The sequence below is a fragment of the Amblyomma mixtum genome, chromosome 2 (genome assembly GCF_055824585.1).
Source record: "Amblyomma mixtum isolate Tamu chromosome 2, ASM5582458v1, whole genome shotgun sequence".
Classification (NCBI taxonomy): Eukaryota; Metazoa; Arthropoda; class Arachnida; order Ixodida; family Ixodidae; genus Amblyomma; species Amblyomma mixtum.
The window spans coordinates 85,528,114-85,650,009 of NC_143013.1; the positions used below are offsets into that span (position 1 = coordinate 85,528,114).

At 48.1% G+C, this 121,896-nt stretch overlaps 1 protein-coding gene across 1 annotated transcript; it reads right to left on the reverse strand.

Moving 5' to 3' along the window:
• Positions 1-42,892: 42,892 nt before the first annotated feature.
• Positions 42,893-120,857, reverse strand: LOC149359990 (uncharacterized). Its single transcript, XM_089567766.1, has 10 exons — positions 120,784-120,857; positions 119,140-119,261; positions 117,699-117,753; positions 116,137-116,177; positions 61,582-61,706; positions 59,681-59,735; positions 57,055-57,095; positions 45,199-45,256; positions 43,989-44,410; positions 42,893-43,031 (listed from the first exon to the last, which is right to left on the reverse strand). Exons 5-10 carry the CDS (start codon positions 61,623-61,625, stop codon positions 42,893-42,895), a joined length of 759 nt encoding a protein of 252 aa, XP_089423892.1. The 5' UTR covers positions 61,626-61,706; positions 116,137-116,177; positions 117,699-117,753; positions 119,140-119,261; positions 120,784-120,857.
• Between the last annotated feature and the right edge of the window lie 1,039 nt (positions 120,858-121,896).

A 121,896-nucleotide genomic window follows, 5' to 3' on the forward strand; every position in this document is an offset into this window, starting at 1 on the left:
AGGTGTCAACAGGTGATAAAAGGCTGTTTATGCAAACGGCGATACGGCTTCAAAGTGTTTGCGAATTTTTATACCGACGATAATTTTCAGTCTTTATTTCTTTCCTTTACCACATCTATTTGACTCAGAGAATAAATTTGAGTATTATGTGGAAAATACATAATTTCTGCTAGCAGTTATCAAATTCGCAAGTTGTAAAGTAACCTAGAGCAGAAGTACATTGGCATAGAATAAAGCTTGTCGCACCGACCTTAAGCAACATGACAGTCAACGCTGAGCTCACGGAGTAGATAAGTGGCTGGCATGCCCTGTCCACGACATTTGAACAAAAAATGTGAATAAAAGAATAAAATAGAGACGATTCATCGGAGACGAAATTGGCGTAGTGACTTATTCCAAACCAATGTTTTTGTTAAGGAAAAAATTTTTATTTACGTGTATGTTGCCAGACGCTCGGTAGAGGCATGAGTGAGATACTATACAACAAACTGGAACTAGAAGTAAAATTCGTAGGCATCATTGTAACTGTGAGGAGAGCGAACTGTTGGCTGGTCTGAGAAGAGAAAACTGCAGGTTCAGTGCCTGAGGGGATCTCTTTTACGTTTGCCCGAGGATATAGTCGAAAAGTTGAAGCCAAGCCATGGACTCGTGTCCACACTGTCGCAATGCTTCAAACTCCTGCAGAGTGCAGATGCCTTCTCCGCACTTTCAATAGCGGTGTCAGACGAATGGTACAATCTTTCAGCCAGATTGTACGTCCTTTCGTGGCGGCCTGCTCTTACAGCCTCAGTACGAACGACAGCAGCTGCAGAAATATTACAGAAGTGAATATAGAAACGATATGAACAGTAACAACTTATTAGTTAGTATCCAATAAGAAATGATCTTCGAAGAATAAGTTCTGAGCGCGTTCTTTTTATTTTTCTTTGCAACTTTCCTTCGTAGGCATGACTGCCATTATGTATTGTCAAGCTGTACACAGATGGAAAAGAATTTTCTCTCTTGAGTCGGAACGACGCTGCCCCTTGATATTTATCGCGATTAATTTTATTTTATTTGTTGCACATTTAAACGGGGAGCTTCGCTTTGTCCTGCGATGGATGCCGAAATGGAGCTCTCCAGCAAATGGCGAAGGTAGCAACAAGAAAAAACAGAGCGCTTCATTGTTCCGTGTCGTTATCTTCACCGTGCCATGTCAGCTGCATGGCTGTACAGGGAACAGATGGACGCGGAGTCCCATGATGAATCTGCATAAACGCCAATGCAAATACCTTTCAAGTTACCAATGCGCGTACAAAAAATCGAAGTGCTCACGATGTGCGGACAGCTCCGAAATAAACAAGGCTCTAATCTATTTTCAATATGTGTGTACAGTTAGACGTTGTTTTAGCGTAATACTTCGTAACGTCCACAATACACTGACTCAGTTTTTCATATTCTGTGGTTTAAATCATTATTCCAGTTACAACTCAAGCTCAAGCCTGGCGCACAACTTCCAAACAAGTGCGTTTTTTTACGATATTATTAAAGCTCATTTTTATTGTATGCAAAAGCGCAGGCTTAGCATGGCACTTTGTGCCATGTTGATGGCGGGGCTTTCGTTGGCTAAGCTAAAACTTCTATTCTTTAAGCACAGGTCACAGTTATCTGCAGAAACCGGGAGGCTCAGATTAGAGGAGATATAGAATGCTTGTTTAACAGGAACAAGCGATCAGTAAGATTCATTGTACGAGTGGAACAAATGAAATAAGCAACAGCTCCAGCGCATACGTGAAGCACCCAAAAGTAACGCTGCACTTAATTACCACAGCTCTCATATGTAAAAAGCGCATGGTGTCATAGGCATATTACAGTTACCGTGAAGTTTATGCTGCCATTTATGCTTTCCAAAATATGTACCTTCCCCACAATGACCACATTTTCACTTATAGTAGTGCTCTTGGCGATGTGATTTTCCGCTCAGCGAGTCGCAAACGTCCATATTCAAAGTAAGAAAACTCCGTGCTCCATTCGCCACCTTCATCCTTCAGGTTCTGTGCTGCCCGGCTGGCCTACGTCTCCAGGGCTTTAGAGGAATCTCCACACCCCCTTTTAAACTTGGGAGCACCTGTGCGACAGATATCTAACTACATGAACGCAAGCCACCATATTACAGTATGCCTCTTAATTGCCAGAATCGTACTCGGTGACCTTTCGCTGTTAGGTTGTTGTTTCATCGGTTCTAATAACTGGCCCTCGTACCCTTAGGCAACCTTATCTTTCCATATGCTGCTAATCATTTCCCCGCTAATAATATGAACGTGAATAAATTGGCTCTTTAGGCCCATATTCTAGAGACAGCAGAAGATTATTCTAGGGCGCAATTGAAGTGGCTATCTGAGCTTGTCTGTGGCTGCGTTCGGCTTTACTGTACACACAGAAAAAGGGGACAGCAAAAGGACATATGTGTGTATGTCGTATAGATATTCTCGTTTTCCGAGCGCTTATGCCAATGAGTGTCCCAATAATTCTGCACCAACCCTACGACACACCTTTCTTTGAGTAAATACAATTTTCTACATCACCTGGCAATGCCACATGCCGGTAAACCGAGCCAAAAGGGCATGCACTATCGGCAGCAAACAGTTTACAGGTGCGGGTGTGCGGAAAAAGAATGTGGCAGGGGTTCAACGTGATTAAATCGATTACACGTTCGAAAACAGAGAATACTTAAGATCCCCCTCAATAGCTTTAGTGTGTTAATGCCCATATACACAGAACTGGTCATTCTCTACTTAACATTCACAGATCAGGGCGAGTCCTCATATACCACTACCAGCGCAGTGGAGTAGCGGTTAGGCGATGCGCCACTGTCATGGCAGGTGGCTGTTCCTATCACAGCCACCGGTAGGGATTGTGCGATCCAAGTCAATGCTCTAGAATCTAGCGACCAAACTGCCACCTGTCTTCCATTGGCTGCAGCTTGCACGACGCTCCTTCGAACTAACCCGAGCTCACCCCAGTTACTCGGGTAGGGTCGGGTTAGTTCGGAGGTAAATACATAGCAAGATTTATTTATTTATTTATTTATTTATTTATTTATTTATTTATTTATTTATTTATTTATTTATTTATTTATTTATTTATTTATTTATTTGGGCTTAACGTCCAAAAGAGACTCAGGCTATGAGGAACGCCGTAGTGAAAGGCTCCGGAAATTGCGACCACTTGGGGTTCTTCAACGTGCACTGGCATGGCACAGCACACGGGCCTCTAGAATTTCGCCTCCATCGAAATTCAGCCGCCGCGGCCGGGCAAAACAAAACAAGATTCTTGCTCTGGATTGAACAAGAGAGTGCACAAGACAAGAGTCTAGCTCGGAGGTTGGTGCATCTGGAATAAGGACTTCGCACTAAAAATATCTCTGTGTAGTCAACAAAAGCGATTTGCTTAAAATACTGTAGACCACAAGGGACCATCTCTACTGGGCCGGGAGTGGCTCCGCGCCGTCCGGCTGGAGTGGGCGAAAATCTGGAACCTTTCCAGATTTCCAGGTTCCAGATTTTCGTCCACTCCAGCCGGACGGCGCGGAGCCACTCCCGGCCCAGTAGAGGTGGTCCCTTGTGGTCTACGACGTAAAGTGGAAGAATTGCAGAATGGCTGCCATGCTGCACGTTGACCGGAGACACCCCCTGGGGTCGTACCAGTGCTCCTGTGTAGGTACGAAGTTTAACTGTAGTAGGCTCCAGTACAGCCGAAGGAAGGAGCTGACGGAACTGCGTCTTGGACATGACGGAAACAGCCGCTCCCGTGTCCAACTCCATGTTCACCAAGACGCCGTTGATGGTCATCTGTACGGTGACAGCGTCGCACTGAGCTGCCGATACGCCGTTAAGACTGAGGGTCGAAGCTTTCCGCGACACGACCGTCAGCATCTTCACATTCTTTTCCATTTGCTTTTTCTTAGAAGAATTCTTACCACAGCTTCTGCAGGCTCTCTGGATATGCCCCTTTTTGTTGCAACTGAATCAGGTGGCGTCCAAGTGAGGGCTTGCTTCACTCGTGTGTTTTGGCGAACCACAGCGAAAACAGCTTTTGCGTGTTTTCTGCACTTCAGCCTGCACCTTGTGCACAGCGCTGACTACGGCGTCGGTGCCGCGTGCTTCAGCAGCACTCTTCTTAGCCGCTTCCATTGCAAGAGCCCTCTCCACCGCTTTCTGGAACGTAAGCTTGCTATCTTCCGTGAAAAGCACTCGCTGAATGTCTTCTCGTAGCAGGCCACACACGAAGCGGTCCCGAAGGGACTCGTCAAGGGCGCTTCCAAACTCACACGTTTGCGACAGTTTACGAAGCTCGGCAACATAACTAGATATGGACTCGCCTTCTCGTTGACACCTCCGATGAAACTTGGCCCGTTTTCCAATGACAGACGGCTTCGGGGACAGGTGGTCGCTCAAAACTTTGTTGAGGACATCGAAACTTTTCGTAGAAGGCAGGTCTGGAGCAGTTAATGATTTCAACAACCCGTAGGTCTTCGGACCGATAATGCTCAAGAAGGCGTGTACCTTGTCGCCGTCGGGTACTCCGTTGACAATCAGCAACGACGTAAGCCGCTCTTCGTACGAAGCCCAATCGCTGGCGGACTCGTCGAAGGGTTCCAGCTGGCCCAGTCGCCCAGCGAAGTGCGTCACTGCTGCCTCGGCCCCAGTCATGACGACAGTCACCGGCTCCGTACACTGCAAAAACGATAGTCTTCTTCACGGAGTGAAATTCGGAAACACTTGCCTTCCAAACTGAAGAACGCCGTCTTCTATCCCGTCCTCGTCACCAGTTGGTGTGATGCGTGGTTCATCAGACGCGCGCGTTCATGAGCGCGCGTTCCTGCGAAGGAGCAGGCAAGTTGCGCGCGCGTTCATGAGCACGCGTTCATGAGAAGGAGCAGGCAAGTTTCCAGGGGCGAACGCGGCGTTTATTCCCCGCATGCTCATCGGTGCGTGGCTGGCCGAGAATAACCCAACCCGTAGGTTGCGGCGCACGGCTTTTATTCGTTTCTGGCGCGCCTGCGCATTAGCGACGGCGGCGGCGATAGCCGGACACCACACGAAGTACACGTGGCTGTCTATTTTCATGGGCCCCGTCAGCCGAGAAGCTTTGCATAACTAGACACCAGTAACCCGGGTGATGTTGCAAGCAGTTTTTCCAGGTTGGCGTTGTCCGATACGTTGTCGATATGTTGGGAAGAATACGAAAACCGGTTGATTACCAACAATATATGCGGTGGAGGCTAACTGATAGATTGTGTATGTGTACAGCTCCAGGGAACGGCACCACGGCAGGGATCGGACCCGCGTCTTTCGGGTCAGCAGCCGAGCGCCATAATGCGAAAATGTTCTACGATCATCCCTTTATGGATTATGTTGCTAATCGATAAGAACAAAGCTGCTCCATATCTGTGTTTATAAGTTCTTGCCATTCGTGGGATGCAACTCGTAGCGGTTGGTTGCTTTCTGTGCACCTATGTCTGCCAGGATTTCAAAGTAAAGCATTTCTTGCACGTGATATTTTAAACATATTCAGTCTTTTTTTTTTTCGTGTCAGTGACACCTGTCTTTCTTGAAGCACCACTTTTCACTGTCTAAAATTAATCTCGCTTTTCTGCGTTAAACAACTTGATTAATCATTTTTTTAGGAGTACTCTAATTATATCCAGCTGCCGATAAGACGGTTCGATTCCTATATTCAGCGCGCATATCTCGGCTGTGCTCTTCACTTTCATTTGATAATACTTTTGGCCTGAAAAAATGACATGGCGGAAATAAAAAGATACCATCAAGCTGTTCGACTGAATATACAGGGTGTTTCATTAAAAGTGAACCAAAATTTTTAGAAGTAGGTTTTTTTTTTGTTAGGTAGGAGAGCGGCTTTTGAGGCACAGTAATATCTGCGTTGGGAGAAATCAGAAAAAAATGTCAGTATTGCCAGCCAGGTAGCCACGTAACTGCTGATAATTAACTTTTTAAGTATTACAGGCAGGCACCTGGTGACAATTAGAGATTTGAAACCGATCGTTAGTAATACGAAATAGTATAAGTTTTTATAATTTGGAAAACGCGATTGCCCTCGGCGCTGTGGCCGAACAAATTGTGGCTACATAGTGCTAAAATAGATAAGCTTTTGAAAAGCATGCATGCAAAGCAACACCTTCACTGCACGTATCTTTCCGAAACAGAAACAGCAATTTTTGTCGAGCCGCAGCGTTAAGGGTAACCGTGTTTGCGAAATCCCAAACAAATGATATGGCTATTACTACTGACCGGATACACATCTCTGATTGCGGCCAGGTACGTGTCTAACTGCAAAGTTAAAAAGTTAATTATCAGAAATTTCTTAAGCTCCTAGGTAGTGAACATTATTCGCCAGTTTTTTTTTTATGTTGGCCAACACATGTACTGTTGTGTCACCGAGGCCGCCTTTATACCTCAAAAGGCCTATTTTTAAAAATACCTGTTCGCTTTCGCTGAAATACATGATATAATTTAAAATGCTCTATACGCACTGGAACGTTTCTAGTCTGTAGTGTCAACAGCGCAATAAAGAAAATTAAAATGTGAATTCTCAATTTATTTTGTAAATTTCATTTAGTTGCCCGTCCCCATTGAACCAAGACACTGATGTGTACGCTCATGTACTGAAGTCTAGATAAAAAAAAATAATGCCAGTCCAGCAGCCCAGTAATGAGCGAGAGCCGTTTTGCTACCTGTGGCAAATTTCTCATATGCTGATGTGAACCCAAATTTAGTTCACTGACATGGCATAAGGTTTGGTTTGGTTTATGGGGTTTAACGTCCCAAAGCTACTCAGGCTACGAGGGACGCCGTCGTGAAGGGCTCCGGAAATTTCGACCACCTGGGGTTCTTTAACGTGCACTGACATCGCACAGTACATGGGCCTCTAGAATTTCTCCTCCAAATAAATTCTAGCCGCCGCGGCCGGGATCGAACCCGCGTCTTTCGGGTCAGCAGCCGAGCGCCGTAACCACTGAGCCACCGCGGCGGCTCACATGGTATAAGAAGAGCACCATCACAAGCACCAGGTATTGCACCAGATACTGCCTGAAATTTCACGCAGCTGCGTGTTGATAAACGGTAACTCAGAGGCGCAATTCTGCGAGGAATTGAGCCGATATGGCGGACCGAGTTCCTTTACTCCGTGTATTTAGGCAGACTTCTCAGACGAAGGACACTATAATTAGTCCAAGGCTTCATTGCCCAGCGATGTTGTTAGCAGGCACGCGGAACTCAGCGAGTGGTGCAGTGTCAAATACGACACTGAATACGACACACACACACACTCTCTCTCTCTCTGACACGCCATTGTTTGCCGTTTTTCGTGGCCAATTACAATTGCCCGAATCGGTGGCATTCATGTAGACCACTGTGGAGGTGCTTGATTCCATCTCCAGTGCCGCTGGTTACCCACCGGTTTTACAGACGGGTGGCTAAGCCAAATTATAGTGGTGAGAAAACGCCCCACTTGATAATTTAAACAAGATTTCAGATTTTTAGAATCACTTTGGCTTCTTCACGGTATGATTTTTGTGCCAATGTTGCGAAACGACTTTAAGTGAATGCTTTTTTTTGCGCTCTTTTTTTGCTTTGTTGGTCAGGAGGTGGAGGTCACTATTTTTAACACGTGATGACTGTCCGAGCGAGGTGTTCCTGAGCATGCCGTTGGTCTTTCTTGTTTGCCTTTATTTGGCCAAGAGAAATCGACACTAGAGTGCATGCTGCTGTTGCTGAATGTACACTTGAGCCTCATAAACGATATACATGGTCTGTTCTGAAAGTAGTAGGACTCATTTTTTTAAACAAAATTTATTCAAGAGAATAGTACAAAAGATTACAATTTTTCAAGGTAGCACCCTTCCGTACCTACACGCTGCTGCCAATGAGTTTCACAGTTTTCGTACGCCTCCAGGAACGCCTGGACCGGAATGCTGTTTAACTCCCTCGTCACGGCCTGTTGAACCACCTCTACCGATCCGTGATGTTTCCCCTTGAGCGTCGATTTTATTCTCGGGAATAGAAAAAAGTCTGGCAGGGCCAAGTCGAGACTGCAGGGGGGCTGAGACAGCGTTGCCGCCTTGTGCTGGGCAAAAAATCGGGGCCCTCATTCACATGATGAAGAAGATCCTACCAGTTGGCCTTTTCCTCCTCTGACAACACTCCCGGCACCAACCTCGCGCACGCTATCCTCATGGATAAGTTTTCTGTCACGATCTCAAAAACTTGGGTTTGAGGAATGCTCAAGTCATCAGCAATCATTCTGCTAGCTCACTGTTAAGTAAATGTTTCCCTCGCTACACATTTTCGTTGGTCTTGCTGGTCGAAGGGCGTCTGAAGCGGTCGTCTTCCTCCACTCTTTCCTTACCTTCTCGGAAAAGCTTGTGCCTATCAAAAACACCTGATCTACCCATGGAAGCGTCACCGTAGGCCTCCTTAATCATGTTGTGAGTCTCTTTGCCCGTTTTACCAAGATTTACTCAAAATTTGATCGCGTATCGCTGATCAAGTAAACGCTCGATGATTCTGCGTGACGAGACGTTTCAACAGGGGTTCACAGTACAAGCGACCTCCTCTCTTCAACGGCCTAGAGCCGACTGCCGATTTTCCCCAGCATTCCCAATATCCCCCTTCAACTATCCTGTACGTGCAGACCACCTCACGTCCGCCCGTTCGCCCAGGAAAAAACCAGTCCTACTACTTTCAGAACAGACCCTGTACATTCGCGAACACACACTGAGATCACGAAAGACACCTTATATAAATGGTAGCTGCATGATGTGGCACAAACAGGCCATGCATGGTAATGAACGATTCAAATTTTTCTATATATTATGTGAACACAAACAGTTGAGTGCAAAAAACGACCATGTAGGAGGTTTATTCTTGGCGCCACCTGTCTGCTTTGAGTGTGCCTTTTGCATGAACATTTTCGCGGTCTGATTTGTGCAGTTGTTGACACATTTGTTGTAATTATCATGTGAAGAATTTGACAGTTACGATATAAAGGCTTGCATCTGTTTGTATCTCATGGTCATAGGGTCTGTCCTTTCTGCTTTGTTTTGCATTTCGGTCCTTCACTAGACTTAATAACTACAGGTTCGAACAGCTGCGTGTGTAATCGTTTCTTGAAATAAAATGGAAAAAACTGAAAAGACATGATAGCTGGTAATTTGATTTCGTTGAGAAGTGTTTTTTTGCTTTTCCGCGACCATAACTTTGCCAGACGCAGCCATGTTTTTAGACAGGTGTTGGCAGGACAATAAATGATTCAAAGTACGTTTTTTACCAATTTTATATCATTTTTTTTTCGTGATCTAAATTTTCCCTAACACTGCTAAACAAACCATGCTAATTTATTCTTTATGGTGATCCATCTAACCCCTGTAGTTCTTCCCTCGTGGTGTTCGTTATTGCTGCGGCAGCTGAGGGTGAAATTCAGCACAAGTCTATTTCCTGCCAACGTAAATTACAAATAATACTGTACGCAAATACGAGAAGATGTATGGTCATGTAAAAACAGCAGCTCCGTGTCATAAAACTGCACCATGTTTGATCACTGAGATTGTTCAGAATATGTATGGCCAAGCAATGTCATTCACGGGCATGTACACTTCGTCCGAAGGGTTATTCTGGTCCAGTTCAATGATGCCTGAACATGCCCTCGGGTAAGTGTCCACAGTGTCAAAAACACGCAATGCGAGGACGCTGAACAATATGCTGAGTTGGGCGTCTCAATTGTGCAGCAGCGCCAAGCAGTGAATACGTCAGTTAGGTCGGCACTCGCGAGCTGTCTGTATGTCATATTAAACGTAAGACTAACGCTTAAGACGTCCTGTCTGATTCCTTTTTCTATGTCCAGCTTTTAAGCGCTAGTCTTACGTTTACTATGACGTACACAACCAACTAGCCCAGATTTCTGCTTTGACTGCCTGTATGTGGAACGTGTGCTCCAGACACAAGTATGTGGAGCTTTGTGTTTCTCTTAAAACCTTCCCCATTTAACTGGAACATTGCTCCACTAGTTTCCTTAGTTTTCTATATGGAACGTCGGTTCCACTTATACAAGTGGAAAATTTTAGTAGAAATTTCCACTTAAGTTCCAGTTACTAACTCGAACCAGTTACTAACTGGTTCCACTTACTAACTAGAACTTATGTGGAACCAGATTAAGAGTGTATTGTATAATGCCGCCCTTTCATATCCTTTCTTACTATCGCTCTCCTCTTTCCTTCCACGTATCATTGTAGTGTTTGTTCGTTCACACTCAAGGCTGCAGGAAAGGGCTGTTATCATTTTTGTTCTTGACGCGAGAAGCGACCAGTCTAATCTCGATTGATCGCAGCCATGAAAGGCTGCATCTAGGTTTTTCCTGATTACTGTAGATGATCTTGTCCTGCTATCTGGAAGTTTCCTTGCCGGCTTTAAATTGAGCGATGCCGCGAGCGGCGGACATTCGTAGTTCGACGACCGACGAGCACGCTTGTTGCTTACGCCGCCGCCGAGTGATTCAGTTCTTTTACGGGCGCAAGTCAGCCCAAATAAAGAGCTTCGTTTCCAAGACTGGTTGGTGTCTTCCTGACTGCTGGACTGCCGTCACTAGAACGTGACATCTGGTGGAGGTGCTGGGTAGCCTTCCATGTACCGGACACCCCCTACAAGACGTGACGCCAGCCCTCTGAGTCATCAACCGCAGGACCTGAGTCCAGTCCACCGCGCGCCGCCGCGGTGGCTCAGTGGCTATGGTGCTCGGCTGCTGACCCAAAAGACGCGGGTTCGATCCCGGCCGCGGCGGCTAGAATTTCTTTGGAGGAGAAATTCTTAGAGGCCCGTGTACTGTGCGATGTCAGTGCACGTTAAAGAACCCCAGGTGGTCGAAATTTCCGGAGCCCTCCACTACGGCGTCTCTCATAGCCTTAGTCGCTTTGGGACGTTAAACCCCACAAAAACCAAAAACCAAATCCAGTCCACCGCGCTAGCCGACGCCTGCAAGGGGACGCACCAGAGTTCGGGAATCTGCCGGACCTTACCCGGAAGCGGAAGCCAGCCGCAACGTCTACCATGAGCTTGCCCCAGACGACGACTCCAATCATTCTTCACCAGCCCCGGGTGCCACCAACCTTCGACGCTTCGCCTGGCGCCGACCCCGAAGAATGGCTGGAGCAGTTCGACCGTGTGGCTATCTTCAACAACTGGGACGATGCCACGAAACTTAAGTACGTCTTCTTCGCCTTGGAGGGACCAGCAAAAGTCTGGTTTGAGAATGAGGAAGCTAACCTCACGAACTGGGAAACCTTCAAGGAGCAGCTTCTAAAGACCTTCACGAACGTCGTGCGAAAGGAGAGAGCCCAGCAGCTGCTACAGTCTCGCATACAACGCCCAAACGAGACCGTTGCTGTGTACACTGAGGAAATGAAGCGTCTCTTCCGGCGTGCCGACGCGAGCATGAAGGAAGAAGAGAAGGTGAAGTTGCTTATGCGAGGAGTTAAAGAGCAACTATTTGCCGGCCTCGTTCGCAACCCACCGAAAACCGTCGCGGAATTCGTAGAAGAGGCATCCACAATGGAGAAAACTCTTGACGCCCGAGCCCGCCAGTATGACCGCCAGCAGCGCTTTTTGTCAGCAAGCTGCATGGACACCGCTAACAACGATAACCTGCGGGAGGTTATACGTGAAGTTGTGCGAGAGGAGCTCCGACGATTGCTGCGAACGGGAACGCAGCCGCAACTTTCATCGCTCACTGACGTCATCCGGGACGAGGTTCAGCAGGCCTTGGGTGTGACGCCGACACCCACGCAGCCTATGCAGCCCCCAGCTATGACTTACGCCGCAGCTGTGCGCCGTCCTGCACCTCGACGACGGGACCCAAGCCCCTATCGCCCTCAGCCAGCTGCGTTGGACCGCCGCCCGCTCGCCCCAACCCGCCCGTCCTACGAGCGACGCGCGCAGCCGAGGAAATGCGACGAGTGGAGAACTCCCGACCAGCGCCGCCCACTATGCTTCCACTGTGGCGAAGTCGGTCACGTCCTCCGGCACTGCCCATACAGAAGACTGGGCATCCGAGGGTTCTCTTACGACGCTCCACGACCCCGACCCGGCGAGCGATCAGCCGAAATCGAGGAGTTTTTACGTCGGGAAGAATACTCATCGCCGAGCCGCCTATCACATTCTCCGTCGCCATCGTCCCCGCGCTTTGTTTCTCCTAGCCGAGGTTACGCCGTGCGTGGACGCTCCCCCAGCCCCCGAAGGTTAAACTAAATAAAGCAGCCTCTGGAGGTGAGGTTGCTTCTCGCAATGACAAAGATCCTCCATCGACGAGTACTCAAGACCATGCCTCAACTACGACGACAACACCGACGACGACGGCACCGACGACGACGGCACCGACGACGAGGGCACCGACGACGACGGCACCGACGACGAGGGCACCGACGACGACGGCACCGACGACGACGACACCGACGACGACGACACCGACGACGACAACACCGACGACGACAACACCGACGACGACAACACCGACGACGACAACACCGACGACGACGACACCGACGACGGCGCGGCCAGACTTGAAGCTTTTACCGCTGCCCTTACACCTTATTAGGAACGCTAAAGGACTCTAAGTTCTCGAAGCATTCTCCGTGTTTAATTTCATTTTAAAGCATCGAGACGATGCTTCTTTGGAAGGGGGGTAATGCCACGTATCATTGTAGTGTTTGTTCGTTCACACTCAAGGCTGCAGGAAAGGGCTGTTATCATTTTTGTTCTTGACACGAGAAGCGACCAGTCTAATCTCGATTGATCGCAGCCATGAAAGGCTGCATCTAGGTTTTTCCAGATTACTGTAGATGATCTTGTCCTGCTATCTGGAAGTTTCCTTGCCGGCTTTAAATTGAGCAATGCCGCGAGCGGCGGACATTCGTAGTTCGACGACCGACGAGCACGCTTGTTGCTTACGCCGCCGCCGAGTGATTCAGTTCTTTTACGGGCGCAAGTCAGCCCAAATAAAGAGCTTCGTTTCCAAGACTGGTTGGTGTCTTTCTGACTGTTGGACTGCCGTCACTAGAACGTGACAATATTAAACGTAAGACTAACGCTTAAGACGTCCTGTCTGATTCCTTTTTCTATGTCCAGCTTTTAAGCGCTAGTCTTACGTTTACTATGACGTACACAACCAACTAGCCCAGATTTCTGCTTTGACTGCCTGTATGTGGAACGTGTGCTCCAGACACAAGTATGTGGAGCTTTGTGTTTCTCTTAAAACCTTCCCCATTTAACTGGAACATTGCTCCACTAGTTTCCTTAGTTTTCTATATGGAACGTCGGTTCCACTTATACAAGTGGAACATTTTAGTAGAAATTTCCACTTAAGTTCCAGTTACTAACTCGAACCAGTTACTAACTGGTTCCACTTACTAACTAGAACTTATGTGGAACCAGATTAAGAGTTTATTGTATAATGCCGCCCTTTCCTATCCTTTCTTACTATCGCTCCCCTCTTTCCTTCCCCGTTTCCTGTCTTTTCTGTCACGCTAGCCGCAGCTCAGGTGCTTCAGCTTTCGATGGCAGATGTCGCAGCTAGCAACACCTTTTCCTACTGTTGTTACTTTTATTAATAAATAGCCACAACAGGAAGCAACAGACCGCTGGCGTTCTATCGGTTGATTGGCGTTTTCGCTGATAACGTTGTAGACTCGGCTCCGTTGATTTTGAGGGAAAGAAAGTCGCATAACTGGCCCCCTGTGTCAGTGGGCACCTCAATCACGTTTTCAGGTACGTTGCGGTGGTGTCCATCAGGAAAAAACTGCTTCTGCACAATATTTCGTGGTTAGCAATGCTAAACTGCCACCAATTCTTTTTTTTTTTCACTTTCGCCGGACGAACATGAGATGTTGGCCTTTACATTGAATAAATATATTTTTATTTTTGGGGATAATTCACTTGATCCTTTTTATTCACAGCACTAGCGTAATAGATGTCCTTGAATCTGATTGTAGTTTTGTTCGTTGACCGCAATGAAGTGGTAGAAGAAGGCTCTGGTGAATGTGGAGTCGTAACGGGAGCCGCCTCTTTTGATCGAGATGGGGTTTCTGTGGAAGGCGTCTCTGACGGAAGTGTGGGAGTAACGGTATGCCAGTCCTCTGTTGGAGGTGGATAGTCAGGTTCATCCGTTGTCGGAGGTGCAGGAGTCATCGGAAATCTTGTGTATGGTGGATATTCAGTGGTGACTGGTGGCAGCTCGAAGCCGAAAGGAGCCTTGTCACCGGAAAACAGGTAGCAGCCCATAAGGGGGGGCCCTCTGCCCATCATCTTAAGGCACCTGCAGCCTCCTGCAAAGCAGTCTTGTCCCCAGGTTTCCAATGTGCACTGAGAGATAACAAGAAAACGAAAAAAAATTAGGGCAACAAACCAGTCTAAGTAGCAACCACTTTTTTTCTTTTCGAGTTCGTTTCATATTGTTCTTTCCTTGATAACCTATAGTGACATTAAAAACGTAATTTAACCTGCATGACTACTACTTCAAAATGACTGCCACAGCTACTACAACTTTAACTAAGATAACTGAGTAGCGATGTTCCCGATTGTCGATTTGGCCAAGTGCAGGAAAGCTTCATACGCTGAGGAAAAGTTGATGTCTTTTGCGCTAAAGCTATAGTCTCGCATTTAGCTCCTCGGGTCTTTAATTCTTCGTCTTCAATCTGATGAGGCCCACGACAAGCACGGCGTGTGCTTGCCGAGGCCTGAAATGACTTTAAGAAATGAGGAAACATAGCTGGCATTAGGCCCCCAAGAGAAATGCATGGCTACAATTATTTAAAAAAAAAAACCTCCTCTATAATCAGCGCAATACAGCTACCCTGGGTTAACTGAATTGCACATAAGGAGCACAGAGAGGATGTTATGAGAGGAAAAAAAACAATTCTAAACAAGCCATGAGTCAAGGTGGTAACATTATGACGTGTACATGATTGTTCCTCCGCAAATATTGTCAGCTTTATCACGTTTTTTTTTATCTTTCATTCGAAACCCTGTCTTCTATGTCAAATATTGTCATCTGCGCCATTAGGCAGACATTTTCTTAACCCTGTTATCAGTACGTACCTCATTTCCTCGTTATGCTAGACGTCTTAAAGACCAATTTTTACACAATAAATTCTCGATCAAAAAGATAAAGAAATCAGCGTTGGACTTACAGTGCCGATGGGACAAACCTGAAATCTTTGGAAGGGACCCAACCGTTCTCTCCAGTTCCTGAAATAAAGAATACGAGGATTTTTCGCCCTCCGTTTGCAAACACGTCAGCGATAGATTTGTATCACTTTCGCGAAATATGATTCAATATTTTGCGCTGCACCCGTCATTTCTGATGTCTTGATAATTTCACATTCCTCCCTAGTCTGCAGTTCCATGACCATGTGGCATAATTTTTTTTGTTTTTCAATTTATTTCCACCACCATGCACCTAGCCTAATTTGTGTGTTGTCATGAAGACGCATTTTCTCATAAATCTTCCTCTTTGACGCTGGTTCAGCCCTGCCGTATACATCTAAATAACTAATATGTGTTTGTTAGGTTACGGAGCAGGCCAAGCCGAATTTACTGGGGCGAATAACTGCCGCCACGCATTGTTGTCAATGCACGCATTCACGCATACACATTACTATCAATGCAGGAGAGGCAACTGGGCAAATGATTCCTAATGATTATGAATGAGTGGATGACATGAATACGCGCCCAGGCATTTTCTGCCTCAGACTTCTCTTTCTTATAGCCCCCGTAAAAAAATGAAGCGTTCACAACCTCCAGGACGCGTGATTTTTTAACGGGGGGAAGCGAATCCAGCACAAAACAGTTTGTGTTTAGCGCTGCACCTCGCAGGTGGTCATGACGTAAAGCGAGAACAAAAATTAGCAGCAGGCTTAGCATAGCTAAGCGCGGAATATCAAGCAGTAATACTGGTTACGCTGGGCGCTTAAGGTCTTTACCTGCTAGTCATTCGAACCAAAAGCCTTTACCGAAAACACATTTGGACTAAAGGTTTTTACCACAAAGGCCTTTGGCCTTTAGGATCTTTACCCCTAAGGCATTTCTCACGAAGGCCTTCACACTAAAGGTCTTTATTCCTTGAAGGTCTTTCCCCAGGTGTACCCTTTACCCGTGTAAAAGCCTGGGTGAAGGGCACACAATCAGATGGGCCGCCTGCTACAAAGCAGGCTTCAGGGACGCGCGTGTACGTATGTCTGAAATCGAAAAATGTGCCGTGTAGCGCTACCGCATAAAACATAAAAGCGCAGTGAACTTATCAGACATCGTTTAGTACAGCCATTTATGATTTAATACTGCGAGCACAATCACGCTGAGGCAGAATAGTAATAGCGAAGTCGCAACAATTACTAGCGAGTCTCGAAGCAGCCTGGGGCTCTATCTCAAAGGACGGGCGAAGCGCGGACTCTGACCCTCGGCCATTTCCTAGAGAGCAAGCCTGTGCACATCTGCCAGTTCTTCTGTTTGTTTCTAAGTGCGTGGCTGTCAAAGGCGCTGACGATCAGTGCAACTGATGCGGCAGAGTACGCATTATCCCTTGGCCCGTCGTGCCAGAGATGGAATTTCGCGACTCTGCGCTGCGCTGCAGCGTGGATAGGGGTGCTGATCGATCACGCGAGGCGCCGCCGCTGAAAGGTTCCGAGCTCTAGCTTAACAGATGGAGAGCAAAAGAGAGAAGGGAGCGACATCGAGAAGGCGGTCTGCCACCGCCGCTCCTGCTGCTGCTGCTGGCTGAGGCACATGTCATTTAATACAAGTGCTGCCTACGCGCCGCGTATTCTTCGCGGCACCCACACACACCCTGGGAAAGTGTGCGGGGGTGGTGTAGCGTCCCTGTCCTCCTGTCCACTCACCTGTTCTCTCCTTGTCATTTTCTTCACCCTCTCTTCTCTCCTCCTTTTCCAACTACCACCCTGTATCTCCACCTTCTTTCCCACTTAGCCCCCTACTGCACTATCCTTCTCTCCCCATTACAACCTGGCCGACGCCTCAGAATCACTGCGGATATAGCACTTCCGATGGTAACATACTTAAACGAGGCCAGCTGCAGAATTGCCCACAGCGACGAGGGGCAAGCAGTGTGCTGGAGTGCTCGGGCGTGCGAATGCGCGAGCGAGATGTGCGAACGGGACTGCGTCTGTTTTATACCCTCTTCGTGATACAGCCTATTGTGTTTCTCCACATGTACACTTGTCCATAACATTGTGAGCCTGTAGCAGTATTTTTTTGGTTTAGTGTTTTTTGTGCTTTATTATTATAGCCGATGATGAAAAAACAACCAAAACATGAATGTTCACTAATTAGGAGTTTGGGAATTAAGGGCCATACCATAATGAAGTGGCTTGCGTTTATGTAGGTGGATATCTTTCTATCAGCTTCGCCCGTGTCAAAAGGGGGTCTCGAGTTTGTTCTAAAGCCCTGGAGACGTAGGCTAACCGGACAGCACAGAACCTGAAGAATGGAGGCGGGAAATGAAGTATAGAGTTTTCCTACTTGGAATACGGACGTCTGCGACACTATAAGCGAGAAGTCATATCGCTGTTCCAGCAAGGCTTAAGAGGCCCGACTGGCATCTGGTAAAGAATCGTCATCATGATCACAAATAACACGTTTCTTTTTATACGTCGGACTTTCTGACCTCTTCATCGTGCTGTTCAACACAGATGTACCAACGAGCGTCATGCATTGTGCCAGCCACTAAGAGCGAAGTAACTATATATTGCAAATGGAGTCTTCTCAGGGCATCACGCTATTGGAGATGGCGCATCAGTGGCGGTCATTTCATAAGTACTCCTTCTACCTCTCGTTCGTTATAGCCTTGCTCAATAGGTCATTTGCCAAGCACCAAAAGCAGAATTTAATGTTCTTAACTTGGATGCAGAACCGAGGAAACACCTCTATGTTTCTTGGTCAAATATTGAGGGGAATACTCCAAGGTGGAGTAGACGTGTAATACGGGAGTAATTAGTCATTGGCATCGACCCAAACACATCCATTCGGCTACAAAGGAAAGCTATACAGCTTTCTGAGAAACTTCGTAGTTAAAGGAATATTCGTCCTGGTCCGGGGTTCGAACCCGGGACCCGGGTGCCTGTGCTTGGGTGGATGCCAGTGAGTAGTTATTCCGTTACTATATGTTTCTTGTATACGCAAGAGTAAAAGAAAGCCGCTCAGAAAAGGAAGCAAGGCGAAATAGACAATCATCGTTGAGAATCCACGCAACGAAAGAGCTGTGCGAAGCTGGCTTCGCTATTTCACGAAATCTTTTAACAACCAAGAGGCAGGACCTTACGACCACCACGCCCCATGGCGGCCGCCTGTCAAAACGTTGCAAAAGCGGAGTATCAAACAGAATCACTGAACAGGTACTAAGGTTGTGCATAAGATGCGTACGGCTAGCGTATACGGTAAACAGACATGATAGAAACGCCTTCGAATATGTGCCTCTGCTCTGCGTGGGTTTTGAGAAAGAAAAAATCGGATAGCGCGTGTTTGTGTTGTGAACTAGTAAGTTTCACTGCGGCAGAGGAAAACTTCGTTTACTGGCGCAAGTAAAGTTTTTCTACAGCAAAAACATCTCATGAGGCCTGACGTAGCCACGGAGTTATGGTTACGCATTTACCGCGTTTTACTCCAAGAGCACTAATATAAGTGACAATACGTTACAACGGGGAAAGGGGCAGTTTGTGAAAGCATAAATTACGGCACGAACCTCGCGGTCACACCAAACTTTCAATGGCTTTTTGCATGTGGCATCTATGGTAACTGCACCCTTACTTTCGTGTGTGATATGCCTCGGCTGGGGATGCTGTTTATATCCTTTGTTCCACTCGTACATGAGCCTTATTGATCACTTGTTCCTGTTAAACAAGTATTATATATCGCCTCTAATCTGCACCTGCCGGTTTCTGCAGACAACAGTGACCTGTGCTTTTAACAAAGAATACAAGTTTTAGTTTAGCCAATGAAAGCCCCGGCCATCAACATGGCGCAAAGTGCCATTATAAGCCTGCGCTTTTGCACACAATAAAAATGAGCTTTAGTAATGTCGTAAAAAACTCACTTGTCCGGAGGTTTTACGCCAGGCTTGAGCTTGAGTCCTACCTGGAATGGTGATTTACATCACAGAATATGAAAAACAGAGTCATTGTATTATGAATGTTATGAAGTATTACACTAGAACAACGTCTAACTGTACACAAATATTCAAAATACATGAGAACCTTGTTTACTTCGGTGCTGTCCGCACATCATGAGCGCTTCTATTTTGTTATACACGCATTGCTAACTTGAGAGGTATTTGCATTGGCTTTTATGCAGATTCATCGTGGGACTCCGTGCCGATCTGTACCCTGTGGAGCCATGCAGCTGTCATGTCACGGTGAAGAAAGCGACACGAAACAATGAAGCTCTTTCTTGTTCTCTGTTGTTACCTTCGCCGTTTGTTGGAGAGCTCCGTTCTGCCGTGCATCGCAGTGCAAAGCGAAGCTTGGCCATTAAAATATGCAGTAAATAAAGCTATAAAATGTCAAGGGAGGCAGTTCCTTCCGACTCAAGAAATAAATTTATTTTACATCTATATACAACTTAACAACACATAACGGCAGTCATGCCTACCAAGGAAAGTCACCAAGAAAAATAGAACATGCTCATGACTCATTCTTCTAACATCAGTTCTGACTGGATGCTATTAAGTTGATGCTGTTAATAACGTTTATATCTACACTTCTGTAATGTCTCTGCAGTTGCTATCGTCCGTAGTGAGGCTGTGAGAGCAGGCCGGCACGAACGGAGGTACGAATCTGGCCACAAGATTATATCATGCGGCTTATCATCGTAATTGAAAGTGCGGCAAAGGCATCTCCAGTGTGTTGGAGTTCGATGCTTTGTGACAGCGCGGGCACGAGTCCATGCCTTGACTATAATTATTAGACAGTTACAATGCTGCCAGTGCATTTTACTTTTAGTTCTGGTTTGTAGTGCTGCTGCTGTTGTGCCCGGGGTATCGATATCTAAAGGTTTGTTGTTTATTTTGATTAATGCACATTACGGCGCATACCGTTGGCCTTTATGTGTAAGCGAAAAAAAAAAACAGTGCCACCTTAAACACAGTGCAGATTTACCTTGTGACAAGCGTGCACAATGTGGAAAGGCCCATTTCCAGGGAGTAGATCACCGCTGAAAAAAAAAAAAAAGAAAAACGAAGCACACTGCTAAATGTGGTTCCAGCACAAAATGGCATTTGAAGGCAAGATGAAGCGCAGGAATCTGAATTTTCCCTGCTTGCAATAGTGCAGTCAGTACACTCGCTGTAAAACTTGCACACAGCGCTTGAGCTGTGGGCAGGAAACAATAAAAAGCGTTTGATGACACGGGGACGCAATTTAGCGCAAAGCTATGCGACAGTCAGAGGCGTCGCAGACGTCGCAATTTTACAGCAGCAAAGGTTCCCCCCCCCCCCCCCCCCCCACACACACACACCCTACCTATCTGATAAGGAAAACACAACGCAGTCGGTTCATCCCCGAGCAGTGGCGTCTCTCACTTCGTATCCTACGATTTGGGCCAATCACTATTTTTCAGAGCCAACTAGAGCTGCAGTTCGCATTTTCCGCCCCTCTCTCCCCATACCCCGCTTGCTCAGCATAATCTAGAACACGGAGAAGACCCCAGCTCGATCGCCTATCCAAGACGCCTACGTCGTTAGTGTAAGGTGGGAGACATATGGTAATTGAAATGAGAAGGATCAGGCCTCTGCAGGCCTCCACATGTCACTCTTTGAAAGGAGGGTGTCGCAGACCATCTCATGCGCCGGCTTCCTCTCGCTTTTGGGCGTGATGTGATGCGGACATCATTGCAATCGACATCTAGCGGTTGCAGCTGCTGACGGCTATCGCTGTTAAAGCGAAATTAGGCAGCAACTCAAGGTTTTCGGCTAATGTGCTCGAGCTCATCTACCCACACTTGCGGTCAGCTTTCCGTGGCATTGAAGCCAAAGCTGGAGAAACGAAGCTCCACTGTGTCACACAAGTAAACGCAAAAAATTCTAGCCCTTTGCCCTGCTAAACAAGAGAGATCCCAGAAGCCACCCGTCGGAATTATGGGATTAGGCGGCTGTACATAAAGCGGCGGTCATGGCATATGTCGGTGGCCGCAGACCCGCTTCGGTCGTGTGTCGCCGGAGGAAAGGAAGAAAAAAAAGTTGTGAAGAAGTCAGCGCAAAAAACAGACGTTCACGAGCGCTTATGTGTGTCTCTCTTCTGTCCCTCGACCGTTTTTTGCCCTGTCTTCTTCACAACATGCATCACCAACTAGCCCGGCAGCTTGCTCTCCTGAAGAAAAACGAAAGAATACTCATTTGCATGCCTGACTGCTTGGTAGAGTAGTGTATGGCAGAGGTCCGTCTCCTACCTTTTTTCCGTCTAAGCCTGGCTGCTGTGCCACAGGAAGTTGTCCGCGAGTGTAGCAGTACCTACTGAAATCTAGGGTTCGACGGAATCCCGTGTGGCGAGGGAAATTCATAATGATTTGTCAAATAAAACATACACTCTCTAATGACGCATAATTGGCGCGTGTATGTTTTCTTTGACAAATCAGTAGTACCTACTATGTCTCGACCTGTACTCGAGCGCTTATTTCGAGAATCTATACATGCGGACAACTTTCTGCGGCACTGCAGCCAAGGCTTGTAGGCGAGGATGGCAACGGGATGAGCCTCTTCCCATGTAGAACTGCACCAAGCGGCCGAGGCTATAAGCGAGCGTTGCTTCCTTTGCTTTTTCTCGAGCGACCGATGGCCGAAGCTTCCGTATATCACACAATGCCGTGAACGCCACATTCTTTTCAACTGCGAAGGGCGGCCCGCGGGGTTGTCATCACGTTGAGCTCGGCCGAGGGGCAGAATATCTTGCATAATTTTTTTTAATCCGTCACTGTTGTCTTCAGGACTATATTCTGCCGCGGAATGGCACTCTCTACCTTTTTCCTCCAGCCTTGAGTGCAGTTACACCATAGAGTTGCTTGCTATTACCCAGAGGGAAAGCTGGCGGCGCTGCACTTTAGCCACCAATGACGTTCAAAGCATCATGGGGCGGTGAGCTACTTGTTTCGAGACAGTCGTAGTTTTTGGGGACCAAGGAGTGGCACTACTAAGGTATTTCATTCCAAAAACGCTGTTCGTGTGTGCGCAGACGACTTTCGCGCGAACGCAGTGTGCAAAAGCCATAGTAGCGAAACTGCAACAGCACACGACGCCAATAAAAGGTTTCGCTCTTCCGAAATGCCATTAAAAAACCTCTTAAAGTATCTAAGCAACAACATTTTTTTAAACATATTTACTTTTAAAAATGCGCCTGTTAATTACGAACTATTAGCTTTTGTAGTGTCCATTCCTTGGCCAATAGGAAAGCTAGCCATCTCATATTTCGGGCAAACTTAGCATTTACATGCTTTTCTGCTCCTTTGTTGCAGTCTACAGGCAGGATATTGAATGTTAGGACATTTGTAGTTATCTAAAAGGTTTATTTTTCTATTATTTTTTGGCCAAAAGTTGTAGTTCTGCAGTCGGTAGCTCACTGCCCCATGATGCTTTGAGCGCCCATGGTGGCTGAAGTGGTCTCGAGGGGTCTCCATGCTAACTCCCATAGACGGGTTGTCAGCTTTGCCTCTAGGTAATAGTAAGAAACTCTATGAGTTACACAGAAAGTTGTCCGCGAGTGAAGTTGGGTTAGAATGACGTTTTGTTTGCAAGTCACCGACTCTATCGAGCCGCAGTCTTGAGTGTGACACCGTCTGCAGTTTCGCAGAAGCACACAAAGAAAAATGAAATGGACACTGGCTATAATTTTTCTCCCTCGTTTGGTTGCACATAAAAATAAAGCTGAACTAGACTGTCCCAGCCAGTAGCTGTTCATCTCAGTGTATCTGAGTGAAACTTCCGCGGTGTTACAGAAAATAAAGATCAGCTTCAAAATTAATAATTTTCGGTGAGGTGGGAGATGCGTTGCATCTTGGGAGCAAGTTACGCTTACTGAGATATCAGCTGTACACGATTAAGTTGAGCGTGTTCTGCTGTGTTCACGTACTCTTTATATGGCCTCAAAGACATATCTGTGTAAGAATTTATTCTCTCGTAAATTGCTTACGAAAGAGGATACTTACATTGATAAAATAAACGAAACAGCGACTACAATATCAGACCTCATGGGTCAGGAGGAGTCCCCGAAGGAGCTATTCTCAAAGACAACAGCTGCTTCGGTCGCCAGTTGCGTATTGTCAGGACAACTCTGAAAAAAAAAAGTACAAGTGTTGTTAGGACTATGACTCGCATTTCGCTCACATATATTACGAGAACAGTTAATACAAATCGTTTCAGAAAAAAAAGATTGACGTAATTCTAAAGAAAATTTACTGGTGATGCGACGGAAAATTCCTACTGATGCGACGGAAAATTCGTTAGTTTGTGAGCTTCGATTTGGCAAGCGTTTGCGTCAATGAGTTAATTCCCACAAATTGCACTTAATTGGTTTGTTGCCCTGCTGTGGTGGTTCAAATCTCGCGCCGTTCCATGTGACTTGACTTGCTCCATGCTCGTCAGATGGCGCTTTCTCTCCTTGTTTTTTTTTTTTTTCTGAAGGAGGGCGTAGGTTTTTGGATCCCAGTGCCAGCGTATACTCGAGTTTTTGGGAGAGGTCCCACAAAACCGGCCACGCGTTCAAACTTGGACTCGTGCTCTCTATGTTTGAACCTACTTGTGCACAAATGAAAGTTAATGAACACGACGATATCCACAAAGCAGCGCTAGAGGCTGACTTTTTAACACGCGGGGTGAATGGCTGCGGCGATGGCTGAGTGGTCGAAAACAGCCGCAATCCAAGCTAATCTGTGCCTGCAGCCGAGGATTCGGGTCCCGCTCGAGGCCATTCGGATATAAAGATCTTCTTTGTCGGAGGCTGGCCACTGACGGACTGACAACGGGTTTTCGTGCGAATGGTCGTTCAAAGCTAATGCATTGAGAGGCCTGGTTAAACTATGTCACGGCTTAGTTAAATCCACGGAGTATGACAACAGCGCCGACTCTGGCACTGCGCTATTCATTCGGCAGGCGATATTTCGCTACGTAAAAGCCCAGAGCAAGTCAGCCGCTCAGTTTGCTGTGTACATTCTCCCTCTGCTCCTCTCCGCTCGCCTACGGGGCTTTGTGCACGCTTTCCACCTTTCGATATCCTCCTCGAACATCCTCCATGTCCTCGAAGAAGAAGATGATGATGATGATGATGATGACGCGGTCGCACCCTTTACAACGGGAGAACATCTGTTATCAGTGTCCGACAAAAAAAAAACACATCTATACAACAATAAAATAAACGGAGGGCATACAATACAGCACTGAATCCCATCATTCCTAGCCGCGCACGAAAGCCCACCACTGCGCTAGGCGACGCTTGCTGGCCGCCACCGCTGCCGATTTCACCTGCCCCATAGAGTTCCTTACTATTACCTAGAGGGAAAGCTGGCGGCGCTGCACTTCAGCCACCATGGACGCCCAAAGCATCATGGGGCGGTGAGCTACTTGTTGCGGAACAGTCGTAATTTTTCGGGAACACGGAGTGGCACTACTAAGACGTTTCATTCCGAAAACGCTGTTCGTGTGTGCGCAGACGACTTTCGCACGAACGCAGTGGGCAAAACTCATAGTAGTGAAAACGCGACGACACACAACGCCAATAAAAGGTTGCACTTTTCTGAAATGGCAAAAAAACCTCTTATAGTGTTTAAGCAATAACATTTTTTTTTGAAAACATATTTACTTTTAAAAGTGCGCTTGTTAATTACGAAATATTACTTTTTGTAGTGTTCATTACTTCGTCAATAGGAGAGCTAGCCATCCCTTATTTTGGGCGAACTTTGCACTTAAATGCTTTTCTGCTCGTTTGTTGCAATTTACAGACAGGATATTGAACGTTAGGACATTCTTGATTATCGAATAGCGTTTATTTTTGCATTATTTTTAGGCCAAAAGTTGAAGTTCTGCAGTCGGTAGCTCCTCGCCCCACATAGAGTTTCTTACTATTACCTAGAGGGAAAGCTGGCAAGCCGTCTATGGGAGTTTGCATGGAGACCCCACGTGACCACCTCAGCCACCATGGGCGCTCAAAGCATCATGGGGCGGTGAGCTACATGTTGCGGAACTGCAACTTTTGGCCAAAAAATAATAGAAAAATTAAGCTGTTTGATAACTACAAACGTCCTAACATTCAATATCTTGTCTAATGATTGCAACAAACGAGCAGAAAAGTATTTAACTGCAAAGTTTGCCTAAAATAAGAGATGACTAGCTTTCCTATTGGCCAAGTGATGAACACTAAAAAAACTAATATTTCGTAGTTAACAGGCGCACATTTAAAAGTAAATATGTTTAAAAAAAAATGTTGTTGTTTAGATACATTAAGAGGTTTTTTAATGGCATTTCGGAAGAGTAAAACCTTTTATTGGCGTCGTGTGTCGTCGAGTTTTCACTACTATGGCTTTTGCACACTGCGCTCGCGCGAAAGTCGTCTGCGCACACACAAACAGCGTTTTCGGAATGAAAACATCTCAGTAAAGCCACTCCGTGTTTCCAAAAAAATACAACTGTTCCGCAACAAGTAGCTCACCGCCCCATGATGCTTTGGGCGTCCATGGCGGCTGAAGTGCAGCGCCGCCAGCTTTCCCTCTAGGTAATAGTAAGAAACTCTATGTCGCCCCATGATGCTTTGAGCGCCCATGGTGGCTGAAGTCATAGAGTTTCTTACTATTACCTAGAGGGAAAGCTGGCGGCGCTGCACTTCAGCCGCCATGGACGCTCAAAGCATCATGGGGCGGTGAGCTACTTGTTGCGGAACAGTCGTAGTTTTTCAGGAACACGGAGTGTCATTACTAAGATGTTTCATTCCAAAAACGCTGTCCGTGTGTGCGCAGACGACTTTCGCGCAAACGCAGTGTGCAAAAGCCATAGTAGTGAAAACGCGACGACACACGACGCTAATAAAAGGTTTCGCTTTTCCGAAATGCCATTAAAAAACCTCTTATAGTATTTAAGCAACATCTTTTTTGAAAACATATATACTTTTAAAAGTGCGCCTGTTAATTACGAAATATTAGTTTTTATAGTGTTCACTACTTGGCCAATAGGAGAGCGAGTCGTCTCTTATTTTGGGCAAACTTTGCACTTAAATGCTTTTCTGCTCGTTTGTTGCAATCATTAGACAAGATATTGAATATTAGGACGTTTGTAGTTATCAAACAACTTAATTTTTCTATTATTTTTGGCCAAAAGTTGCAGTTCTGCAGTCGGTAGCTCACCGCCCCATGATGCTTTGAGCGCCCATGGTGGCTGAAGTGGTCTCGAGGGGTCGCCATGCAAACTCCCATAGACGGGCTGCCAGCTTTCCCTCTAGGTAATAGTAAGAAACTCTATGGCTGAAGTGGTCTCGAGGGATCTCCATGCAAACTCCCATAGACGGGCTGCCAGCTTTCCCTCTAGGTAATAGTAAGAAACTCTATGACCTGCCCATGACCTGCCCAAAACCGAGCGCTTCCGGCAGCGTGGCGCCCTCCATTGGCGGCGTCGAGAGCCCGCGGCAACGGAGGACGAGGTGCTCTACATCTTCTGCCTCCACTCCGCACACTCGACACAGCGTACACGTAACGTCTGTATCGAAGTGGCTGCGGTACTCCAGTGTCCTGAGAGTCCCGGCACGAGCCTCTAAGAGGAGACTGCTAGTCCCACTGTTGTCATACAGCGGCACCGACTCGATGCTCTTCTTATGCAGCCGGTAGAGTGCGAGCGTGGACTTTTCCTCCATGCGTGGGGCCCACACCTTCTGCTCGGCCTCTTGCGCGTGACCACGAACTTCTATTGCCGACTTGGTCGCGGAATCAGCTTCAATTCACTCGCGAAACAAACCACACTTCTTTTCTATCTGGTAGATGCGGCGCGTCCACGACGTTCGAAGGCATGTGGTGGCCAGGTAATCAGAAACTCGGCGAGCGCAGCGGTCTCGGGGCAAGAACTGTAGGCGGCCGTGGTATGCCAACTGGCTCGATGCCTCGCGGGCGTCAAAGGTTGACCACCCCATGTCTCCTTGGATAGCCTCGATCGCCACTCGGCCATGGAATCCGAGCGTGGTGCGGCCCACCTCTCGCTGTCGCCTCTCCAACCAGTCCCGGGTAGCAGCCGAGAAGCACACCACAGAATTGGCGAACGTGAGCCCTGGCACATGAACCAGCTTCCACAGATCTCTCACCATCAGGTACTGATTGTAGCCCCAGAGGCATCGGCGACGCAAGATGGACTGCGCCCTGAGACAGCACTGCCGAAGATGGGATTCATGGAGGTCGTACATGTTGGCCTCTGCGCTGATCACTACGCCCAGGTATTTGTACGACGTGCACACGGGAATGCTTTCTCCGCCTAGCGTGAGGACCGCAGAAGCCACGCATTTTCCAACCAGCCAGACGATGGCGGACTTACGGCTGCTGAATTTCAGGCCCAGCTGCCTGATTTCAGTGGAGCAAATATCCAGCAGTGACTGAATATCCTCTGGCCCCTCTGCCATTAGCACCAGGTCGTCGGCGAACGCCAGTCCTGGGAGACGGTAACCCTCGTCATAGAAATTTCCTTCTTCCGAAAACAAAAAAATGTCTATGGAGAAAGAAGGATGGCCCATGTTGGTATTAAGCTGTGGAACAAGCTTCCAAGTGAACTCAAACATTGTAAAACTTTTCCTATGTCACTGAAGAAATATTATAAACAATGAGTGAAGCCACCGCTTTTCTTTTCTTTTCATGTATATTTGTGTGTTTGTATCTGTTTGTAAAAGAGGCTTGGTGCTCTGAATATTGTTGCTCTATGTACCCATTTATGTCTTTCTAATTTCATGAGCTTTTATATGAATGTAATTAATTTTTGTTATGCCTGCAATTTTCTTTGAAACTGAATTGCATGGATCCCAACTAGCTTCCAGCTAGGGATCCAGATGTTTTAACAAGCATGCCTTGTATGAATATTGAGAAATAAAAATTGAATCAATCAATCAATCAATCAATCAATACCCCTGGTGGAAAGCGGCAAGCGGAAGCCAATGCGAGCTTGGAGCAGGGCTCGTTCGATGCTTGTAGCATACAAAATGTACAGGAGCGGGGAGAGAAGACATCCCTGGCGCAGACCCTTCGCTACTGTGATGGGCGCTGAAACCGTGTCGCCGAAGTGAACTGTGATTTCGTTCCTTTCGTACAGGCGGCGAATGGTGAGCAGCCCCCTTTCCGGCATCCCCAGTCCTGACAGACGCTTGAACAGCGCGGAACATTGCCATAGGCCTGTTCGACGTCAAGGAAGCAGCACAGCAAGGAGCGCCCTTAACGCCGGGCAATTTCGGCACACTGGGTGAGGGCGAAGAGATTATCATCCAACCGGCGCCCAGGGCGAAAGCCGCTCTGGAGTTCGGTGAGGATACCGGCCTTCTCGGCCCGCACACTTAGCCACTCCTTCATGACTCTCACAAACATTCGGTATACAACACTGGTGATGGTGATTGGACGGTAGGATCGCAGACTTGCGGTGTCACCCCCCCCCCCCCCCCCCCAATTCTCCCAATGCGGATCGCCGCATCGATGTCTAACGTTTTTCAATGAACAGTTTGCGAGAATATTGTTTCCGGGAGCAACAAAGAAAAAAAAAACAAGCACAAAGTATCCGGCGCTCAACAATATAATTACCGAGATCTTTTAACTTCTGTCTCAGCTTTTAGAAGTGTTTGTATACAAACACTCTAATTGCATCATAAACAGACTAAACAGAAAGAAAATTTCTATCTAAAGTGCAAACAGAAATGAAGACGTCTTATGTGAGCTGCATCAATGAATTATTAAAAGAAGTGTGAAATGGTAAATATCGTCGGAAACAAGGAGCACACAGCCGTGATTTTCCTGTGCGGTTATATAGCTGATTACAGTAAACCCGTTTGGTTTCACGGTGTTGTTTAACTTAGACTTTAAAAACAATGCATGCACAATGATTCCCTTACGGTTTAACAAATGGCATTTCCGCTCAGAGTAATGCCGTGGACGTAAGTTTTTAGGTACCAAATTGAAATGGACAGCTGACCTGGCTTTGCCATGTTGAGTGTACTTTCGCTGGGGCTAGACGAGGAAAGCTTGGATCAGCTGCTGCTTTAGTACTCAGGCTTATATCGCAGCTCAGGGCAAGACTACTGCACATGACATTTGATTGTTCGGCTCTCATGTTTTATGAACACATGCCGCTAGGAATAAAGACCTCGGATTCAAGCAAAAGAAGCGCAGGTTCACGCATAACGTTGATAACATCACGTGCTCCCCTCGTGGTTCCCGCCTTGAACGACCGCTGAGAGCGCTTTACAGCCCACACATACACTTGCATACATGTAGGAGCATGAACCTGCCAACAAAAGATAAGCATTCCCTGTAAGCGTGCCACTCAATCTACCCGCGGTATGCAGTCACTACTCTTTCGCCGAATAGAAGAACATCTGCGAGGCCTAGTAAAGAGCGGATGGACGTGTTGACTCACATGAAATTCCATCACCCGGAGAATGTTGTTCGAGGTTCTCCTCATGGCGTTTCATCGTGTCTGGTTCAGGCTGAGACGAGGGGTGTGCCTTCTTCCGTCAAGCATGTGAACAACTGTGCGCATTTTTTTTTTTTTTGCGGGGTAGAATGCCGACCCCGCAGCCACAATTCACGCAGTTGTGCTGAAATCGCAAAGTATCGGTGCTGTAACGCTCGCAGCATTCCACAACTACTGATGAGAGGAGTCGTTAAAGAAATTGGTAGTGGTTTAAACTAGTTAAACCGAGTAGACGTGCAAAAAGAAAGTGTTCCTTCTTCATTTGGAGGGGACGCTTAAGCTCCGCCTTTAGGATTCGAAGGAATATCTTTAGTGAGTTTAATGCCCATATATGCAGAACTGGTCATTCTCTAATTAACATTCATAGACGGCGCTGAGTCCTCATGCCACTACCAGCGCAGTGGCGCAGCGGTTAAGCGATGCGCCACTGCATTGGCAGGTGGCTGTTTCTGTCGCAAGCCGACAGTAGGGGTTGCCCGACACATGCTGAGAGCAACCTCTCGCGCAGCTGGCGTGACGTTCGGATAGTAACTCAGGTTGAGATTGACAGAACATACACACGTACGATGGCATTATTCTTGAGCGGTGTTGGTGAGCGCATGGGTGCTTTCGCTTCGTGTTAAACTGCAACGCACTTTCGCGCTGTGCATTGCACATTGTCTTCTTCTTGAACTAATACCGCTATCGGACTAATGATCATCGACAAACGTGCCGACGACCCAACAAGGCTAAACAATGAGCCTACAGAGCCTGAGACACCGACAGAGCTGTACTCAAATCTCTCATTCGAGGGTATCGTAACCGTCCTTATAATTTTTTACTGTTTCGCTATATTTTCTGCTGTGTGCCTGATTCCATGCACCCATAATCAATGCATACAATTGAGCACCTACTTTGTGAATGCCCTCGGTTTGAGCGTCAGCGTATCCTCCTGGCTGCAACATTCCGCCGCTTTGATCCCCTTACAGAAGCCAAGCTTCTGGCTCCTTGGACTAAACCTTCATCGCAAAAAACAGCGTTGAAGGCGCTTTTGAAGGTCTTGAGTTATTCAGGATAGAGTTCAAGGTGCGTTCACTGTGTACCGTGTTAGGAATGACCTACGGACACGCGAAAAAGTGATCTCCCTTTTACTCTCTCCCCTCTCTATCTCTCCCTCAGTTCCCCTTCTCACGTGTAGGGGAGAAGCACACTGGGTGTCGCCTAGTTGAGATCCCTGCCTTTTCGTTCACCTTTCTTGTTCTCTATTTTTGGTGGCCAACTTCGGATGCATCTGAATATAAATGATCAGTAAATTCCTGTTTTAGTATCTTCCCAATGTTTCCGATATTTCTGGAGAGAAATTTTCTTTCTTCCACGCTTTTTTTTTAGCATTCAAAATTTCCAGAAATTTGGCATCTCCTTCCACGGCAGATAAAAACAGCACAGAATGAGTCTAACTTAGGTTTTTATAAATTGCCACCACCACTTTGGAAGCGAAGGAAGCAGCCATAGCACCAGCCTTTAATACATCCACACCCCGAAACGGTGGCTGAGTGGTTACGGTGCTCGGCTTATGACCGGAAACATCCCGGGTTAGATCCCGGCCGCGGCGGCCGAAATTCGATGAAGCCGAAATTTTAGAGGCCCGTGTACTGTGCGATGTCAGTGCACGTTAAAGATCCCCAGGTGCTCGAAATTTGCGGAGCCCTTCACTACGGCATCCCTCATAGCCTGAGTCGCTTTGGGACGTTAAACTCCAATAAGCCAATACCTCCACCCCATCCCTCCACCCCATCCCTCCACCCCCCGACTAACACTGTATACGTCATCCCAGACCCGCAAGCTGCATATGTACCTATGACTATCTTATGCCGGAAGACACACCTACGCAATTAAAGAAAAAAAATCTACTGCAAAGGTCTCGTATCCCCGTCCGTGGCCATAATCCCGAGATCCTACACCACAACTTCACCCAAAGTCCTAGTGTGAACCCCTGGTCACAATTCTTCACTTCTTGGGAACCAACGGGCATGTGTTGCCGCTAACGCAAGCGGTAAACGGGCACCAAGAACCGTCATCCACCGCAGTCAGTCACCGGAGCCAGTACCTAACTGGTCCAGCTTCAACGACTGGGCAGTCACAAATACAAACTACCCCACAAACGAGTCACGTGAGTCGAGGCCGTTGTCTGACCACAGTTACGAATCAACAAAAACTCATTTCAGTTTCATACGCAAACTACGCAAACAGATCATTCTAGAGCAGAAAACACGCCGCCAGAATTAGGTGTCTATACTCCTTTAATGAAGAAAGCCAATAAAGGGAATAGTGGTCCCTTACAACGTTAGAAAGACAGCCATAGGGGTAACGGCGAAACTTTCCGAAAGTCCATACCATTCATGGCCAAGCACTATTCTCCTGTCCCAGTGCAGTGGTACTTGTCTTAAGTACGTGTGCAACTTGCATAAGGTACAAGTTATTTGCAGAATCCACATCTGCGCTAGACGAGCACAGTTCCGAGGTCGATACCACCTGAGTCCGTGAGTAGTACGGCCGGCGTTGTCGGGTCGAATTGGCGCATGATACGAGGTGCCCTGAAGAGGCGGTGCAAGGTGTTGTAAGCGTCTTCCCATACTGGCGACCAAATAAAAAAATCCCCATTTCCTTTCAGGAACTCAGTCAGAGGCGCAACAACTGAAGAAAAATTGCGAATGAAACGCTGAAAATATGAGGCATAGCCTAAGAAGTTGCACAGCTGCTTAGCGGAGGTAGATTTTTGCAAGGCAGTTACAGCATGAACTTTGGCGAGGCCAGGATGCACATCCGGTTTCGAAACAACGTGGCCTAAGCTTATCAACTCACAAGGAGCAAATCTAACTTTTTAAATTTCAGCTAGAAGCAAGCGTTTTGTTAGACATATGAAGATTTGCTTCAGACGAGTCAGATCAGTCTCAAAATTTGGCGAAAAGATTACTACGTCTTCCAGGTCGCAGAGGCAGTTCTTCCACAGCAGGCCAAACTTAATGGCATCTATTATGTACTTGAAACCAGCAATGACATTGCAAAAGCTGGAAGGCTGGTCAGTGAAGTCGTGCAGGCCATCAGGGATCTTTTTTTTTTCTCTCGAAAAGTGTGCCATAAGGCATAGGGACAAGGGGTTAAGGGAATATAGGAGAAAGTTAGAAGGAGTGAATATCAGTTTCGCTGGCTGCAAAGGCTGCCGCGATTGTCCGTGGCCCACATCTCGCAATTCCACCTCAAGCCCTCCTTCCAGAAGAGGCTAGACATGTCCACATGAGTCGCACATCATACAGGTCCGGTGAAGAGTGAGCGTACTTGTCAGTCGCAGGCAGAAGTTTGCCACACCACTGATGACATACCCAAGAAGTGCTTGAGATTTGGCTGGTTGGAAAATGATCATATGCAAAACGTGCGCAGCCTGCAGATTGACAAAGACAGAGTTAAGGACGACCACATGAGCGGTTCAGCGCAAAACCGTTGCGCTTAATCCTTCTTGTTCTCGTGTTTAAATATATCTTTGTCAATCTAAGCACAGCAAATGAACGTACTTAAGTAGTAATAGCCGCCCACGTTCACATCCGAACACTGATACCGCCTTCTTCCGAGTAAGGGTACTGGGAAAGGGAGCGAACCGAGAATAAGAACTTGTGATTCTAATGCCAGACCTATGGACATCTATGGGGCAGAAACGTGGAGGCTAACAAAGAGGGTTTAGCTTAAGTTAAGGACAACGCAGCGAGCCATGGAAAGAAAAATGATAGGTTTAACGTTAAGAGATCGGAAGCGGGCAGAGTGGGTGAGGGAACCAACGCGGGTTAATGATATCCTAGTTGAAATCAAGAGGAAGAAGTGGGCTTGGGCAGGGCATGTAATGCGAAGGCAAGATAACCGCTGGACCTTATGGGTAACGGAGTGGATTCCAAGAGAAGGCAAACGTAGCCGGGGGTGGCAGAACGTTAGATGGGCGGATGAGATTAAGTATATGGAGATACGGTGGCTGCCGCTGGCAAAAGGACACGGTTAATTGGAGAGACATGGGAGAGGCCTTCGCCCTGCAGTGGGCGTAACCAGGCTGATGATGATGATGATGATTCGAATGCATGGGACAGGCATGGATCTGTCTCATGTGTATCATGGTATCCACTTAAATATTAGGCGGACTGCGCGCATGACCGCGAATCCAGTGTATGACGAAAAATTAAAAGGCACCGACCAAAAGAAAGATGAAATGACGTTTCGGCTCCCACACGGGAGCCTTGTTAACCAGTGTATGCGCACAGGACATGGGTACTTTGGGCAGAGCTGATAAAAGGGTTGTGTAATCTTAAACGCATGATGAACAGCCTCACGTTGTTCAAGAGCGACGAAGGGATCGGTGCAGGTGTGAACTACACTGAACCAAAAGGGAAACAATGGCATTGCAAATCGCTTGAAGTGCCAGAGAGGTGCACGTATTCGTGTTAAATGTCGCGCGAGGCTTATGGTGAGGATGGGAGGGACTGTAGACAGTAGCAGCCGTCCGCTGGGATGACAGTGATGCATCGGTACAGAGTATCTATCTGTCCTTGAGGTAAATGTGCGGCTGGTACTGGCGGGGAAACCGTGGAACGATTGTCAGTAAGTTGAAAATATAACAATGTAAGACGTGTATTTAAACGATGAACTTCAAGAGACAATGGGCGGGCTCTCTTTGCCTCATGCTGCTCGATGAGTTCACGGAGTGTATTTAGTCGAACGTGCTCCTGAAGCACGGGTACAAGTGTCAAACGGGAGAGATAAAGCGCGCATAGCTTCCCGATTGATAGCCTCAAGGCAGTCCCGCTGTCTGCGGATGAGGCGATGAAACAGTGCCTGACGTATATATCCACGGCTGGAAGATGACACACATATGCTTGCGGGACATACCCAGAGCGAATAGGTTAGGGGAAGAGAAGCGTGAGCTGTCTTACGGGAGGCTGTCAGCATGGGGTGCCAGTCCCAGATGTATGAAGAAGAAGAAATAAAACACGAACAGTTTCTGGCGGGACAATTGGAGAGTTCTCCATCGCAAAATTGAAAGCGGGAACATTCCTCAACGCAGCTTTGTTTGAACACGATTTATTGAAACATGAAACATGTAAGAAGAAACATGATTTATTGAGCAAGTGGGTGAGAAAGAGATTAGAGAGGCCAGACTAAGTTAAGGCAACCAGTGTGTGCTGAAGGAACGACTGTTGTAAAGATGGATCTTGGTGACAAGGCGACTAAGTTATTCCATCTGTGTGCGCAGGAGCGCGGATATAAGAGATGTTAAATCCAATTTCAATTTTTTTAAGTTCATTTCTAAAACTCGAACTAGAGGAATAAAGATCGCATTAAATAATGAGGGGGGCGGTTGGGGCAGAACAGTACTCAGCGTATTCCAATGTTGGAGGAAGAGCAACCAAAGGACTTTCCGTGGACACATGCACTGCAGGTTCAGTTTGCTAAAAATGGTTGAATGGAGAGGAGAAATTGGTGCGGGAGGCAGAGAGATTGAAGGGAGGCAATAAGGAAGTGGTTTTCGTATGCTCTTGTGATGTTCAGCGTGATCACGGTACCAACGAGATGACTTTGGGGGAATGTGAAGTACGTCAGCAGCCAAAGAAGCAAAACCGTCCTCCGTTGCAGTTTATGGACGCAAGCCGATTTGGGATTATGCATAACAACCAAGTGATTTCAACAACCGTGACAAGCGAGCGGGGACTCAAATTCTGTTCGGGGACGACCTACGGCTTCTACGGGGACATGCTAGCACCCAGAGGGTATATCTGGCCAAGAAAAAAAAATGGCAGTGGCTTAGCTCAGCTAGGCCAAGATATACGTAGCAAGATTACGGTTAAACTTGATTACACCTTGTAGTTTAGCTTGGTTTCTCTCCGGCCACGTCCAATGTCTAGCTTTGGTTGTTATCTCCCCATCGCGTCTAATTGCGGCTACATTAAAGACGGTACATTTGTTATGCAGCAAAGTGTGACGCATTTATTTTATTTCCGGTTCTTCATCTTGTAATTGAAGCCCGGCTTCTTTCAGTCTCTCCGACTCTCTATCTATATCTACCGACGGCTCCACCGAGCCGCCTTCTATATAGATACAGCTGCACCAAGCCCCTCCTCCTACGGCGCATGCGTACAGCTGTTACAGCTCGGTTTCGCCGGCACGCCGCGGCACCGGCTCCTCCTATGACGTCACGCAAGATAGCGCGGCGAGCGGCGGCCGCCAGCTGCGGTGGTTGCTAGGCAACGGCTCAAGGTCACGGTGCGGCCGCGGCGAAACTCGTGCCATGGCGAAACGACGAGACTTGTGCATAATGTAGCTCTCGCTACAAAAGAGGTTCTTACCTCGTACGTAGTCCACAGTGTCATGAGTACACGGTGGGCGATAGACATAATTTCTCTCGATTTAATTAGGGAAGCGGTAACCCACACAGAAAGGAATGCAGCCATATTAGTTCTTCACCACATACAAGATCGGAGAGAGGTAGGATCATTCCAGTCCTCAAAAGAGGTTGCATGTTTCACGCAAAAATCACCGCCCCATTTCCCTCACTGTTCTCGAACTAATGAAGCATATTTTTTATTCCCACATAGTCAAATTCCTTGCCTCCGTAAAAGTTTTCGATACTGAACAACATGGCTTTTTTAAAGGACGTCACAGGACTCCCAGTTCGCTCTTTTTATTAACGTCTTAAGCCCCAGTCTCTACCAAAGCATTCCTACTGACACTCTCTTTCTTGATTTCTAAAAATTTTGCTATAAATAACTGCATAAGAGACCACTACTAAAGATATTGTGTCTAAATCTTTATCCGTTAGTAATGGAATGGCTCTAAGTTTTTGACTAGCATAGAGCAGGATCGCTATGCTAACAATTATTCTTCTCCTCGTAGCCCGGTCATTTCAGGCGTTCCCCAAGCTACAGTTCTAGGACCCTTGCTTTTACTCATCTACATTAACGATCTCGCTTCCAATACTTCCTCTACCATCTTCTTATTTGCTAATGATTGTGTAATTTACAGCCCAATCTCTAACATTACTTTCGCTGACATTCTTCAAAAGATCTTAATCAAATCAAAACTTGGTGCAAAGGATGGCCAATGTCTCTTAATAGTACAAAACATGTTTTATTTCCTTCCATCGTCAGGAGCTGCGTACTCCTAAATAGGTTCTTGTTGGTTCGGAAGTGTCGGCAATTTCTTCCTGTAAGTACTTGGTTATTACTGTAACGCAAAACTTAACATGGTCATCTAATATTAAGAACATCGCCAACGAGCCTAATCATACCCTTTGTTTATACGTCGCAATTTACGATTTGCCATCCTTCCATCAAATCTTTAGCGTGTCTAACTTTAGTCCGTCCCAAACTAGAATATGCTTCAGCAATAATTGGTGCTCTTTAGTATAACGTCTCGTTAACCTTAGAAAAAATACAAAATCGTGTTATCCGCTTTATTCATTCAGATTATTGATACTAGACTACTGTGTCTGCTTTAAAATATAGAGCCAACTTACCCAACCTTGAAATGCGCCGAAAACTTTTCCGACTGTGCGTCTTTCATGTTTGGTCATTCATCTCTAGGAGAATCAACAATATCATCGGCTCATCGCCTCTCCAGCCGTATTAGTAACTATAATGACGTCTGCGCCTCGACCGCAAGAAACTACCGCTCATTCCTGATCTTTTTTCGTCATGTCATCCCGGGAGCGGAATGATCTACCACAGGACACCGTGCATCATATCAACGCCACCCATTTTAAGAACGCTATCAAGACAATCGTTGTTTAACTGACACGCCCACACCTCCTCTAATGCCCCATACCAGGGGCCTACAAGTTATCAAATAAAAAAAAAAGAAAGAGATTGGCCTCTGCCAAGTTGGCGGGCTAGATCGTGTCGCTGTGAAGCATTTTGGGGACCTGTTCCTTAAAAGCTTCCTTCCATTGGCGGACAAATGATATGGGGCCGCACAGATGTGCGTAGACATCAATCTCACAATGTTATGGGTTGACAGTTGACGTAGGGTTCAAAGTCAGTGAGAGTAGAAGAAGGAGCGAGAATGATGTTCGGGACAGGGAGGAGTTGTTCCATGAAGCGGTGGGTGGACGATTGTGGGGAACTTGTGCTGTGCAGTTTCGTATTTATATATTTTTTATTTATTGGAAACCACGATCCCGTTCTGTTCTTACCCCCTTACGTAAAGCCCCATGAGACGGGCTTAAGGGAGTAATTCATGATGACGAAGTAGAACCAGAAGTTGAGGGCATTCAGTTTAAGTAAGAGAGTCATCGATGGAGCGATGGAAAACGTCACTACAGAGATGCGTTTATTACATGTTCCCTATCACGACCCTCTGGCTGTGCACTGTAGCTCACATCCGATAGTAAGTGGTAGCGTGGCTGGGTTTAGGTTGTGCTGCCACTTATATAGGACGCTCGGGCCTGTTTTCGCTCTTTCTGTTTGTCTGGCGACACATATTCTTTGATTGGGAAGACCTGCACCCTGGGAATGTGTACCGTGAGGCGGTGGGCATAGAATGTCGGGGAGTTGTGTCGTGTCGTGTCTTTCTTGTCCGAGTATTGCTAGCCTTTGTTTAGAGGTTTGGAGTATATGAAGCTGGGCATGGCTGTACATTGCTATTCTATATTCACTGTTTCGAAAGTACCTGTCGCGTTCAGACGGTGGGTGGCAGCGAAGCGGAGTAGCCTTCTAAACTGCGTGGCGTGCACTTGCAGAGTGCTGTTTCTAGTTTGCTTATTTCTTTTTGGCGTGATGCTAAGCTTTATGTAATGAAGCTGGTACATTATTCTTGTGTAGATCAGTGCTTGGACGTTCTTAGCTTGTGCTCTTTTTGACCGCGGTTCATTTTGAAAACTCGTCCTAGTATTTGGTGAACTTGGCTTCTCTCTGCAAATAGTTCGGTCCAACCATTACTTGACGTCACCGCTCTTGTTGCGGCAGCAGCCTAGGATGCGAATCGCCAATTCCTGTTGAAGTCCAGGGGTGCTATTTTTGTTTGAAAGAGTTAGGGATGGGGTTCGATCAGCGTTGTGTCCTATACCATCGCAGGTAACTATGTATTCTGATTTCGGTGGGGAACGCTGTAGGCCTAAATGGGTAATGGGTGAGTTTATGATGTCCAGCCTTGCCTAGATTAGGTAATTTCGTTCGGGGGGATGTTTTGTAGCTTATTGTTACACATTTCGCGTAAACGTCTACTTGTAAATTTGGGGAAGCGTTTCAGTGGTGAGGACAGCATGGCCCCTTGGAGGGCACGTTCCCTCGGTTAGCGTATGTGTGACAGACACGTGGCTGTCTTTTTGCATGGGCCTCGCCGGCTAAGAAGCTTCACATAATTAGACACCAGTCCCCCCGGTTGATGTTACCAGCCGTTTTTGCAGGTTAGCGTTGTCCGATATATTGCCGATATGTTGGGAAGAATACGAAAACCGGTTGGATACCAACAATATATGCGGTGGAGGCCAACGGATAGATTGAGTATGCATACGGCTCCAGGGAACGGCTCCGCGGCCGGGATCGAACCCGCGTCTTTCGGGTCAGCAGCCGAGAACCATAATGCGAAAATGTTCTACGATCATCCTTTTATGGGTTATGTTGCTAATCGATAAGAACAAAGCAGTTCCATATCTGTGTTTATAAGTTCTTGCCATTCATGGTATGCAACTCGTAGCGGTTGTTTTGTTTCTGTGCACCTACATGTATGTTTGTCAGGATTTCAGATTTCAAAGTAAAGCATTTCTTGCACGTCAATTTTAAACATATTCAGTTTTTTTTTTTTTATGGTAGTGATGCCTGTCTTTGTTGAAGCACCACTTTTCACTGTCTAAAAATAATCTCGCTTTTCTGCGTTAAACAGCTTGATTAATCATTTTTAGGAGTACTCTAATTATATCCGGCTGTCGATAAGACGGTTTGATTGCAATATTCAGGGCGCATATCTCGGCTGTGCTCTTCACTTTCATTTGAAAATACTTTTGGCCTAAAAAAATGACATGACGGAAATAAAAAGATACAATCAAGTTGTTTAACTGAATATAGAGGGTGTTTCATTGAAAGTGAACCAAAATTTTTAGAAATAGGTTTTTTTTGTTAGGTAGGAAAGTGCCTTTTGAGGCACAGTAATATGTGCGTTGGGAGAAATCAGCAAAAAATGTCAGTAATGCTAGCTAGTTAGCCACGTAACTGCTGATAATTAACTTTTTAAGTATTTCAGGCAGGCACCTGGTGACAATTAGAGATTTGAAACCCATCGTTAGTAATACCCATATAAGTTTTTTATAATTTAGAAAACGCGATTGCCCACGGCGCTGTGGCCGAGCAAATTCTGGCTACATAGTGCTAAAATAGATAAGCTTTTGAAAAGCATGCATTCAAAGCAACCCCTTCATTCCACGTATCTTTTCGAAACCGCAGATTTTGTCGAGCCGCAGCGTTAAGGGTAACCGTGTTTGCGAAATCCCAGACAAATGATATGGCTATTACTACTGACCGGATACACATCTCTGATTGCAGCCACGTACGTGTCTAACTGCTAAGTTATAAAGTTTATGATCAGAAATTTATGAAGCACCTAGCTATTGAGCATTATTCGCCAGTTTTTTTATGTTTGCCAACACACGTACTGTTGTGTCACAGAGGCTGCCTTTATACCTCACAAAGCCTATTTTTAAAAATACTTGTTCGCTTTCCGTGAAGCACTTGATATAATTTAAAACCGTTTCCTGTCTGTAGTGTCAACAGCGCAATAAAAAAAGATTAAAATGCGAATTCTTAATTTATTTTGTAAATTTCATTTAGTTGCCTGTCCCCATTCAACCAAGACTGACGTGTACGCTCATGTACTGAAGTCTAGAAAAAAATAATAATGCCAGTCCAGCAGCCCTTAGAAGTATTGAGCGAGAGCCGTTTTGCTACCTGTGGCAAATTTCTCATATGCTGATGTGAACCCAAATTTAGTTCGCTCACATGGTATAAGGTTTGGTTTGGTTTATGGGGTTTAACGTCCCAAAGCGACTCAGGCTATGAGGGACGCCGTAGTGAAGGGCTCCGGAAATTTCGACCACCTGGGGTTCTTTAACGTGCACTGACATCGCACAGTACACGGGCCTCTAGAATTTCTCCTCCAAAGAAATTCAGCCGCTGCGGCCGGGATCGAACCCGCGTCTTTCGGGTCAGCAGCCGAGCGCCGTAACCACTGAGCCACCGCGGCGGCTCACATGGTATAAGAAGAGCACCATCACAAGCACCAGGCATTGCACCAGATACGGCCTGAAATTTCACGCAGCTGCGTGTTGTTAAACGGTAACTCAGAGGCGCAATTCTGCGAGGAATTGAACCGATATGGCGGACCGAGTTCCTTTACTCCGTGTATTTAGGCAGACATCTCAGACGGAAAACACTATAATTAGTCCAAGGCTTCATTGCCCAGCGATGTTGTTAGCAGGCACGCGGAACTCAGCGAGTGGTGCAGTGTTAAATACGACACTGAATACGACACACACACACACACACACACACACACACACACACACACACACACACACACACACACACACACACACACACACACACACACACACACACACACACACACACACACACACACACACACACACACACACACACACACACACACACACACACACACACACACACACACACACACACACACACACACACACACACACACACACACACACACACACACACACACACACACACACACACACACACACACACACACACACACACACACACACACACACACACACACACACACACACACACACACACACACACACACTCTCTCTCTCTGACACGCCATTGTTTGCCGTTTTTCGCGGCCATTTACGATCGCCCGAATCGGTGGCATTTATGTAGAGCATTCGGGAGGTGCTGGATTCGATCTCGAGTGCCGCTGGTTACCCACCGGTTTCACAGACGGGTGATAAAGCCAAATAATTGTGGTGAGAAAACGCCCCACTTCAAAATTTAAACAAGACTTCTGATATTTAGAATCACTTTCGCTTCTTCACGGTATGATCTTGGTGCCAGTGTTGCGAAGCGACTTTAAGTGAATGCTTTTTTGCGCTCTTTTTTGCTTTGTTGGTCAGGAGGTGGAGGTCACTATATTTAACACCTGATGACGGTCCGAGCGAGGTGTTCCTGAACATGCCGTTGAACTTTCTTTTTTGCCTTTATTTGGCCAAGAGAAATCGACACTAGAGTGCATGCTGCTGTTGCTGAATGTACACTTCAGCCTCATAAACGATATACACTCACGAACACACACTGAGATCACGAAAGGCGCCTTATATAAATGGTAGCTGCATGATGTGGCACAAATAGGCCATGCATGGTAATGAACGATTCAAAGTTTTCTATATATTATGTGAACACAAACAGTTTAGTGCAAAAAACGACCATGTAGGAGGTTTATTCTTGGCGCCACCTGTTTGCTTTGAGTGTGCCTTTTGCATGAATATTTTCGCGGTCTGATTTGTGCAGTTGTTGACACATTTGTTGTAATTATCATGCGAACAATTTGACAGTTACGATATAAAGTCTTGCATCTGTTTGTATCTCATGGTCATAAGGTCTGTCCTTTCTGCTTTGTTTTGCATTTCAGTCCTTCACTAAACTTAATAACTACAGGTTCAAACAGCTGCGTGTGTAATCGTTTTTTGAAATAAAATGGGAAAAAACTGAAAAGACATGATAGCTGGTAATTTGATTTCGTTGAGAAGTGTTTTTTTGTTTTTTAGCGACCATAGCTTTGCCAGACGCAGCCATGTTTTTAGACAGGTGTTGGCAGGACAATAAATGATTCAAAGTACGTTTTTTCCCAATTTTAGCTCATTTTTTTTCGTGATCTAAATTTTCCCTAACCCTGCTAGACAAACCATGCTAATTTATTCTTTATGGTGATCCATCTAACCCCTGTAGTTCTTCCCTCGTGGTGTTCGTTATTGCTACGGCAGCTGAGGGTGAAATTCAGCACAAGTCTATTTCCTGCCAACGTAAATTACAGATAATACTGTACACAAATACGAGAAGATGTATGGTCATGTAAAAACAGCAGCTCCGTGTCATAAAACAGCATCATCTTTGATCACTGAGATTGCTCAGAATATGTATGGCCAAGCAATGTCATTCACGGGCATGTACACTTCGTCCAAAGGGTTCTTCTGGTCCAGTTCAATGATGCCTGAAGATGCCCTCGGGTAAGTGTCCACAGTGTCCAAAACACGCAATGCGAGGACGCTGAACAATATGCTGAGTTGGGCGCCTCAGTTGTGCAGCAGCGCCAAGCAGTGAAGATGTCAGTTAGGTCGGCACTCGCGAGCTGTCTGTACGTCATAGTAAACGTAAGACTAACGCTTAAGACGTCCTGTCTGATTCCTTTTTCTATGTCCACGTTATAAGCGCTAGTCTTACGTTTACTATGACGTACACAACCGACTAGCCCAGATTTCTGCTTTGACTGGCTGTATGTGGAACGTGTGCTCCAGACACAAGTATGCGGAGCTTTGTGTTTCACTTAAAACCTTCCCCATTTAACTGGAACATTGCTCCACTAGTTTCCTTAATTTTCTATATGGAACGTCGGTTCCACTTATACAAGTGAAACATTTTAGTAGAAATTTCCCCTTAAGTTCCAGTTACTAGCTCGAACCAGTTACTAACTGGTTCCACTTACTAACTAGAACTTATGTGGAACCAGATTAAAGTGTATTGTATAATGCCGCCCTTCCCCTATCCTTTCTTACTATCGCTCCCCTCTTTCTTCCCCGTTCCCTGTACTTTCTCTCACGCTAGCCGGAGCTCGGGTACTTCAGCTTTCGATGGCAGATGCCGCGGCTAGAAACGTCTTTTCTTTCCGTTGATATTTTTACTAATAAATAGCCACTAACAACAGCAAGCAACAGGCCGCTGGCGTTCTATCGATTGATTGGCGTTGGCGCTGAGAACATTGTAGACTTCGTTGATTTTGAGCAAAAGAAAGTCGCATAACTGGCCCCCTGTCAGTGGGCACCTCAATCACGCTTGCAGGTATGTTGCGGTGGTGTCCATCTGGAAAAAAAATTGCTTCTGCATGATATTCCGTGGTTAGCAATGCTAAACCGCCAGCAATTTTTTTTTCACTTTGGCCGGACGAACACGAGATGTTGGCCTTTACATTGAATAAATAATTTTTTTTATTATTTTTGGGGATAATACATTGTATTCCTTTTATTCGGAGCATCAGTGTAATAGATGTCCTTGAATCTGATTGTAGTTTTGTTCGTTGGCCGCAATGAAGTGGTAGAAGAAGGCTCTGGTGAATGTGGAGTCGTGATGGGAGCCGCCTCTTTTGATCGAGATGGGGTTTCTGTGGAAGGCGTCTCTGATGGAAGTGTGGGAGTAACGGTACGCCTGTCCTCTGGCGAAGGTGGATAGTCAGGCCCATCCGTTGTCGGAGGTGCAGGAGTCATCGGAAATCTTGGTGGATATTCAGTGTTGACTGGTGGCAGCTCGAAGCCAGAAGGAGGTTTGTCACCGGAATACAGGTAGCATACCATAAAAGGAGGCCCTCTGACCATCATTCTAAGGCACCTGCAGCCTCCCGGAGCGCACACTTGTCCCCAAGTTGCTTCTGTGCACTGAGAGGCAAGAAGGGAACGAAACAAAATAGGGAAACAAACCAATCTAAGTAACAACCCACTTTTTTCTTTTCGAATTCGTTTCATATCGTTCCATATTGTGGCAGTAAAAAGATAATTTAACCTGCATGGCTATTCAAAATGACTGCCACAGCTACTACAACCTTAACTGAGATAACTGAGTAGCGGTGTTCCCGATTGTCGATTTGGCCAAGTGCAGGAAAGCGTCATACCCTGAGAAAAATTTGATGTCTTTTGCGCTAAAGCTATAGTCTCACATTTAGCTCCTCGGGTCTTTAATTCTTCGTCTTCAATCTGATGAGGCCCACGACAAGCACGGCGTGTGGTTGCCGAGGCCTGAAATGACTTTAAGAAATGAGGAAACATAGCTGGCATTAGGCTCCTAAGACAAGTGCATGCCTCCATAATTAGCGCAAGAGAAACAGCTACCCTGGGTTAGCTGAACAGCACATAAGGAGCAGAAACAGGATGTTATGAGAGCAAAAAAATAACTCTTAAGGAAGCCATGTGTCTAGGTGCTAACACTATGACGTGTACAGGACTATTTCTCAGCAAATATTGTTTGCTTTCTCACATTATTTTTTTATCTTTCACTCGAAACCCTGTTTTCTATATCAAATATTGCCTTCTGCGCCATATGGCAGACATTCGCTTAACCCTGTTCTCAGTACGTACCTCATTTCCTCGTTATGCTAGACGTCTTAAAGACCAATTTTTACACAATAAATTCGCGATCAAAAAGATAAAGAAATCAGCGTCGGACTTACAGTGCCGGTGGGACAAGCCTCAACTCTTTGGAAGGGACCCAACCGTGGTCTCCAGTTCCTGAAATAAAGAATACGAGGATTTTTCACCCTCCGTTTGCAAACACGCCAGCGATAGATTTGTATCACTTTCGCGAAATATGATTCAATATTTTGCCTTGCACCCGCCATTTCTGATGTCTTGATAATTTCACATCCCTCCATAGTCTGCAGTTCCATGACCATGTGGCATAATTTTTTTTGTTCTTCAATTTATTTCCACCACCACCTAGCCTAATTTATGTGTTGTCATGAAGACGCATTTTCTCATAAATCTTGCTCTTTGACGCTGGTCCAGCCCTGCCGTATACATATAAATAACTAATATGTGAAGTAATTAAGCAAACAAGGGAAGGGGAATAAGGGGCTCGTTATAAATATGAAAGAAGCCAACAGCCACAGAAACCAAGGGGCACAGGGGATTTCTTTTTTTTAAATAATTTATTTATTTTGTGGTGTTGATCAATTTAGAATATTACTGAACATGTCATCGCTTAAAGCTAATTGATTAGAAAAGCAGAAGAAAAAACAACCACTGCCGCCGGTGGGATCCGAGCCCACGACCTCCGAATTACGCGTCCGGTGCTCTACCTCTGAGCTACGGCGACGGCTGTCAAATCTTCTGCTTTCGGGGGTATTTATGTTTACAAGTAACCTATCCTTGAGAGTGTTCATCAGCGCCACCCACGTTCATAAGCGGCGGACGTAGAACGTCCTGAGTAACCGCAGGTAGTGACGTAGAACGGCATCGAACGGAGAGGGTGGAAGCTGCGTGAGAACCCTCTTATGCTTCCTATGGAGTCAAGGCGGCCAGAACCGAGGCCCTCGCTAAGCAATTAAGCAAACAAGGGAAGGGGAATAAGGGGCACGTTATAAATATGAAAGAAGCCAACAGCCACAGAAACCAAGGGGCACAGGGGATTTCTTTTTTTTAAATAATTTATTTATTTTGTGGTGCTGATCAATTTAGAATATTACTGAACAAGGACGCGTAATTCGGAGGTCGTGGGCTCGGATCCCACCGGCGGCAGTGGTTGTTTTTTCTTCTGCTTTTCTAATCAATTAGCTTTAAGCGATGACATGTTCAGTAATATTCTAAATTGATCAACACCACAAAATAAATAAATTATTTAAAAAAAGAAATCCCCTGTGCCCCTTGGTTTCTGTGGCTGTTGGCTTCTTTCATATTTATAACGAGCCCCTTATTCCCCTTCCGTTGTTTGCTTAATTGCTTAGCGAGGGCCTCGGTTCTGGCAGCCTTGACTCCATAGGAAGCATAAGAGGGTTCTCACGCAGCTTCCACCCTCTCCGTTCGATGCCGTTCTACGTCACTACCTGCGGTTACTCAGGACGTTCTACGTCCGCCGCTTATGAACGTGGGTGGCGCTGATGAACACTCTCAAGGATAGGTTACTTGTAAACATAAATACCCCCGAAAGCAGAAGATTTGACAGCCGTCGCCGTAGCTCAGAGGTAGAGCACCGGACGCGTAATTCGGAGGTCGTGGGCTCGGATCCCACCGGCGGCAGTGGTTGTTTTTTCTTCTGCTTTTCTAATCAATTAGCTTTAAGCGATGACATGTTCAGTAATATTCTAAATTGATCAACACCACAAAATAAATAAATTATTTAAAAAAAAGAAATCCCCTGTGCCCCTTGGTTTCTGTGGCTGTTGGCTTCTTTCACATTTATAACGAGCCCCTTATTCCCCCTCCCTTGTTTGCTTAATTGCTTAGCGAGGGCCTCGGTTCTGGCAGCCTTGACTCCATAGGAAGCATAAGAGGGTTCTCACGCAGCTTCCACCCTCTCCGTTCGATGCCGTTCTACGTCACTACCTGCGGTTACTCAGGACGTTCTACGTCCGCCGCTTATGAACGTGGGTGGCGCTGATGAACACTCTCAAGGTTAGGTTACTTGTAAACATAAATACCCCCGAAAGCAGAAGATTTGACAGCCGTCGCCGTAGCTCAGAGGTAGAGCACCGGACGCGTAATTCGGAGGTCGTGGGCTCGGATCCCACCGGCGGCAGTGGTTGTTTTTTCTTCTGCTTTTCTAATCAATTAGCTTTAAGCGATGGCATGTTCAGTAATATTCTAAATTGATCAACACCACAAAATAAATAAATTATTTAAAAAAAACAAATCCCCTGTGCCCCTTGGTTTCTGTGGCTGTTGGCTTCTTTCATATTTATAACGAGCCCCTTATTCCCCTTCCCTTGTTTGCTTAATTGCTTAGCGAGGGCCTCGGTTCTGGCAGCCTTGACTCCATAGGAAGCATAAGAGGGTTCTCACGCAGCTTCCACCCTCTCCGTTCGATGCCGTTCTACGTCACTACCTGCGGTTACTCAGGACGTTCAACGTCCGCCGCTTATGAACGTGGGTGGCGCTGATGAACACTCTCAAGGTTAGGTTACTTGTAAACATAAATACCCCCGAAAGCAGAAGATTTGACAGCCGTCGCCGTAGCTCAGAGGTAGAGCACCGGACGCGTAATTCGGAGGTCGTGGGCTCGGATCCCACCGGCGGCAGTGGTTGTTTTTTCTTCTGCTTTTCTAATCAATTAGCTTTAAGCGATGACATGTTCAGTAATATTCTAAATTGATCAACACCACAAAATAAATAAATTATTTAAAAAAAAGAAATCCCCTGTGCCCCTTGGTTTCTGTGGCTGTTGGCTTCTTTCATATTTATAACGAGCCCCTTATTCCCCTTCCCTTGTTTGCTTAATTGCTTAGCGAGGGCCTCGGTTCTGTCAGCCTTGACTCCATAGGAAGCATAAGAGGGTTCTCACGCAGCTTCCACACTCTCCGTTCGATGCCGCTCTACGTCACTACCTGCGGTTACTCAGGACGTTCTACGTCCGCCGCTTATGAACGTGGGTGGCGCTGATGAACACTCTCAAGGATAGGTTACTTGTAAACATAAATACCCCCGAAAGCAGAAGATTTGACAGCCGTCGCCGTAGCTCAGAGGTAGAGCACCGGACGCGTAATTCGGAGGTCGTGGGCTCGGATCCCACCGGCGGCAGTGGTTGTTTTTTCTTCTGCTTTTCTAATCAATTAGCTTTAAGCGATGACATGTTCAGTAATATTCTAAATTGATCAACACCACAAAATAAATAAATTATTTAAAAAAAAGAAATCCCCTGTGCCCCTTGGTTTCTGTGGCTGTTGGCTTCTTTCATATTTATAACGAGCCCCTTATTCCCCTTCCCTTGTTTGCTTAATTGCTTAGCGAGGGCCTCGGTTCTGGCAGCCTTGACTCCATAGGAAGCATAAGAGGGTTCTCACGCAGCTTCCACACTCTCCGTTCGATGCCGCTCTACGTCACTACCTGCGGTTACTCAGGACGTTCTACGTCCGCCGCTTATGAACGTGGGTGGCGCTGATGAACACTCTCAAGGATAGGTTACTTGTAAACATAAATACCCCCGAAAGCAGAAGATTTGACAGCCGTCGCCGTAGCTCAGAGGTAGAGCACCGGACGCGTAATTCGGAGGTCGTGGGCTCGTATCCCACCGGCGGCAGTGGTTGTTTTTTCTTCTGCTTTTCTAATCAATTAGCTTTAAGCGATGACATGTTCAGTAATATTCTAAATTGATCAACACCACAAAATAAATAAATTATTTAAAAAAAAGAAATCCCCTGTGCCCCTTGGTTTCTGTGGCTGTTGGCTTCTTTCATATTTATAACGAGCCCCTTATTCCCCTTCCCTTGTTTGCTTAATTGCTTAGCGAGGGCCTCGGTTCTGGCAGCCTTGACTCCATAGGAAGCATAAGAGGGTTCTCACGCAGCTTCCACCCTCTCCGTTCGATGCCGTTCTACGTCACTACCTGCTGTTACTCAGGACGTTCTACGTCCGCCGCTTATGAACGTGGGTGGCGCTGATGAACACTCTCAAGGATAGGTTACTTGTAAACATAAATACCCCCGAAAGCAGAAGATTTGACAGCCGTCGCCGTAGCTCAGAGGTAGAGCACCGGACGCGTAATTCGGAGGTCGTGGGCTCGGATCCCACCGGCGGCAGTGGTTGTTTTTTCTTCTGCTTTTCTAATCAATTAGCTTTAAGCGATGACATGTTCAGTAATATTCTAAATTGATCAACACCACAAAATAAATAAATTATTTAAAAAAAAGAAATCCCCTGTGCCCCTTGGTTTCTGTGGCTGTTGGCTTCTTTCACATTTATAACGAGCCCCTTATTCCCCCTCCCTTGTTTGCTTAATTGCTTAGCGAGGGCCTCGGTTCTGGCAGCCTTGACTCCATAGGAAGCATAAGAGGGTTCTCACGCAGCTTCCACCCTCTCCGTTCGATGCCGTTCTACGTCACTACCTGCGGTTACTCAGGACGTTCTACGTCCGCCGCTTATGAACGTGGGTGGCGCTGATGAACACTCTCAAGGTTAGGTTACTTGTAAACATAAATACCCCCGAAAGCAGAAGATTTGACAGCCGTCGCCGTAGCTCAGAGGTAGAGCACCGGACGCGTAATTCGGAGGTCGTGGGCTCGGATCCCACCGGCGGCAGTGGTTGTTTTTCTTCTGCTTTTCTAATCAATTAGCTTTAAGCGATGGCATGTTCAGTAATATTCTAAATTGATCAACACCACAAAATAAATAAATTATTTAAAAAAAAGAAATTCCCTGTGCCCCTTGGTTTCTGTGGCTGTTGGCTTCTTTCATATTTATAACGAGCCCCTTATTCCCCTTCCCTTGTTTGCTTAATTGCTTAGCGAGGGCCTCGGTTCTGGCAGCCTTGACTCCATAGGAAGCATAAGAGGGTTCTCACGCAGCTTCCACCCTCTCCGTTCGATGCCGTTCTACGTCACTACCTGCGGTTACTCAGGACGTTCAACGTCCGCCGCTTATGAACGTGGGTGGCGCTGATGAACACTCTCAAGGTTAGGTTACTTGTAAACATAAATACCCCCGAAAGCAGAAGATTTGACAGCCGTCGCCGTAGCTCAGAGGTAGAGCACCGGACGCGTAATTCGGAGGTCGTGGGCTCGGATCCCACCGGCGGCAGTGGTTGTTTTTTCTTCTGCTTTTCTAATCAATTAGCTTTAAGCGATGACATGTTCAGTAATATTCTAAATTGATCAACACCACAAAATAAATAAATTATTTAAAAAAAAGAAATCCCCTGTGCCCCTTGGTTTCTGTGGCTGTTGGCTTCTTTCATATTTATAACGAGCCCCTTATTCCCCTTCCCTTGTTTGCTTAATTGCTTAGCGAGGGCCTCGGTTCTGGCAGCCTTGACTCCATAGGAAGCATAAGAGGGTTCTCACGCAGCTTCCACACTCTCCGTTCGATGCCGCTCTACGTCACTACCTGCGGTTACTCAGGACGTTCTACGTCCGCCGCTTATGAACGTGGGTGGCGCTGATGAACACTCTCAAGGTTAGGTTACTTGTAAACATAAATACCCCCGAAAGCAGAAGATTTGACAGCCGTCGCCGTAGCTCAGAGGTAGAGCACCGGACGCGTAATTCGGAGGTCGTGGGCTCGTATCCCACCGGCGGCAGTGGTTGTTTTTTCTTCTGCTTTTCTAATCAATTAGCTTTAAGCGATGACATGTTCAGTAATATTCTAAATTGATCAACACCACAAAATAAATAAATTATTTAAAAAAAGAAATCCCCTGTGCCCCTTGGTTTCTGTGGCTGTTGGCTTCTTTCATATTTATAACGAGCCCCTTATTCCCCTTCCCTTGTTTGCTTAATTGCTTAGCGAGGGCCTCGGTTCTGGCAGCCTTGACTCCATAGGAAGCATAAGAGGGTTCTCACGCAGCTTCCACCCTCTCCGTTCGATGCCGTTCTACGTCACTACCTGCGGTTACTCAGGACGTTCTACGTCCGCCGCTTATGAACGTGGGTGGCGCTGATGAACACTCTCAAGGATAGGTTACTTGTAAACATAAATACCCCCGAAAGCAGATTTGACAGCCGTCGCCGTAGCTCAGAGGTAGAGCACCGGACGCGTAATTCGGAGGTCGTGGGCTCGGATCCCACCGGCGGCAGTGGTTGTTTTTTCTTCTGCTTTTCTAATCAATTAGCTTTAAGCGATGACATGTTCAGTAATATTCTAAATTGATCAACACCACAAAATAAATAAATTATTTAAAAAAAGAAATCCCCTGTGCCCCTTGGTTTCTGTGGCTGTTGGCTTCTTTCATATTTATAACGAGCCCCTTATTCCCCTTCCCTTGTTTGCTTAATTGCTTAGCGAGGGCCTCGGTTCTGGCAGCCTTGACTCCATAGGAAGCATAAGAGGGTTCTCACGCAGCTTCCACACTCTCCGTTCGATGCCGCTCTACGTCACTACCTGCGGTTACTCAGGACGTTCTACGTCCGCCGCTTATGAACGTGGGTGGCGCTGATGAACACTCTCAAGGATAGGTTACTTGTAAACATAAATACCCCCGAAAGCAGAAGATTTGACAGCCGTCGCCGTAGCTCAGAGGTAGAGCACCGGACGCGTAATTCGGAGGTCGTGGGCTCGTATCCCACCGGCGGCAGTGGTTGTTTTTTCTTCTGCTTTTCTAATCAATTAGCTTTAAGCGATGACATGTTCAGTAATATTCTAAATTGATCAACACCACAAAATAAATAAATTATTTAAAAAAAAGAAATCCCCTGTGCCCCTTGGTTTCTGTGGCTGTTGGCTTCTTTCATATTTATAACGTGCCCCTTATTCCCCTTCCCTTGTTTGCTTAATTGCTTAGCGAGGGCCTCGGTTCTGGCAGCCTTTACTCCATAGGAAGCATAGGAGGGTTCTCACGCAGCTTCCACCCTCTCCGTTCGATGCCGTTCTACGTCACTACCTGCGGTTACTCAGGACGTTCTACGTCCGCCGCTTATGAACGTGGGTGGCGCTGATGAACACTCTCAAGGTTAGGTTACTTGTAAACATAAATACCCCCGAAAGCAGAAGATTTGACAGCCGTCGCCGTAGCTCAGAGGTAGAGCACCGGACGCGTAATTCGGAGGTTGTGGGCTCGGATCCCACCGGCGGCAGTGGTTGTTTTTTCTTCTGCTTTTCTAATCAATTAGCTTTAAGCGATGACATGTTCAGTAATATTCTAAATTGATCAACACCACAAAATAAATAAATTATTTAAAAAAAAGAAATCCCCTGTGCCCCTTGGTTTCTGTGGCTGTTGGCTTCTTTCATATTTATAACGAGCCCCTTATTCCCCTTCCCTTGTTTGCTTAATTGCTTAGCGAGGGCCTCGGTTCTGGCAGCCTTGACTCCATAGGAAGCATAAGAGGGTTCTCACGCAGCTTCCACCCTCTCCGTTCGATGCCGTTCTACGTCACTACCTGCGGTTACTCAGGACGTTCTACGTCCGCCGCTTATGAACGTGGGTGGCGCTGATGAACACTCTCAAGGTTAGGTTACTTGTAAACATAAATACCCCCGAAAGCAGAAGATTTGACAGCCGTCGCCGTAGCTCAGAGGTAGAGCACCGGACGCGTAATTCGGAGGTCGTGGGCTCGGATCCCACCGGCGGCAGTGGTTGTTTTTTCTTCTGCTTTTCTAATCAATTAGCTTTAAGCGATGACATGTTCAGTAATATTCTAAATTGATCAACACCACAAAATAAATAAATTATTTAAAAAATTACGAGGAACTTTAGCGGCTAAAGTGCTGAAAGGCGAAAGCCTGATTGCTGCATTCTGCTACGCGATTGTTCACTTCACATTTTGTTGGTGCATTAATGAACTGCCAATTAATGACGCTTAAGCTTCGCCTTTAGGAGTGGAACGCGACAGCGTGTTGTAGCGCTGCCACTGAGTCCATTGAACGCCACCACCCGTTCGGCGCGACGCCTTGCCCTTTGAACGCAACGCCAATTCTCTGTCGTCTCGGTGACACCTGAGCCGCACTGTACAGGAAGGAAGAAAGTGGAGTGAAAGAAGAAAGAGGGGCCGTAGTGAAGAAAATGAAAATTGTATTTGAGGAAAGGAAATTACGCATTAACTGTCTCGCATATCTCAGTAGACACTAGTCGAAAATTGTATTTGACGAAAGAAAGTTGCGCAGTAACTGTCTCACATATTTCGGTTTACACCCGTCAAAATTCGCGCGTGGTGACATCACGACAATTTGGACCAATCTGAAACGCGGACAAATACGCCTTGCTCGTCAGTAAATTGGTTTTTGAGGAAAGGAAATGTATCTGTCTCGCATATCTCGGTGCACACCTGAACCTCGCCGTAACGGGAAGGAAGGAAGATGGGAGTGAACGAAGACACCGTATTCACTAGACGCACCTTTGTTCATTCCAAACCATCGAGCTGGCATGGCCGAGTGGTAGAGTGCTCGACTCGCACTCCGGAGACCGGGGTTCGATTCCCAAGCTCGGCCAATTTCTTACTCGGTTTTATTTATTTATCTAGTCTGACTAGAAAGGTTATTTGGACTAATTGGTGAAGTAAGCAATTAACTAAACTCAAACTTACTTGGAGCATCACTATACGATCCCTTTAATTGGTTGCATGGTTAGTAGCCAAAGTACAATTGGCCCCGTTTGAAATTCGCGCACTGTGACGTTACGACCGTTTCGACCAACTGAAAAGCGTGACATTTCTTGTCGACAGCTCCTGCTTACAACGATGAGGCATTAAAGGCTTCCGCCTTAAAGAAATCCCCTGTGCCCCTTGGTTTCTGTGGCTGTTGGCTTCTTTCATATTTATAACGAGCCCCTTATTCCCCTTCCCTTGTTTGCTTAATTGCTTAGCGAGGGCCTCGGTTCTGGCAGCCTTGACTCCATAGGAAGCATAAGAGGGTTCTCACGCAGCTTCCACACTCTCCGTTCGATGCCGCTCTACGTCACTACCTGCGGTTACTCAGGACGTTCTACGTCTGCCGCTTATGAACGTGGGTGGCGCTGATGAACACTCTCAAGGTTAGGTTACTTGTAAACATAAATACCCCCGAAAGCAGAAGATTTGACAGCCGTCGCCGTAGCTCAGAGGTAGAGCACCGGACGCGTAATTCGGAGGTCGTGGGCTCGTATCCCACCGGCGGCAGTGGTTGTTTTTTCTTCTGCTTTTTTAATCAATTAGCTTTAAGCGATAACATGTTCAGTAATATTCTAAATTGATCAACACCACAAAATAAATAAATTATTTAAAAAAAGAAATCCCCTGTGTCCCTTGGTTTCTGTGGCTGTTGGCTTCTTTCATATTTATAACGAGCCCCTTATTCCCCTTCCCTTGTTCGCTTAATTGCTTAGCGAGGGCCTCGGTTCTGGCAGCCTTGACTCCATAGGAAGCATAAGAGGGTTCTCACGCAGCTTCCACCCTCTCCGTTCGATGCCGTTCTACGTCACTACCTGCGGTTACTCAGGACGTTCTACGTCCGCCGCTTATGAACGTGGGTGGCGCTGATGAACACTCTCAAGGATAGGTTACTTGTAAACATAAATACCCCCGAAAGCAGAAGATTTGACAGCCGTCGCCGTAGCTCAGAGGTAGAGCACCGGACGCGTAATTCGGAGGTCGTGGGCTCGGATCCCACCGGCGGCAGTGGTTGTTTTGTTTTTTCTTCTGCTTTTCTAATCAATTAGCTTTAAGCGATGACATGTTCAGTAATATTCTAAATTGATCAACACCACAAAATAAATAAATTATTTAAAAAAAAGAAATCCCCTGTGCCCCTTGGTTTCTGTGGCTGTTGGCTTCTTTCATATTTATAACGAGCCCCTTATTCCCCTTCCCTTGTTTGCTTAATTGCTTAGCGAGGGCCTCGGTTCTGGCAGCCTTTACTCCATAGGAAGCATAGGAGGGTTCTCACGCAGCTTCCACCCTCTCCGTTCGATGCCGTTCTACGTCACTACCTGCGGTTACTCAGGACGTTCTACGTCCGCCGCTTATGAACGTGGGTGGCGCTGATGAACACTCTCAAGGTTAGGTTACTTGTAAACATAAATACCCCCGAAAGCAGAAGATTTGACAGCCGTCGCCGTAGCTCAGAGGTAGAGCACCGGACGCGTAATTCGGAGGTCGTGGGCTCGGATCCCACCGGCGGCAGTGGTTGTTTTTTCTTCTGCTTTTCTAATCAATTAGCTTTAAGCGATGACATGTTCAGTAATATTCTAAATTGATCAACACCACAAAATAAATAAATTATTTAAAAAAAGAAATCCCCTGTGCCCCTTGGTTTCTGTGGCTGTTGGCTTCTTTTATAATATGTGAAGTGTTTGTTAGGTTACGGAGCAGGCCAAGCTGAATTTACTGGGCGAATAACTGCCGCCACGCATTGATGTCAATGCACGCATTCACGCATACACATTACTATCAATGCAGGAGAGGCAGCTGGGCAAATGACTCCTAATTATGAATGAGTGGATAACATGAATACGCGCCCAGGCATTTTCTGCCGCAGACTTCTCTTTCTTATAGGCCCCGTAAAAAAATGAAGCGTTCACAACCTCCAGGACGCGTGATTTTTTAACGGGGGGAAGCGAATCCAGCACAAAACAGTTTGTGTTTAGCGCTGCACCTCGCAGGTGGCCATGACGTAAAGCGAGAACAAAAATTAGCAGCAGGCTTAGCATGGCTAAGCGCGGAATATCAAGCAGTAATACTGGTTACGCTGGGCGCTTAAGTTCTTTACCTGCTAAAGTCATTCGAACCAAAAGCCTTTACCGAAAACACCTTTGGACTAAAGGCTTTTACCACAAAGGCCTTTGGCCTTTATGATCTTTACCCCTAAGGCATTTCTCACGAAGGCCTTCACACTAAAGGTCTTTCCCCAGGTGTACCCTTTACCCGTGTAAAAGTCTGGGTGAAGGGTGCACAATCAGTTGGGCCGCCTGCCATGAAGCAGGCTTCAGGGACGCGCGTACGTATGCCCGAAGTCGGAAAATGCGCCATGTAGCGCTACCGCACAAACATAAAAGCGCAGTGAATTTATCAGGCATCGTTTAGTACAGCCATTTACGATTTAAGACTGCAAACACAATCACGCTGAGGCAGAGTAGTAATAGCAAAGTCGCAACAATTACTAGCGAGTCTCGAAGCAGTCCATGGTGCTCTGTCTCAAAGGACGGGCGAAGTGCGGACTCTGACCCTCGGCCATTTCCTAGAGAGCAAGCCTGTGCACATCTGCCAGTTCTTCTGTGTGTTGCTAAGTGCGTGGCTGTCAAAGGCGCTGACGATCAGTGCAACTGATGCGGCAGAGTACGCATTATCCCTAGGCACGTCGTGCCAGAGATGGAATTTCGCGACTCTGCGCTGCGCTGCAGCGTGGATAGCGGTGCTGATCGATCAGGCGAGGCGCCGCCGCTGAAAGGTGCCGAGCTCTAGCTTAACAGATGGAGAGCAAAAGAGAGAAGGGAGCGACATCGAGAAAGCGGTCTGCCACCGCCGCTCCTGCTGCTGCTGCTGCTGGCAGAGGCACACATCGTGTACACGCGCTCTCTAAGCGCCGCGTATTCTTCGTGGCACCCGCACACACCCTGGGGAAGTGTGCGGGAAGGGGTGGGTGGTGAGGAGAGCGTCCTTGTCTTCCCCTCCGCCTTCCTGCCCTCTTATTGTTACCATCTTCACTTGTCCACCTCTCTTCTCTACTCCTTTTCCAACTATCACTCTGTCCATCCCCCTCCCCCCCCCCCCATCCTACTTCCTACTTCACTACCCTGCTCTCCACATTCCACTCTGGCCGACTTCTCAAAATCACTGTGGATATAGCACTTCTCACGGGCTCACGGGCTCACGGGCTGTTTATTAATCAACTGGAGGTGCAAAGTGAGAGGCCAAGCCTGCGCTTTTAAACAGCGATAAAAGTGCGATTTATTAATATTGTAAGAAACTCACCTGCCCGGAGGTGTTACGCCAGGCTTGAGCTTGAGTTCCAACTGGAATGGTGAATTACACCACAGTAAATGAAAAACTGAGTCCTTGTGGAGCGAGCATTACGAAGTATTACGCTAGACCAGCGACTAAACGTACATAGGAATTCAAAATACATGAGAACCTTGTTTATTTCGGAGCTGTCTGCACATACTGTGGGCTTTTATGTAGCAGACACGCGTTGCTAACTTGAAAGGTATTTGCAGTGGCGTTTATGCAAATTCATCATGGGACTCCGTGTCGATCTCTTCCCTGTGTCGCCATGCAGCTGTCGTGACACGGTGAAGATAACGACACAAAACAATGAAGCGCTTTCTTGTTCCCTGTTGTTACCTTCATCGTTTGCTGGAGCGCTCCATTTCGACGTGCATCCCAGCTCAAAGCGAAGCTCGGTCTTTAATATGTGCAGTAAATAAAGCTCTACTAACTCTAGCAATATATCAAGAGAGGTAGTTCGTTCCCACTAAAGAAATAAATTTCTTTTACATCTGTATACAACTTGACAACACATAACGGCAATCATGCACCAAGGAAAGCCGCCAAGAAAATAGCACATGTTCATAGCTCATTCTTCGAATATCAGTTCTGACTGGAAGCTAATAAGTTGTTGCTCTTCATAACATTTCCATCTTCACTTTTGTAATGTCTCTCCACTTGTCATGGTACGTAGTGAGGCTGTAAGAGCAGGCCGGCATGAACGGAGGTACGAATCTGGCTGCAAGATTATATTGTTCGGCTTATCATCGTTAACTTCAAAACAAAGAGACGCCGACCAGTAAAATGAAAAAATTGTATGGACGTTTCGGCGCCCAGAACGGGGGCCTTGTTCACAATGGAATCACACCAAGAGGGTTCGTCTTTTAAAAGCTATAGTAATCGCCGTAAGGATCGCGCGTAAATCGGGTTAAGATTGCCCTCGTTACGATTAAGCGTGTGAGCCGTCGTCTGTATCACCAGGGACTCGAGATGAAGCCGTGATGTTGTCAGTTTCTCTTTTTCGATGCTTCTTGCCTTGTCCCAATCTATTTTGTGATTTGCCGTCACCGCGTGCTCTGCCAAGGCGTTATTGCGGGTATCTTCTTTCTGCACATCACGAGCATGTTGCTGTAAGCGCTTCTTGTAACTTCCGGTTTCGGCGATGTAAACACGATTGCAATCTGCACAAGGGATGGCGTAGACAACTCCTGGGAACTTCTCTTTTGGCAATTGATCTTTGACGTTCATGAGTTGTTGTCGCATTTTCTTGGCAGGAACATGGGCAACTTGCACGTCATGACAACTGATGAACGTCAAAGATCAGTTGCCAAAAGAGAAGTTCCCAGGAGTTGTCTGCGCCATCCCTTGTGCAGATTGCAACGGTGTTTACATCGCCGAAACCGGAAGTTACAAGAAGCGCTTACAGCAACATGCCCGTGATGTGCAGAAAGAAGATACCCGCAATAACGCCTTGGCAGAGCACGCGGTGACGGCAAATCACAAAATAGATTGGGACAAGGCAAGAATCATCGAAAAAGAGAAACTGACAACATCACGGCTTCATCTCGAGTCCCTGGTGATACAGACGACGGCTCACACGCTTAATCGTAACGAGGGCAATCTTAACCCGATTTACGCGCGATCCTTACGGCGATTACTATAGCTTTTAAAAGACGAACCCTCTTGGTGTGATTCCATTGTGAACAAGGCCCCCGTTCTGGGCGCCGAAACGTCAATACAATTTTTTCATTTTACTGGTCGGCGTCTCTTTGTTTTGAAATGTATCCCCCCGGCCAGACGGGATTCCGTCACACTCTCGACTTTATCCTCGTTAATGAAAGTGCCAAAAAGGCATCTCCAGTGAGCAGGAGTGCGATGCATTCTGACAGCGCGGGCACGAGTCCATGGCTTGGCTACAATTATTAGACAGTTTCAATGCTTCCAGCCAATTTTACTTTTAGGTCCACTTTGTATATAGCAGCTCACTCAGGTCTCCTCAGAGCGTCTGGCGCCATACAAATACATCAAAATATTTTCCTTAACAAAAACATCGGTGTGGAATGGGTGGATATCGAAATTCCTTTTCAGTTGAATCCTCTGTTTTTTATTGTTTTCTTGATATTTCTTGTTTAAATCTTGGCAAAGGACAGGGCTTGCCAGCCGCTGATCTACTCCTTACGCACACTGTAGATCGCTATATTGCTGAAGATGGGTGCAACAAGCTTTATCCGATATAAAATTACAACAGAACAAGTGCACTTGAATAGATTGGCGCTTTACTTTACAGTTTGTCAGTGCGATTACTGCTTACAGAAATGAAGTATTTTCTACATAGCATTCAAGTTTATTCTGTGGTTTATCCAGGCGCATTAAAGCAAAAAAAAATAAAGACTGAAAATCATCATCGGCATAAAAATTTCTGATCGCTATGAAACCTTATTCAGGAGCCTTTTGACCCTTTGGATGATATCCTTTTATCCCCTGTTGTCACTAAGCGCACTGAACTGTTAACTAAATGTTTGTTGTTTATTGCGATTAATGCACATTACGGCGGGTAATGTTGAGGCTTTCTGCATAAGCGAGATTCGCCACATTAAACACCGTGCAAATTTACCTTGTGACAAGCGTGCACAGCGTGGAAATGTCCATTTCCAGGAAGTAGATCACCGCTGAAAAAAACAAAACGCACTGCTAAATATTATTCCAACACAGAATGGCATTTGAAGCCCAGATTAAGTGCAGATATCTGAGTGTGCCGTGCTTACAATCGTGCAGTCGCCCTAAAAGCTGAGCATACTGCTCTAGCTGTGCGCAGCAAACACTAAAAAGCATTTGACGAACCGATTACGGCAATGTAGCACAAACCTCAGCGACAGTTGTAGGCGTCGCAGGCGTCTAGCTTGTACAGCAGCAAAAACTTTTATCGCCGGCTTTCCCTCAGCTCCTTTCCCATCTCAGAAAGAAAACACAATGTGGCCGGTTCATCCCCGATCATTGACGTCTGACACTTGGTATCCTACGATTTGGGCAGCGACCAATCACCATTTTTCAGAACCAGAGCTGTAGTTCGCATTTCCCACCCCTCACCCCTTGTACCACACCTGCTCAACAACGCCTAGAACACGGAGAAGGCCCGAGCTCGATCGTCTCTCCAAGGCGCCTACGTCGTTAGTGTGAGGTGGAAGTCATGGTAACGGGGAATGAGAAGGATCAGGCCTCTGCAAGCCCCCACATGTCACTCTTTGAAAGGAGGGTGTCACAGACCATCGCATGCGCCTACTTCCTCTCGCTGCTGCGCGTGATGTGATGCGGACATCGTTGCGATCGACACCTAGCGGTTGCAGCCACTGACAGCTGCTGCTTTTAAAGAGAAATTAGGCAGCAACTCAAGGTTTTCGGCCAATGTGCTCAAATCCACCTACCCACTCTTGCGGTCAGCTTTCTGTGGCATTGGCGCCAAAGATGGAGGACCGAGGCTGCAGTGTTACTCTGTATCAAAATGCAGTCCTGATGATGAAAGCAATGTGTATGCAAAAAATTCAATCTCTTTGCATGCTCAACCAAAGAGACCCCAGAAGCCACCCTTCGTAATTATGATTAGGCGGCTCTGTGGAAAGCGGCGGTCATGACATGTGTAGGCGGCCGCAGACCCACTTCGGTCGTGTGTCGCCGGAGGAAACGAATAAAAAAAAGTTGTGAACAAGTCAGCGCAAAAAACAGACGTTCACGAGCGCTTATGTGTGTCTCTCTTCTGTCCCTCGTCGGTTTTTTGCACTGTCTTCTTCACAACATGCATCACCAACTAGCCCGGCAGCTTGCATTCCTGAAGAAAAAAAGAAAGAATGCTCATTTGCATGCCTGACTGCTTGGTAGAGTAGTGCATGGCAGAGGTCCGTCTTCTTCCTTTTTTTCCGCCTAAGCCTGGCTGCTGTGCCACAGGAAGTTGTCCGCGAGTGTAGTAGTACCTACTATTTGTCCCGACATGCACTCGGGCGTTTGTTTCTAGAATCTATACACGCGGACAACTTTCTGTGCCACTGCAGCCAAGGCTTGTAAGCGAGAATGGCAACAGGATAAGCCTCTTCCCATATGGAGCTGCACCAAGTGGTCGAGACTATTAGCGAGGGTAGCTTTCTTTCTTTTTTTTTTTTCCTTCCAGCGACCGATGACCGAAGCTTCCTCCTCATACGCTACGCGTCGACCGCCACTTTTTCTTGGCTCGCTGGGTTGTGATCGGGTTGTGATCGGGTGGAGCGCAGCCGAGGGACAGAATATTTAGCAGAATTTTTTTTTAATTTGTCACTGTCGTCTTCTGGGCTATATTCTGCCGCGGAGTGGCAGCTTCAAAAGCAATATCTTTGCGGTTAGGTGGAAGATGTGTTGCATCTTGGGAGCAATTCATGCATATCAGTTACATTCGATTAAGTTGACCGTCTTCTGCTATATTCACGTACTCTTTATTTGACCTCAAAGACATATTGTCAAAGAAAATTGTTTATGAGAGAGAATACTCACATTGATAAAATAAACGAAACAGCCACGACAATATCAGACTTCATGGGTCAGGAAGAGTCCCCAAAAGAGATGCTCTCAAAGACAACAGCTACTCCGGTTGCAAGTTGCTTAATGTCAGGACAACTCTGAAAAAAAAAAAGTACAGGTGCTGTTAGGACTCTTATTCGCATTTCGCTTACATATATTACGAGAACAGTTAATACAAATCGTTTCAGGAAAAATTTGAAGTCATTCTAAATAAAATTTACTGGCTATCGATATATACTGAGGCGACGGAAAATGCGTCAGTTTGTGAGCTTCGATTTGGTAACCGTTTGCGTTCATGAATGAATTTCATTCACACATATGACACTTTAAGTGGTTCGTGTTCCTGCTGTTGTGGTTCAAATCTTCCGCCGTTCCTTGTGACTTGCTTCATGTTCATCAGATGGCGCTTCCTTGCGCTTTTAATTTATTTTGAAGGGGGGCGTAGGTTTTTGGATCCCAGTGCCCGCGTATACTCGAGTGTTTGGAAGAAGTCCCACAAAAGCGGCCACGCGTTCAAACTTGGACACGTGCTCTTGCGTTCGAACCTACTTGCGCACAATTGAAAGTTAATGAAGACGACGATATCCAAAACGCAGAGCTAGAGGCTGCCATTTTAGCATGCGTGCTGAAAGGCTGTGGCGATAGCTAAATGGTCTAAAAAAGCAGCAGTCCAAACTGGTCTGTGAAAGCCGCCGCTGAAACGGAGCCCGCTCGAGGCCATTAGGATGGTAAAGCTTTTTTCCTGCTTTGTCGCAGGCTGGTCACCGGCGGAGTGACAACGCGCCAACTCTGGCGCGGCACAACTCATTCATCAGGCGAGATTTTGCTACACGAACGCCCAGGGCAAGTCAGGTGCTCAGTGTTGCCGTGTACTTTCTCCCTCTGCCCCCTTCCGCTCGCCTACGCGGCTTTGTGCACACTTGCCACCTTTCGATATCCTCCTCGAAGGAGGATGGATGGATGGATGGATGGATGGATGGATGGATGGATGGATGGATGGATGGATGGATGGATGGATGGATGGATGGATGGATGGATGGATGGATGGATGGATGGATGGACGGACGGACGGACGGACGGACGGACGGACGGACGGACGGACGGACGGACGGATGGACGGATGGACGGATGGATGGATGGATGGATGGATGGATGGATGGATGGATGGATGGATGGATGGATGGATGGATGGATGGATGGATGGATGGATGGATGGATGGATGGATGGATGGATGGATGGATGGATGGATGGATGGATGGATGGATGGATGGATGGATGGATGGATGGATGGATGGATGGATGGATGGATGGATGGATGGATGGATGGATGGATGGATGGATGGATGGATGGATGGATGGACGGATGGATGGATGGATGGATGGATGGATAGGAGCGCCCCCTTTGAAACGGGGTGGTGGCAATTGCCGACACGCCCCCTGTCGACACTGCAACGAAACGAAATGCTTTGGGCGACCAACGGTGCAGAAGACGCACGCCACGTAGCAGACGACAACCGCGACGTACGTCAACGTGCGTGCGCGCGCTTGGGGAACCAGGGGGTGAAAGCGTCCGGCACCATGGGCCACGAAACTGACGGAGCGCCAGCGCCAATACAGCTAATTCGAAATTCAGGCGCCACCTATCAGATGTCCCGCCAAACTTTCTCCGATACAGCAAAATTAGCGCCCGGGTCGCCGCAATGATGCCTAACGTCTTTCAATGAACAGCTTGCCAGAATAATGTTTCCAGGAGGAAAAAAAAAACAAGCACAATATATCTGGCACTCAAAAATATAATTACCGAGAGCTTTTAACTTTCCTGTCTAAGCTTTCAGAAGAGTTTGTATACAAACGCTCTGATTACATTATAAACAGAGCAAACGGCACGCAAATTTCAATCCAAAGTGCAAACAGAAATGAAGGCGTCTTATGTGAGCTACATCAACGCATAATTAAAAGGAGGCTGAAATTGTTAATAATCTTCGGAAACAGTGAACACACAGTCGTGATTTTTCTGTGCGATTATAGAAGAAGAAAAAAATGAGAAGCTGATTACAGTAAACCCGTTTGGTTTCATGGTGTTGTTTAACTAAGACTTTAAAAACAATGCGTGCACAATGATTCCCTTACGGTTTAACAAATGGAATTTGCGTTCAGAGTAATGCCGTGGACGTAAGTTTTTAGGGACCAAAATGAAATGGACAGCTCACCTGGCTTTGCCATGTTGAGTGCACTTTCGCTGGGGCTAGGCAGGAAAGCTTGAGTCAGCCGCTGCTTTAGTACTCAGGTTTATATCTACTCAGGGCAAGACCACTGCACATGACATTTGATTGTTCGGCTCTCATGTTTTATGAACACATACCGCTAGGAATAAAGACCCCGGATTCAAGCAAAGCCGCGCAGACTCGTGCATAACGTTGATAACGTCACGTGCACCCCTCGTGGTTCCCGCTTTGAACGACCGCTGAGAGCTCTTTACAGCACACACATACTCTTGCTTACGTATAGGAGCATGAAACTGCCAACAAAAGATGTGCGTTCCCTGTAAGCGTGCCAATCAATCTACCCGCGGTATGCAGTCACTACTCTTTCGCCGAATAGAAGAACATCTGCGAGGCCTAGTAAAGAGCGGATGGACGTGTTGACTCACATGAAATTCCATGACCCGGAGAACGATGTTCGAGGTTCTCGTCATGGCGTTTCCTCGTGTCTGGTTCAGGCTGAGACTAGGGGTGTATCTTCTTTCGTCACGCATGTGAACAACTGTGTACATTTCTTTTGCGGGGTAGAATGCCGACCCCACTGTCACAATGCACGCAGTTGGGCTGAAATCGCAAAGTACCGGTGCTATAACGCTGGCAGCGGTCCACAACTACTGATGAGAGGAGTCGTTAAAGAAATTGGTAGTGGTTTAAACTAGTTAAACCGAGTAGACGTGCAAAAAGAAAGTGTTCCTTTTTCATTTGTAGGGGACGCTTAAGCTCCGCCTTTAGGATTCGAAGGAATATCTTTAGTGAGTTTAATGCCCGTAAATGCACAACTGGTCATTCTCTAAGTAACATTATAGACCGCGGTGAGTCCTCATACCACTACCAGAGCAGTGGCGCAGCGCTTAAGCGATGCGCCACTGCATTGGCAGGTGGCTGTTTCTGTCGCAAGCCGACGGTAGGGGTTGCCCGACACATGCTGAGAGCAACCTCTCGCGCAGCTGGCGTGATGTCCGGATAGTAACTCGGGTTGAGGCAACGGCACAAGATCGACAGAACATACACACGTACGATGACATTATTCTTGAGCGGTGTTGGTGAGCGCATGGCTGCTTTCGCTTCGTGTTAAACTGTAACGCACTTTCGCGCTGTGCATTGCACATCGTCTTCTTCTTGAACTAATACCGCTATCGGACAGACGTCGACAGACGTGCCGACGACCCAACAAAGCTAAACAATGAGCCTACAGAGCCTGAAGCACCGACAGAGCTGCACTCAAATCTCTCGTCAGAGAGTATAGTAACCGTCCTTATAATTTTTTACTCTTTGGCTATATTTTCTACTGCGTGCCTCATTCCGTGCACCCATAATCAATGCATACAATTGCGCCCTTACTTTGTGAATGCCCTCGGTTTGAGCGTGAGCGTATCCTCCTGGCTGGAAAGCTCCGCCGCTTAGACCCTCGTCCCTTTACAGAAGCCAAGCTTCTGGCTCCTTGCCCTAAACCTTCATCGCAAAAAACAGCGTTGAAGGCGCTTTTGAAGTTCTTGAGTTATTCAGGACAGAGTTCAAGGTTGTGAACTTTCAGTGCGTTCACTGTGTACCGTTTTAGGCATGACCTACGGACACGCGAAAAAGTGATCGCCCTTTTACTCTCTCCCTCTCTATCTCTCCCTCAGTTCCACTTCCCACGTGTAGGGTAGCACATACTGGGTGTCACCTAGTTGAGCTCCCTGCCTTTCCGTTCACCTTTCTTGTTCTCTATTTTCGGTGGCCAACTTCAGTTGTATCTGAATATAAATGATCAGCAAATTCTTGTTTTTAATATCTTTCCAATGTTTCCGATATTTCTGGAGAGAAATTTGCTTTCTTCCACGCTTTTTTTTTCCAGCATTCAAAATTTCCTGAAATTTGGCATCGCCTTCCACAGAAGATAAAAACAGCACTGAATGGGTCTAACTTATGTCTTTTTGATCAATAGCCACCACCAGTTTGCAAGCGAAGGAAGCAGCTATAGCACCAGCCTTTAATACCTCCACCCCCTCCACCCCCCGCCCCCCGACTAACACTGTATACGTCATCCCAACCTCGCAAGCTGCATATGTACATGACTCTCTTATGCCGGATGACACATCTACGCAATTAAATAAAGAAAATCTACTGCAAACATCTCGTATCCCCGCACACGTGGCCATAATCCCGCGATCCTACACCACAACCTCACCCAAAGTCCAACTAGTGTGGACCCCTGGTCATAATTCTTCACTTCTTGGGAACCAACGGGCATGTGTTGCCGCTAGCGCTAGCGGTAAACGGGCACCAGGAACCTTCATCCACCGCAGTCAGCCACCGGAGCCAGTACCTAACTAGTACGCAAGACTGCTCCAGCTTCAACGCCTTGGCAGGCACAGATATACACTACCCCACGAAAGACTCCCGCGAGACGAGGCCGTTGTCTGACCACAGTTACGAACCAACAAAAACTCATTTGAGCTTCGTACGCAAACTACGCAAACAGATCATTGTAGAGAAGAAAACATGCAAATAAAGTTATGTCGCTTTACTCCTTTAATGAAGAAAGCCAATAAAGAGCATAGCGGTCCCGTACAACGTCAGAAAGAAAGCCATAGGGGTAAAGGCGAAACTGTCGGAAAATCAATGCCATGCATGGCCAAACACTATTCTCCTGTCCCAGTGCAGTGGTACTTGTCTTTCGTGCGTGTACTGTTGGCATAAGCTACTATATATATGTCGAATCCAGATTTGTGCTGGACGAGCACAGTTCCGAGGTCAATACCACTTGCGTCCGTGACTACTTCGGACGGTGGTGTCGGGTGGAATTGGCGCATGATAGGAGGTGCCCTCAGGTGGCAGGGGGTGCAAGGTGTTGTAAGCGTCGTCCCATGCTGACGACCAAATCGAAAAATCCCTATTTCTTTTCAGGAACTCAGTCAGAGGCGCAACAGTGGAAGCAAAATTGCGAATGAAACGCTGAAAATATAAGCAAGAGCATAAGAAGTTGCACAGCTGCTTAGCGGAGGTAGATTTTTGCAAGGCAGTTACGGCATGAACTTTGGCGAGGCCAGGATGCACATCCGGTTTCGAAACAACGTGACCTAAAATTATCAACTCGCAAGGAGCAAATCTAACTTTCTTAATTTCAGCTAGAAGCAAGCGTTTTGTTAGACATTTGAAGACTTGCTTCAGACGAGTCAGATCAGTCTCAAAATTTGGCGAAAAGATTACTACGTCTTCCCGGTCGCAGAGGCAGTTCTTCAACAGCAGGCCAAACTAAATGGTATCTATTATGTACTTGAAACCAGCAATGGCATTGTAGAAGCTGGGAGGCTGGTCGGTTAGGTCATGCAGGCCATCAGGGATCTTTTTTTTCTTTCGAAAAGTGTGCCGTAATGCATAGAACAGTTAGAAGGAGTGAATATCAGTTTCGCTGGCTGCAAAGGCTGGCGCGATTGTCCTTGGCCCACATTTTGCAATTCCACCTCAAGTCCTCCTTCCAGAGGAGGCTAGTCATGTCCACAAGAGTCGCACATCATACAGGTCCGGTGAAGAGTGAGCGCACTTCTGAGTCGCAGGCAGAAGTTTAACACGCCATCGATGACATACTCAAGAAGTGCTTGAGATTTGGTTAGTTGCAAAATGATCATATGCAAAAGATGCGCTGTCTACAGACTGACAAAAACAGAGTTAAGACGACCACACGAGCGGTTAAGCGCCAAACCATTGTGCTTAATCCTTCGTGTTCTCGTGTTTAAATCTATCTTTGTCAATCTCAGTACAGCAAATGAACGTACTTAAGTAGTAATAGCCGCCCATGCTCAAATCCGAACACTGATACCGCCTTCTTCCGAGTAAGGGTGCGGGGAAAGGGAGCGAACAGGGAGTAAGAACTTGTGATTCGAATGTATGGGACAGGCATGGATCTGTCTCATGTGTATCATGGTATCCACTTAAAAATTAGGCGGACTGCGAGCATGACCGCGAATCCAGTGTATGACGAAAAAATAAAAGGCACCGACCAAAAGAAAGATGAAATGACGTTTCGGTTCCCACACGGGAGCCTTGTTCATCAGTGTATGCCCACAGGACATGGGTACTTTGGGCAGAGCTGATAAAATGGTTGTGTAATTTGAAATGCATGACGAGCAAACAGCCTTAAGTTGTTCAAGAGTGGCGAAGGAATAGGTGCAGAGGTGAACTACACTGAACCAAAAGGGAAACAATGGCATTGTAAATCACTTGACGTGCCAGTGCCAGAGAGGCGCACGTATTCGTGTTAAATGTAGCGCGAGTATTATGGGGAGGATGGTATGGACTGTAGACAGTAGCAGCCCTCCGCTGGGATGACTGTGATGCATCGGTGTACAGAGTATCTATCTGCCCTTGAGGTAAATGTGCGGCCGGTACTGGCGGGGAAACAGTCGAACGACTGTCAGTAAGCTGGCAATATAACAATGGAAGACGTGTCTTTAAACGATGAAGTTCAAGAGACAGTGTGCGGGCACTCTCTTGCTTCATGCAGTTCGATTAGTTCACGGAGTGTATTTAGTCGAACGGGCTCCTGAAGCACGGGTACAAGAGTCAACCGGGGGAGATAAGTTAAAGCACGCATAGCTTCACGATTGATATCCTCGAGGGAGTCCCGCTGTCTGCGGTTGAGGCGATGAAATAGTGCCTGATGCATATATCCATGGCTGGAAGATGAAGCGCTCACGCTTTCGGGCAAATACGAGCACCCGTGCGCCAGAGCGCATGCTATACGGCGAATGAGACTGAACCTAGCGGGGGATGATTTACGGCTGGCCGTCAGCACGGGGTGACAATCGCAGGTGTTTGAAGCAGACCTAAAATAGGAACAGTTTCTGGCTGAAGGATCGGAGCATTATCTACATAATGCGAAAGCATCATTGACCTCCTAACCTAGGAAATGCCGGTTTACGGTGAAGCCTGTGAAGTTAGTCACGTGATGCGGGAAATGGCGGGAAATAAACGAGACTTCGAATGAGGGTAACCTTGGCCATCCTGCACAAATAAAATTAATATTGCCGCGACTGGGCTTCGACTGGGCGGCGCGAACAGATCAGCTTCGCTGGCCACTGCACAAGAGCACTATGCTATCGCCGCAGCCGATCACGCCCCGTGTTAAACTGCAATGCATTCTCCCGGTATGCACTGCACGTCGTCGTCTTCGTCAACTTCTATCAGTGCGAAGTCAAGAAAGGAAAGGACATGCGCTTTCAATCGCGCTTTCAGGCACGTGGCGTTGGTATCCGCCTGCAATAATTTGCTTTCGCACAATATTTCGTAGTTAATAATGCTAAAAGGCCACCAATTATTTGTTTCACTGTGCAGGTCTGTACACGGTATTGTTTGCGCGCAAAAACATGCGACGATCCCTGTTTATTCCTCTTACCATGCCCGCGGGTGTGCTTTTAAATGGCTTGTAAATGTTTTCAATCATTTTTCTGCTGTTACGCTGGGAAGACATAGTCGAACTCGTCGCATAACACTCGTTCCGAGCCGTCCATTAACGGAGTCTGCTCGACGACCCGTTTGAACAAATGAAATTCATGTTTCAGCTCCTTAAAGATGTATATTGTCGTGCGCTGCAAATCTCTGAAGGTTAGACTTAAATAACTGTGGATATAAATGCCATTCAAGATAGTAAAAAGAAGAACACTGAATAGAAGTTAGCTGGCAGGCACAAGATGCTTGTTGAACTCGAAGAAAAGGCTAAGGAATTTGACATTAGCCAACAGCTTCGTTTTTAAATAAATCGTTAAAAGGCCAACATGCTAGAAATAACCTTCTGCAGCCTCGTCTTGACGAAGCTATGTATGAATCGCGATGTGACAACTAAATATTTCTGGGTATACCACATGTTGAAGGGTGTTGGGCTGACACCGAATATGAACTTAACTGTTAAGCCCCCTAAATCATATGACCATATATAGCAGTATATGGCGACGTATATGGTCTTGTATGTCAGGCAGTATATGGCAACATATGAGGCAGTATAGACCAGAATCCAGAGCCGCTCCTGGGCGCGGCCATTTTCCGCCGACTGGCGCGCCGCGGTGCGGGGGTTTCTTTGGGGACTGCGGGGCTGCGGCAGCTCCGCGGCCGCGCCTATATAGCCGCGCTTCGGGAGCTAAAAAACATTGCCGAGCATACTTCCGCAGAGTGGCTGTGTTGCAGGAAGTATTCACGTTATCAAAGGGAGCACATTGATGCGTTTTAGTGACATTTAATTTGACATTCACGTGAATTGTGCTGACGCTTAGAAGGCGCTCGTGCTTATATCGCTACCGTCTTAGTGCTCCACTGCAAAAAAAAACTTTTTGTTAAATATCAAGTATTAGGTGTGCGGCTAGCATGCAGTTCCAATTCCCATGCACTCTTAATCCTTCGGCCATAAAGTACCACCCACAAACAGGGCTTTCTTGTCGCATGCATGCGTGGTGCGCCAGTTTATCAACAAATTACCGCTGTGAGCCTAACTGAGTCGCAGCGCCAACAAAAAACAAAATTTGTCATGGTTTATGCAATCTGGTGCATAAAAACGTACTTTTGCTCAAATTATCAAAGCTTGAATAGATATTAGCTGCGAATCCAGCTTTCACGAAATCTCAGGTCCGAAGTCGCGTTCATTTTATTCGGTAGCTCTCGCCGCTTGTGACAGCATTGCGTAGGCGTTTGGCTAAGTGTGAATGAATGCATTAAAATCGCGCATATTTTCCTATGATTAAGGTAGATAGCAAAAGCAGAAAGACACTACGGTAAACACTTTACCTCCCCCCCCTGACCCCTATGACATGCGTGCGGAAAGAGCAACTGAAATCGGTAGCGGTCGTGCTTACAATCCTGTGCATGAAATGTGTTTAATGGGAACTAGAGCAAGGTCAGCGCAAGAAGGTGATCGAAAACACGCGCTTCGTCACAACCTTCAGTCTGCAGCTCGACTATCCAGTTACTACACCATTGAATAAAATCAATAAATCCACATTTCTGTGCCTAAAATTATCATAGGTGATAGCGCACGTAAAAGACTGCAACAAACGAGACTCAGCGCAGAAATATGCTTAGAAGTGCCGGTTTCCAGTCCGTACGCTACCTGACCAACTACTCCGCGGGAAAAATCCTTGCTGTTTGCATAAGTATTCCAGAATTTCCCTGAGCAGCGCCGCCGCACCAGCGGCTCGGTGGAGCAGCGTCGCCGCTGCGGTGCCAGCGTTTAGAATCCTGAGCCAGCAGAATATCATCATTGAAAAACGTAGCGCGAAAAACGAGACACAGAAAATGTGAAGACGGGACACGAGCGCTAATCATCAATATCAATATCATCATGGTGGGCACAAACAACGAGACAGACGCGCACTGCCTCGCCGCACTCACTCACATCCAAATGAATGGAAAAAAAACTCGGAGATATCATGTTAACGCCTAACTGCGCGCAAGATAACCGCAGTACTGTCTGGTAGAGGGAAAATGTGAGTTGTGACGCATAGCACACACCCTCATATGTTATGATGAAGCACTACAACGCGCGGCGCCGGCGCGACCCGCAGTCCATCGTGCCGCGCGCGCCGATAGATGGCGGCTGGTGTCGAGAGTAGGGACGCGCCAGCAGCCTGCGTGTGAGGGTAAAAGAATCTGGTCTATATAGCGACATGTAAGAAACACGGCCGACTGTGTATATGTCGTCATATACTGCTATATATGGTCATATGGCTTATGGTTTATGGATGTTTAACGTACCAAAGCGACTCAGGCTATGAGGGACGCCGTAGTGAAGGGCTCTGGAAATTTCGACCACCTGGGGTTATTTAATGTGCACTGACATCGCACAGTACACGGTCATCTAGAATTTCGTCCATCGAAATTCGACCGCCGCGGCCGGGATCGAACCTGCGTCTTTTGGGTCAGCAGCCGGGCGCCGTAGCCACTGAGCAACCGTGGCGGCTGTATATGGCTATATAAAAAAGTAAATACGTTCACGTATGGGAATTTATAGCCTTATATAGAGCTCGCCTTCTATTTATGGGGACTTTCTATACAGGCTGATCTGTGTTTTGAGGCATTGCTCCGCTACCTCACACTCCCGTGCACACCCTGAAGGCTCCACGTGTAACTAAGCGACCTCTTGGTTAAAGGAGTATATACACCGATTCTCTGGGCGCGTGTTTTCTCCTTTGCAATGATACGTATGACATTAGTACACATGGATTACCATGTGATATTCGCCTACGATCACCAAATAATTTAAAATCGTATTTGTTCCTCGTGCTTTACCGGTTCCGGTTTCAAGAGCCGAACGATGGGTGCGACATCAAAGGTCTGTACAGGGCACGCGAGCCTTATAAAACTGCGATATAATCGCTGCTTCGTCTTATTAATTCGCTACAGCGTTAAAGCCAGCTTGCGCGTCAGAGGCCTCATTGGCCGCGAATGAAGAAGCAGAGACTATTTCGCAGTTTTTTCCTACCACACGTGACCTTTACGTAGGGGTTGGACATTTCAGTTTAACCCCTCACCCTTTCCAGGGGGGAAAAAAGGGATAAACGTTAACCGAATTCAGTTTTCGAAATTTGACCGACAAAGGTCAGTATTCTTGAAATTTCAAAGCATAGTTAGTTGGCCTTTCAATGCAAGTTACACTCAGCCAAAAGCTTAAATAAGTAAGCAGGAATCAGAGGGCACGATGAGACGATAACGTTGCTGGTTAAGCAGCGCAGTTGTGCGACTTGAGGTCGTGCTTCGCTATCTTACTCGCCTCTGACGACCGGGAAGCACCCCGTCCTCGTCGCATGTTAGCCAAGCACTGTTGTTCACTATCATCCCCTGCTTAGAGCAGTTAGTCGGTTAAATACGTCAATCAAGTTCATGCACGACGTCATGAAAAGTTATTCTGGCTACCACGACAATTGTGCGGCAGTTACATCGCTGCCATCAACACGCAGACCACGCGATGTCTCGCCCTCGTGTTCAATCCAGCGCGACAACAAAACAACTAAAACATCAACGTAATTGTCGGAAGTAAGCGTCAACTTGCGTTTATATTTGCCGTCTATCTCATTTAGCTTGAGTTAATCTCTTAGTGACGATAGCGATTTCGTCTACAAGCAGAGCTTCAAGTACCATATGCACGTTAATTACTAGTAAATAAATTGTTCATGATGACAGAAACACCAAGATAGACTTCAACGGAAAAGGCAGGATTACTGCATTAACTCACCGAAAAAAGTCACTATTCCAGTCGTCGGAAATGACATTCGCCGAACTAAAAACAAACTAATTCCGAAGTAAAAACGAAAAAAAAAAACATTGCTGCGGAGTTTCAAATAATAAAGCCTTAAAAGTCCAACTCCTACCTATACGGAACTTTGACTTAGGAGAGTGTTGAAACTGAACCGGGAACAGCACGAGAGAAAAGTTTCCTTATAACTTATTTACTGGTAGTAAACGATTACACGTGGGGATCTATGTGCAGTTTGGTTTAGGGGTTTTTGACTCAATCTATGAGGGAAGCCGAAAAGGAGGACGTAAGATCTGGATATTTTCGATCATCTGGGATTCTTTAACGGGCACCGACGGCGCACAGTACACGTGCCTCTAGCTTTTCGCCTCCTTCAGCATGTGATCGCAGTGGCAGGGATCGAACCCGCGTCTTTTGAGTCAGCAGCCGAGCACTATAACCACTGAACCATCGCGGCGGCGGTGACCCATGTAACGTCTTACGCATCAGTGCAACGCACAAAACATGCCACAGAAACTGCGTCAACTGTCAGCACGCGCTTACTGCAGCTACTCGGTTAAATAGATATCTACCGCATGTGTCCTGAAAGTGTCATGTTCTGACAATCGCGACAGTTGAGTGACAGTTACATCACTGCTGTCAACACGCAGACCACGTGATGTATCGCCCTGTCACCCAACGCTCTACCCAACGCTCGTGGCCATGAAGACACTCGTTTTCCCCCCACCCCCAACTATCGCCCCTGCCTCGTTAGTAAATCATGGGCACCGAGCAAATTTAAAAGAATATAGAAACAAAATTTTTGCTTGCGTGTTGTGTTCTTTCAAACGATGCATTAGACATTCGTATACATGAAGCACCTGTGGTATTCGTGTACGACCGCTAAATAATTTGTAACTGAATTTCTTTCGAGCTATCACGAGCTATCAATTTCTTTCGAGCAATCGTGGATATCACGAATTCTTATCGCGCAATCGCACTGAAACAAACTTGATTCCTTCGCTCACGTACAACCCCCGTCAAGAGTATATAGCCCGAGGGGTTTGTTTGTGAGGCCTGCAGCATGGCTAGCTATGTATCCTCAGCAACCGTGGTCTCTGGAAAGAGGAAAGACATTGCGTCCTCAATCCTCCCAAGGTTTGGACTGCTTGATTCGCCAGGGGGCCACGCTAAACAGCTTCGAAGCAAACCCGTTGGGCTGTACACTTTTGACGGTGGCTTTACATTATTGGTGTAGGTCGTCATTTCCGTCTCTCTCAGTTTCTTTACAGTACATGTCAGCGTTAAAGAAATGACAGTTGTAGCAAAACAGCGAAGCATTAGAACTCAGTAAAGAGCGGCGTAAAATATGCCGGGAATTAAGAGACTTCATAAAGTGCCGATCAAGAAACAACATGGCGATGAAAGGAGTGCCACCATGAAAGGAGTGCCACCATTTTGGTCGAAAAACCTGGCATGACTAATAATTTAAAGAAGGCCTCAAAGCTGGCAGCCTTGATTTCATCGGTTGCATAAGCGGGTTCTCGCACGGCTTCCGCCCTCTGTTCGACCACGTCCCAACGTGGCCGCCGCTATGAACGAGGGTGGCGCAGGTGAACACTCTCAAGGTTCGGTTACACTCTACATATATACCCTCGAAAGCCCAAGATTGGACAGCCGTCGCCGTAGCTCAGTTGGCAGAGCACTGGGTCAGAAAAACAGAGGTCGTTGGTTGCGATCCCATCGGCAGCATATGGTTGTTTTTTATTCTGCTTTTATTAATCTTGCACTGAGAAAAAAGACTAAAAATTAAAAGAAAATCCACTATGCTCCTTTTTCGTTGTGTTCCGTCATGTATGTCATAACGAGCACTTCTTTTCCGTACGATTGAATCCTTAAGCAAAACAGACTTTTTTTTACTATCCCGCTGAGGATAAGATCTGCATCCAAATACTTTCACGCATCAACGTAACCGACGCGTTGGGAACAGTGGGGCAATCGCTGCGTTTTGTTTTTTAACGCCCCTTAAGTTTCGAACGTGCGGTCACATTAATTGTTTATTTAGGCGAAATCACCCGCTACCAGTGGTCTGCAGCTTCAGCTGAAAGCTGGCGAAATTGGTATTTCCCAATGAAAGAAAAAAAAAGAGGAAACATTTGAGTTCCATCATACGATTATGACACGATGTAGCGTTAATGGGTCCCGTCCGCGGCTCCTCTTGCCCACGCAGACACCAGCATTGCCTCCTCTTTTACAAACTTAAAAATCCCTGTTTTAACGAACCTCTACAAACGTGCCTGCCTAGGCTGGGAGAAAGACGAAGACGGAGACACGAGCACTTGTTACCACACTCACAAACATATAAATCCCCGCTTTAACGAACCTCTGCGAACGTGCCTGCCTAGGCTGGGGAAAGATGAAGACGGAGGCACAGGTGAAGAAGAAGAAGAAGAATAGCGCTTGTTACCCCACTCACAAACATATAAATCCCCGCTTTAACGAACCTCTGCGAATGTGCCTGCCTAGGCTGGGAGAAAGACGAAAACGGAGACACGAGCACTTGTTACCACACTCACAAACATATAAATCCCCGCTTTAACGAACCCCTGCGAACGTGCCTGCCTAGGCTGGGGAAAGATGAAGACGGAGGCACAGGTGAAGAAGAAGAATAGCGCTTGTTACCACACTCACAAACATATAAATCCCCGCTTTAAGGAACCTCTGCGGACGTGCCTGCTTGGGCTGGGAGAAGACGAAGGCAGAGACACGAGCACTTGTTACCACACTCACAATCATATAAATCCCAGCTTCAACAAACCTCTAGGGACGTGCCTGTCTAGGCTGGGAGAAAGACGAAGACGGAGACACATGCACTTGTTACCACACTCACAAACATATAAATCCCCGCTTTAACGAAGCTCTACGGACGTGCCTGCTTGGGCTGGGAGAAAGACGAAGATGGAGACACGAGCACTTGTTACCACACTCACAATCATATAAATCCCCGCTTTAACAAACCTCTAAGGACGTGCCTGTCTAGGCTGGGAGAAAGACGGAGACACGAGCACTTGTTACCACACTCACAAACATATAAATCCCGCTTTAACGAACCTCTGCGAACGTGCCTGCATAGGCTGGGAGAAAGACGAAGAGGGAGACACGAGCAGTTGTTACCACACTCACAAACATATAAATCCCCGCTTTAACGAACCTCTACAAACATGACTGCCTAGGCTGGGAGAAAGTCGTAGACACGAGCACTTATTACCACACTCACAAACATATAAATCCCCGCTTTAACGAACCTCTACGGATGTGCCTGCCTAGGCTGGGAGAAAGACGAAGACGGAGACACAGGCACTTGTCCCCACACTCACAATCATATAAATCCCCGCTTTAACGAACCTCTACGGACGTGCCTACCTAGGCTGGGAGAAAGACGAAGACGGAGACACGAGCACTTGTTACCACACTCACAATCATATAAATGCCCGCTTTGACAAACCTCTACGGACGTGCCCGCCAAGGCTGGGAGAAAGACGAAGACGGAGACACGAGCACTTGTAACCACACTCACAATCATATAAATCCCCGCTTTAACGAACCTCTGTGAACGTGCCCGCCTGGCGTAGGGTCACGCTTTTGATTTTCTCCGCTGAAACAGATAAATCGGCCCCAGGCCAAGCTGTGCTGTTGTAGCGTCTCTCGCCAGTAATGCTTAACCTCAGTAATACTTAGCGTTAGGGTAAAACTACTGCAATGTTGAGGGGATTGTAACTATCCTCACTGAAATTGAGGCAGTCATTAGACTTCCGACATACGTGCACGCCGAAGCTATTGCACCTGAACCTCTCACTTCTTCCCGTTTTCTGATAAAAGAACTTTTGACATCCCTGCCCACCCCAGCTGGTTCCGCATCTGAGGCGCCTCAGACACACAGCCTTGATAGCCGCCGCGGCGGCTCCGCGGTTATGATGCTCGGCTGCCGACCCGAAAGACGCGGGTTCGATACAGGCCGCTGCGGTCGCGTTTCGATGGAGGTGAAATGCTGGTGGCCCGTGTACTCTGCAATGTCAGTGCACGTTGAAGAACCCCAAGTGGTCGAAATTACCCGGAATCCTCCAATACGGCGTCCCTTTGGACGTTCAATCCCATAAAACCAAACAGCCTTCGACGCAGTTGAAGAGATCGTAGAGGATGACCTACAATTTCTGGCTTGGATAGCAGAAGGAGTGCTTGAACTGTATGCGCACTGCATATTTCAGCGCACCGGCATAACCTAACACCTGAAAGGAAATTTGCTGCTAGTTTACGGACATATTTTGAGAAGTCGTAGAGACGTTAGTCGGACGTGACGGACGGACCAGGACCTGCATGAAGCGGAAGTGCTGTTTGACCAGTGCAACTGCTGCACCGCCTGGAATCCATCTGTCATGAGCTAAGGCACGCTTCAGGGAGGAGAAGGTTGAGAGAATGTAGAAATTTCATCTTTAGCGGGTTAAATTTGCCTGCTGGCAATCGTGGATATCACGAATTCTTATCGCGCAATCGCACTGAAACAAACTTGATTCCTTCGCTCACGTACAACCCCCGTCAAGAGTATATAGCCCGAGGGGTTTGTTTGTGAGGCCTGCAGCATGGCTCGCTATGTATCCTCAGCAACCGTGGTCTCTGGAAAGAGGAAAGACATTGCGTCCTCAATCCTCCCAAGGTTTGGACTTGTAGGGCGTAAGCTGCTCGGAGATCCTCAGGGAAGACAAGACGTCTGTTCTGTTCAACCGTTTATTCTCTGAGTAACGGAGCTGCGGCGGGGAGCGCGGGAGGCGCGCCCCGCCGCTGCGAGAGGGAAAAGGGAGGAGAAGGAAAGAGCGCGCCAGATGCGGGGGGCGCGCGGGGTGCGGTCGGGTTCCTTTGAAGGGGGCGCCGCAGACTTCGACCGCAACGGCGTCCACCTCACGTTGCCGGAGGCATAGGGAAGAAGGACGCGTAAGTTGTGCCGGCGAGGGCTGGCGCCATGGCTGGCGCACTACACGGCTCCCCCCCGAGAGAGGAAGCCAAGGCGACGAACGATTTACTTCTTTGGGCAGCTGGGATGCCAGTGGACGCGACGAGCCGGTGGTGCTTGCTGTCGGTCGGAAATGAATGGGGCTGTCGCAAGTGCAGGCGCCGAAACGCAAGAGACTGGGGCCTCGATGTACGCTGGCTTGAGTCGTTCGAGCGCCACTGCATCTCGCGTTCCGTTCAAGTCTACCAGGAAAGTGGAAGGACGGCGCTCAAGGACGCGGAAGGGGCCGATATAATGGGGTTGGAGGGAACCGCGCACAGGGCCGTAACGCACGAAAACATGGGTTGCTGTCTTTAAGTCTGGAGTCACGTACACAGTGCGTTGGTGTTCTCGCGTCGGCTGTGGTTGAAGGTGGCGGAGGATATGCCGGAGCCTGTCGACGTATTCACTTGCTGTGGACGGGACGGCGGGATTCGTGCTTTCCAAGAAATCGGCTGGAAGACGAAGAGAGGTTCCGTAAACAAGCTCGGCACAGGCGCACGAAAGGTCTTCTTTGAAGGCAGATCGGATTCCGAGCAGTGTGAGCGGAAGAGCTTCGAGCCACTTGACGGGGGGTCCGTGCGCCGTAAGTGCTGCTTTGAGGTGCCGATGGAAACGCTCTACGAGTCCGTTTGTTTGTGGATGGTAAGATGCAGTCCGTAGCCGTGCTGCTCCGAGCAGTTTGAGGAGTTCTGTGAAAAGCGATGACTCGAACTGACGACCGCGGTCCGTGACGATGGTTGTGGGGCAGCCGAACCGCGCTACCCAAGTAGAGACGAAGGCCGCGGCGACAGTGGCTGCTGTGATGTCGGCGATTGGTGTAGCCTCAGGCCATCGGGTGAAGCGATCGATGCATGTCAATAAATACCGGTAACCTTGGCAGTGGGGTAGGGGGCCAACGATGTCGATATGGACTACTGCGAAGCGTTCGTTGGGCTGCAGGAAGCGCTGCGTTGGGGGCACAGGGTACCGGTGTACTTTCGCACGTTGGCAGGGTGCACACGCGCGGACCCAGTCGCGAATGTCGGTGTTCATGCGGGTCCAGACAAAGCGGGATTTGATCAGCTTTTGAGTTGCACGAATTCCAGAATGGGAAAGGGTGCGCAAGGATTCGAAGATTTTCTTGCGGAAATCGATGGGCAAAACGGGCCTTGGCGTACCTGTGGAGGTATCACAAACGATTGGCGCGTCTTCAATGAGGACTGTCTCGAGCTTCAGGGATGTTTGCGCTGTACGTAGGCGGGAAAGCTCGGGGTCGCTTGCTTGCGCTGCAGACAGTTCATGTATGTCGAAGGGAAAGGAGGACGAAGTCGATGTTTCGGAACGACTGCGCGTGACGGCATCGACGCGACTGAGGGCGTCAGCCGGGGTGTTGTCGGCACCACTGATGTGTCGGATGTCAGTCGAGAACTCCGATATGAAGGATAGTTGTCTCACTTCCCGTGGTGTATATAGGGATGCAGAACGGCCAATTGTAGGGCGTAAGCTGCTCGGAGATCCTCAGGGAAGACAAGACGTCTGTTCTGTTCAACCGTTTATTCTCTGAGTAACGGAGCTGCGGCGGGGAGCGCGGGAGGCGCGCCCCGCCGCTGCGAGAGGGAAAAGGGAGGAGAAGGAAAGAGCGCGCCAGATGCGGGGGGCGCGCGGGGTGCGGTCGGGTTCCTTTGAAGGGGGCGCCGCAGACTTCCCTTCTTCCCTATGCCTCCGGCAACGTGAGGTGGACGCCGTTGCGGTCGGGTTCCTTTGAAGGGGGCGCCGCAGACTTCGACCGCAACGGCATCCACCTCACGTTGCCGGAGGCATAGGGAAGAAGGACGCGTAAGTTGTGCCGGCGAGGGCTGGCGCCATGGCTGGCGCACTACACGTCGCGGCACAACTTACGCGTCCTTCTTCCCTATGCCTCCGGCAACGTGAGGTGGACGCCGTTGCGGTCGAAGTCTGCGGCGCCCCCTTCAAAGGAACCCGACCGCACCCCGCGCGCCCCCCGCATCTGGCGCGCTCTTTCCTTCTCCTCCCTTTTCCCTCTCGCAGCGGCGGGGCGCGCCTCCCGCGCTCCCCGCCGCAGCTCCGTTACTCAGAGAATAAACGGTTGAACAGAACAGACGTCTTGTCTTCCCTGAGGATCTCCGAGCAGCTTACGCCCTACAATTGGTGTTCTGTTCAACCGTTTATTCTCTGAGTAACGGAGCTGCGGCGGGGAGCGCGGGAGGCGCGCCCCGCCGCTGCGAGAGGGAAAAGGGAGGAGAAGGAAAGAGCGCGCCAGATGCGGGGGGCGCGCGGGGTGCGGTCGGGTTCCTTTGAAGGGGGCGCCGCAGACTTCGACCGCAACGGCGTCCACCTCACGTTGCCGGAGGCATAGGGAAGAAGGACGCGTAAGTTGTGCCGGCGAGGGCTGGCGCCATGGCTGGCGCACTACAGACTGCTTGATTCGCCAGGGGGCCACGCTAAACAGCTTCGAAGCAAACCCGTTGGGCTGTACACTTTTGACGGTGGCTTTACATTATTGGTGTAGGTCGTCATTTCCGTCTCTCTCAGTTTCTTTACAGTACATGTCAGCGTTAAAGAAATGACAGTTGTAGCAAAACAGCGAAGCATTAGAACTCAGTAAAGAGCGGCGTAAAATATGCCGGGAATTAAGAGACTTCATAAAGTGCCGATCAAGAAACAACACGGCGATGAAAGGAGTGCCACCATTTGCGACGAGTCTGTTGTTGATTTCAGCGTAGATTTTTCCGAGTGCTCGAGAAGAGACCTTAGCTTCAAGCATCTAACGTGATCTCTTGCACTGCTCCGAAATCAAAAGCAAGCTGAATGCCACCGGCTAACTTCTGTCTTGATTGATTCAAGATCCTACGACACAAAAGTCAGTGAGACAAAGGCTCTCCACTTCAGCCTATAGATTTTTTAGGTGAAACAGACAAATTGTGTCAACGAAAAGCTGCACCCAGGCAACAGATCGTTCCCTTGCAAAGCAGCTAGTAGAGAAGGAAAAGCCAAGACCTTTTCCTTCAAAGAAAGTGTCACATGAAAAGATTCTTATAGCAATGAGCAAGAACTCACGTCTGCTAGCTGCACGCAGCCTGTTCGGAGACAGTAGACAGTGGCGTTCCTAAGGGAAGAGGAGGGGGGGGGGGGTAGGCGTTTCCCTTCCTCCCAAAAAAAAAGGCTTTGCACATCTTCCTGAACGTCCGTATTCGGGCGTTCAGGCGAGATGTGATTTGTCACGTAGAATCGGAAAGCTTGTTCGTCTGTGATGCGTTAATAGTCCCCTACCTTGTACGTTCACCGTGTTAGCGGCTCTACGCTCTGCAGGTTGGTAGTTATACGAGTACAATTGGTAGTGATTTTCGAGGTATCGTGGTCCTGCCGTGCCCCCACTGTTGTCTTGCCTCGCGCCAGTGTGACGAGGACGGCGGCAGCGATACCATTCACCTGCGGTTGCGGTGGCGAGCAACCTCGTAGGGGCGGCAAGGAGCCACCCCCTTATAAAAATTTCTATAGACAGTCCATAGACTGTTTATAGACTAGTCTATGAAGTCTATAGACTGTCTATAGACAAATCCTTTAGACTGGTCTATAGACAGTCTATAGATTTATGGCCATACACTTTTAGTAGACTTTTGTCTATAGACAGTCTATAGACAAATGTCTACTGAAAGTCTATAGGTCTATAGGAAGTCTATAGACATGTCTATAGACAGTCTATAGACAATCTATAGACTTATCGTTATAGATTTCCTATAGAGCTGTCTATAGACACTTGTCTATAGACGGACTATAGACGACCTATAGACTTCCTGTAGATTACTGTCTATAGACAGTCTACAGACAAAAGTCTACTGGTCCAGTAGACATATGTCTATAGACTGTCTATAGACATTCCATAGGTGTGTGGCCTGGCAGTGCTATAGACCTTTGTCTATAGACAGTCTATAGACCTCTGTCTACTCAACTATTGGTAGACCATTATCTATAGACTGCCTATAGACTGTCCACAATCATTGAAAAAGGTCACCAGACAGAGTTCACACATGAAACAATCAATATACTTACAAATTTAGTTTATTTCCAAGCTATCCAGGCAGGGAATATGCAATACATGCACCATAAGAATGCACCACAGTAACATAAAAGTTGAAAGTAACAGTCCGGCTAGTTTCCTCAGAAGCATTCTTGTGGCATGTTGTCTGCAGTAAATCATCCGGGCATGTTCACCTGTACAGCACAAAGGAAAAAATAATATACGAGGAACTGAAAAAAAAAATTCCCATTCCATGTCGACACATATGCTTTACAATGCAAGGCATATCCTGGCTATGCCATTCTATAAAGGCAATCTTGATCTTTTGGTTTAGTTTTATGGGGTTCAAAGACCCAAGGCGACACAGGCTACGAGACGCTGAAGTGAAAGGCTGGGGAATAATTTCGGTCACCTGTGCATAGTACACAGGCCTGTAGCATTGTGCCTCTATGAAAATGCGGCCGCCTAGGCCGGAATCGAACCTGCATCTTTCAGGTCGCCATACGAACATGATAGCCACTGAGCTATCACGCCGGCTCAATCATTTCAGTAAATACACGACAGATTATAAGTGCCATCATAAAACATTGTAACAAAGACCCCTAATCCCTGGACACTCTACTCTGAATCCAGTACTGATATTGATTTCTGTATGGCAATACTGTTACAGCCAATATTGATCTCTTTATGGCAATCCTTTTACACTATTTGTAGTAGAAGACTTCGAACAATAGTGCCACATATCTGCATTGACTCGCAAGGAGCTGTTAAGAATGTCACCTCCATAAAATACAGATTCAGTGCACCTTACAGAGGGATCCAAAAAGGAGAATATTGCAGCATTTATTCTTATGACCGCTATAGAAGAAGCGCTTCAGAATACCCTGCGTGAATTAAGCCTGGTACACCCGGCCAAATTTTTAACTGGCTCGGGTGTTGCATCGCTAAATGCACCTTGTAAAAAAGGTGCCTTTCGGCTGCACTGCTGGCGTATTCATGCTGTAATTTAACGAGTGAAATGTCATTTCGTGGTTCCTTTTTGTTCATATAATGTTTGAGTGCAGTACTTGCGTGTTTAGATCAACGTTATCAGTACCATTCGTCGGCCACTATGAACAGCTGAAACAAGCGGCATACGCAGCAATGGATCTGGTCCATATGGCCGCATCCTCTGGGTAAAGTACCACTCCTTTCACGGCAGACAAGTCGTTTACCCAGATTAGTGCAAATGCGCTACCAGAACCGTTGCTGCGTATTCCGCTTGTTTCGGCTCTTCGTAGCGGCAGACTATGAATATTTCTGATAACTTTGATCTAAACATGCAACTACTCCACTCAAACATTATATTAACAAAAAGAAACTATGAAATGCCATCTCACGCGTCAAATTACAACATGAATATGCCAGCAGTGTAGCCAAAAGGCACCTTTTTACAAGGTGCATTTAGCGATGCAACACCTAAGCCAGTTAAAGATTTGGCCGAGTGTACGTAAGCCGATACTCAAACGGGCACAAGCTATACAAAACCAGCAGGCAGAAGCAACCAGTTCACCACAGATTTGCGCCTATAACTTGAAGCACAAAGACGGAACAGCCTACTCGTACATCTGCGCGCGCTCTTAGAAACAAGCGGGTTGCAGCGCTTCCATGCCGCGCTCATTATTCAGAAAACTAATACAGCACACAGAGGCTGCAGCTGCGCCGTTTCAAAAGCAGTCGCGAGGTTGAGACAGCAAATTACTGTCACGACAAAATAGCGTCTGAAATTCACTTAGTTTTTCCTTCAAGTGCAGCTCCAACAGCGCAGTAAAGAGGTGCGTTTCTTGCATGGAGGCAGCCTAACCCAACGCTGCTAGAAAAATCAGCGAAAGCATTGAACGTGCTCAAAGTAGGAAGTATTTCAATGAAACAATTAACGCCTTCAACAGGCGCAGCTATAATAACACGAGAGCTTAATTTCATTTTAGGCGCAAATAAGCGGCGAGTCACATCGGCGCTTTCGTAACGCAGCTGTCTGAAATCAGAAACACATACTTTCCCTCTCGCGCAAATGGTATTCGAGAAATCTGTGCACGCGTGAGCGGGATTCATGAACGAACCACTCGGAACGAAATGTAAGCCACCTCTTGTCGAGCCCACCTTTACCCAGCTTTCAAAATGAAGTGCCCGCAAGCCAGCGGCGGCGGCCAACGGCTCTGATGACAGACACGGACGAATCCATACGTGTGCAACGAAGGGGAGATGGGATGGAGCTCGTGGGTTCTTCGCGGTGTTAGAGCACGCCGGCCATTCGCGCCGGCAACGAATTTTATTCACCCATCACACTACAAGCATTCCTCCAGCGCCGCTTGAATATAACTTTGACAAACGTCTCGCGCTCCAGTCTATAGCGTTACAAGACACCTTTGCTGAAACGTCCGCGTCCACGACGCGCACCGAGCGAACGTCCATACGTAGCAAGCAATGCACACCTCAAAAAGAACAGCACTCCATGGTCCAGAAAAGATAAGAAAATAAATGTAATTCACCACTGAACGAGACTGTATGTAAGTACGTTTTCGGAGGTGCAAAGTAAATTGAGCTCACACGGCGCTAACTAAAACACAGTTCCATTTCGGCCGTTATTCACAGGCTAAACGACATTCTGGCCGCGCATCTACCTTGAAACACGAAAAATCTAGTAGACAGCTCGCGAGGAGCGGCTTATCATCAAGGGCATCGCACAGACTGCCTTTCCGCGCGTTAGTAAAGACAGCGGGACAGAGATAAGCGGCATTAGTCGAGAACCCGATGGCTTCCGCCTTAGAAACGAAGATAGGACGTTTGTAACTGCGCACATAATCTGTTCTGCACACACACACATCTGCTTAGAGTGGTTTAGGAGACCAAATTAATAAAATATAAACGTGTAGACTTACCGTAAGAGGACGATGAAGCTGGATTTTGAAGAAAACGTAATCCGCGAAAAACACGCCAACGCCATTGCTGCAGCCACGCACAGGGTTGTTTGCAGCCCGAATGATTTTCCGCCGTCTCGCGGTAAAATGGGTAAAACGTGAAACAGAAACCCATTTCACGGTCGTATCTTTATCGCTCGCACTCTTGCCGTGTGCAGCTTGATCTGATATCCAAGACCACAGAAGGAAATTGGTTTATAAGCTTAAATTCTTCGCTTGCCCTCTAAAAATCTTATTGTTTTCGTGAAAACAGAACCGAAATCTAACTTCTTGTTGGTATACGCGCCGCATCTCCCACCGAATAGTATGTGGTACAATTCTCAAATAATAATTATAAGGTTGCATAGCATAACGTCTTTTTTCCGTGTGTTCGTGTTTAGAAAACTGATATGCGCCACATCAGCGTGTCATCGGCTCCGAAGCAACAGGTCCAAGGGTAGGAACGAAAAAATACTGGCTTTGTGATTGTTGCGTCGCAGCAGTTATTCACGTGAATACAAACTGCAAAGGTAGAAATGGCAGATGTTAATCGCACAGAGGACCAGGCTCTTTGAGATTAATCTAAGATGTTTCTAAGGGATGGGCGCTTCCTTGAATTCTCACACCCGTATTTCCCCCTTTATTTTCAGGACGTTTTAAAGAGAAATGTAGAACCGTTGATGAAATGTTTCTGATTTCAGCGCGTTGGACAGTAACGATCGAAAGATGGAATGGAATTGTGTAGAGCGATTCCTTTAAGGGACAGCGTATTCGTTCGATATAGTACAGTTTGCGGGCGCCCTTACTTCAAGAACGGCTGCCTTTCCTCGGCTCACTTGTTAGCATTAAATATCTAATTGTATTGACAATATACGTCATGGTATAACGAAAAGGAGCTTGTCAAGGCTCCTGAAAACAATATACAGGAGGGTGTTGTAATGGCCTTACGCAATACTTTTTAATTTCCGTAATAGCGAAGGAGGTGGGGGACTCCCGACATAGTTGCGGTCACTAGATACAGGTCCCCTCAACATGCAGTGCAAAAAGAAATTGACATTGTTCTGGACTTAGCCGAAAGTCAGTGTATCGAACATAGTTAGATAAAATTACGATTGTTATAGACTGGTCTATAGGCAGTAGACTATCTATAGTGTACAGTCTATAGACGAAAGGAAATTGAGGTAGTTGTAGACTGTAGTCTATAGCGAGTCTATAGACCGTCTATAGACGAAAGGAAATTGAAGCAGCTATAGACCGTAGTCTATAGAGAGTCTATAGACCGTCTATAGACGAAAAGAAATTGAGGCCGCTATAGACCTTGGTCTATAGAGAGTCTATAGACCGTCTATAGACGAAAGGAAATTGAAGCAGTTATAGACTTTAGTCTATAGAGAGTCTATAGACAAAAGAAAATTGAGGCAGCTATAGACCTTAGTCTATAGCGAGTCTATAGACCATCTATAGACGAAAGGAAATTGAAGCAGTTATAGACTTTAGTCTATAGACAGTCTATAGACAAATGGAAATTGAGGAGGCTATAGACCTTAGACTATAGCGAGTCTATAGACCGTCTATAGACGAAAGGAAATGGAGGTAGTCATAGACTTCAGTCTATAGAGAGTCTATAGACCGTCTATAGACAAAAGGAAATTGAACCAGCTATAGACTTTAGTCTATAAAATGTCTATAGACAGTCTATAGACAAAAGGAAATTGAGGCAGCTATAGACCTTAGTCTATAGAGAGTCTATAGACAGTCTATAGACAAAAGGAAATTGTGGCAGCTATAGACCTTAGTCTATAGAGGGTCTATAGACAGTCTATAGACGAAAGGAAATTGAAGCAGCTATAGACCTTAGTCTATAGAGAGTCTATAGACAGTCTATAGACAAAAGGAAATTGAAGCAGCTAAAGACTTTAGTCCATAGATGTTCTATAGACTTTCTATAGACAAAAGGAAAAGACTATAGGATGGCTATAGAGTATATAAAAAGTCTATAGAAAGTCTATAGACCATTTTTATAAGGGCCCACTGAATCGTTCAGTGGGTGGCTCCTTGCCAGTTTGTCCCACCTTGCCAGTTTGTCCCACCTTGGGACACGGTGTCACCAGCTAGGGGATCAGCCGCGGTGGCTCAGTGGTTATGGTGCCCGGCTGCTGAACCGAAAGACGCGGGTTCGATCCCGGCCGCGGCAGCGGAATTTCTTTGGAGGAGAAATTCTAGGGGCCCGTGTACTGTGCGATGTCAGTGCACGTTAAAGAACCCCGGGTGGTCGCAATTTCCGGAGCCCTTCACTACGGCGTCCCTCATAGCTTGAGTCGCTTTGGGAGGTTAAACCCCCAGAAACCATAAAACTTTTGTTGACTTGACAAGGAGCGCCGACCAGCCTCTTTGTCGGAGGGGACTGAGGGCGGAACAAAGCCCGTTCCACGAACTGAGTAATGAAGGCTGCTAACCCTGGTCGTGAAATGCCCGGGCTAGGGTGCCTCGATGCAGCGCGCCGCCGTACGTGGCGGTGCTGGCATTCAGACACCCTAGCCCGTGCAGGTGGTTTGACCTTCCTGGACAAGCCACGGCGGGATATCCCAGCCGACGACCTGTTTTCTCATGGTATCGAAATGAGTATTGCTCACGTAACTGATAACAATCAAATCATGAATTATGGTGGAACATCTATGTCGTTTGTCATTTATTTTTCAAAAATAAATTGCACAGAAATTGTTGTAAAATAAAAAGTAAAATGCAAATAAAAATTTCCTTTTTTTCATTTTTGGTATATAGAAGTCCGTTCCCCTCCCCAGAACCGATCTCTGGGACCATCACTGCTTGGAGAAGCCAGCAGAACTTGCTTAAGCTCATTATCTATCGTGCCACATGATAATTATGCAAAGAAAGCGATCTTTCCATCAATTCACTCAAATATGCGTAATATTTGAAAATTCTGATCTGGAGATACAATCCTTTCTGCAACGCCATTTAATGTTTGATATTACATCTTTATCTAGAATGTACATTTTAGGAAATGTGAAATTTTGATCTTACTTTTAACTACTGTCCTGCCCCAGAGTGCCTAATTAGAGTTTTGAGGGCTGGTTCAGTTGAATGAGATAATACAAGAGTTCAATATTGCTACTTAGAGTTTGGTCTCCACAGCCAACGTGGAATCAATTCTAGTGTTTTGCTACTTGGACAGCTATTCACAATGCCTGCACTAGAGTTCCTGAATTGCATAAGCCTCTCTTTCGACGCCGGAATAGTTTGAATAGCCTTCGAGAGGCTTTATTCGAATGATTCTTCGAGCGGGCTATCTCTGTTTACATGCGTAGTGGATAAGAAATCGAAAACATTCAGTGCTCTTCATTTAAGCGTAACATCTTGAAGAAACAGCACGAAAGGCGGGGACACAGAAACAAACGACGGGACAAAGCGTCCACTCAAATAAAGTTACATCAGGAATGCGCACTCAAACATAAATTAAAATTCAGAAAGCCCATTCATACACAAGCGTAAGTGGTTGGTTCGAATCCAAGCATGATGAATGAGTTCCGTGCAGAAGTAGACATGGAAGACTTCATGTCTTTTTTTTTTATACGTTTCAAGTATCTCCAGAGTGCGTTGTTCCTTATGAAAGAAACAAAGCGTGAATGATGCTGAAAGCAGCTAGGGGAACAACCACACTATATACCACTGGGCGCCAAATGCTCGTGCGGAACAATTTTTGAGTAGTTATTTGCGTTCTTTTCAACGCGTATTAACACAATGCCCTGTCTGCAAGATGAAACGTTGCAATCTGTAGCGTAGTGCCGACGGCAGGCACCGACAGTCTTGCGAAAGAAACTGTTATTGTTCTGTTTTGCTCCCCCAAAGAACTGAACATCCCTGCGGAGGCGATAGCAACAAGCGTGCTCGGCGGTCGTCGAAGAACACTGAACGCACTCGCCGCTGCTCCCGGCAGCGGTGTTAATTTTCTTATCACGCCGCAAAATTTCGTCGTCGACAGTACGCGATTACTTCTGCAAGAATTCCAAGTCAAAACAACGAAAGCATATTCCAGGTATCTGACGACCGATAACAGCCATCGAGTGCGCCGCTTCGTTTCTATGCTTGTAGAATGTTCAGTATTTTGAGAATATAAGAAAATGACAAATAACCTCGTAGTGCATGTCGGACGCTATGCAATCGCTCACTTGTGAAACGCATTTCCCGTTCTGTTATGTTTCGTCTGTGACAATTGTAGGGTCTGCTCGCGGGCAAGTCAAATCCCGCGCCGCTCACCGCGGGTAGTCTCGGACCCCTTCTTCCCGAGTGGTGGGGCGGGGGGAGAGAGGCGAGGAGAAAGCCTTTATAAGGCGAGACCGGAGAGGCTCGCGGGCTCTCGCTCTTGGACCAGCCCTGCCGAAAGGACCACCTGACCCAGCTGCCACGACGACGACCGGCCCCCCTGATGTGAGAATAAACCCTTTGTACAAAGTCCTGCCTCGAGTGACTGCCTGTGCGCCCCCGCGCAGAGGAATTGCCCACAAATAATGGCGCCCAACGTGCGGCTTTAATTAACACCTTGTGGACGATTTCTCTGCCGATTTTGGGACGTGCAGCCAGACTCGTGGCAGGCCCTCTTTGTTCAGGGCCACGCCGGACCGATAGGGTTAAGGAGCGGGTCAGGCGGAATGTTCGCGGGGTAGCGACTTGTGTAGTCTTGTAAATTTGTTAGGGGTTTTGTGTTATTTATGTAGTTTTCGGGCGTTTTGTGTTGTGTATTTCCGCGTGTTTGTAGATAGATTGTTGTGTATGTGAATATTCTTGTTGCCATGAGCAGTTAGCCGGTGCGGCCGGACAGTTAGCGCGAACTATGCCTCCCAGAAAGGATGTTTCAGCCACGGCTTTGGATGGCGGGGCAGCCGGTAGTGAGACGGCCGACGCGGCGGCCGTAATGGGGCAGGTGACTGAGATGTTTGCCGCATTAGCCCGTCAGCTCGGTTCGGTGGCTGGCGCCAGCCAGGCCGCAGCATCGGTAGCATCGGCGACAGCATCGCGCCCGCGGATAAATATGGAGGTCCCCTCCTTTTCCGGGTACACGGACGCGAAATCAGTCCACGAGTTTTTACAACAACTCGAGGACTACCAGACGGCTCTGGGCGCCCCAGATGACGTAGTGCTAGGGCAGGTCCTGCCTGTAGCACTCGTCGAGAGCGCGGCGCGATGGAGGCGCTGCCAGCCGACTTTCCAGTCGATGGCGGACTTCAAAGATCGTTTCCGCGCCGAGTTCTTGCCGCCTGATTATGAGCGCCGGATGCTGGATGAGCTCGCGTTGCGCACCCAACACCCAGAGGAAAGCCTCCTCGAATACGTACGCGCAATGCAAGAGCTGTACAAGAGGGCAGACCCGACGGCAACCGACCGAGATCAGGTTGCGCGTGTGATCAGGCAGTGCCATCCACGCTTCAAGCCGTATCTGCGGGGCCGCAGTTTTACAAACCTCGAGGCCCTAGCGCAGGAGGCCAAGACGGTGCAGGCGGATTTACTCGCCGAACTGCGCTACCAGCCGCCCCCCAGGCCGGCCGAATCGCTAGAACCGGGATGCGCATGGGATGGAGGCCGAGAATGCGAGTTGAGGGCTCGGCGCGCCGAGGTAATGGCCGTGGAAAGGCAGGCGGAACCCCCTGTTGTCCCTCGCGCGCTTGACCCGTACGCATTCGAGCAGCGGCGTCGTGCCGGTCTCACAGGCCACGCGCGGAGCGAGCGTCAGGAATGCGCGGAGAAAGGGGAGAGTCGTCCCCAACCGCTTCGTGGAACGAGGGGTCCTCCGTCCACGCGGCGGGTCAACGACCGGCTTTGCTGGAATTGCAACCAGCCCGGCCACGTGGCACGCGAATGCCAAGCTAGGCGTACGCAGGGAAACGCCAGGCGCTGGCGGTGATGTCTGGTGGCACCGACCTTTCACCGTCAGCGGGAGAATTTCATGGTTGTCAAGGCGCTAGTCAGGAAAAGAACTCCCGCGCCGGCGACGGGGAGGCCTTTGTCCCGCTCGCCTGTAGAGCTCAGGGAGTCGTTCCGCGCTCAAGCCCTTTTATGCTAGTGCAGTTAGCGGGTCGATGCTACTCTGCACTCGTAGACACAGGCTCAACGCTGTCACTGGTCGGTGACGAGGTGTACGAGGCCTGCCGGATAGGTAACATCCGTGTCAGACCGGCCGAAACCCCGTTAAGCTTAGCAGCTGGGGCGGCAAAGGCAAAGGGAGCAGTGCGTCTTACGATGCGTTTTGACGGCAGAAAGCGGAGACATCGCTTCGTCTATCTGCCTGGCTTGTCGATACCAGTAATTCTGGGAAGGGATTTTCTCTCGAGCGAAGGCATTGTGCTCGACATGGGGGAGAATGGCTATCGTTACAGCCAGCTCGCCCCCCTCATTCCCTTCGAAAGCGCATCCTTGCCCGGCTGTCCTGCACAAAAGGTGGTTGTCCACACCTGCGCGACAGAAAGGCAGGTGAGCTCCCTCGAGACGCTGAGAGACGGTGGCCCGTTAGAAGCGATTATTGCGTCTGTAGTGCGCCAGCCATGGCGCCAGCCCTCGCCGGCACAACTTACGCCTGCTTCTTCCCTATGCCCCCGGCAACGTGAGGTGAACGCCGTTGCGGTCGAAGTCTGCAGCGTCCCACAGAAGTAAATCGTTCGTCGCCTTGGCTTCCTCTCTCGGGGGGGAGCCGTGTAGTGCGCCAGCCATGGCGCCAGCCCTCGCCGGCACAACTTACGCGTCCTTCTTCCCTACGCCTCCGGCAGCGTGAGGTGAACGCCGTTGCGGTCGAAGTCTGTGGCGCCCCCTTCAAAGGAACCCGACCGCACCCCGCGCGCCCCCGCATCTGGCGCGCTCTTTCCTTCTCCTCCCTTTTCCCTCTCGCAGCGGCGGGGCGCGCCTCCCGCGCTCCCCGCCGCAGCTCCGTTACTCAGAGAATAAACGGTTGAACAGAACAGACGTCTTGTCTTCCCTGAGGATCTCCGAGCAGCTTACGCCCTACACGTCTTTCTCAGGACCCAGTAGTCAGCGCCGAAGGCTCGCGGAAACTTTACTCCCGTTTTCGGATTGCTTCACGGAGAAACCGGGCAGAACCGACCTGCTTCAGCACGAGATTCAGACGGGTGATACGCGCCCTTTCAGGTGTAACCCGAGGCCGTTAAGTGCGCATAAGAGGCAGCTTCTCGACTGTGCCCTAGACGAGATGATTGACACCGGTGCGGTGAGACCCTCACAAAGTCCCTGGGCGTCCCCAGTGGTTCTAGCGCCGAAGAAAGATGGATCGGTCAGGCTGTGTGTTGATTATCGTAAGCTCAACTCACTGACGCCTACGGTTGCGTACCCTTTTCAGTCGATCGAGGCTGTGATGTACGCGTTAGGGAACGCGAGGTTCTTCACAGTCCTAGATGCAAGCAGAGGGTACCTGCAGATTGAGGTGGCCGAAGGTGACATTGAGAAAACCGCATTCACCTGCCACCGCGGGCTCTTCGAATTTACTCGACTCCCGTTTGGTTTGTCTAACGCCCCGAGCACGTTCATGCGACTGATGGACATCGTGCTGGGCGATGCAAGGTTCAACTACGCCATGGCGTACCTCGACGACGTTGTGATATTCTCACAGTCGTTCGAGGAGCACCTCATTCACGTGAATTCCGTTCTCGATAGAATGAGACGTGCCGGTCTAACCATTAATCCAAAGAAAGTGCAGTTGGCATCGAAGAGAGTGAACCTCTTGGGCTTTGTCGTGGATGATGGCACACTGAGACCGAATGATGACAAACTGCAGGCAATTCTGAACTACCCCTGCCCCATGGATGTGAAAAGCTTGCAGAGGTTTTTGGGGATGGTTGCGTTCTACAGGCAATTCATCCCGCGCTGTTCGGAGCTTGCAAGGCCGCTGAACCTGCTGTTGCGTAAAGGCTCGAAGTGGGTCTGGGGCAAGGAACAGAGTGACGCATTTGTTGCCTTGGCTCGCGCGATAGCGAATACCGCTAGTCTGCGCCTTCCCGACCTGAACAAGCAGTTTGTCTTGCAGACAGACGCTAGTGACTACGGTGTTGGAGCTGTTTTGTTGCAGGAACACGAGGGCAAACTGCGCCCTGTCGCGTTCGCTAGTCGCACGCTCACATCGGCGGAGCGGAATTACTCCGTGACCGAAAAAGAATGCCTGGCGATCATGTTCGCATTGTCGAAGTTCGACATGTACCTAGACGGAGCGGTCTTCACCGTGCAGACAGATCATCAGGCATTGTCTTGGTTAAAGAGGCTCAAGAACCCCGCAGGCAGACTCGCGAGATGGGCGCTGACGTTGCAACGTTACGCGTACGCCATCGAGTACCGCCGGGGCAGCTTGAACAAGGTGGCCGATGCTTTATCGCGCGCACCATGGAATGCTGGCGGAAGCGCTTCAGAGGCGCAGCCCAGCTTTGTAAAAAGCGGCGTCACCGCTGTTGGAGAGGAAGAGAGGGCGGACGGGAGTGTCGCGCCCTGTTTGGAGAGAGAGGAGACGGACAAAGGTCCCGCACGGTGCTGTGACGGAAGGGAAACACAGCAGCTCGTGGCGGCGACCGCTCGCCTGCCTAGGAGCGAGGCAGAAAGAAATCTGTCTTGGGGAGTAGCGGTCAGTAGAGAAGAGCTGATCGAGGCCCAGAAAGCAGACGGTCTTTGCCAGCGGGTGCTGAAAGAGCTTGCGAGCAGCGCAGCTTGCACCGGGAACGCTGAGGGCAAGTACGACGCGTATCTGCTGGGCGATGATGGCTTGCTGCTCCGCTACATTCCCCAACTTGACGAGGAAGAGGCGATAGCATCCCCTTTCCGAGTCGTGGTCCCGAGAAGGTTGCGGAAACGGTTCCTGCAGTACTTCCATGACTCAGCGCTGGCAGGCCATGGCAGCGGCAGTAAGACTTACGACAAGTTATGCCGTGTCGCGACCTGGCCAGGCATGAGAAAGGATGTGCTGGGATACGCCCGTACCTGCCCGGTATGCCAGGTAGCCAAGCCTCGGGCGGGCAAGCCCGCTGGCATGATGAAGGCGGTAGTTAGCAACTACCCGTGGCAAGTGGTCGCGTGCGATATCATGGGACCCCTCCCTCGGTCCGCACGCGGAAACCAATTCATCCTGGTAATAACGGACCACTATTCCAAGTGGGTTGAGGTTTTCCCCCTTAGGAAGCTTGTGTCGGAACGAATTTGGGAAAAACTGTTGGAGACTTTCACTCGTTTCGGTTTCCCTTCCGACCTGATTACAGACAATGCTTCGTATTTCACAAGCAAAGTCTTTGTAGACTCCTGTCGGGCGCTTCAAATCCGCCACAGGAGAACGAGTCCCTACCACGCTCAGAGCAACATAACCGAGCGGGTGAATCGAAATCTGAAGAGCATGCTGGTCGCGACGACCGAGCAGCACAGAGATTGGGACGCGCGGCTGTCCGAACTGGCGTTCGCTACAAGGACAACCGTGAACAGGTCAGTGGGTATTACACCCGCTTACTTGAATTTTGGGAGAGAGATCGCTTTTCCGCTAGAGAATGCCCTACTCGACGCGGCGGGGCCTGCGCCCCCTCCGCTTTCGCAGTACGCGGCAAGGCTCCGGGAGCGCCTGGAGGCAGCGCAGCAAGCAGCCCGCGAAAACCTCGATGTGGCGCGCATGGAGCAGGCGGATCAGTACAACAAAGGTCGCCGTCACGTCGTTTTCAACACGGGCGACCTAGTACTCAAGAGAACGCACCCACTTAGTAACGCAGCGCGCGGTTTCGCCGCGTCGCTAGCGCACAAGTGGGCTGGGCCGTACGAAGTTACGGCACGGACTACGCCGCTCACCTACCAGTTGCGGTTGTTGACAAACGGCGAAACCGCCGGTCCGGTGCATGTCGCTGATTTGAAGGCTTTCCACCTTCGCAAGGACGATGGCTGCGAAGCGGTGGAAAATCAGCGCGATGCGGCGATCTCACCCCCGGGAGGACGAGCAGGTAGCGGTGCGGTTCGCAACCGACGCTACAACCTGAGGACCAGGTAGCACCCGTGTCTCTCGATCAATTATCACTCGCAGTGCTCTCGCCCTCTCAGTATGTCTTCTAGGAAGCTCCAGCGGACCGACGCCCGTGGCTCAGACTCCAGAAGGCAAGGCAGACCACCGTCGAACGGTGGCCGCCATCAAGGCGCGCCACCCGGCTAGCGGCAGGAGCCGCGCGAGTGGCGCAGGTTCCACGGCCGCGGTGGCCCCCACCGCCCGCCAAACCACATGCCTAACCACTGGAGAGCACCTCCCAGTGGTGCAGGCCAACGCAAGAGGGCCAGTGACGACCAGGCGCAGGGCCCCCCTCAGCACCCAGCCGGCGCTTCGGCCGCCGAGCAGCCACAACCCAAGCGGCCCAGGGTCCTGCGGCACGTGGCCACCTGGACCACGGTCGCCAACGGAGCGGCCATCTCGTACTGCGCGCGGTCCAGGTGGCGGGACCAGGCGCAGCCCCTTCGCGGCGGTGACCTCCAGGAAGTGGCGCTGCCTTTCCGCGGCCTGACCCTGGAGGAGGGAGACCTGCTGTCCCCGGCGGCCGAGGAGCTTTGGAGGGCGCTGCCGGCAGGGCCCCCAGCGGAGCCAGGCGCCTCGCCCCCCCCGGACACCCCTCCCCCCTGCGACGACTCTATGGACCCGGACCCAGAGGTCATCGAACGCCTGCTGGCGGACCCCGGGACGGACGTTTGAGGGGGGGGGGGGGGAGATGTAGGGTCTGCTCGCGGGCAAGTCAAATCCCGCGCCGCTCACCGCGGGTAGTCTCGGACCCCTTCTTCCCGAGTGGTGGGGCGGGGGGAGAGAGGCGAGGAGAAAGCCTTTATAAGGCGAGACCGGAGAGGCTCGCGGGCTCTCGCTCTTGGACCAGCCCTGCCGAAAGGACCACCTGACCCAGCTGCCACGACGACGACCGGCCCCCCTGATGTGAGAATAAACCCTTTGTACAAAGTCCTGCCTCGAGTGACTGCCTGTGCGCCCCCGCGCAGAGGAATTGCCCACACAATCTTCTGCTACACAAAGTACGCATGATCTACAAGCTTTTAGTCTATGGTGAAGTTCGCTTTACGGAAATATCTGACAAACTGGCAGATCTCTTAGAAGCCACGTTGCAGACGGTAGGTATACTGTGCCACGCTATAGATGCTACGCGAGAGCTCTGCACACGCACGGGAGCGAGCGGGAATGCGGTGGTGAAAGGAGAAATCGCGCCCCAATTTCGATTTGAAGGCGCTCCTAGTCAGGAGCAGTAGCGCCAGTCGGCAGTGCTTCCGAAGCATTGTAGGTAATTTTTCGGTGAAGCTTTCGGTGCTTTCGGAAAGCGGAAAGCAGCGTCTCTTGGCACACTGCAGTTGTATAGTAGTAAAACATTTACTTCGGAAGAGAAGAGTTAGAACATAGGGGATGGAGGAGAGATATAGATGTGGAGCTTCAGTGGTCGATCTTCCCTATTCCAGGATCCCGCTGGCCTCCGCCGCCGCCTTGACCCTCGTCACCGGCGTAAACTGTGAGCTCGGTTTGGAATCAGTCAGGAGGGCCTCCCACTGCTCTAGGCTAGGGCTAGTTATCTTTTTCGTAGTAAAGGGCTTTTTTCACAGCCCCAGGTGATGTGGTACGTCGTGGCATAGCCCCCACACCGCACGCACTCTTCCATGTATCTATTCGGCCACATTTTATAATATATGGCTCTGCTTGCGTAGGCGTCTGCATGCAGTCGTCTGAGCGGGGTGGCCTGCTCTCTGTTGAGGTTTTCCGCCAGAGACGTACAGCCCGCGCGCTCCCAACGACGTCTTCATTGCCTCCCAGTAAGACTCTGGCGTACTAAACGGTTCGACTAGCAAACCCGCCTTCCGGTTTGTGAACCCTCGCACAACGGTGCCTGCCGTGAGATTTCCCTTAACCAAAGTGCCAGGGACCCAAAAGATGGTCTGTTGAATGTTTTTGTTAGTTCCGTGTCTGTGCTGTTTCGTTCACAGAAGATCCTCGCGGCTTTGTGGCCGATCCTTCCATCACTGTATGCCCTAGCTGCAGCCTGAGAATCCGCAGCTATCCAATAACTCAGTCCCTACTGACTGGCCTTAGCCAGGGCTAAAGCTATATATCTCTTCTGCTGCCTGTGTTTTCTTTGCGCGCACTCACGCAAGGTGATTATTTTTCCATTGGCATCCATACTGCTACCGCCCTCGCACTTTCCACCGCTCTGTACTTGGATGTGACCACATACAAAGAAATGTGTTTTGAGCCGCCGCGATGGCTCAGTGATTATGACACTCGGCAGCTGACACGAAACACGCGGGTTCGATCCCGGCCGCTGAGGTCAAATTTTGAGGTAGGCGAAATTCTAGAGGCCCGTGTACTGTGCGATGTCAGTGCACGTTAAAGAACCCCAGGTGGTCGAAATTTCCTGTGCCCTTCACTAGGCGTTCTTCATAGCCTGAGTCGCTTTGGGACGTTAAACCCCCACAAACCGTAGACCATCTAATAAATTCTGATTTTTTCTGGTGAGCACGGCATCCCGCAAAATAAAGCGAATTCGCCGGTATCATCGCCGATCTCTGCAATTTCTCTTGCTTGATTCCGGTCGATCCTTTTGTCGTCCACATTGTTATGTCATCTGCATAAACTGAGTGTTCTATATCCTTGATGCTTCTCAGTCTCTTAGTTAATTCAGTCATTGCTATGTTAAAAAGCAAAGGTGAAATGATTGATGCTTGCGGTCTCCTTTTTTTTTCACGTCTTCTTTTCCGACCTGATGTGGATACCGATCGTTGCTGCTCTGTTAGATAAGAACGCCTTCACGTACGCAAAGATCCTCTCCCCATAGTTTGTTGCCGATAGTTTTCTGAGAATACGTAGTGGCCGATGTTGTCAAAGGCCGTCTTGAGGTCCACAGCCGAAATTACGCCTTCTCTTGTTCCCGATATTAGGGACCTTTAGAATAGATGACGCTATCGGTTGCGGGCATAGCAGAATATGGGGGTTCAGTGTGCAGGCGCAGGACAATAGCCGGAGGGAGGGATGTTATTGTTCTTCGCCTGCGCACTGACGCGGCGAACATTCTCCACGATATAATCGTATATATCATGCCGGTAGGCATCTGCCACAAGACTGAGTTGTATGCTTTTTTTCAGTGGCCTAACATATGCAGACAGTTCATAGCTTCTTCGAACGCATTGCATCATGCGCACCGGCAGGTGAGAGGAATATCACGGCTTATCCCTTGGAGGGCAGTTCCAAATCAGTCCTCCCGACAGCGGCGCTTCTCCAGATGCAGCGCGTTTTTTCATTATTTAGTGCTGTAGCCCTAGAGCTTCCACTCAGCCGCTTAGCTGTTGCCTGTGCGCTCCCTTTGTGTGGGCAGGTTGTGATGACGACACATGGTCACGTGACCTAGGCGGCCCACCTGCCTCCTAGATTTGCTTCTTTTGGGGATTTTAGTGCGCCGTCACTACAGTTATCGCTTGCCGATTTCGACGGTGCTTGTCCGGTCCCTCTGCTATCTTGAAGACCTGGGCAGCTGGGTGCCACCCGCCTGTGTGGCGGGTGGACCACCAGGGTCACGTGACCTAGTGACATCATCATAACCTGACCACAGGATTGTGAGCTAACTTCCCATCGGATCAAGTGGCAGCTCAATTAATGATTGGTCGCCAGATGTTGCTGGTGGCAGCACCTGCCGTCACAGGGCAATGGCGCACCGCTTAACGGCTGCACCAGTGCGACGGGAGTGGCATGAGGACTCCCAGGGATCTGGGAATGTAAGGTACAGAATGACCAATGAGACAATAAAAACCGGAATGCTAGCGTACGTAATTCGCACCTGGCCTAACCACGCTAAATCCCCCGCTTTTTTTTTCGGGGGGGGGGGGGGGAGGGAAGGGGGCTAGCACTTTTCTGGAATAGCTCCTTGGAACATTGAAACATGCGATGATGTGAACACTGCACTTCCTATAGTGGAGAACAGCTACTGAACGGTGAAGGTGGATGGAGGGCAAATGCGGATTGGCAGTGAGGGGAGGTCTTCCGGTGGATGGAGGTAGGTAAATTTGGTGGTGTGCGGTAGCTTCTGGGCAATGATGGTGGGTGGAGGGCAAAAGTGGAGGGGTAGTGGGTGGAGACCTTGTGGCGGTTGGAGGTGTGTGGCTGGTTATTGATGATCTTTTAGAGGGTGCAGGTAGGTTTTATGCTAGTGGGTGGTGGCTTATGGAGGGCGTTCATTGTTAGGAGGTACAGGTGGATGGATAATAGGCGCAGGCTTCCTGGAGGGTGGCGGCGGAATCACACATCAGACAGGTACAGTTTAACCAAGAGATGGTAGTAATGCTGACGCTTTAGAAATTTAATCGTGAAAGTGAGACCAAACTGCTCATCATCTAGGTCTCCTGCTTTTTCTCTTATTTATTTGCCTTCTTCTTTCAAACGCACCTGGGTAACATGAATAACGTACGCAGCTACGAATACAATGTACGCTTCAAAATATCAGAGGGGACACTTAAGCTTCACCTCAAGAGTACGACGTGATAGCGTAATGGATTAATTACCGTATATCCGGAAAAGATCATTCTCAACCTTACCCTGTGGGTTATTGTACCCCTTGTTGGAGTTGAGGGTTCAGGACAGGAGTGCCGCTGAGCGAAGAGGTAGATGGCGAAAGGAGAATAGGTTTATTTACATTTTACATTGGCGGTTAGAAGTGAGACTCTAAAATGAGGCGAAGTGAGCTGCTCTGCCGCATTCGTTCTCGACATTTATACTGTTCGCCTTCCCTAAATTCCCTAGGTTGAGGACGCCCACGCCGGGGTGGGAGGGGCCCAGATCACAAACAACACAAACTTGTGCGCACAAACACACCACTGCACTTAGGGCCACGCCCCCGTCACATGTGGAGTCTGAGGGAAAGAAGGTTGTCGAGGTAGCGTTGACTGTGGTAGGTGATGGCCTCCGGCCAGTCGAAGGTTTCTGCGGGTCACCGACATCTGCCGATAATCAGACACCCGCCGCTCGAGGCCGGACGCGAGGTCACGAAAACGCCGTAAGTGGTTCCTCGTGCTTGGGTCGGAGATGATGCCCGCCAGCTTGTCGCGGTGCTTGGCACACCAAAGAGCAACCGGAGACGAGGCCCTTTGTTCCCTGGCACGGTCACGGCAAATGGGGAAGATAACGTTCGTCTCCCCGAGGCGGCGGCGGCGTTCTACACGTGCAGTCACTTTGTGAAGGGGGTCTGGTTTTGATCCTGTACTCCAACCGGGCAAACTCCGTAATTGAAGTCAGCTTTCACCTGGGTCCTCTCCGTGCGTGCGGTCCAAGGCGGCAGGCCCGAAAGTAATCACGCTGAAGTTGCCCGCAGCTATGCACAGTAGAAACAGGTGTGCTGGCGGCCACCCGTCGAGACTTGTTGACGTCGATCTTAATACCCTCCTAGTGCAGTGGTGCAGCGGTTAAGCATTGTGCCACTGCCCCACGATGGCAGGTGCTGCCAGCGGTGGGCCTTGTGCGGTTCAGATTGCTCTTCCCGAGAGACCAATCATTTATTTAACTTCCACCTGCCACGGTGGGTAGTTAGCTCATGATCCGATTGCAGGTTGTGATGACGCCACAAGGTCACGTGACCTATAGGTGGCCCACCTGCCTCCTATAGGTTGCTCTCTGGGCACCACGCGGAAATGTCATGCTCGTGATTTTTCGCTACCAATGGCGACAGCGCCGACGCCGGATTTTTTGGGGTAACGCAACTTGGGCGACACTTACGCAGGCTTATTCCCTCCCGTCCACGTACTGCTTTGCTAATTGGTGACGCTATTTAACTAAGTGTTGCTGTGATGTACTATGTAGTTGCTGTCTCCGCTACGGTATGAGGCGGTCGCTTAAGGCCTCGAAACTGTCGCACTTAACGAACGTTCCTAAGTAGTGTAGCAGTAGCGCGCTAAGCTCGCGGCCCAAAGGACAGCGGCTCCATCCCCCGTTCGATCGCCCTTTTTCCATTCAGAAAAAGTGTTTTCTTTCTTCGGAGACATTTCGTAATGATGGCTACTTGACGTCACGACCTTCTGGATCAATGGGAGTTTCTTGACGCCACCAGTGGCTTTTCCCGAGAACTGCACCTTTAACGCTGTCGCATTAAGATGGATACGTGCTCCTCTTTTAACCAGATGAGCTTCAACTCTTTTTCTTCTACAGGTGAAGTAGGCTCCCATGGAAGTTCATACTATCTTTTGAACCTGACGTCCTCCTTGTGTACTGCTTCTGCCTTTTTTTTTGTTTCAAGGGCAGTTAGGCAACACAGATAAACAACCCCCATACCAACGTTGCCGTGCATGCAATATGCTCTACACGTATTCGCTTGCAAACACGCAAGCGCTATGTTTGTTCGGCTGTGCTGTTTATTAATGGATTAGCATAAGATAGGTCTGTACAGAGGGCAAAACGCTTGTCTAGAACACGTTCTGGGCGTGTTTCGGGCGTAACACGCGATATCTAGCGATACTATTTCGCTAAAAGTTGTCTGGATGCAAGCATGTGCAGTTAAACTCAAAGGATTCCATCGTCGATTTTGCCTTCATGATCACAGTGGCTTTGGAAGCTGCGGAACACACAGTTCGGTCGGTCTAGGCATATGTTTTCCCCTCTGTACAAACGGAAATGACGAACGCTGTCTGTCAGTACCCAGTGGCAGGGGGTCCACCTGCCACAGTGGGCAGATTGCTACCAGCCAACCGGGCTAAGGACGAACTTGGTTTGCTACCTCGGCTATAACGAACCTTAGTATACTGCTTCGGATATAATGAGCTTTCGTGTGTTAGCCTCGGATATTACAAACCTTATTATATTGTTACGACGCAGTGGAAGTGGAAGACGAAGTGGACTCCCGCGTGAAAGGGACGAACGAAGAAGAAGAGGTTGATGGTGCTTCCTGTTCGCGCTGGTGCTCCCGGCTAGGAATTATTCACCTACGGGTTGTAAATAAATGTAAATAGTATTTCCCCGTAACATCTTTGGTGGAGGTGCGACAAGACGGAACTACGCAGCGGACGCTACCTTCCACCCCCGACCTACCTTTCACGCCGCCGCTACCTTCCACGGCCGACAATGCCGGAAACAACTCCTCCAGATTCGGCAGCATCGATGTCCTCCGTCGTCCTCACTCACCCTCGTGATCCTGGACCCTTCTCTGGGGACGACGACGCTGACGTCGAGACTTGGCTTCGCAAGTATGAACGGTGCAGCGCTAACAACCGGTGGGACCAAACTTTCATGCTTGCGAACATCGTTTTTTACCTTAAGGGCACGGCGCTCAAGTGGTACGATACCAACGAAGAGACATTGACCAGTTGGGATGACTGTAAGCAGAAACTTATCGACCTTTTCGGCAAACCACTCGGCCGGCAGCTTGCCGCAAAACGAGATCTCGCAAGTCGCGCCCAGTCATCCACGGAGTCCTACGTCTCTTATATTCAGGATGTGTTGGCTCTTTGCTACACCGTGGATACAGAGATGAGCGAGGCTCACAAAGTGGGCCATGTGCTCAAGGGCATCGCAGACGACGCATTCAATCTGCTCGTTTACAAAAACTTTGACAAGATTGCAGACATCATAAAGGAATGCCGCCGCTTCGAGGACGCCAAAAGCCGACGGATAACCCAGCATATCGCACGCCTGCCCAACACGGCTGCGTCTTCGTCGTGCCAAGATCTTTGTTCTCGGAACCAGCCGACCTCACCTGAGAACGTGACCCGTATTGTACGCCGTGAGCTTGAAGCCATTGCTCCGGCTTCCTTAGCAACACCCGTAGCCAACCAGCCCCTGTCCCTTCCCCTTATTCAAGCCGTCGTGCGACAGGAAATTGCTAACTTAGGTTTAAACTCTGTCGCCGCTCTTCATCCCTCCCAAGTCCCTGAAGTCCCTCCTCTCTACCCTGTCCGGCCTGCTTACACCGCTCCTCGACCGCGCAACCCCTCCGAGTGGCGTACACCTGACGACAGGCCCATCTGTTTCAACTGTTCCCGTGTCGGCCACATCGCCCGTCATTGCCGTAGTCGATGGTATTCCTCCCAGCGGACCCGTTACTCGGCCCCACATTATCGCCCCGACGCTCCAGACTCAAGCTCTTTCTCGCGACCCTTGAACCCATCAAGCACCACCACCGACGTCTCGCCGCCCCGCTTCAGCCGCTCACCGTCCCCACAGCGCCGCCAGTCCCGTTCGCCGCAACGACCGCGCGCTTCCTCTCCTGGCCCCTACGGACGATCACAGGCGGAAAACTAGTTTCTGCAGCGTCTAGAGGTGATGCTGCAGTGACGACCCGGGCCCAAAATCCTCGTTTAGTTCTTCGTGCCCCGCGCAATTTACTGACCATACAAGTCGATGGCGTTGCCGTCTCTGCTCTGGTTGACACGGGCGCCCACATTTCTGTGATGAGTTCTGACCTACGACGCCGCCTTCGCAAAGTACTGACGCCTGCTCCTACAGCCGTTGTTCGAGTTGCCGATGGTACAACGTCCCCAGTCCTCGGCCTGTGTGCTGCTCGTGTGACGATTTCTGACCGACAAACCACCGTGCTCTTTACCGTTCTGAATCAGTGCCCTCATGACATCATACTCGGCCTTGATTTCCTTGGTGAGCACGCAGCCCTTATTGACTGTGCTACAAGTGTGGTTGAGTTGGACCTACCGTTCCTCTCTGACCCACCTGCCCCAGTTGTGCACCGTCTCTGTACTGCCGAGTTCATCCGGTTGCCACCTGAAGCCGCTACTTACGTATTGTTTAAATCTGTTCCACCTCTTCCTACCGGCCAGTATATCATCACTCCTGTCCTTGATTTAACCGTCACGAAGAATGTTGCCCTTCCCCATACAGTTGTTATAGTCTCGGCAAACAGCGCATGTCTACCTGTTCTCAACTTCAGCACGCACGTCCAGACGCTTCCTCAAGGCATGTGCCTCGCCACGGTGTCCCCTACCGACGACTACGTGATCTCCGCAGTCACAAACTGTGTATCGTCCTCTCCGGACGATCATGTCACAGCTCTTTCGAGACCTGACCACTTCGCCAATATGATCGCTTCCGATCTCTCTTCTGACCAAGCAGAGGCGCTTACCCATCTTCTGGCATCTTTTCAGGACATATTTGATTTCAATGACCGCCCTTTGGCTCGTACGACTATTGTGAAGCATCGTATCAACACCGGTGACGCCGCTCCTCTGCACCGCCGGCCTTATCGGGTGTCCAGTTCCGAACGCCAAGTGATACAACAGGAAGTCGAAAAGATGCTCACTAAGGACATCATCGAACCGTCGTCCAGTCCTTGGGCCTCTCCAGTCGTCCTTGTTAAAAAGAAGGACGGCAGTTGGCGTTTCTGCGTCGACTATCGCCACCTGAACCGCATCACAAGAAGAGACGTATACCCGCTCCCTAGGATCGATGACGCTCTCGACTGCCTCCACGGATCTCAATACTTTTCTTCCATTGATCTTCGTTCCGGTTATTGGCAAATCACCGTTGACGAGCAGGACCGCGAAAAAACAGCTTTTATCACGCCTGATGGTTTATACCAGTTCAAAGTCATGCCGTTCGGACTTTGTAATGCACCAGCTACTTTCGAACGGATGATGGACTCACTACTTCGCGGATTTAAGTGGACAACGTGTATGTGCTACCTTGACGATGTTGTTGTCTTCTCGCCCACATTTGCCTCGCACCTTGAGCGTCTCAGGAGTATCCTGACTGTCTTTCGTACGGCTGGGCTACAGCTCAACTCGTCCAAATGCCGATTCGGCCACCGCCAACTCACCATTCTTGGACATCTCGTCGACGCCTCCGGTGTACGTCCTGATCCAGCTAAAATTGCAGCGGTGCAACACTTCCCTCGTCCACATTCCCAGAAAGACGTGCGCAGTTTTCTTGGGCTGTGTTCCTACTTCCGCCGTTTTATTCAAGATTTTGCTCTTATCGCTCGTCCCCTCACTGACCTCCTGAAGACCGACACAGACTTTACCTGGGGCACTGATCAACAACGTGCGTTTTCCACGCTTGTCCGCCTGCTGACATCATCCCCGATTCTGGCACATTTCGATCCCGCGGCCTCAACTGAACTCCGCACGGACGCCTGTGGCTACGGGATCGGAGCCGTGCTGGCTCAACGCTCCCGGGGCCCACACCGCGTGGTTGCGTATGCTAGCCGCCTGCTGTCACCTGCTGAGCGAAATTACTCCATCACCGAACGTGAGTGCCTCGCCCTGGTTTGGGCTGTAGCTAAATTCCGGCCATACTTGTTCGGGCGTGCTTTTTCTGTTGTCACGGATCACCATGCCCTTTGCTGGCTGTCCTCGCTGAAAGACCCTTCCGGGCGTCTTGGCCGCTGGGCGCTACGCCTTCAGGAGTATTCGTACACTGTCGTGTACAAGTCTGGACGTCTCCACCAAGACGCTGATTGCCTGTCTCGGTACCCTGTCGAGCCACCTGCTCTCAGTGACACTGACGATATCCCTTCCCTTTTTGGCATTTCTGATCTACACAACATCGCCGAGGAGCAGCGCAAAGACCCATATTTGCAAACCATCATCGAGAGCCTCAGTTCTGGAAGCTCGAAGCGGTCCCTGCAGCTCTTTGTTACCGAAAATGACATCCTCTATCGCCGCAACTTCCGTCCTGACGGGCCCTCCCTCCTTCTAGTCATTCCCCAGCAGCTGCGGTCTTCTATAATTGCAGAACTCCATGACCTGCCTGCCGCTGGCCACCTTGGTGTGGCACGAACTTACGACCGGATACGGCGCCGTTTCTTTTGGCCTGGATTATACCGTACAGTCCGGCATTACGTCACCACTTGCGACCTCTGTCAGCGCAGGAAGAAGCCTTCGGTACCACCTCCTGGTCTTCTGCATCCTATAGACGTGCCTGTGGAACCGTTCCACCGTGTAGGGCTCGACCTCCTTGGGCCATTCCCGACCTCGGACTCCGGAAATAGGTGGATCGCGGTAGCCACAGACTATGCGACTCGGTATGCGATCACCCGTGCATTGCCTACGAGCTGCGCGACCGATGTGGCAGACTTTCTTTTGCACAATCTCATTCTGCAACATGGTGCCCCTCGTCAGTTACTCACAGACCGCGGACGCTATTTCCTGTCCAGAGTTGTTGACGACATCCTGCGTTCATGTTCTACCAAGCATAAGATTGCCACAGCATACCACCCGCAGACCAACGGGCTAACCGAGCGTTTGAACCGAACATTGACAGACATGTTGTCTATGTACGTCTCCCCCGACCACAAAGACTGGGATCTCGCCTTGCCCTACGTCACGTTCGCTTACAACACCTCGCGGCATGACACAACTGGTTACTCTCCTTTTTATCTCTTGTACGGGAGACACGCCGTCCTGCCTTTGGATACACTCGTCCCATCTGCTGACCGTCCAGTCACCGCCTATGCCCGTGACGCCATTGCTCAAGCTGCAGACGCTCGCCAAATCGCCCGTACTCGGCTACAAGCGTCCCAGCAAGCACAGAAGTCTCTGTATGATCATCACCATCGCCATGTCACTTACGAGCCGGGGTCGCTCGTTCTTCTGTGGTCCCCTTCCCGCCGCGTCGGTCTTTCTGAGAAACTTTTGTCCCCCTACCATGGTCCTTATCGCGTTGTGCGTCAGGTCACCGACGTCACGTATGAAGTTGCACCTCATACACTTGCGTCCTCATCATGTCGACCATCCACCGATATTGTTCACGTTACGCGCCTCAAGCCCTATCACGCAGCTCATCTCTCATCGGCCTAGCACCGGGACGGCGCTTGTGCCGCCGGGGGGGTCATGTTACGACGCAGTGGAAGTGGAAGACGAAGTGGACTCCCGCGTGAAAGGGACGAACGAAGAAGAAGAGGTTGATGGTGCTTCCTGTTCGCGCTGGTGCTCCCGGCTAGGAATTATTCACCTACGGGTTGTAAATAAATGTAAATAGTATTTCCCCGTAACAATATGCCACTTCGGATATAAACGAATTGTCATGTGTTAACCTTGATATAACGAACTTTCGTGTGTGGACCTCGGACGTGTGGAAATTCATATGTTGACCTTGGATATAACGAAACTAAGTGTACCACATCAGATATAACGAACTTTAGTCTGTGAACCTCGGTTGTCATGAAACTTCGGCTGCGAACTCATTCAAACGATCCACCGAGGATTGCCTAGGAGTTTTATTGTAACCAACGTCCGGGCGCTGATATGAGGAGAGGCGTTCGTAAAACTCGCAGGACGATTAAGATCCTCAGCATTGCGTTATGGCGCGGCTGTGTGGGCGATTTCTGTGAAGGATTGAAGGAGTTTTGTCCTAGTTTTTATGTTAATAGGAGTATTTCAGACATTTCCAATATCACACGTATTTTTTGTTCATTTCTTTTATTTACTCAAGGTTTTTTTTTTGCAGGATTTGCAGCATGTCTTCCGTTTGAGGAATGTTCTTCAGAGTGATGAAGCCGGCCTTGTGGTCTGTGACGTGAACGCTTATGTGCTCTGACCGTCTTACCATATATTTATTTTTGGAACACGACGTCTATGCAGCTCTGTCCCAGGCTAGTGACTGCATTTTCCACAGTATTCATGTTTTCGTTGTGATCGTAAATTTCGAAGACAGTGCCGATCTCTTCTTCCTCATGGATATAGACGTTGCAGTCATCTACGCAGCCAACTGCAACATTCGATTTCAACTGTCTAAATTAGAGCCAGATTTGCTATAGTCCACCTTCGGTGTCATCTTGCAGATATCTCAGATGTTGCATCCCACCGGTAAATAAGCCATCAGCCACGTCAACTGACGTCACTTCTAGCAAAGGCATCGACAGCGGCAAATACTATCGCGTCGCCAACACATAACGAAATTAGGAGTCGCTGAAGTCGCCTGGACTAGTCAGTGCGCTTCTGCTGAATACGGCAACGTTATGCTCGGCTTCAGGTAGCAGACGTCCCTCCAACAGAGACACCAGTGAAGAACCGCTTACAAGATTTCTTACGAGATCGAATGATCCCCATGCTGGACTAAAATTGGCTTTAATTTCGCCACTACAGCTCGGCAGTCCAGCTTATACGCGCTCGAAGGGAAGTGGCTGCTTATTAACAGCTACCATAATGAGTATTCTAAGGTATCTCACCGCTAAACATTGCAATGGGCTGAAACTGCGTGGCTTTCCTGTCAATGACCTGGAGGCTGAACTTATGCATTCGTTTTGGGATCAGTTTGAAGTCGAGCGGCATCGATCCTTTTTTACTACAGACCTCTCGTACTCATGAAGTTAAGCCTAAAATGTTTTGTGACGTCGCACTGGGCCATGAGAACGCCGGTTTTTCTTTTAGCCTGTAGCTTTCGATTGGAGTGGACAGAGGACTTATTGCTGTCCTGATTAAAATATGCATGCACTCATTTTTTTTTTCACTTCAGACGGGTGTACACGCAGATATGTCGGCATTTTATTCAATAAATGTGTTTTTACGTATTCGGTCATTGCATTTGTTTTTCTTTTTTTAATAATGGAGCATATATGACATTCTTTGAAGGATATGTAAAGGGATGTGTACTGTTTGGGGTCGTCTTTGGTGTTAATGGAGTGGTGGCTTCCGGCATTGCTTGTGAAGATGGAGTGGTAACGGCAGGCTTCCCGTTTGTTGTAGATGGGCTCGCAACGGAAGGACTCTCTGATGAAAATGAAGTGGCAGGTGATAAAACCTCTTATGGTGTTGATGGATCTGAACTGTCTAAGTCCCGACTCTTTACTGGTGGATATAGAGTGGTAACTGGCGGTAGTATGAAGCCACTGGGGAGATGACCGTTGTTCGCGAGGCAGATAAATAAGGGCTCACTTCCCACAGTTTTAAGGCACCTGCAGTTTGGACTGCATTCTTCTCCCCAGTTCTTTGTGGTGCACTGGGTTGTAACAGGAGAAAAGAGAAAATAAAGTTAGTGGAATAGTGTGCACAAAATTGTAATTTTTTATTTAATTTAATTTTATTGCTCACTCATGGCCTTTTGCCATTACGCGGATAAATTCTACAAACAACTGAACATAACGGCCCTGAGACCCATTGTCGCGTTTATACGGGATATCTCGCGAGGACTTTGACCGAACTTATATTTCCTGGTTATTCGCTTGCGCTGAGAAAAGTGACCAAACGTGGCTACTGCCATCATAACTGTAAGACAGTTGTAGGACGGTGTGACGATTGTCATCACTGAGGTTTTGCAGGACAGCCTGATACTCCGAAAAAAGTTATAGCCTCACAATCAGTCATCTTGATTGCCCATTCTCCATCACCAATATTATGAGTTTCCCAAGAACCACGAAGTCTCTTTATTTTTACCGTCTCTGTTATGACCTGAATAAATTAACACTTGCTACAATGGGCGCCGACGGACAGATTGCATGGCTATAGTTGTTAAAAGATCCACTATGAATATCGCAAGAGAAATAGCTGTCCTTGGATAGCCGAACTGCTCATTAAGAATACACATAGCGCAGTTAAGAAAGAGAAACTTTTAAGAAGATATGAATATAGCAGGTGGCGAGGATGAACATTGGCTGCTTTTTCACATTTCTTTTTATCTTTCATTCAAGCTCTTCTCCTCTATTTCAAATATCTAGTGCGTCACTGCGTAAGCACTCGTTTAACTCTATTCTGCACGAAAGTTTATGTCCCTCATTACGCTATACAACAGGCGCAACACATTTTGCGCGACTCACTCAAGTTCAGAAAGAATAAGAAATAGGTGCCGAACTTACATTGCCGGGACAAGCCTCAAAGTTTAGTAGGTGACCGAGACGTGGAATAAAAGTCCTGAAATGCAGAATTCCAGGTCTATTTATCCTCCGTGTGCGCAAATAGGGGAAAGAAATATCTGCGTCATCTTCGCGAATGCAGGCTGAATTATTTTTGATGCACCCTCCAGTTGCGGCGCCCTTCATAACATCACGCCATCACTTGTCTTCTAACGCCAGAACTAGGTGGCGTGTTTTCCGCTTTTATTTGGGTGCTTTCCACTCCGCCTAGGCTAATTTTTGTGCGGCAATGAACACTCTTCTTTGACACCTTTCTCATTAACAATATAACAATATCAGCCTTGTCGCATATCCCTACTCCGGCATGCAATTCATGTAAATAAATATTGTGTCTAGAATTTGTGACACTGCGGAACAAGCCAGGCCAAAATCGCTAGGCGACCAACGGCTTCCGCAGATTCGTTATGCCCAGTAATGTAAATGAAGAAAAGGCAGCTAAGTGAAATAGTCATAGTCATCGTGGAACAATCGCGAACTAGTGCACGTGTCCATGGATTTTTCTACGCCTAACCTGTCTTTCATGGGATTGCAACTGTGTACACTCTGAACACGAATACGCATATACGGGAGTGAAAATGGAGTAAAGCTGTCCTCTAGCGCACTCCCTTTCATAAGAGGGAGTGCGCTAGAGGACAGCTTTACTCCATTTTCACTCCCTTCTCTTTTAGAGTGTAGCGCCAGCGAAAGTAGGGATCCAAAATTTCCCGTACGCGTAACTTATGCACCCCAGGTGAGCGAATCCAGCCCGAGAGTTTGTTTCACGCTCCACTTAGCAAGTGGAGTAGAGAGAGAATACAAATAAAAGAACAGTGATAGTATCACTCCACCGTTTAGGACCACCTGCGATTCCAACGCCTGCGAGGAGAATTACTTTTAGCCAAAATCGCTATAGCCAAGTAGCAAGAATTACTAGCGTGTTTCGAAAATATAAATCCCAAGGTTACACTCAGGATGGTGGCATAAAGATTTCGTGACGTTATTGCATCAGAGCTTTTACATCACCGTAAGCAATTCGCTTCAGCAGTAGCGCTTCAACGCTGGCAATTTTTCAAAATATTTTTTAACCAGTTAGGTGAAGATACAAACCGAAGTAAAGCTTTTGATAAAGTTTGAGGACATCCACGCTCAACATTTCTGGACAAAAACATTATTGAACGGGAAATAGTGTATGAGCGCAGTTTTTTCATATATTGCAAGATTTCACTATAACAATCAATATACGGGGTGTTTCACCTAAGACTTTCTGCAATTTTTAAAAATAAGCTATTTGAATTAGATGCGCGCTTTTTCTGGCATAGCATTGTCAGTGGTGTAGTACATCATAATTCAACTAAGACGTGCTAACTAGCAGGCTTGTTAACCAATATTTAATAGTTAACTTTTAAACTATTACCGTTGGGCTCCTTAATTATTGAGAGGCATGCAGCCCACCGTAAGTAATGTCCATATCCGTTTTTATAATTTCGAGAACGCGATTATCCTCGGCGCTGTGGCCCAACAGATTTCGCCTACATCGCGCCAAAATACATGGGGTTTGAGAAGCTTGCAGGCAAAGCAACCTCTCCAGTGAACCTAACTCGTCGAAATAGCCAAAATTTGTTGGGCCACAGCGCCGAGGATAATCGCGTTCTCGAGATTCTAAAAACGGATATGGACATTACTTACGGTGGGCTACATGCCTCTCAATAATTAAGGAGCCCGACGGTAATAGTTTAAAAGTTAACTATTAAACATTGGTTAACAAGCCTGCTAGTTAGCACGTCTTAGTTGAATTATGATGTACTACGCCACTGACAATGCTATGCCAGAAAAAGCGCGCATCTAATTCAAACAGCTTATTTTTAAAAATTGCAGAAAGTCTTAGCTGAAACACCCTGTATACGCAAATCTCCCGTCGGCAGGCTTGCATTTTTTTGTTCTATTAACGTTCTTACTATCATCAAAAGCGTTGCCATTGATTTTCTAAGCAGCCTTAACTGCACGATGTGAGCGATGGAGCCACTATAAAAGAAAAAATTTGCTACATATGAAAAAAACGAATCATTACCTTCATTATTTCTATACCAGCACCTTACACTTTTTCAATATTCGAAATTTTTGTCCTAGAATGTTGGACATGCAACGTTTCCCGAGCTCTTTGCTGAAATTGGTCAAAATATACTCCGCATGTTGTCTTCTAGGAAAGCTTTCTGCAAGTTATACAGCCGCTTCACTTTGTTTGCCCTCCAGACGATCCGGCCGTGCTACCGTGCAGGGAGGCTGCGGAGGAACTCATGGGAGAAGCGCAAGGGCAGTTACGTGCAACCACGTTTCCTGCGTCAAATTTTTATAAAATAGCCGAGAAAGCCCTTTCAAACCAACCGCGCACCCCTCTTGCGTTTCGCTGTAGCCTTGGATTGGATTGGCGAAACTTTATTTATCTGAAAGATCAAGGGGGTGGGATGAATGGCCCCCTAACGGAAGGCGACCTTTCCCACCCAGTCCGCAAGCTTGGCTTGCATGTTCTTGTCAGGCTCACTTAGGAGCCTAAGCCAGGCCTCCCGGGAGGGAGCCGGCAGAAGGTCTTTTGGAGGTGGATTTTCCGTACAGTCCCATAGGATGTGTTCGTCTTTTGCTATGTTACCGCAGTGTAAGCAGTTGGGACCGATGGGTTGTGTGGTAATTTTAGACAGAAGAATGGGGATCATGACTGTCCCAGTTTGGGCCCTACGTAGGTTTCTGGCCTGTTGCCTCGTAAGGTCTGGGTGAGGTGCGGGGTAAAGTCTCCGCGCCTCACGGAGCTGATTGGTCATTTGCCGGTAAGTGAAAGTTTCGTTGATGTGGGACTCCGAGACACTCCCCGATCCCTCCCGGTTTGCTAGAGCTCGGGAATATCGGTTCGCCTTCTCGTTTCCCGCATTTCCCTCGTGTGCAGGGACCCAAACAATTTCTACCTGGCTCATTCCTTGGCTATGTTTGATTAGTCCTACGGCTGAAGAGCAAATCGGACCTTTGTTATAATTTTGGATTTCAATCTTAGAGTCGCTAATTATTGTGCCTACGCTCTCGTCCCTGAGAGCTAAGGCAATGGCTACTTCTTCGGCCTGGGTTGCTGAAGTTACTGTTGCTACAGCAAAGAACCTGGGCTGGTCTTCTGTCGCTTGCACCATGGTGGCGAAGCATTTGTCTTCCTTTGCTCGGGCCGCATCCACATAAACTGCAGCTGGGTCGCTTCTGTATTGGTCTTCGAGTCTTTGAGCACGGTGCGCTCTCCTAGCTGCATGCCTTTCCACTGTCATTTTTTGGGGAAGGGGTAGGATTTTAATGTGCTGTCTGATTGTGATCGGCAGCATCTCCCTGCAGCTAGAGTCGTACACCGGCTATATCCCTAGTCTGTATAGTACCATACAGCCTGCAGTAGAGGCTGGGAGCCTCAATATTTGTTCTTCCTTATGCGCCTTTATCAGCTCTTCCAGTGTGTTGTATATGCCTAGTTCGAGGAGCTTTTCAGTCTTGGTGTATCTTATCTGGGAAGCCCTAGAACTGCTTTGTAGAGCGTTCGAATGGTCGCATTAACGGATTCTATTTCTCTTGCCTTCAGATTGCAGTAGGGTAGAGAGTATGTAATGCGACTGATCATGAAGGTTTGCACTATGCGGCCGAGATCTTGCTCCTTCATCCCCCTATGTTTATTAGCTACTCTTCTGAGCAGTCCTAGTACTTGTTTACTTGTGGCCCGAATGGCCTTTAGGGCATCTTGACCTCCCCCATCTTTGTGGAAGGTGAGGCCAAGGATCTTGAGGCTATCCACTTCGGCGATATTGTTTCCTGCCAATTTGATGTTCAAGAAGTTCCTCTCATTAAGGTTTTTGCAGTGGTCGCATCCAGCCCATGATCTGAGCTGCACTGCGAGCACTTTGAATTTTGCTGGGGAGCACTTTAGCCCGATGCCGGTGGCATATGCGCTGACTGTGTCTGTCGCCTTCTGTGGTGCCTCTTCTACTTGTTGCTTGGTACCGGTATTGGTCCAAATAGTATTATCATCGGCATACAGCGCGTGTTTTACGTGTGGTATTTTGCGCAGGAGCTTCGGGAGGGATCTCATGGCTACGTTAAAGAGGAAGGGGGAGAGGACTGCCCCTTGTGGCGTGCCATTGACCCATTTGAATCACCTTGGAGCTCCCCAAATTTAATTGAGGCTGTTCTCTTAGTAAGGAAGTTGCTGATGTAATTATATGTCCTGGCCCCTGCGTTCATTATGTAGAGACCCTTAAGAATCGATTCATGGGATAAGTTATCGAAAGCCTTACATAGGTCTAAGCTGAGGATAGCATGCAGTCGTTTCTCCTTCATTGTCTGAGGAAAGACATCATTTTGAATCATCCAGAGTATGTCCTGAGTCGAGAGGCCAGGCCTGAAGCCAATTTGGTTACTAGGAAAGAGTTTTTCCCTCTCGGCATAAGCGTTGAGTCTGTTAAGAACAACGTGCTCTAGGACCTTGCCTAGGCAGGAAGTTAGCGAGATAGGTCTGAGATTTTGAAGATCTAGTTTCTTGCCTGCTTTGGGAATGAATATGACCTTAGCATGTTTCCAGGAGGCTGGGATAGAACCGTTGTTCCAACACTCATTGAAGTATTTGGTAATGGCTATGATTGGCGCATCATCGAGAATACGGAGGGTCTTACTAATGATCCCGTCTTCTCCCGCCGCAGAGGCGGTTTTGATGGTCCTTAGCACAAGCCGGACCTCCTGTTCTGTGATGTCCCCGTCTAGGCCTGGGTTATCCGCTCCCACATAGTCCTCAGAGGGGGAAGCGCTTTTCTCCGTGTTAATGTATGTGCATTGGAGCTCTTGTAGAAGCTCGTCATTGCTGCCTGGGTAGGCTTGTGCTATGCGGAGGTGATTTTTCTGCGCCGCTGATTTGGTACTAATTGGGTCTATAAGGTGTCTGAATAAATGCCAGATGTTTTTGCTTCCTAACTGCCCATTCATGAGGTCGCACGTGTTATTCCATTGTTCTCTGCTTAGTTGAGCTGACTGGTTTGGTTTGGTTTATGGGGTTTAACGTCCCAAAGCGACTCAGGCTATGAGAGACGCCGTAGTGGAGGGCTCCAGAAATTTCGACCACCTGGGGTTCTTTAACGTGCACTGACGTCGCACAGTACACGGACCTCTAGAATTAAAAGTCCTTCCCGTGCTTCTCACTCTTCACAGCCTTTTTCATTAGGTTGTTTTTCATTCTATTTTGTTGTCAAGCACCACAAGAAGTAGTTAATGTCTTTGACTTCAATGCAGAGCAAAAGAGACGCCTATTTGTCTCTTCTATACGCAAGAGAAAAGAAAGCCGGTCAGAACAGGAAGCGAGGTGACAGGCCAATCATCGTCGAGAAGCCACTTAACCAAAGAGCGGTGTTAAGATGCCTTTGCTATTTCACGAAATCTCTTAGCAACCAGGAAACAGGACCTGACGACCACCAGGCCCCATGGCGGCCGCCTGACAAAACGTTGCAAAAGTGGAGTATCAAACAGAATCACTGAACAGGTACTAAGGTTGTGAATGAGATGCGTGCGGCTAGCTTTTACGGTAAACAGACGTTATAGAACCGCCTTCGAATATATGCCTCTGCTGTTCGTGGGTTTAGCGAAAGAAAAGATCAGATAGTGCTTGTCTATCTATGTTTTCAACTACATAATTGACTGCGGCAAACTTACACTTGGTTTACTGACACACGTAAAGTTCACTACAGGAAAAACATTTGATGAGGTCGCATGGAGCCACGAAGTTCTGGTCATGCATTTACTGCTTTTTAACGCCAAGAGCACTACTGTAAATGAAAATGTGTTAGAACGGGGAAAGGTGCAAGTTGTGAAAAGCATAAATTACAGCATGAACTTTGCGGTCAGTGTAAGGAGCGTGTGACACCATGCCCTTTTTGCATGTGAAAGCTGCGCCAATTAAGTGTAGCATTTTTTTTTTTTTCGTATGTGACATGCCTTGGCTGGAGCGGCTGTTTATTTCCACTCGCAAATGAGCCTTATTGATCACTTGTCCCCATTAAACAAGGATTCCATTTCTCTTCTAATTTACATTCGCCCGTTTCTGCGGACAACTGTGACCTGTGCTTATTAAAAATACAAATTTTAGCTTAGCGAACGAGAGCCGCAGCCAACAGCATAGCGCAAAGTGCCAGGCTAAGAATGCGCTTTTACACACAACAAAAATTGGCTTTAAATGTGTCGTAAGAAAAACTCACCTGTTCGCACGTGTTGCGCCAGGCTTGAGATTGAGTTCTAACTGGAATAATGAATTACACCACAGTATATTAAAAATTGAGTCCTTGTATAACAAGCATTACGAAGTATTACGCTAGAACAGCGACTAAATGTGCACAAATATTCAAAACACACGATAACCTTGTTTATCTCGGTGCTATCCGCACATCCTGAGCACTCCTATTTTTTATACATGCGTTGCTAACTATAAAGGAATTTGCAGTGACGTTTATGCAGATTAATCATGGGGCTTCGTGTCGATTTCTTCCCTGTGCAGCCATGCAGCTGTCGTGACGCGGTGAAGTTAACGACACGGAACAATGAAGCCCTCTGTTGTTTTTGGTTGTTACATGCGCCGTTTGCTGGAGAACTCCATTTCGGCATGCATCGCAGCGCAAAGCGAAGCTCGGTCATTAAAATATGCAGCAAATAAAGCTATGCTAAAACAAGCAATATCAAGCGAGGCAGTTCGTTTCGAATCAAGAAATAAATTTCTTTCACATCTGTATACAATTTGACAACACATAACCCTAGTCATGCCTACGAAGGAAAGCCGCCAAGAAAAATATCCCATGCTCATGACTCATTCTTCGAATAAGAGTTGTGACTGGAAGCTAATAAGTTGTTGCTGTTCATAACATTTCCATCTTCACTTTTGTAATGTCTATGCAGATGCTATCGTCCGTAGTGAGGGCTTAAGAGCAGGCAGGCATGAACGGAGGTACAGATCTGGCTGAAAGATTATATCATGTGGCTTATCATCATTATTTAAAGTGCGACAAAGGCATCTCCAGAGTGCAGGAGTTCGTTGAATTCTGACAGCGGGCACGAGTCCATGGCTTGACTATAATTGTTATCCAGTGAAAATGCTGCTAGTGAATTTTACTTTAAGGGTCCAGTTTGTAGTATAGCAGCTCACTCACGTATCCTCGAGCGTCGCACGCCACACACATTTATCAAAATTTTTTCCTTAACGAAAACATTGGTGTGGAATAGGTGGATACGGCAGTTCCTTTTCAGTTGAGTCCTCCGTTTTTTTTTTGTTTTCTTGATATTTCCTCTTTAAATCTTGGCAAAGGACAGGACATGCCAGCCGCTTATCTACTCCTTGCGCACACTGTAGTTCGCTATATTGATAAAGATGGGCGCAACAAGCTTTATCCGATATAAAATTACCACAGAACTAATGCACTTCTCTAGATTTGCGCTTTACTTTACAATTTGTCAGTGTGATAACTGCTTGCAGAAATGAAGTATTTTCTACAGAGCATTCAAGTTTATTCTGCGCTTCTAAGATGCATTGAAGGAAAAAATAAAGACTGAAAATTCTCGTCGGCATAACAATTTTTAATTGCCAAGAAACGTTATTCAGATGCTTTTGACACTTTGCATGATATCCTTTTTTCCTTGTTGTTACTTAACGCATTAAGAAACTGATAACTAAAGACTTGTTGTTTATTGGCATTAATGCACATTACGGCGCGTAATGTTGGGGCTTTCTGCGTAAGCTAGATTCGCCACATTAAACACCGTGCAAATATACCTTGTGACAAGCGTGCACAGTGTGGAAATGTCCATTTCCAGGAAGTAGATCACCGCTGAAAAAAAAAAAAAGAACGCCCTGCTTACAATTGTTCAGTCGCCGTAATAGCTGAGCACACCGCTCTAGCTATGCGCAGGTAACAATAAAAAGCATTTGACGAACCGGTAACGAAAACGTAGCACAAACCTCAGCGACCGTTGTAGGCGTCGCATGCGTCGAGCTTGTACAGCAACAAAGGCTTTTATCGCCGGCTTCCCACAACTCACCCCCCCCCCCCCCAATCTCATAAAGAAAACACACCGTGGCCGGTTCATCCTCGAGCAAATCATCCACGATTTGGGCAGCGACCAGTCACTACTTTTCAGAACCAACTAGAACTTTAGTTCGTTTTTGCCACCCGTCTCTCCACATACCACGCTTGCTCAGCAGAACTTAGAATCAAGGGCGTCCGCAGAACTTTTTCAGTGGGGGGGGGGACCTGATGTCCGGGGATGGGGGCGACGGTAGGTTAACGTTAGCACCAAAAAGGAACTAGTGTATAAATAATATCCGTAATTACAGGGGGGGGGGGGTCAACCGCCCCCCCTTGCCCCCCCTTCCGGACGCCCATGCTTAGAGCACGGAGAAGGCTCAATCCCGATCGTCTCTCCAAGGCGCCTACGTCGTTAGCGTGAGGTCGGAGTCATGGTAATTGAAATGAGAAGGATCAGGCCTCTGCAGGCCTTTTTACATGTCACACTTTGAAAGGAGGGTGTCGCAGACCATCTCATGCGCATGCTTCCTCTCGCTTCTAGGCGTGATGTGATGCGGACATCATTGCAATCGACATCAAGCGGTTGCAGCCGCTGACAGATATCGCTGTTAAAGCGAAATTAGGCAGCAACTCAAGGTTTTCGGCTAATGTGCTCGATCCCACCTACCCACACTTGCGACCAGCTTTCTATGGCATTGAAGCCAAAGCTGGAGGACCGCAGCTTCAGTGTCACTCTGTATCAAAATGCAATCCTGATGATGAGGGTAACGAGTGTATACAAAAAATTCGACCGCTTCACCGCGCTCAAGAAGAGAAGGACCCCAGAAGCCGTCCGCCGGCTTCTGGGGTCCTTAAATGGACACTGGCTATAATTTGCCCTCTTTGTTTGCTTGCGCATAAAAATAAAGCTGAACGAGATTGCCCAGCCAGTAGCTGTTCGTCTCTGTTTATCTCAGTAACATCTCCGAGGTGTTACAGGACATAAAGATCTGATTTAAAATGAATATTTTTAGGTGAAGTGGGAGATATGTTGCGTCTTGGGAGAAACTTATGCTTACTGACTTATCAGTTACATTTGGTTAAGTTGAGCGTCTTCTACTGTATTCACGTACCCTTTATTTGGCCTCAAAGACATATTGTTCACGGAATTTATCCTCCCGTAAATTGTTTACGAGAGCGAATACTCACATTGATAAAATAAACGAAACAGTCACGACAATATCAGACTTCATGGGTCTGGAAGAGTCCCCAACGGAGCTATTCACAAAAACAGCCAGTTCGGTCACCAGTTGCTTAATGTCAGGAAAACTCTGAAAAAAAAAAATGGCAGTGGTTTAGCTCTGGTTAAACCTGGAGGATTGCGAAAACAACGAGGAGTGAGAGAGAGAGAGAGAGAGGCGATGGAGAGCGCGCGGCAGCGGCGGCGGCCCCGGCGCGCTAGCTATGCGTCGCTACTGCGCATGAGCAACTGGCGAGCGCGGCGGCCGCACGTCTGGGTCACCCGTGCAGCGACGGCGGCGGCGCGCCAGCTGTGCGCCGTGTGACGTCACTGCTCCTCGCGCATGCGCAATATGGCCTTTCGTCAGCTCCGCGAAATGGCTCGACGACTCGCGCAGTGTTGCTTTCGCAACAACAACAACAAAAAAACACGTGCTATTACGGCTCTGATTCGCATTTCGCTCATATATAGTGCGAGAACAGTGAGTTCAAATCGTTTCAGAAAAAATTGAAGTCATTCTAAATAACATTTATTGGCGATCGATCCTACTGATCCGACGGAAAATTCGTTAGTTTGTGAGCTTCGATTTGGCAAGCGTTTGTGTCAATAAATTAGATTCATTCACACAAATGGCCCTTCAAGTGGTTTGTTGCCCTGCTGTGGGGGTTCAAATCTCGCGCCGTTTGCTACATTTTGCTACACAAAAGCCCAGAGCAAGTCAGGCGCTCAGTTTGCTGTGTACATTCTCCATCTTCTCCCCTCCGCTCGCTTACGTGGCTTTGGGCACGCTTTCCACCTTTCGATATCCTCCTCGAAGAAATCAATTCAGCGACACGCCACCTGTCGACACTGCAACGAAACGAAATGCTTTGGCGACCAACAGTGCAGTAGACGCAGGCCACGTAGCACACGGGAACCGCGACGCACGTTAACGTGCATGCGCACGCTTGGGGAAGAAGGGGGAGAAAGCGTCCGGCACATATGGACCACGGAACTGACGGAGCGCCAGCGCCAATACAGCTGATACCAAATTCGAGCGCCACCTACCAGATCCCCGCCAAACTTTCTCCGACGTAGAAAAATTAGCGCCCGGGTCGCCGCACTGATGTCTAATGTTTTTCAGTGAACAGTTTGCCAGAATAATGTTTCCAGGAGCAACGAAAACAAAACAAGCACAAAGTATCCGGCACTCAACAGTATAATTACCGAAAGCTTTTAACTTTCCTGTCTCAGCTTTTAGAATAGTTTGTATACAAACGCTCTAATTACATTACAAACAGAGCAAACGGCACGCAAATTTCAATCCAAAGTGGAAACAGAAATGAAGACGTCTTATGTGAGCTACTTCAATGAATAATTAAAAGGAGTCTGAAATTGTTAATAATCTTTGGAAACAGCGAACACACAGTCGTGATTTTTCTGTGCGATTATAGAAGAAAAAATATGAGAAGCTGATTACAGTAAACCCATTTGGTTTCATGGTGTTGTTTAACTAAGACTTTCAAAACAATGCGTGCGCAATGATTCTCTTACGGTTTAACAAACGGAATTTGCGTTCAGAGTAATGCCGTGGACGTAAGTTTATAGGTACCAAATTGAAATGGACAGTTCACCTGGCTTTGCCATGTTGAGTGCACTTTCGCTGGGGCTAGACGAGGAAAGCTTGGATCGGCTGCTGCTTTAGTACTCAGGCTTATGTCGAGTCAGGGCGAGACCACTTCACATGACATTTTATTGTTCGGCTATAATGTTTGATGAACACATGCCAATAGGAATGAAGACCTCGGATTCAAGCAATGCAGCGCAGGTTGACGCATAACACCAATAACATCACGTGCTCCCCTCGTGGTTCCCGCCTTGAACGACCGCTGAGAGCTCTTTACAGCACACACATACTCTTGCTTACGTATAGGAGCATGAAACTGGCAACAAAAGATGTGCGTTCCCTGCAAGCGTGCCAATCAATCTACCCGCGGTATGCAGTCACTAATCTTTCGCCGAATAGAACAGCACCTGCGAGGCCTAGTAAAGAGCAGATGGGCGTGTTGACTCACGTGAAATTCCATCACCCGGAGAATGTTGTTCGAGGTTATCGTCGTGGCGTTTCCTCGTCTCTGGTTCAGGCGAAGGCAAGGGGTGTGGCTTCTTTCGTCACGCATGTGAACAACTGTGCGCATTTCTTTTGCGGGGTAGAATGCCGACCCCACTGCCACAATGCACGCAGTTGGGCTGAAATCGCAAAGTATCGGTGCTATACCGCTGCCAGCGTTCCACAACTTGTGATGAGAGGAGTTGTTAAAGAAATTGGTAATGGTTTAAACTAGTTTAACCGAGTAGATGTGTAAAAATAAAGCGTTCATTCTTCATTTGGAGGGGACAGTTAAGCTCCGCCTTTAGGATTCGAAGCGATATCTTGAGTGGTTTAATGCCCATGTAGGCAGAACTGGTCATTCTCTACTTAACATTCATAAATGACGGCGAGTCCTCATATGGCACTACCAGCGCCGTGGCGCAGCGGTTAAGCGATGCGCGACTGCAGCGTCAGGTGGCTGTTTCTATCGCAAGCCGCCGGTAGGGATTGCCCGACACATGTTGAGAGCAAACTGTCGCGCAGCTGGCGTGACGTTCGGATAGTAACTCAGGTTGATGGTTGGTTTGGTTTATGGGGTTTAACGTCCCAAAGCGACTAAGGCTATGAGAGACGCCGTAGTGAAGGGCTCCGGAAA

What these genes read in the sequence shown, in the direction of transcription:
- LOC149359990 (XM_089567766.1), bottom strand. Translation starts at nt 61,625, where the DNA reads ATGAAGTCTGATATTGTCGTGGCTGTTTCGTTTATTTTATCAAT. An exon ending in GGCGTAACACCTCCGGGCAG is followed by an intron (nt 45,257 to 57,054) that starts GTGAGTTTCTTA and finishes TCTTTATTTCAG; the next exon opens with GAACTGGAGACCACGGTTGG. An exon ending in CCGAATAAAAGGAATACAAT is followed by an intron (nt 43,032 to 43,988) that starts GTATTATCCCCA and finishes CATATTGTTCAG; the next exon opens with CGTCCTCGCATTGCGTGTTT.